Source organism: Falco peregrinus, chromosome 5 (genome assembly GCF_023634155.1).
Source record: "Falco peregrinus isolate bFalPer1 chromosome 5, bFalPer1.pri, whole genome shotgun sequence".
Classification (NCBI taxonomy): domain Eukaryota; kingdom Metazoa; phylum Chordata; class Aves; order Falconiformes; family Falconidae; genus Falco; species Falco peregrinus.
This window is the reverse complement of record NC_073725.1, coordinates 60,929,414-61,073,592: the sequence shown is the minus strand read 5'-3', so window position 1 is coordinate 61,073,592 and position 144,179 is coordinate 60,929,414. Positions and strand designations below refer to the sequence as shown.

At 44.7% G+C, this 144,179-nt stretch overlaps 1 protein-coding gene and 1 long non-coding RNA gene across 3 annotated transcripts in view; one reads left to right on the top strand and one right to left on the bottom strand.

Annotated features, from left to right (window-relative positions):
- The window catches only part of LOC129784620 (uncharacterized), a 21,293-nt gene extending 836 nt beyond the window's left edge, over window positions 1–20,457 (top strand). The window contains exons 2-4 of the long non-coding RNA XR_008747575.1: window positions 61–7,698; window positions 10,664–10,817; window positions 14,990–20,457. This is a non-coding gene — a long non-coding RNA (uncharacterized LOC129784620). The remainder of the gene's footprint in view (window positions 1–60; window positions 7,699–10,663; window positions 10,818–14,989) is intronic.
- Window positions 20,458–25,544: 5,087 nt separating this feature from the next.
- On the bottom strand, window positions 25,545–141,562 carry LOC101922575 (vasoactive intestinal polypeptide receptor). 2 transcript variants are annotated; one of them, XM_055804923.1, is made up of 13 exons: window positions 141,422–141,562; window positions 103,269–103,365; window positions 84,873–84,980; window positions 67,373–67,476; window positions 62,862–62,962; window positions 60,820–60,952; window positions 46,797–46,950; window positions 44,744–44,804; window positions 42,272–42,341; window positions 39,234–39,325; window positions 34,341–34,470; window positions 32,918–32,959; window positions 25,545–31,354 (listed from the first exon to the last, which is right to left on the bottom strand). In XM_055804923.1, the coding sequence occupies exons 1-13, from the start codon at window positions 141,476–141,478 to the stop codon at window positions 31,163–31,165; spliced, it is 1,341 nt and encodes a 446-aa protein (XP_055660898.1). In that variant the 5' UTR covers window positions 141,479–141,562; the 3' UTR covers window positions 25,545–31,162. The 2 variants fall into 2 exon arrangements, with proteins under 2 accessions (XP_055660898.1, XP_005229590.3); XM_005229533.3 differs by lacking the exon at window positions 141,422–141,562 and adding an exon at window positions 124,250–124,569.
- Window positions 141,563–144,179: the final 2,617 nt, after the last annotated feature.

Genomic DNA, 144,179 nt, shown 5'->3' with positions numbered 1-144,179 from the left:
GAATCTCTTGCATGAGGTTTGGTGTATCTAATCCTGGGCTGTCCCTCTTTCCTCCTGCAGGATGAAGCTATCTTGTCCCTTCTGCTCCAGCCAGCAGCACTAACAAGGCTCTCTGGTGCTCACTGCTTGTTTGTGCTGATCTGTGGAGGCCTGTCAAGTCTCCCATGTGGAATGTGAGCTGACTTTATGCTGACCCACAACAAGGGTGGTGCCTCATGGTGGCCCCCTGGCCCATGAGCCATAGGCAGCTGAGCCAGCAGTGCTGAGGGGGACGGAGGGGCTGGAGAAGGCAGGACCGAAGCTGTGGTGTGGTACAGCTCCTCTCAGCCCTGTGGCCACCGGTATCTCCCTGTGCTTCACCCAACCTGAACAGCTCCCAAACTAGTTCTGTGGTTCTCTAGGCTCTGTGTGCCTCTAGGATGGCCCCTTAGAGAAGGACTCAGCAGCTGTGACCCAGCACCCCTTCCCATCCCCTGCAATTACCTGAGGAGGCAGCCTGCCTTTGTGCTGAGCTGCTGGTAAACTCCCAGTGGATCCTTTGCTGTGTTAAAAGTGGGAGTGTGTGTGAAGTGAACCTGGTTCCAGGGTTTTCCCCGATACACCCAGTGCTGGCTCTGACTTTGATCAGCAAAGGGTAGCCACCAGAGGAGGGTGTTTATTTATTTTATTTTGGGTCAGGACTTGAGTGTCTGTGGTGGGCATCTTCAAAAGCTGCGCTAGCCCCAGCTGCTGTGCAGATAATGATGAGTTGCTCTTTGAAGTTGGGATCTGTCTGCCTGGTGTGTCAAGCCCTGCTGGCACTGAAGATCTTTCCTTTGGGATCAAGGTCTCGTCTGCCCCTGTTAAATTATATGCCAGGCACAAAGCTGCATTCCTCTTAGGCTGAAAACAATACAGACTGCAACAGTCCTGCTGAACAGCTTGGACAAGTCCACAAAACTAAAGGGGAAAGTGGGGCTGAACATTATGTAGGTCACACTCTTGCCTGGCCATAAGTATTATCTTGGAAGAGTAAAAGGGGGAACCCTATTAATGTCTTTTTGCATGAGGTGCTTTGGTGTCTCCCTGGGATGGGGCAAATGGCCAAGCTTCCCGATTGAAAGGTTTTAAGGTTCTGCAGACCTATTACCAGGAGCAGAGGCCATCTGCTTCTCCACTTCTCCTTTCAAAAGCTGTCTGGTTCTCCGGAGCCCTTTTTACACTCACTTGCTTTTTTTCTCCGTAGTTGGAGCTGGCTTAAGCTAAAGCATCTCTTGGAAACCCTTTACTCATTCATGATCGTACAGCCCATCTCCTTGCTGAGCTCGCCCAAGCCACCCTGTAGCAGTATTGCAGCGGAGGTTAGTGGGGTTGTACCTTGTAGGATTTTTATCTGAGTTCCCATAGAACCTTTATCTCTGGAAAGAAGGAAAAGTGCCAGAATTGTGTGACAGACTGTGTCCCAGTCTGAAAATGCTCCAACTCTGAAAATCCAGGTCCACACCCCTGCAGACATAAATGAGCACAACTCCACAGGCTTTGGCAGGGCAACACCAGCTGCCGGCACTGATTTTCACTAATAAGGATATTTGCTTGCCGGGCAAATACATCCGTTTATACCAGTGAAAACCCAAGGTGACTTCCACCTAGCTACTCCGACATGTACCGCTGTGACAGTGGTGTGTGCAGGGCTGTATTATCTCAGGACCTGGCTTTCTGTGCTGCTGTACCCTTCCCAGCTGGCCACGGTGTAATGAACCAGCTTCAGGGCTCACAGGTGAGAGGATTCACTTCAGACCATGCTCACCCTGCAGCTCAGGGTGTTGTCGACAAGAACCACCAGCACTAATTGTTTTATTGTCATTATTTTCATGGTCTCTGTGCTAAGTAGAGGCAAAACTGCAAATACCTTACTGCAGAAACATGAAGATCTTAATGATGCCACCATATTTTCACTAAAGGGGATGCTCCAATTTCAGTTTTGGAGAAGATGAAGGGTTTGAAGAGTGGCAGAGGAAAGTCACGCTACCCATATAAAGTGAATAACCTATTTGTGATCCTTCAGCCTGCTGGTGTTTCTATAAGGGCAAAATGATTTTGCTACCAGTCAGATATTGGAAACTTTTGTTAAAATCCTTATAAATCTTTAATGCTACTAAAGAGCTCTAGTCAAGCATCCTTAAGGCAGTTGAGCCGCAAGTAACTGTGTTGGGCCCTCCTTTACTGTGAGATTCTTCATTCTTCCTCCACCAGAGCTGCGGGCAAACCCACGGTGCTTTGGTTACTCTGTGTGTTTGACCCAATTACTGTACAGTATCTGTCAGATGAGAGCAGCATATAATACAGACGTGCCTGATCTGGAAGCTAATTAGTATTTCCTTTGTGACTTGGGAGCAGGGTGAGAAGGAGGTGGGAAGAGGGGGATACAGTGAAGAAAGTATTTCAGGAGCGTGCACTAGTTTTAATTTCAAGCATGACTGCGGTCATTTCTTCCCACAGTTTGATGCTGAACTTGAAAAAATAATCTATCTATATATCTATCTACCTACACACATGTGTGTGCATATAAAAAGAAAGAAATATATCTGGAAAATCGGTGGAGTTTAGAGTGATGGCATATAATTAAAGAAACAATCTGTAGCATAATAGACTAAGCTGCTCTCACTGTCAGTGAAGAGAGCTAATGAACCTTTTATGGACCAGAAAAGAAACAGTGGTGGCAATCTCACTCTCTAGCTGATTTGCACTAGCTAGGGAATGACTTTTAGCCCCAGGCTTGAGAAACGAGTTTTGGGAAGAGCCATAATTTCAGTGTCAGTGCTGCCTGGAGGACATGAAGCACCCTTTACACACTTTGTACGCAAGCTCCTGCTGACCAAGGGTGCCTTAACCCTGATGGATCCCTAGGGCCAAGGCCAAGGGTGCACCATGAAGTATCATCTGTAGATCTGCTGTGTGAGCAGCTCTGAAAACAGGAGGGGTAACAGATTATGTACCAACCCCCTCGGCTTGATGCTACAAAACTGATTAGTACATGCCCAGAGTTGTGTGACTTGCTGTACTAGCAATATAGAACTGGTTTAGCAAAACTCACTTAGCATTAGTAGCTAAATTTGCTGAAGTTAGGCTGCAAGCTGTGAACTTTCACCTAGATATGTTGAACTTTACCTAGTCAAGTAAAAGACGGTGGTCCAATCCAGAAGATAAGGATGCTACATGCATTAACAGAAGCTGCGACATTAGAGGTAGGAAAAGAAACAGCCCCCCTAGAGACAATGAAAGGACCCAATGAAGACCGGGAAGACCCCAGACCCTAATATTATTACTGGTCCGAACTGTTGCATGAGGGGTGGGGAAATTGGATTGTAAAGGGTATAATTGCCCAGGGATGTCTTTGTTTGAGGTCCTCCTTCAGAGGCACCCAGCTCAAGCTCCAGTGCTATTGATTAAAAGGACTTTTCTAGAAGAATCTTTTTTTGGCTTATTGATTCAGCAGAAACCTAGAGTGGAAACCCTGTTATGGTGGCTGGCATGTGGAATTCCCATAACACCAGCAAACACACCATGCCCCAGGCTCACTCCCCATATCGGATGGACCATACTCTGCACAGACAATGAATATACGTATATCCCCAGGATATAAGGGACTTACCATGCATATGGTATAGACACAACATATATGTGCTAAAGGGTCATTTATCCAGGATTTCTGTCCAGCTTGGGTCCGTGGGTGACCCACGATGCAGGAGCCGGTAAGTCTGTATTTGCAGGGGACGTGTTAATTAATAAGGGGCTTCCCTGGAGTGATCAAAAAAGACCCAACACCGTGCAAGGGAGCACAGGCTAGGAGAAGTGCTGCCTCTCAGACCAGACGTCAGTCCAGAGCTTTGATGTTTAACAACCATTAAAATGGAAAAAGCCATTTCTCAGAAGGATAATAGCCATTTGGCTGAGTTCTCCGTTGGGCAATTCCACATGGGCTTCTGGCTGCTGTAACGTTTACTGAGGTTTTGAAATTCTCTCTGCTAAACAGAGACAATATTGCAAACACCTTATTGTGGAAATGTCGAGATTTTTGTGATACTAGTATATTTCTCTGAAGTATATTTGTGCTGCATTTCCAGCTCTGGATCATCCTATTTGCTCTGAAAAGCTGTTCTGCTGTAGCTCTGGATGCTGCATGGTTAGGAAATGGTATCTTGTCTGAAAATATTCCTAGGCAGGGAACAGCGTAATGAAAAACTTGGCCATGTTTTATGGCAAAAACTTTTTTCCAGAGGAGTCGTTCAGATTTAGAGGCAGCAGAATGCTTATTGCTGGTATTGTCAATTTATTTGTGTAGAAATCAGACAAGCAGCCGTTTTGCAAAGCACTTAAATTGCCCCTTTCCCTGCTTTTCAGAATTAAATCTTTTGGCTTTTTGATTTGAATGGAATTTTGAATTTTAACAGTGACATTTAAGCAAAAAGCCTTTTACTAGAGAATCCCTTAAAGAAAACATTTGAAGCTGAGACTGAAAGTGTTATTTACCTGTAAACAATGTTTTTGAACCATTGATTACCTTTCATATTTTTTTAAATGGAATTAGCTTTATCTTTACATTATATTTTTTTCTGTCTGAATTGTGCACAAGCTGGAAAAGCAATGTTCTTGGAGCTCTATTAGTAAGTGTTATGAGAGCCTGTGGGCTGCAACTGATGAAAAGCTACTTTATAAGTAGAACTTCAGATTATTCTGTATACTTAGGAAATGTATTTTTTCCCCTCTGACTTGTGCTACTGCATTGATATGGGAAAGTGGCATATTTTGCTTTAGGTACTAGAAACTTATATTTGAAGATGCAACTATAAATTTGCTTTTTCCTGCTGTTGAAATGAGGAGGGAAAAAAAATAATCTGTGGGTTTTTTTTTTTTCCTGTTCAGGCAGATCTGCCTGGCTTGTCAGAGAAATATGCAAACCCTTTTTGAGGTTTTGTATTCCCTGGAGTCTCCAGATTGGAGGGACTTAGACCTTAAAATGTAATTTTGCTGACATTACTGGCTGTATAATTGCATCTGGAATGGGTTTGTAGCCATGATGCCCACATGGACATAGCCCTTGTTGAGGCAGCTGAGTGTGTTTGTTTTCCAGATGGACACAAGGGACATCCCTTAGTGAAACAGCGAATGGTCCCTGACTCGTGTCACTCCTGACTGTGCCTGGACTATATGAGAAATGCTGGATGGGGAGTTGCCCTGGGCCAAAACTGTAACAAGAGTCTTTCTCAGGGTTTAACAGCACATGGGAGACTGCTAGAGTTTGGTCACTGGTAAAGTTGTTGCTGGAGAGTTTATCCTGGTTTTTTTCTCAGATCAGACTTCTCCAGTGCACCAGCCTGCTCTGGAGGGTTTATCTTTGTAGCTCATGAGGAAAGAAGGATTTGCTTCCAGTGACAGCACAGAACAGAGTCTGGAGAGATCTGGTGTTAAAACCTACCTCTTTCGGGGTCAACAATTAATGTATTTGCTAAATTATATCATGAGTCATTCCATCATCTGTAAATTATGAGAGTGGTAGTTTTGTTTTCTCATCTTCCTTGAGACCTTCAGAACAGGTATCTGGAGGCACCCAAGGCATCCATAAGAGGATGGAAGTTATGATGCTGATGCAATGAGAGACCTGTGTTCTCCTGGAGCAATATTTGGGGCCTGGTGATATACCCTGAAGCATCTCAAATGGCAAGAGACACTTCTGTGCGGGTAGCTGAACTAAGTCTGCTTCTCAAAAGCAGTGATCACGTCCATAACAAGGCTGCCCACAGGTGAGTTTCAGGTATGAACTAAGATACTCCAAGGCTTTTCAAGGCTTGAATTGGAAGGCTGGGCTGGCAAACCATCAGTGGATTAACTCAGTGGGTTTTCTTTTTTTTTTTTTAATACGGCTGATTGCCTGAATACAAGAAGGAAGGGATTGCTCTACACCATTTTCTTTGACAAAGAAGTCACTTGCAAAATTCAGCTTAATTTCAGAGCAGCCCAGATTGATGATTTCATCACAAAATAGTCATGACAATGCATAATCATGGGCTTGAGTATATTTACAAATGAACAAAAGATGAGACCTTTTCTAGTGAATAATAGAGGGCACAGATACATTCAAAATTATTCTGCCTTTCTTTAGATATGTACTTAAAAGAACCATCTTTATTCCAGCTCCTTTAACTTTTTTTTTTTCCCCCATAGGAGAATCAGGGTTTTGCCCAGGTTGCTTGAATAAAGAGCTGTTTCTAACACTTGCATATTGATGCCTACAGCATTGCAAATGTAATGTATGCACCTCATTTATATGAATCATTTAAGAGCATAGATCCATAGAAGAACATAGAAAGATTAGCCTCTATATTTGATCCAAGTCCTAATAAGGCCAATGGAGAGACTCATCAGGCATTTCTCCTAGACCATCTCTGCCTTGTAACTGGAAAGGCTACTGCCTACTATGGTTGGACTAGGGTGCAGAAGGTACTGGTTTTGTTCCTGACTTTGACCACTGGGTAGCCTTTAACTAGTTGTGCTGTTCCCTTATGACTCCAGTTTTTCTACCTGAAAAAGAAAACAAATGCTAATGAGTTCCTTGGAAAATGATTTGAGGTGAGTTCCCAACAGATCAGGGTCATTAACTACTCCTTAAAGTGAGGTCATCAAAATTAATGCTTAGGTGGTGGTTAACCCTTGATAGATATAATCAGCTGCTGATAAAACCCAAAGCCACTCCAGGCGGAGGTATTTTAGCTGCCTTGTTCAAAATTAACTTTGCTACCTGCAGGACACAGTATTTTGCTGTAGAAACTTGCTCCAAATTTCATGAAAGATGTCTTTGTGAAAGCACTGGCTCTTCTGCTGATGGCAACGTACAACCTCACAAGCCAATGCAGCCCTCCTGGATTCAATAAAGTAGGTGTTCAGTTATCTCCCACCCTTGCACAGCCTGATTAATTTGGCATTTTGGGAAACTGTCTGCTAGCTTTGGGTTCACGTGGAAATACACCCAGGAAGGAGGGTGGGCAGCATCCCTCTGGGTAAAGCCCTCACCTAAGCTGTGTGAGGCTAAAAGCTTGACTCCAGTCTGAAAACTGCAGGCAGCAAGCTGAATGCCCTCGTGTGGCTTAGTTACCAGGCTTACAGCTGGATGCTTGGTACACGGGTGGAAGTTGATTCATTCTTATAAATATTGGAGTAAAAAATATCAAGGGAAGTTTTAGGCTTTTTTTTTTTTTTTTTTTTTTTTAGTGAGCACTTTTATATGGTGCCTCTTGCTGAGACCTAACTAATCACCCAAGGAAAAAATGAGTGCCATTGATTCAGTGAATGAAAATGTAAATAGAGGAAGAGATGTCAGTGATGAATTTGACATCTGCGTTATCTTCCAAAGCATGATTTGTGCTAATTGAGCTAGATGAGAGTTCTCAGTATCTGAGGACAGCAGCAGAGATAATGTTCTCTGTTGCCCATTCAGGAGGATGAGAAAGACTCAGTACAACACTGCAGGACAGGGCTTCTGAGGAGGTGTTTGAATTAGGGGTGCATCCAAGCCAGGAAGCCCACAGAGGACGCTGCAGCACGATGTAGATTGGCTGAGATGCACCAAATGGCACTGTTGGCCACACAGACGAGTTCTCCATTAACGCAGCATGTTTGAAAGAAGCAGCTTGAACTTGGATGGAGAGCTCTACATCTCATGAGGTGAGTCTGTCAGATAGTCTATCTGGCGTGTTCTATCTATCCAGACAGGTCTGTGGCTACTATCGTGTGACAGGTTTCCCTGTTGTGACCATGCTTGGATCAAAACAAAGCATGAGGAGTCTGCTGAGAGTTTTAAGATTCCACTTGGCAAAAAAGTTCTATTGAGGCGCCAGGGCTGTCATTGCCAAGTTCAGCCAGAGCTCCAATTAGCACCATGCCTGCAGCTGACCTCCATGAACTGTCTGTTTTGATTAAAAATCATCAAAGATAAGTGATCTGGAAGGCTTAAACCAGGGAAATTGCAAGAGAAAGATGCCTGGTATGTAACCATGCAGCCCTGCAACACAGTGTTGCCATTGCTACTAAAAGGCCATAAACTTTGCACGGAATTTGCAAGATGCAAGGCTTTAGGTGAGAGACTTGTCAGGCTTGCTCTGGCTGAACTTTTCTTGAGCTGTCTGTGGCTTTGTTTTACTTGGTGTAGCTGTGACAGCAATTTCTCTAAGTGACTGGTTGTCTACGGCTAATTAGTTTTACTTTTGTAACCACAGTTTTATATAGACAGCAGTAGTGAGCTGAAAAAAAAACCCAGGAAACTTTTAAACCACACTCAATTAAAGCTCCTTCTCAAAAACCCTGCTCTTCAGTTCCCAAAGCCTTGCTGCACAGCTCAGAGGCATGAGCCTGGGAAGCAGCTCATAAAAGCATCTTTGCTGTCCTGACCAGTCCCCCACAGGGCTGAATCCTCAGTCTGGGATGAAAAGTGAATAGTGCACTCCAGGACTGGATGGAGAAAGGGGAAGAGGTTGATGATTTTGGGTGGGATTCATCTGTATCTGTTAAATGACCTTGTTGTCTAGCCCAACCTCATTTGCTAGAGCTCTAAGCTCTTGCTAGAGCCAACAGAGGGATGCAGATGCCTCTGAAGAACTGTTCAGCCACCCCAGCTGGTAGTTTATTGAGTTGGCAGGTAGGCAGTTCTCTCCTCTGGTTCAGAGGTGGCCTGTGAAGTTGGGAGACTTGATGTCTGTTGACATCAACAGACATCATATTGAGAGCTGTGCAGTTGGAGGAGATGAATCCCAGGTTCAGGAACTCAACTTCTTGAACTGGACTTCTAATGTCCTCTTTGCTTGTCCCTGGTGTTGTCATGGGTGAAGAGCTAACCAGCTAAATGCACCAGCAAGGGAGGTCATTTTGGCAGCAAAGCAGGCTGGGTCTGCTAGAAGAGGTCTGGGATGTGGCTGCACCACTTGGAGGATGGAGTCCCACCAGCAAATGAGCTCCTGTGCTGAGGACCCAGTGCCTGGGCCAGCGATAAGGGTCTAAGCAGGCTGTCACCACTCTCAGCACTTGTAGATGTTTGCTATTGCATAGATTTGCTAACACAGCAGATGAAGAGAGTTTTAACATGGTCGCTGATGTCAAAGCATTTTACTGAAGCAATGAAGTGCTTTGCGAGGTCTTGGCTCTACACAGAACCAGACCTGTGCCCAAAACCCCACCTGCTCTCCCCTGGGAAAGGGCACATTTGATTTTCCATTGTCTGTAAAAGCTGTCCTGTGGATAATCTCATTTACATTCCTGCCCTTCATAAAACCCCCATGCCTTGCAATGGATGTGACTGGCTGAAGGAGCAATAACCTTTTCCACTGCTCCAATAAAAGCAAAAAGGCTTTCCAAACTCAGCAGCACAATTTTATCAGCTTCAGGTCTGCCTGGAAATGAGTGGTGAAGCTGCAGCTACTTCAAAATTTTATCAACAGCACAGAAAAAAGTTGCCAGTGGCCTTTTAAATGTGCTCAGCAGTAGTAGGGAAGAAATGAATGGACGGATCTCTGTGTGTGGTATTCTATTTCCAAAGCAAGGAGGGTATGGCAAAGCTAGGAGGTCTCCTGCAGGATGGTCAGGGGGGATTTTGGTATGCTGGCGTTACACCATAATCCTTCTGTGTGTGCCTTGGGACTGAAGGAAGCTGCTTTATCCTAAAAGAAAATTATTTGGTGCAGAAGATAATCTGCTCTTTGGTTGAACCCAGCTTGATCTTGTTTAGCATAAGGACAGACTGCACAGGCACTTTGCCCATTTTTCCAAAGAGTAGACTTCTCAGCAGGAATCAGACCAGGAGCTAAATCCCAAGCAATGGAAATAAGCCAGGGGTCCCTAGATCTGCCACGAGTTTAGTATATAATCTCAAACAATTTTTTACCTTTTCCAAAAGCATTTTCTTAGCAAACACGATGACCTGAAATCTTTCAGTGATGGCTCAGATGCCAGATGTGTGAGGTAGCCACGGCAGGTGGGAAGGAGGTGAGCACTGGGTGCTGTCATTGCCCTCATGGGCTATTTTTCAGTTGCCAATCTGGCACCTGGAGAATTTTTTTGCCAAGTAAAAGCAGCAAATACATGCTCTGGCTGTGGTGCATGCTGCAGCCCTGCACACTTTTCTGCAGTGCCAAGGCTGTATTTGAGCCTTTCTGCTCAGGGGGGACCCACCAAGGTGATGCTCCAGCAGACTGCATGGCACATCACCCTTTCTGCCTAATAGGAATCAAAAGCACATTGTAAAAGGCATCTCCTCACCACAGCCTGGCCCAGGTAGGAGTTGTTAAGACATTGATATGCAGGAGAGTTTGCTCTCTCCTTGCTGAGGAGGTGCAGTGTATTGGCCGAGAGCCCAAAATGAGGAGGAGGGCCTGCCAGCTGTTAGAGGCACTTGAAAAAGAGATCAAAGCATATTAATTCATTGTCCTGCTCTCATTCTCTATTTCCACAGCATCTCAGGATGATGAAAATACTACACCCCCCCCATGAACTGTGCAGCAAGCAGCTGCTGGTAACTGCAGAAATTACTCTTTCAGTTGGTGCTTTGCTGAGCCACGACGGAGGCACAGCATGATGGGCAGGTTCGGACGTGGTTCAGCTGACCGAGGGCTTACATCTTGCTCTTTTACTCGTTTGTCAGGTGGCCTTTTGCCATGTCTCTGCACAAGCCTAGGTTTCCCTACATGTAAAGGAATGGGCTGCAGTCCTGACCTCCCTCAAAGCACGCCTTGTGGCTCCTGGCTGGGCAGCTCTGTGCTGCAGCTCTGTTAAACCTCGTGAGCATCTTCTCAATGGTAAGGATACATCACAGGGCGAATCAAGGACTTTCACTGAAGCCTCACAGCTCCTTCTCCAAAGCATGTTCTGCTATCCTGGCAAAAATAGTCTCTTTTTGTCCAAGTACATTTTTCTGGACTTTTTTCCCCATTTACCTAGCCACTGCAAAAATTACAACAGCGTTAGCACATTGACCTGTGACCCTGCTACAGTAAACCCAGGTCTGCACATAGGATTTAACCACCTAAGTAGCCTGGCTGACGTTTGAGGTTATGTCTATGAAGTGCCAGGGAACATTCCCAGACAATGGAATTGATCATCTATACTGTGAAATTGTTTTGATGCCGCTCTGTGATGCCCTGTGCCTGGGCTAAACGGCATTTTCCCAAAGAATGTCTGGGAGAAGTCAGTGTGGCTTGCTCCTGAGAAACAGCTTGAATGGAGCCTCATATTTTGGAAACTAAGAGTTTAATAAAATAGCAGCGGACCATGCCATGCCAGCAGGCCTCGGTACCAGAGAAGGATCCCAAACCCATTTCACTTATTGCGATAGCTGCAGCCTTATTGTTTATTCCAAGTGCTTTCTGCCCCTCCTTTGCACTGTCAGACCACACGGGGCACATGGGTATGCAGCATATTGCTTACACAGCTGGATGGCATGAACAGCATCCCTCAGCTCTCTTTACAGTTGTCTGCAGTACTACCAGAATAAGTCACAATGAAGAAATCTAACCTTGCATGAAGTAGGGCACCCCCTGCTCTGCATTTAGATTTTATTTTTTTTTTTATTCTTTAGCCCAGCTTCTCAGAAACAGGCAGCAAAATCCATGTATTGTTACATGTAGGATTGCTGAACTGATTTGTGGATGTCCTGGTACAGCTTTGAGTCTATATGATACATTTATATGATTAATATTAAATATGACAACAAATAATAAAACAGTTTAGTATGATAATGATTTATTTAATATATGATACATTATATGTCTATGCTTATTTTATATTGATACTTATATTTATTTTTGTATTTATTTAGATTTAGATTTAGACCTAGATCTAGATTTAGATTATCTACTTTTAGCAGCAAATAGTCCACAGCCCCAGGGGTCCCAGCCTCGTCCAGCCTGGCAGGCAGTGCAGTAACTCATGCCAGTCTCTGGCAACGCCTCCTTTCTTTTAGGCTCTCCTCAAGGCAGAAGAAGCATGGAAATGAACTGATCTGGCTTGTAGCTCATTTATTCGGTTTTCACCTGGAGGCAGCACTGGGATTGTCAAACTCCCATTTTTTAACTCGGGGTTAAACCCAGGAAAACAGGCTGGGAGACAGAGATGAAATGTTTAGTCGGGTCCTCTGAGTAATGTCTTTTAGGGTGACTCATTTAAGGCTGTTAAGTTTGGAAATACTGGCCTTAATGCTTCTGAACCCCAGTTTCTCCTCTCCCTGGACCTGCTTGGTTCAGTCCATGGAGAGACTGTGCTGACGGCATCACTGAGCAGCTCCTCAAATTTCTGTCTGCGTTTCTTACAAATTTCATGCACAAATGCTCTTATTCATTGTGTATTGGCCCAGCACAGACAGGTAACCCTCATATTCTGGCACTGCCTAACTTTTGCAGGTTTGACTTTCTTTAAAAGTGGTTTTGAAATGCAAACATATCAGTGGGTAGTATTTTAGCCTCTGAAAAAGAAGGAGATGCAAAAACAGGACCGCTATCCTGCGACATCAATCACCCTTCAGGCTCTAATCCCTTTTCTGCAGCAGGGCTAGGAATGCAATGAAGAAGCAGATTGCAAGATTAAGGAAGAAAAAGCTGCCCTCGTTACTGGAACTTGCTCAACCCTTGTAGGAACACGTACTCTCTAAAACCATTAGTCTCAAGAGGAAAACTAGGATTGAAAATTAGCCCCTAGTACTGGAAGGGCCCTTTTCACAACCATCTTTCTCTTTTTTAATTTATTGGGTTTTCCCCTCTCTGCTTTAATCATCTGGTTGCCTTTCTTTTAAGCTTCTCCTCTGCTTGTGGGGAAACAGATGCTGAGAGAAAAATCATTTTGCCTGAAAGATTTGGGGTGATTTTTCACCTAGAATAATATCCTTCTTGTCATTTTCTCTTCAGGTGCTGGTGCAAAAGGTCAGTTTGCTGTTGCGTGTATTAGGAAAGGAGAAAACTTCCTAGCATTAGGGGAGAGCTTAGAATTCAACAGCCTTCCACCAGAAAAAGCCAAAAGACTTAATATATATGTGTCATTTTGGGCTGCTTTTTTCTTTTTTTCCCTCTGTTAGAAGTTCCTAGACTATAGCTTATGCATTCTGAAGGATTTTATAAAAATGTAGATTCATTCTATTGTCTCCCAGACCGAAGAGATCATCAAAAATGATGGTTCCCCTACAGCTGAAAGCTCCTTGACTTGCTGGGATAGCTGGTGCTCAGGAATACCGGTCCAAGGAGTTTTGTCTAAAGTGACTGAAGGTCAAAGAAAATTCCTGAAAGGAAAATCAATTTATTATTATTATTTTTAATTTTTTAATTGATAGTTCTTATTGCTGCTGGGGTTTGTAAGTCAGGGAATGCAAGGCTTACTTTGAGGTATACTTTAGTTGAGGGTGATGGTTATCCAGCCTAGTGAGAAGCTAGAGGCACCATTAAAAAAAAAAAAAAAAAAAAAAAAAAAGGCCTGTAAAAAACGAATGGAAAACAATTTCTTGTCCTTTGTACTTACTTAGCTGATAAAAAGGGAGAATTAACAAAAATGGTGAATCTAATCCTATTAGCATTTTACTGAAGAAATAACACACTGATGGGGTGGTACCAACAATAAAGGTACCTCTCCCTGCTCTAGAAAAGAGATAAAACTGGTTCTGTCAAGACTATTGGCGGTCAAGAAGAACTAGAAAGGACTGTCATGTGCAAGGCATTTAAATAGGAAACAGGTAGAATTGGGACATCCCTTCACAGGACAGGGGGTTGGATGTCAGCCCAATTTCTGTTAGTCAAAGATACAAAAATATCAAAATTACAGAGATAAGAGTGACACTGAACCCTGCACTGAGAAGGAAAAGATGAATTTCAGTAATAAAGTTTTTAGAGATGTTTAGTGCAACACCTATTCTGAGGTGTTGAAGAACAGGAGGACTTTTACATTTCTGATGTTGTTTTTTGGAAACTGGTGCATCTATTTGTTTTCTCTGAGAAAGTACATCCAGAGTGTGCACCTTTGGCAAAGTCAGGAATGGGTGTGTTGATGTGTACGTGCTGCTGAGCACGAACGCTACAGTCTATGTTCGTGCTGACAGCTGACATACCCGCATGTGGAGTGAAAGCTCCTTTTGATGAAGCGCCATAAAATCAGATTGGAATGGTAGGACTCATTACAACAGAGCTCCTCCTCCACTTGTCAAGATCTCCTTTCTCCACCTTAATTCACCTTCTAGTCAGAGGAAACATTCACTATTGGATGCTTTTATTTCCATAAAACTCAATCATGTAGTCCATTTCAGTGAAAAGGATGGCTGTGCATGTCTCTGTGTGCCTAGATCATCCCAGTGTCCATCGATCAGAAGGCTTTTTTATTAATGGATGTAAAATGAATTAATAATGAAGCCTTCAAATGCACCTTTGCACTGTCCCAGCAGCAAGAACCCCGTGTTGCGCAGTCTGAGCCAAGTATTGCCCAGAGTTCAGAGCAATTAAAAAAACCCAAACAAACCTAAAACCTACCCTATAAAAAGCTATCTGATATGCTTACACATTAGGTCATATTTAAGCAAGCTGCCATGACTTAGACAAACGGTCTCGTTTGCCCACGTTTGCCCAGAACAACACTGCTCTGGCCAGCCAGCAGGAATGTTCCATCATGGGGGTGACTGGAACAGGACAGATAAAAATAGCTTCTTTGCTGCAAACACGGGCCCACTCACTTATCTCAGAGGTGGATGGTGGTCTGTGAATGCTCTTCACGGCCCCTGTTTCTCTGTCTTTTTGCTTGGTAGACAAATATCTAATATTTCCCAAAGATGCTGTGGAAAGGTGCCCTGGGGCAGGGTGATAACTGCTGCAAGAGCCCAGAGCAGAGTCGGGGGGATGAGTTAAAAGAGGGACAAAAAAATGGTGAAGCAAAGATGGCCTTTTATAGCTTTGATTGTGAGCTCGCTCTGTACTTTAATTTTAATTCTTTTTTTTCCCATTAGATTTCAAGCATAATTCAGCCATTGCTTGCTACCACTGGGTCAAGACCTTAACCGTGACACCCTTTGAATTTCTGCATGATCTGGAAGTTGCCACCAATCACCGGGAAACTGGGAAATATCTAAATCTCAAGTGTCTGACTTTCAGTTGGCTTTTTTGGGGGTGTGTTTGTGGAAATGTTCTTTGAAGGTACTATGAAATACGTAATTTTTTCTGCAGAATCTATGAGGACACAAGCTGTCCTAGCCCGTTTCTCTCAAGGGTGGGGAATGAGCCCCTGACCCTTGCATTTAGCAGTGCAGACATGAGCATGCTGATGAGGGCACTGGTGAGGTTGCATGGTCAGCTGCTTCTTCAGCAGGAGCATGTTTCTCCATCTGTGCTTCCCTCTGACATCCCATAGCTTTGTGGACACCACACAATTATGCCCTGTGATGGTTTTTTTCAGTCCAGAGCTGGTTTGGAGAAGCAGCATCATCACTCATGTGGGTTGCTGCAAGGCAGAGGGGCAGCAGGGAAAGGCAAAGCCGGACTATAGCCATTTTTGCTATCGAAAAGACATCTGCTGCTTGAGGTGACTGACCCTTTTGCATCCTATGTTCCTTGACAGTGTGAGGGACTGAGCCAGGAGAAAAACTTCCAGCAACAAACCTTTCATCTGTTGCATGAAAGTCCTCATCTGGCTTTGGTGTTTTGAGTGCAATGGCTCAACTATGCAAGGTCACCATCCTGAGAGCAGCCACTTCCCTCCCCCTCCCACTGCCTCCTGCATTTATGGGCAGTGACGTAATGTGCAAGAGTGTTTACATCCTCCTTAAGAGTAACCGTCTACAGAAAATAAAACAGGAAAAAATGCAGCTCTAGCACTGTCACTTCAGTTCTTTGATAACCATATGCAAGGAAATAAAATTAATATATTCCCAGGTTACTCGCCAGCTGCAGTTCAACTTGAACTGAGGGAGAGGGGGTCTCAAAACCATGTTGAAATGGCAGGTGGCAGTGGCTAACCATTCCCTGTTCCACCAGAGGCAAGCAGCACCTGTTATTAGTTGCCTTTTCCAGACAGTCGTTCGGAAGGTGCAGGAGCAAGTGGTTTGAGCCTTAGTGAAGAAGCTGAAGGCAGAACCTTCATGTCCAGGAAGATGGAGGCAATGGAGAAGGTGGAGGAAATCAGTCGGTGTGTGGACATCCTAAAAGCCATAGATCTTGGCTGTATCTTCAGCTATGGTCCTGGTTCTCCCACAGTGGCAGCTTTATCCAGAGTTTGACGTAAATTTTTTTCTGTTTGGAAGCTTGGAAACCGTAGTGTTGTCCTTGGGCTGTACTGCCTTGTCCCTTGTCACTACCAGTAAATTATGATTCAGATCAATATATTCTGTACCCACGTAAAAAAGACTCCTTTTTATGTAGTGCTCACAGTCACGATAAATCACATCACGCAACAGCAGGTGGATTGTCCTGGCTTGTCATTACACATTGCCATTGCTGACATGTCCAGCTGAGATAATCCGAGTAAACCCTTTGTATTCAAAGCAAGAAATAGGCACTTTGGGTGAGATTTTCAGCTGCCTAAACACAGGCTTGAAGAGTCATAGTAGATGCTGTGAGGTTTTCTTCCCCGAGTACAGCTGTCCTTACAAAGCGATGTGTATGTGATGTAAGTCGCGTGTTACCTCTGTTCCCTTGTAGATGTCTGCAACACTTTGGGGGCCTCATGTGGCGTTAGACACAATGGAGTCCTATTAATGTATAATTAATCTGATGTAATTTAGCTGCCTGCTTGAGATGAAATGATTATATTGCTGGTGCATTGCTTAACGTTGACCAGATCTCCAGTGACTATAAAGAGAACTTCACTATAAAAGTGCAATCGGGGAAATCAAAACAACATAATCCCAGCTTCAATAGATTAATAGTAATGTTGAAATTTGGCCCTGGGAATTTTGTCGGTCATAGCCAGTTTCACAGACCCTGAGCCACGTTGCTTCTTTTTTTGGGGGCCATGAAATTCATATGTGAATAAGTGCCCCCCTATAACTCTGTATCTGAGGACAGAGTTAGTAGAGAGAAACACACATCTCTTGTCACATGTGCAGAAGGAAAAATGGAACAAGCAAAGGTCTGATTTGTTATTGCTCCCATCTGGAGGGTAAACCTGACATTTCTATCTGCCAATAGCAATTTATTGTGAAGCAAACCCACAGGGAAGGTTTCTTCGTGCTAAATCAACCAGCAAAAGAAATGAACCTTATGTTACAACCGAATAAGAAACTTAATCACAGTCTACATGTCTGGGTGCATAAGTAATTTAAATACATGCAGCTGCAATTTCAATATATTAAACCAAAACCTCCCAAACAGCCCCGTGCAAAAGAAAAACTAACACTCCGTTAGTAAAGAAATGGAATATATTCAAGTGCAGTTTTGTTCTCATATGATCTTTGGGGAGAGAAAGAACTTTTTATGACCTACAAGGAAAATTACTATGTTAATGATCATCTGGTGGTTCTTCTATCCCAGCTAATATCTCTTTACTGGAGCCATGGTCAAACTCACTCTCTGCTGAACCCACGTTGCCCAAAACATTATTCTAAAGAGTGTTGTCAATGAGGCAAGGTCAGGAGTTTTAGGTATATTATTATATATATAGGAGGTAGCAAATGTTTTCTTTACTTCTTTGAAAAGCTCTGAATTTGTATTTTACTTACAAATGGTAACCTTCCCTGAGTGCTAATGTAGTAAGGGTAATTATGTAATAAAAAAATAATAAATAAAAAAATAAAAAAATTTGGTAATAAAAAAAAAAAGGACAAGCAGCAATGTTCTTTCTGCTTGTAAGTATAGTTTTATATTATAATACTCAAGGTTTTCATACTGGGTGGTCACCAAAAAATTCTTATTACAAAAATTTCTATTCAGTATTAATATAGAACATAGCCAAGCAACAATTTTGGTTTTTAAGGGAAGAATATTGGGTATACCGTGAGGCTTACAGGTGTGTCTTTCAAGCAAAACTGTAAATATTGCTGTTTCCTCCTCCAGCTTTGATTTGAAATGAGTTTGTGTAGCGTCTTCCTCTTCATCATCGTATCTTTTTATTGGCATTTCCTCCCACAATACACATTTTCATTCACAAGAGCTTGTTACTAATTTTTGTGTTAACTGATTTGACAGGAACTAGACCCGCTGTGTCTCAGAGGGTCAAGGGCAGCTTTGGATGCTGGTGATCCATCCGTTCATTGAACGTCCAGGTTCCCCTTGGCAACGTCTCTGTAGCCATCACCTTAGACCTTTGCAGTTCACATCCATTGGGAATTTCTAAACCCTTCTTTACAGTTTGCGTGCAATGCATGCTGGGAGGGGGGGGGGGCTTTGCATGGTGGGACATTTTGTCCCTTTCAAAGAGAAGAATTGGTATTCCACTGTCTGCTCTGTCTTTCAGTTTCCAAAGTCCTAAATCAGACAATGTGGAGTTATTTGAGTATATTATGTCTCTCAGTTGCCTCAGTGCACCTGCTGCACCTGGACAGATGCATTTCCCCCGAAACTGAATTAACTACATTGACATCAGCTCCCTGGAAAGGCGTTCAAATGAGTGGCTCTGACATTAACGACTGCGTAATAGATACGTAAAACTGGGTGAGAGGAATTTCACCCAGAAAGTCAATATTCAATAACAATTGCTCTTTTCTTTCTGTTTACAAAGCTGACAATTGTTTTTCACACTCTGGTCCACTTCACAGAGAGAAAACAGTGATGCTCTGTGTGCAAGGAAATGTGGTTTTTTTCAGCTTCTTGCCTCCGTAGGGAGACAAGGGTGTTGCGGAGAGAGGTGCTGGGTGGAAGGTGTTTCCACATGTGGTGGCTAAATGCAACCTGTGGTTGAATGGGGGGTGTCAGATGCATTCTCCTGGCTGATGGTAGGGGTTTGTACCTGCCTTGTTCAGATTGTATGAAGAAAGCAAAGCTATTTAACTGAAGTCCTCACCTCTGAGGAGGTCAGAAGAGGTTCAGAATAATGAGAAGCTGCGTTGTCCACCTCACCAAGTTGTACTGCATTATTTTTAATTTGCTTTCCTTCTGGTTCATGAAAAGAAAACAACTTTGGTAATGAGTTTCTGCAGCCAGATTCTCTGTACAATAGTGAGGACTTTGTAATTTATTTTCATCGCTGAAGTGCCTCATACCTATGTGTCATACTACACTTCACCAGCACTTTGCAAATTCTTTGCTTTTTCAAGTACTTGTTTTTCTTTTGACAAGAGATATGTTCTAGCTGAGTGTGTGTGATCCACTTGGAACCCATCTCAAATGCTCCCTAGGAATTTCTCCCTTGCCAGAGTAATTGCTACTTTACTCTTTGACTTAATAACGCCTAAAAATCTTTTTCACTGTGAAAAGGCCATAGCACTTCAGATAATATTGAATCTGAAGAATTTCACTCTTGTTCAAGCCTTGGGAAACTTCTAGAACTGGAATATTATTATGGATCTAAACAGCTCTCAAAGAACATTCCATTAATTTACATTCTGCAGTCTAATTAGATTGGCATTTAAATAATGAGAGTTACTGAATTATGTATGTATCTTTTGTTGACGTTAGGAAAGGTGCCCATTGACTCTTACCGCTGCTTAGCTCCACAGATACAACCCTTGTGCTTCTTCTGCCACAAAAATGGCATCTGTACATACATATTATTAATCTATATACAAATTAATCATCATGTACATAAAAATGAGCTGATTTAGTAGGACGTTGCAGCAACCAGAATTAATTTTGCTCACCATTTTGGAAACTTCACCCATGTAGAAAGATTACTGTAAATAAACTAACTGCTAAGGCTTCCAAAGAGTTGAATTTTTCTTACAAGTGGCCACCTTAGACAGCAGAGGTTACTCACCCAGCCCATATGATGTTCTGAGAGGATGGCCCAGGCTCCAGCTCTTTGGGTTCGGTTGTTTTGCATAATGTTACACTTTGTTTTGATGTCTTAAGTCTTTCCTAACTTGAATAAATACCTAATTTCAGTTGTGAATTAGACAGACCTGTGATGCCCTGTAAAGAAGATTGTGCATCTAAAAGATGTACCATTTGCAAAATCTACTGCAACAGAGCTCAGCGCCTCAGGTTAGTGATTAGAACTGACCAGGCTGGAAAAGGGGTGGGAGACCATGAGCACCAGTTTCTTCCAGTTACAGAAAGTTATAACGCAGCTGGAAAGAACTGAGGGATTTCATATTCTTCTGTTTAAACCCTAGTAAATAAATAAGTCTAAATCATCTATGCCCAATTAAAAGGACTCATTCTTGAAGATCCAGGTTGTTGCTCTCACTACCTAGTTGCTCTGGCTGTAAGGTGAGTTAGTGGAAAAGAGACTATTGACTTTTCTTCTTTTTTTGTAAATGCATTTGAGTTTACCTTGGTTTTTTTCACCTCCCCCTTTTTTTTTTAATATAATTTCAAATATCAGAAGTGAAATGTTTCATTTAATCTCACAGTTTTTTGTTTGTTTGTTTGTTTGTTTTCAAATGGTATTTTTATGTTTCTCTTTTCAGGAGAAAGACCCATAGCATGTAACATTTTAGTCAAAATAAACCACATTTTTTTTCCCCAAATAAACCATGGATTTTTCCCTTCCCCCCCCTTCCCTTCCCTTCCCTCCCCTCCCCTCCCCTCTCAGCACACCCCTGCACACAGTTATTCACACAAGCCCTAGAACCAACACAGCTGACCAGTGCCAGAGCTTTCCTCTGGGGTGGGGGAGCTGCTGAGAGCCCGGCAGTGACCTGTACTCTACAGCCTTGATTCCAAGCTTTACCCTTGCCCATCACAACGACAGCCATCCTCTCAGAAACTGCTGCTGCCTGGCCAGTAAGGGAAGCAGGAAAGGAGAAAACTGTCCAGTCTTCTGCCTCAGGTCATATAAATGATGGTGATTGTAAATAACCTAATTTACAAAAAGATCCTTGGAAACGTGACTGTTGTGAACCAAGAAAGGAGTGATTTCAGACTCAGCAAGAGGAAAAGGGCAGACGTGCTTTGGCAGTGGGAGGACCAGGCTGAGCTCCTTGCATTCTTGCCTACTGCTGCCTCCGGGAGATCTCTGCGGGTTGTGAGGTGTGTATGGACCTTCTCCCATCACAGACCAACATGCCCAGCATTTTCTCAAAAGCCAAAGAGCATTGCTGGAATAGCTCCCAAGGAGCATTCTGTTTAGACTCTTGGCAATGAACTAGGAGGAACACAAGGAGGGAGGGATGGAGGCACTGACTTGGTGGGAAGTCCATGATGGGATGCAATGAAAAGCTGTACCCAGTCCAAACCAGAAATCACATTACACACATAAATTTTTTAGATGTAATAAATTCCTTCATCACTGCAGGCTGAAGCCATGTTTCTATCAGATCCCCATATTTTTTAGCTGGGAGCAGATAACGTGTAATCAAATACTATGGCTTCTAACTGCTTTACGCCAAAGAACTTGGAGTTAAGTGGTTGATAAGAAACAGCCATTGATTAGGCATCCCAGTGAAGTACATCTGTAAGGGCTGAGGGAGGCAGATTGGTGGCAGCAGTGGCCAGCTCAGTATTGGGGTCTTGCTGCCGGTACTTTCCTTCCCTTGTTAAGTAAGATTCACGTGTGGATTCAGGTAAAAAGTGACAGTGGGGTGCAACCAGCTGTTGAGACTTGCCAGAATAAAGGGAAAGATAAACAAATGTGTGGGTGTTGGTATGACAAGGTTCTACTCTAGTTTTCTTCACATCTCATGTTGGCATCACTGTGCTTTAAAGGCCACTGCCCAGCTACCACCAACGCATCTCAGTTTCTAAGGACTTTTGTTTCACCTGTTGGAAAAAAGGAGAACTCTCCAGAGCTGATGGCACGCTTGCACTGCTCATTTATGTGACATCTTGGCTAGAAATCTCACTTTGAATCTCCTTCCTCCTTGATTTGGAGCTGATACTAAGTGACAGGACTCCTGTTTGTCACCCAGAACATCTAACTACCAAGGTATTGAAGTTTTAGGTTGAAGTGATTGTCCTCTCATTGTTTGGACAAAAAAGTGTGCTGCAGGGTGTCTTGGTCTTGCTTCCCCCCCCAGCACACCAACCCTCAGACTTACAAGTCAGATGTTGCTTTCCTTTCTTTCCCTCCTCTGTCCCAGTCTATGTGCAATAATGATGTTGAGCTGCTTTGAAGACCAAGAGCAGGAGTGGTGCTGGCTGGTTTCAGCACACCAGGTGAGTTCCTGTACTCTTAGGCTGTGTGTGGGAAGAGTTCAAGGCTTTGAGCTTAACTGGGCAGAGTGGACGTATTTCCCAGGGGAGAGGTTGAATCTGTAGTGTGATGGGGCAGGGACGGGCTCTAGGAAAGGGCTCATCACTGAGCACTGTAAGGGGGGTCCTAACGCCACACACTCCCAACTCTTGCCGCCTTGTCTTTGGCTGCAAGGCCAATTGGGTTCTGAGAATACCGCTAGGTGGGAAATGGCTATTTTGAGATGACATCTCAGTTTACCTGGCTTTGTTCAGATGGTCCTACAAAACATGAAATGCATCGGGAGTTACATCAATCAGATTGATTCCTCTGTGAGCATGTGGTAGCATCGGAAGAGTTTTTAAGGCTTTCGAAGTGTATGGTATTACAGCAGTGATGCAGTACCCAGGCTCTCTGTGCCACCCCCCCTTGTGATCCTTGGACACTCCAGACCCTTTCTGAGCTTCTCTGAGGGCAGGAGGACTTTCCGTGGATTGTATTGAGTCACAGTTCACACTTCATGTCCCCAGTGGGAGGGAGTGAATGCATCTGGTTGCATGTAGAATGAAGATAATTTGACTGCTAAAATTGATTCACTACATGGAAAATTGCTTTAATGCCATGGAGATCACAAAAGTCCTTGCCCTGGCATTTTGCCATGGAAACCACAGGGGATCAAAGGAAAAGGATGCCACTGGCCATTCTTAATCATGGCTTTTTCTCAGAGAGAATGATGTTTTTACAGTTATGAAAAGCCACTTCACCACTGAACTTACACAAAGAAGCTCTAAAAGCCAAGCTGAAAAATTTCCAGATGTATGTGATTGCATGTTCTATCCAATTCAGAATAACGGTGCGTGTCCAAGAAAAGCAGTGCTATGGTCCTTGCAAGCCAGGAAGGACGGCTCTTGTGCAGGGGACACACAGCAGAAATTGAAGATAGTTGGGTTGATTTTTGCCGCAGAATGCTTAGGTGACCTTCATCAAAGCCCCTTACACTAATTAATTTCTGGGCAGTGATGGGAGTTCCTCATATGGAAGACATTTTTTGGCAGTATGTAACTGTCATCACCTCTATAGACACAGAATAAATGTAGTTGGCTCATTTTCCCTTTCCCCAGCCTTTGTCACTGGTTTTTCTGATTCCTGATTTAATCCGCAGAGGGATCCAGTGACAGTCAGTATGCAACAACTCTGCTTCTCCGAATGGCCCAGAGCATTAGAGACTTTGCTTTTAAATGAAAATGGTTAATCCACGCAGAAGGGAGGGCCATATATAGCAAAGACTTGTCATCCCTAGTTGTAGACTTGGCCTTTATCAGTAGAGTGAACAGTGGGTGTAAAGCAGCTTCAAAAGGGGGCGAGCTATGGAACGGGCTCTATGGACAAGGAAAAGCTCATTGACCTCTCCCCGTCATCTATTTTCACTGCCTAACATTCATGTGCATTAAATAACGTGTCTTTTATATGAACAATTACTGTTCACTTGTAGTTGCCTGCTAGGCATTTCTGCAACGCAGAGGAAGGCTCACACTTTGTTATGAGCAATGAAGACTCCGAAAGACAGCAGTGTTGACCTGGGCACACGGCAAGCATGAAACACAGCCATGGTGCAGAGGCGGGTGCAGCACCCTTGGGAAAGCTGTAGGAAGCTGCAAAGCTGAGGTCACCATGAGAACCTCGGAAGGTATCTGGTCACCTGGCAGGGTGGGAAAGCCACTAGGGATGAGCACGCAGTCCCCACAGGCTGAGCACTGCTGCTGCGCCTGCTGCTCCAGGGACCAGGGTACAAGATGTCAGCGCTTGGCGTGCACAGTGCATCAAGGAGGCAGACGCAGAGCCCAGCTTTGTGGTACCTCCAGCTCCATGCAGGGCAGTGCAAAAGGGAAGGAAGGGTGTTCAGTCTCGTTAGCCCTACTGTGCAATTCTGTGCCTGAAAGAAGTGTAAATTTAAATGGCTTTCTAATGGTTAGGAATCAACCAGCAGAGATTTGGAGCAAAATCCACATTCAAACACCAGTCCATTTCTTTCCATGGAGAGAGCTACCTTCAGCCCAGAGAGCATGTGAACCTGTGTCCCAAAGGCAAACTAAAGTAACAACTGAGCAGCGGGATGCTCATCCCCAGACCCAGCTGTTGTGCTTCCCTCTATACCTGCAAGTTGTTAATTATCCACTCACATAATTATTGCTGCAGTCAGATGTATTGTGCTTGTATATGCATGTACAGCGATGGTGTGCATGTACAGCGGTACTGAGGTGGACGGGTCGAGGGTCTAGTTGTACTAACTGCAGGCAGGGAGTTGTCACGATGCCCAGATTAAGAATTTACACCGCCAGTGCTCTGGAATCATCGGGTTGCAACAAGTCCAAGTCAAACCACCGCCCTGAGCTGGAAACTGCATTGTAAGATGCCCTTAGTCATTATATGTAAGTGCTGCAGAAAGCACTGGATGGGAGCTCTATTGTGTATCTCATGGGTAAAGCATTTTGGTTTCTCACAGCTATGTGGGATTTCTGCAGGTGCATCTGCAGAAATTGCAGATTTCTGCAAATTGCATTCTGCAGACCCGTCACATCTGCTCTCGAGAAGCTGCTCACGGGTTCTCCTACCATGTGGCCTGGATGCCTGGCAGCCTGACTGTGTTCAGTCCTGAAAGGGATGAGAACAAGCATGGTTTTTCACCTGTTCTGGGGTCTTCCTATTCTTGGAGGGTGGTTATGAACTGCTACAGTCTGTGACAGAAAAGACAGAAGACCTTAGCTTTGGTCTGTGCGCCCAGGGTGCTGGGGGGATTCTCATGGGCATGAATTGGAACGGCACGGTATAGTGAGACAGTGGGATGAAGTTCCAGCATCCAGCCCTACACCTGTAACAACCAATCCATGTGTCTGTGTGTGCGCGGGTGCATGTACCTACAAATGCAGGAATCATTGAACATCTCTTGATCATGGCAAAAGAACCACAGCGCATTTGTTATTGTACGATTATTACCACCACACATGAGTCCTACCTCCAGAAGACATTGCCTCCAGCCACCTAGCTCATGCAGTGGTGTTGCCTTCATTGTGGTGGTTTTGGGGATTGCTCACACTGGGGCTGGTACCGATTGCTGGTGGCACAGAGGTTCTCAAAGAAGTTCTCCCATTTTGAGAGAAATCTCTATCTGGCTAACTATGAGACCATTATGCCTAACTCTAGGCAACCACCTCACCAGCTCACCACCTCCTCCTTAGCCCTTCCTCCTCTGTCCGTATCTTCTTCAGGACTGAGAAAAATAAAATATTGGGTGGAACATCTCAGACACAATGTCTTCACAATGGTTTTATTGCTTGTTTTCAGCAGTGTCAACCACAGAGAAGAAACTCCTCTGAAGCAAGGAGATGAACCAAATACAAAGGAAAAAATAGCCAATTCATCAGATATGTACAGAGTCAGAACAAAATAAATAACATCGGGCAAAAGGCCATGAAACAAGGCGGAGATATCACCTGTGCTGAGCAAGCAGGCCTGTTCTCACTGGCATGAAGAACACATCACAAGCACCTAGGTACATGAAAGTCCACAGAGACAGTGATGCTCTGTTCACAGCCAGTTTTCATCACTCTTTGCTGCCAAAGCCTATGTACAGGAGGGCAGAGCAGAGGTGCTTACGGTTTGGGTGAGAAGTCAGTTGGCACCAGCTACTGAAAAACAGCTTGAGGTGTCTCAAGCAGAGTCTGAAAAATGCACTTTTGAATTCAAAAGTGCCTTTTTGAACTTAATTTACCATTATCGGAGTATCAAAAATGTGTGTGTGTGTGTTTTTGTTTTTGTTTTTATTTTAATGCGCTATTCAGATTTCCTGTATGTACAAATCTACAATATCCACAAAATTGGGGTATAAAACACTCGTGCTCTGCTGATGCCGGTTTGCGTGTCCTGTAGGGCTGGCCCTCAGAACCCAAATGGGCATTATTTCCCGTACAGACCTGTTGCGGCGTTTCAAGTCCCAATGCTTGTCTTCTTCCTTGTGATTTCACCGTATGCTAGAAATAACCAGGGTTTCAAACTCAGGGCTCTTCAGAACACAGCGCAACACCACGCAAGCAAACAAGTTGTTAGGACATTCAGAGGTGGAAGAGATGGTCCGTGGGCCCAAGAAACTCCTAATTAATTAACAAGGGTATAGGTCTCCAGGGGAAATAACAAGATCAGCCACTGTAATTATACCTCATCAGGCTGGCACATAAATGCTGGGTTTAAAGAGGGGATGAAAAGGTGACTGAAACAAAATGGATTTAAATCCATGCTGTTCCGGATTTTGTGACATCTGACTTGACTCTTTTCCCTATTACACCAGTTTAGTTCCAGAATGATACCGGCAGAGTCATTCCAGATCAATATGGGTATACGTGAGCCCAAGAGCTTGGCCTCCTGCTCTTCCAGGGTCATCTACAATCAAGCAGCATCGTGGTCCTTTGCCACCATAAGCATCGGTGTGTGGAAAGTGCAAAGTTGCATTGCGAGCCAAGGAGCTCAGGACTGTAGCCCTTGTCTCCAAGAGTTTGGCACATTCATTGGTGCGGGGATGCCCTGGGAGGAAGCACCGGGCTGCGTCAACACCCCAGTCAAGATCCTTTCCTCAGCTCAGTGTTCTACCTGAGAGCAGAGAGGCTGGGCAACAGCGGGGAGGAAACATGTTGTACGTGGGCTTTGGTGTTTGAGTCACCTTCCAGAGAAGAAACATTGCTTCCTGACCTCCTTGCTTCTGATACCACATCTATTTCCACAGGCCATTTATCAAACCGAGTTGAACGTGCACAGACAGAATAAAATAAGCTTCGTAAAGACATGTTATTGGCATTTCCAAGTTTGAGAGATTCCCTTTTAGTCTGGAAATATTTCTTATTTCTCCTGCAGAAACCCACTGGGGTTTGCTTTATTTAAACACCATGGTGAAGGTGGAAGGAATGGAGATAAAGTAATCCCACCAAGCCCTTTAATCTCTTCCATGGAGCCCAGCGATGTTCACTCCTGAGATTTCTTTGGAATTTGCTTTTTAAAAACCACTGGCAGTCTTTTGCTAATCAGCTGGCACATCTCGCTCTGAAAGTACTTCTGTCAGATTGGAACAGAGATTTGGTTTTAATCCCTTCGCTCGCATAGCTGTGTGACACAGACACCCCCCTCATTGCTTCTGAGCAGGAACCCAGCAGGATCTTGAGAATGAAGTAAATCTGCTCACCAGTTAATGCACAGAACACTTTTTCTCCAGTAACACCTTTCCTAGGCCAAATGTAACTGTTTCCTAGGCCAAAAAAATGTAATGAAATGAAATGTAATGAAAAGAAATATTCAGGTGTTTAGTCTTCTGGACATCCCTGGGATTCCTTTTTCATTCTCTAACTGCCATAATGATGCTGCTGCATATATACCTCTGATTTTAAAAACTAGTTTCAAGTTAATTCCCTGAAATTCTGCAACAGCCTAGAATTTCTTTACTGCTCTTTTTTAAACTCTAAACATGGTCATATTCTCATTTCTTGCTGCTTACACAAGGGCCACAGGGCAATATAGATCCCAGCTGAACAGAAATATCTACAGTCTAGGGTTAGCATTGAACCGTGTACCTCTAGACCTTGAGACAATAATTTAATTTTTATATTTTAATTGACTTGTACTTCTTAATAATTTTTTTAATAGTTTAATCACTGAAATATAGAGTGACTAGTTAACAGGAGAGTTTTGATCTCTCACTGGTATAAAAAGGGAGTAAACAGTTCCAGGCTGAAGAGGAAGGAATTATTCTAAAGGCAAATCCCAGTTTAATGCTGGTGTAATTCAGGAGTCACCGTAGTGAACTGGGTGGTGCAAGTGGGATCAGAATTTGACCTGAGAGTTTTGACCAAAGGATTTTGGGCAGAGAATTTGACCAAAAGATTTTTGGGGTCCAAATTGATGATTCTCAAACCTATCTCAAAGCCTGTCACACCCCGGTATGCCTCTCAATCTTATTTTGCAGCAAGTTAATGCAGTTGCCTTCACTGGAGTTGTTCCTGCCTTACACCAGAGCTAAGGGGGCCAGACTGGTGACCAGGGCTGCCAGTCCTGAGCGCTGTGTCATGCATTCTGCATGGCTTCAGGACAACAGAGCCGGGATTGTCATTTGTGGTTGCAGCAGGGTCCTCAAACTCCATTTTATTGATGAGCTGGATGAAAAACAGCGTAGAGGAGGCCAAGTTGTCGGACCAAATTCCTGCACTAAGCCAGTTAAAAGACAGCCTGATCCGAATGGCATTGTTCACTTGATTGCTCATATACCCAGAGTGTAAAGCTCTTGATTTCACCCCCGACTCCTCCATTCTCCTGAAAGCGCAGCTGGGCTGGCAGCCCTGCACTGCCCACATCACTGGTATCGCCGTGCCTGTCGCAGCAGGTACATGCAGCGCATTCACTTAGTCTCTCAAACACCCTTGACAGCGTAACGGCGCTGTGGCTGGATGCTCGATGATGAAATATTTGCAAGCAGGATGCCCAGGGGCACAGTTCCCAGCATGCTAATGTAGGTGATACATTTTGAAGGAGCCCCTCAGTTTAGGTCACCTCCTGTCTTCAGGGTCCTGTGCAGAACAGCCTGGTGGTGAATCTCACAGGTTGCAGAAGGCTTTGTGGCATGGGTAAAGAGCCAGCTGAATTTTTCCCTGTCATGTCTCTAAAATGCAAGCCCATTCTTGCTGCCTTTGGCATATGGTCGATGCTGGCACAGGTTAGCACAGGGCTGAAATGGAAGAGAAGCTGTAAATACAAAGCAGAAGGTCCTCCTGCAGATGGATTTACAAGCACAAGGAGTTGAAAAGGAAGGTGAAGACCAGAGGGAGAATGCACAACGTGTCTCACTGCTCATGGCTCAGAGGATAACAGGCGTAGCTCTAGGGAGGGTTACGCACGGAACAATTGCCCTCTCAGAACTGAGAAAGGAACTGGATGTCCAGAACTACAACACTCGTGCTGGCTTAGTGTGGTTTGTTGGCAGTGTATCACAGATGCTTAACGCAAGGAAACAAGCAAGCAAAACAACCCCCAAACCCCTAGGTTAGAGATGCTTCCCTCCAATGAACTAGTTTTCATTACAAAGAAAAAGAGGTCCAGACATTGTTAGTACCTGGTGGATAAGCTGAGGTCTCTGAACTCTGAAAGACAAGCCCACCTTCCTTTCCATGTACATGCGCTGGTGTCCCAGACTCTTCATGGCTTCACGAGGACAGTGCTATGACATGTTATACTAGGATGACAGCAGCCCAATTACTAAATGTACACGAGCTGGGCAGGGATTTCCCACCCCCAGTGTAAAACTGGCACAACCCCATTTGATGCAACTGGGTGGCACACAAACATGAGCACTCACATCCTTGTCTTGCCTGTCTGCTGACCAAGTCTGGGATCGCAGGATTGTCTCAAATGCAGTCCCTGGGAGCACGAGCTGCATGGGATGCCCTGTGAGCGACCAGCCTGGCATGTCTGAGCAGGATTCGGTTTCACACCTTTCATTCAGACCCCAACCAAGAAAAGAAAACACATATTTCCTTGGTTTTAACAGATCTATAAGCATTCTTCAAATGGGGGTCACCCCTATATGGAAACAAATGGGCCTTCAGAAAAGAGGTAAAACACACGCGCACATCTTAAAAGTCTAACAATGTCTTCATCATAGGATGAAATCTCCCCGCAAAAGCTGAAGAAGAAATCAATTTAATAGCTCCTTCACACCTTCCTGACTCCTGGAGTGCTAGTTATGTGCTGAGACAACCTTGTTCTGATGGAAGCAATTTTTCTTGCTGCTGTAATGCTAATTTTTTCACCTGGAGTGTGGCTCCTTATGGCAGGTCTGATTCAATTAAGGATTACGAGGTTCCACATCTCCCTATCCTGGCAGTGTGTGCTCAGCAAGTGCAAACGAATTACAGACCAATTGTTTTCCCCTGATTCTTAATGATCCTGGGTGCACCAAGACCTATGGGCGAACTTAAAAAGAATGAAAAACACAGCTGTGCTCCACAATTGGCATCTGTACCTGTTTTTTATACATGCAAATTGAGCTTCCTGGTCATTGAGAACAACCAAACAAGACACGATGGCATGAACATAGCGCAGAGAAGGGCAGTCATGCTGTGCCTTCTCAGTGACCTGCTTTTCCAGAGGGCACTCGAGGGTGCTTGGAAAGCTTTTGTTAATAAGGATGGCAGGCAATTAGCAGAACATGCTGCAGCATTGTGGCATCCTCCGAGGGGCTTTCCTGGTGCTGCAGCTTTATCTTCACACGTGTAATATGCAGAGGCAGGGGCCGTGTGCTGGCTTCTCCCCTTCCTGCTCATGTTGCTCCTGTCCCTTCTCCCCACATCCCCAACTCTTGTCTTCAGTGCCTTATCACCACCTCTTATCAAGGGGACTTTTGGCACATTCATATGTTTGGCTTTCCCTCCACCACCCGTGGCTTCTTGCCTCTCTCTCTCTCCTTTACTGGCTCATTTTTTTAAAAAGTGCAATTTTTCTGGTTCAGAGATGTTGGTTCTGGTAAAGCCACCAAGGACTCAGGCTCTCCCCTCCCTCCCCGCCCAGTATGTCATCATTTATGACACATCAGGGTCTCCCAGGCTCTCCCCAAATGACTGGGACCTTTTTTCATAGTTATCAACCCCTGAAGGCTGGAAACTTCAGAGTGAAAGGCCTGAAAAGAGGGAGAGGAAAAGTGTTTCTCTGCCTCTTGGCTCATCTGATATTTTTCTGGATGCCGGTGGCTTTTCCAGTTGTGTGTCCTCTGTTGGCTCATGCAAAGCATGTCATTTCACAAGGATTTGTCATCATATCACTGATTCCTGGGGACCTTTCTGTCTCTCAGTTTCTCTTGGATGCTCAGTGCTTGAAGAGCCTCTCCCCATCACACCAGAGAGAATTCGGCCTGGAAGCCAGAGCACCGGCGTGTCTTTGGTGAGCACTTGGTCAGCATGGAGATCTGGGTGCTGAAGTTGGTGCCGTTGCTGCCTAAGGAAGGGTGGTGATACTTCATGTCTGAGCCCAGGAACCGCTCCAGATGCCACCTCCGCCACTTTCTCTTGAGCTCGGCTTGTACCTAGGCAGTGGAAAGACAAGCAGGTCAGCAGAGGGGAGCACCTTCTATTGCTCTGACTTGATTGCATGAGCAGCCATGGGCAACCCACCTACCAAGGGGCCAAGAATTATTTATAAATGTCACTAAACTCCACCTGGCCAGAACTTTAAGCCACACAGAAGAAAGGTCACACTCCAGACATTAAACTACTACAGCAGAAACCCCTGAGCTTCAGCCGAAAGATGAGCACAGGGAATTTCTTAGCTGATACAGCGAATGTGCTGGATTACTTAACTTTAATGGCAACATATTCTACACTTTGTGAGTATAATTAAGATTTATTATTTTTTTTCACTACCCTGTTTTTGTCCAAATACAAATGATTTAACTGCAGCTTGTTTGTAAAGCTGTCGATACAGCTGTGCTTTTTTGATAGAAGCTACTTGTTCCTGCTCAGGGAGTTTACAGACATCATCTGGTTTACACCATCCAGAATCAAATCCTGAACAAATCTGGCCACCATCCCTGTCCCGTCCCCCCTGAAGCCTTCTGGTCCAAATTTTTAGATAACACTATGAATTAGATAAAACAGCTGTGTCTGAGGGTCCCTGGGATCAGCAAGCACAGGAACAGTACAATACCAGGATGCAAACCCCAGGACTGGAAATGTGGGAAAGGCAAGATCAATGCCTGTAAGGTAGAAACATGTTTACCTGGCACTGGTCTGTGCCTAACAAGTCATGTCAATACAAAAAATATATCAGTTTTGGATCATTAATAAGTTTGTGTGGTACTGCCTGGCTCTGTGAAGGCTTAGTGGCAAAGGTCTCTGCCGGAGCTGGGCTCTCCGCCCTGCATGCCGCTGTGTGATGTACGCATGGCATCACCATGGCTGAAAGCAGCATCAGAGCTGTAAGAGAGCAAATTGTGATTCCAGACACTCTTCCTCTCCCTAGGAAGCTGGAACACAAGCCCAAATCACAGCTGTTTCTTTCTTGCCCGTGCTCAGTTTATTCGGCTGAAAGTACTCCAGCTGACAGCAGCTCCAAGTTTTTAGCTGCTCACACCTACCTGCTAGCCTTTGTGATATAGGTTTAATCAGTCTCTGCTGAATTTCTTATGGGCAGATGGAGCATGGTACAAAAATATCACTGCACTAACGAGCCTCCATCTTGGCAGTGGGCCTGATTGTGTAGGGGATTCATTGAGGCGCTAAGCATGAGTAGGGCTTAGAAGACGGGCTTTATCCTTCCCTGCTGAAGGTGGTTCTTTTGGATCAAGATTTATACAAGGTCATAGGGGAGTCCTGCTGATTCTGTCTTGTGAGTAAAGGATGGACTCAGCAGCAGCAATACTACAGCGTGCATGGAAGTCCTAATATATTTATTAATTGTGCTGGAAACTGGAAGGCAAATGATTGAGTTGTTTTTCTGGAGTGAGCAATTAGACTTGGATGCTTCCCCCCCCCCCCCCCCCCCCCCCCCCGGTATGGTAACGTCAGGAATGGGATACTTCTCAAACATTCTCCACAAGCATTGTTTGCCTTAGCTGCAAACATCAACCAAACAACACTGTCGATCTTACCTCCCCATTGAGAAAACAGTACAGAACAGCCACCACAAATCCCTAGGGGAAAGGAGAGAACAGGCTTTTAGCACCTCTCAAACTCACTGCAGCCTTGGAGAAAGGGTACACTGCTGGGGGACTGCTAAGATGCTCCTTTGAAACCACTTGATTGCATTTTCCCTATAAAAGGAGCCGGGGAAGACTGGTTAAGGTACCTGGCAGCAGATGTATGGGTGTGAGTTCAAAGATTGCTCCAGGCTGGTGTTTAAAGCCATCAGCAGTCAGCTCGGCAATAAACGGGTAACTTGGTCACTCACCCCGGGGTGTTAGAGGCATCTGGATGAGATACCAGACCCAGCTTTCCTGCTTGGTCTTGTCAGCTGAAACTGGGGAGATCTAAGCATGCTCACAAGTATATCATCAAGGTCAGAATGATCTTGGGTACAGGGCTAAATTGTTCCTTTCCCACTTCCCCTGCAGTGACACCTTGTTTTTGAGAATCAAAGCTTCCACTGAAAAAAAATAAACCAAACTTCTCCCTAGCCCTTATGGCTGCAAACATTAAAGAGAGGCAGTGAGCACAGAGCCATTTATTTCTCACAGGAGAGATGCCAGATGTGAAGTGACATGGTTTAGGCAGGGACGTTAACTCATTCACCACTGAACAAAGCATGCTACTGACATGTGCATGGGACGTGGTGACACACAGGTCCTGTTGGCAGGCTGTGAGAACACAAAGTGGCTAGAGCTGATTAATGGATGGATGCAATGGGATGAAATACATAAATAACTGCTTCTTTTCATGCAACAGCAGGGCCAAGGTTAGCAGCCCAGCACTGGAACTGACTGAAGTGAAGCGTATGGGAGGGTCTAAGAAGCACTTTATCAGGGCTTCCTACAGATTAACGTGAGGACTGCCCTATTATCCATCCTCATGGGGAACCTGCCTCCTATGCCAATGAACTGGAATCCTGCTTGAGCAGGATCTACAGGCAGGACCTGGACTTATTAACAGAGGAGAAAGTTCATGCAAGTCAACTGGCTGAAGACAGACTAGGTTCCTGTTAATGGACAGAAAGACACTCCTCCCAAGGGTGATTTATCTCATCTTACACCATGTCAGTAATACACAAACTGAACTGAGGTGCTCATGTTTCTCCCTCAAGTATAATAAAAGCCAGAGCGAATAACTTGTAGAGGTACATTTTCTATTCAGGTGCCTAAAATGAGGAGACAGAATCTCCTTCTCGAATTCCAGGAGGCAAAATATAACATTATCTTCCACCCTGACCAAGCTGGAGTGAGTAGCTTTTTCCCCCAAGGTGTAAGAGCAGTATTGGGTAAATCCAGGAAAAACCCAGCCCATGTGTTTGCTTATTTCCTCATCAAGCTTGTTACACTTCTCCCTGCCGACAGACCCGATGACTGACTGGTGGCTTACCTGGAACGACCCAACCACGAGCTCAAAGACCAGCTTAACTTCTGCTTTGAAATTGTCAGGGAAGAAAGCAAACATGATGTAGTGAATGCCAAAGAGAGGGATCAGCAGCAAGGTGGACTTGGCCAGCCTCCTGTCGGAAAGACAAACATGAGTCATAAGGGGAGAGGGAAGAGGAGCTAAAGGGTAAGCCGATGAGAAATCCTGCAGCTGAGCCCTGTGCAACTTTAATTTGCTGCAGTACATATTTGCTGATTGCCTGGATCATGATGGTGTAGCCAGTATCATGCATGTTAAGCGCCTTTGTTTACCCTTAGGAGACCTGATACGGGCCACTTACCCCGAGGTCCTGGGAACAGCCAGCCTTTCAACAGCAGCCTCCAGCGAGGACGGAGACAGGGTCCATCGGGAGGCTGCCCTTGCCCAGAGGGAAGGAGTGTCTGGTACAGTGAAATGGAGGGTGCTGAGATAGCCCCTCACAGCCTAACCTCCCCAGGATCCCTCTGATGGCCTGGGCTGGGCTGCAGTGACACCTGGAAGTGGACTCTCAGCAGGTCACAGGCACTGTAAGGCATTTCAAACCAACCCAGGACCACGCTGGGAGCATTTCCACAGGCTTGCTTTCCTCCTTGTTAACAGCTCTCATAGATATATATGTGCCTCCAGCTAAGGCAGACTGATCAGCTCTAGATCACTTCTCCTTGGCCCGCAGACTGCAGATGGCTGGTGATTTCAGATGTGGTGACAACATAAAATGTGACATCTTTATTCCTAGTAACTTCAATGGAGGCATTTCTTTCTCCCTTCCCTCTTCTTCCCCTCCCACCAGAGATCTTTTTTCATTTCTACAAGCTAAATCATCATCTAGCACTGTCTTTGTTTGCTTGGGATTTCTGAAAATTACAGCTTCTGGGAGAAAAATGGTATGTTTAGCTCAGAATAATGACAGGCTATTGCACAATGAACATCTCCAAAGGAGGGAGATGAACAGTATTAGTGCTCAATGGCATTAGGCTGGGTAATCAGAGGTCTAATTAGGAAGAAATGATAATTTATTAAATATAATCATTATTAAAATATAGCTTAAGGAAAGAAAATGAAACCAAGAGCCTAAGGATGCTTATGGGGGTTTTGGCTCCCCAGGTCACTCACATCCTCCTGTATCACCTTCTTTCAGAGGCTTCTGGAGGAACTGAAGCTAGGGCTGGGATGTTGGGAATCCCATCTGCAAGCCCTTCACCTCCAAAGTCTCATTAGGCTCAGTCCCCTCAGATCATCTTCATTTATTTGCCATCTGCACAAGCCCACTGGGAAGGCTGACGTGCCAGCTTTATGCAGATGATGCTCATCACCGTATCTCCCAGCAGACCCTTCCAGCTTTGCCTGGTCCTGGCCCAAAGGCAGCTTGACATTAAGGCTGTGGTTGGAGGCTGTGGTTCCCCAGGGAATACCTCCTGGCTGAAAGGCAGCTGGGGGCAACTCATTCCAGGCAAAATGAGTGCCTGTAGGAAGCTGAGAAATTTTCCAGGAATTTGCCTTTCCCACCACACCCCTCACTAGCAGGCACATCCCTGCTCATAGTGAGTAGATCCAAAATCTGCGTCCTCTTAGGTGGCTTGCTCTGCCAGAGGACTGCCACTGTCACTGGTGACCATCAGGGTACCATGTTCCTTGCTCTTAGAAGCAGCTCTGGCCAGTGTGACCCACATTAATATGACTCAGCCCTAATCCCACCAGCTCTTGCCACACGAGAAAGCAACTCATTTTCTAAGCAGATTGCACTTCAGTGAATATCAGCCCTGGCTTCGCAGAGATCTCTCTCCGAAGTGTTTCAGGAACAGTCAACCTAGAGGAGATTGATACAATGCTACCTTTGTGTACCATATCCACAGGGACACTGTTTGCAACCTCCAGTGGGTTAGAAATTTTTATCTTATCACTGCAGGCAACACTGGGGCCTCAGTTATAGCATTTTTCCTCCTAGCTAGGCTGTGGCAATGAAAAGAGCATAAAAGCCAACCTTAGGAGCCCCTTCCTCCAGTCTGCACAACACCCCAAACCAGTCTCTGGTTCCCAGCACTGAGCTTCCCCAGAATATCGACTGATGTTTTACATCTCAGTTTGGCTTCAAGGCAAGGGCGCTGTGATATTTAAAAGTCTCCCTCCCCTAAAGACTGCAATGAGGAAAATCATCTTCCCCAGCCATGGTGTAATTTCTCTCAGGAAGGTACAGCCTAGCTGTACAGGAGGCACAACTGCTTGGGAGATTGACCAAAGCTGGATAAGGTACCTGCTGGGAGTCACGGCTTCTCAAAAAAATCATTATGTGCACTCCCCGCACAGGGTGCATTTCTTAGAAATACTCTCTCTGACACACAGACATGGGAACAGGAACAATTTAGTGATAACACAGCACCACGAGCCTGCACCGAACCCGCTCCTCTCCTTGGGAGCGGGTAAGAGTCATGCTCCTTGAACACATGATGGAAAAGTTACTCAGAAAACTTTGACGATAATATTGATCTACGAACACGTACAGAATAGAAAGAGGTGAATTGTGCTCAAGATTTCTGCTGCAGAAAACAACTTCTATTGGCCTGAAATATTGTTGTCCCGCTCTTGCGCTTGTCTCTGTCATTTCCAGAAAACTGTTTTGGGAGACTTGTTTTCACAGTTTGCAATACATTAAAGCCCAGTTCACTGTCTGTGGCACTAATGAGTGAGTCAGCAGCGCACCTGAACTTCCAGCCTGCAGCTAAACTGAAACCAGTTGGAATTGAACAATACTGTCAACATGTCAACATGTTATTTTTTTATAAATAAACAATACAAAATAAATAAGATGAGGGAGAAATGCAAATGTGACATCCCTGATGCTGTTAGTTTAAAACACATTTATCTGAGATTTGGCAGGAGGAGCCCACACACATCATTAGCAGCAGTGTTTTGCTAAGATCTCTTAGGTCCTGCAGGCAAACCCCCTGGAGCTAGCAGCTGTATTTCAGGTAATAAGAGAATGGCACGTAAAAGGATCCAGGTACCTACAATTGCAGAACAGATACCTAATGGCATTTATAAAAGGGTCTGGACCCGCAGTGTCTCTACAGAGAACGGTCTAAATGTTAAAAACTTAGGACCACACTGAGAAGTCCCCTTGATGGGATCCAGCCTTCAGGCTGGGACACTCAATATTCCTTTCCGTAGGCAAGTGTGGTGTCTCATGTCCCAGTGCAGTCAATACAGTCAACAGAGACTCCCTGATGCCCCAGAGACTCTGGCTGGTGGCCAGCTGCACCTGATTCATGCCCTAATGGACATGAGATCTTTTTCCAGGTGGAGATGGAAGGTGAGGAACTGTAGATGTGAAGATCATTTATACTTCAGCAGTACCTCCTGTTTGGCAGGCCAGTGCGGGGAAGTTTGTGTTACTTACTGCCCGGCTGTGCTGTGTTTGTTTACAAGGCAAAGAGAGTTTTCCTGGCAGCTCCTGCTTCATTGGAAAATGTGAAGTAAAAAAACCCTGAACCCAAAGATCAGCGTGACCTCTGAGGTAATCTGGGCATAACCCTTCCAATACGTGCTGGCAGAATTTCTACTGAGATGAATGGGAGCCAAATGCTCCGGGCTGCTGCTTCGTACTGGAACATATTTCAATATGCTGATTTAATCTATGTACCTGGCCAAAACTGTTGCAATCCTGGGGGTACAAAGATACAATGCCCAATTGGAAATACATAAAGGGAAGTGATACAAAGCACGGAGTCTGGTGATGTTGATGTGTTGTGATGACAGAAAAAGGTAATTGGCTTTGGCTGCTGCAGGGAGAACTTAAGGTCAAATACTGGAATTTCATTTCATAAATCTGAGAATCTCTCGAGGTGGATGAAATGCAGAATTTACCATCCTTAGAGAGAAAGACTCAGTGTCATGGCTGGTCAGTATTTAAGGACCATATTGATATTGTCTTCCATCTTGCAGAAAGATGAACTGAGCTCAGATTCTTCAGGGCACCTAAGTACCCAGCTCCTTCCAAAGACAAAGATTTATGAGCAGTGACCATGTAGACACTGGGCTGTTTTCTTTTCAGTTCTTTTCTAGGAAACATTTAATAATATCCAGGACAGTTGAAATGCTGAGCCAGGACAGTGGCAAGAATGAAAAATAAGCTGGTCTGAACTTTTCTTTTACTTGCATTGAAGCCAAAATAAATCCATGCAGACAGATAGATTTCTTGTACTTTTAAAATACTGCAGCTAAGACCAGCCTTGGCCACTGAGATGGATACTGATCACACTTGCATGTTGTTAATTATAAAAAGCCCCATTAAGGTCAACCTTATTCCATGGAATAAAAGCATTATGTCAAGCAAAACTTCCGCGACAGTGCTACTTCTCAACAGAGAAGTGTGCTGAATCATTCCAATCTAGTTGAGGGGTCTGCTTATGGGTAAGGAAAAATTGCCATAGATTCTACTGAATGTACTAATTTTCCAGAACTCTCTTTCTTTGAAAAAGAGAGTGGAGAGTAACTAGTTCAGAAAAAAACAAAGGCCTGTATACTGCAGACAGCTACTCTTTGATCTCCATCAGGGTCCCTCTGCCTTCAGAATCTGAGAAATTTTGAATATCCAAAGCCAAAACCACCTTTGTTTCATGATCGTTACTGTTGCTCTCACTTCATTGTTAATCCCAGGAGAAAGCCTTCTCACCTGTCTGTTCAAACTGCCATAAAACATGCCCAGCTTTTAGCAAAAGCCCCATTCCCTGATTTCTGATCAGCTCTAATCAATTAACAAATCCTTGATTCTGATCAGTGCAGACGGAAGCAATAAAGAATTAACAGCCGAACAGGTTTCCCAAAATCTGTATGATAAGGTTGAAAAAGTCTGGGACTTACGAATATTGGCTGGTTTCATTGTGTCCAACATCTGGGGAATGCAACTTCTGAACTAAGATACGAATGATGCAAATGAAGAGGATGAAGTTCACCTGTTGGGATGGACAGAAAGGAAACAAGAGAGAGAAAGAAAAAATTAGTATTTTTCTCCAGTGAAAAGAGCCCATCATTAGAGGAGAATTCCTTTCACTGCAGTAGTTTTGCCATGGAGCAAGCTGTTGTTAAAAAGCCATGAGCAGAGAACCCCGCTCTGGGAGCACATAGTAAACCGACACAGGATGGCAGCCATCTTGGGCCTGACATCAGCCTGCTTGGGACTTCGTGTCATACATCCCAAGTATGATGATGTCAAACCCATAGAGCACAGCTATGCACGACGTCCTGCTGCGTGGGGGAGTGCCGACGACAGGGTGGGAAAAGAGCCTTGGAAGTTAGTGGAGCGACGGACGTCAAAGCCCTCGGGAGACGGTGGCATGGGACCGGCTGCTGAGCATGTCAAAGGCTGAGGCGGTGAGCCACGGAAACCAAAACAAAGCACAAAGCAGTATCCACTCAAGCGGGCCTCTGCTCAATGCTGTTGGGCATGTCTTCTCCAGAGAGAAGCTGGAGACCTCGTACAGCAAGGGATACACCTCATCCACACAGCAGAAAACATTCTCTCCCAGGACATTAGGCCAGAGGAGTCTAGCTAGGACCTAGATTTGAGATGGTGATTTTCATGCTCCACCAACATCCTCAAGCAATGTTAATCCTATTTAATAGCAAAGGTGCAGAGCTAGGAATGGCAGTTTCCTAACGGTATGTAGCAGATGGCGTGAACTGAATGCGTATCTACTTGCTTTTAAGGTCCTACCCATCACATCATGCTGCCATTCATGCAACGTATATGATAGAAAAGCGATGACAGACTTCTATGGACTCTGTTTAGTATTAATTTGGCACACAATCTTTCTTTATCCTTTCATCGTTAGTGAGTGTGCAAGTGGTTCTGATTTCTAGAGACTCAGTGGCTGGAAGGGATCGTGTTAACCAGCCAATCTGATCTCCTGCAAAAAGAGGTTGTAAAACTTCCTCCAGCAATTCTTACATTTATCTCAACAAAAGGTGAATAAAATAGACTGAAGCACATCTCTCAATTAGACACTCCTTTTTCAAAGGCAGTGAATGACTGGAAATTAATTGTAGTTCTTGGTTATGGTGCGTTGCTTAATCACTTTTTATCCAGCCCATGCCAATTATCATAGTTTCTATTTGTAAGTGTTTGCTTATAAAAATGTTTTGTGTCTGATTTGGTGGCAAGTAAAATTCATCAGTCCAAAACAGTATTTTATAGAGCAATTACTCTAATGAGCATTGATAGCACAGAAGCTGAAGCACTGAAGACTGGAGCAGTAAATACTGAGTGTGTTGGCTCGTAGTGGTCAAGAGCAAAGAAGGACCCAGGGCAGCGGTGAGTCAGGTGGGGTGTGACTTACAGGCTTAGTACAGCCTTAGCACTGCAAAGTAGAAGATACGGCTATCAGGCCACTGGAGAAGTTGTTTAGTTTATTTTTCAACTGAGTATAATCCTTTGATTATGCTCTGGATCTGTTCCCAGTGCTAAATATCTTATATATCTTATATATGTATTTCTTCCCTCCATTGAGATCTATGCTTTATTCCCACGGGTATGGAGAAAATGTTGCATTCCTCCCTGAAGAAACCTGCTGCTCATGAGATAGCAGTGATCATGCCCTTCCTTTGTGACAGATTTATATGACATCTGCAGAAGGAAAATCAGAAATTGCTGGGTAAGTTTTGTTTGGCAATGAGCAAATGATTTATCGGCCACAAGAAAATACAGGCTCATTGATTCAAGGAGAATAGGGTATATTTCTTGACCAAAAGGTTTTCTCGGGAAACCGAAAATAATAGCTATACCTTTCTATGATGATATAAATATTTTGAGATGTGTCATCCAAGTATGGTATTGCTTTTCAGTGAGGTGAACAGAGTAAGACGTAATTATTCAAACGGTTTCAGTTTGGAATCCCTGTATGACAACTGCTACAGAACAAAAAGTCTTCCTGTAAAGGTCATAATATACGTGGAATAAGAAGAATGTATGTCTAAGAAAAGATTTCTTTTTAAAAGAGATATATTTGGTTTGATTTCTGTTGCATTTATTTTTCTTCCCTTCCCACATACTTGCTTCGTTTAAGAAAACTCAAAGTGAAGTTTAACTCAAGTTCATTTAGTTTTAAGTTTTTCCTGGATACCTGACAGAGGAAACATGTAATATTCAAAAAGGATGGAAGGACTCACAAGTTCCTCGGAAGTGTCATGGTTTCTGTAGTCCAAATTGATCATATCCAGAGAAGTAAGCAGTTAACTACTTCTGTTGGTTTATCTGGAAATTAGCCAAGCTTCTCAAGAACTTACTTTAAAAACACATAACTGGAATCCAACTTGAACTGGATGCTATAACAAGAAGCAAATATCTGTGGGAATTAATCTAACCTCTTTTTATTTAGGTAAAAAATTATGGTAGCACTAATCCCATTTTACTTTAGTGCTGACATCTACCTCTGAACAAGTCATCCTGGGCTCTGCATATGGTCAACTCAAAGAAGCAAAACCATCCGTGGCAGCATTCATCTGATCTAATTTAGACATTCACTGATTCATTAGACAAGATGAGCCCTTCCTGGATCTCTAACTACATTCCTCAACCTCCTCTGGCTACACACACCCGTAGCTACTGCACCGGAGTGCCCAGAATGACTAAATGAGAAGCAGGTGGTCAAAGTTCAATCAAATGAGCTCCACCTTGGTTGCCTAGTCACTCAAACTCTTCCCATGATCAATGCTAAAAGGTAAAGATGCTTATCTGGAAGGTGAACTTCCTCATCCTAAGACAGACATTCAATATACAGTGGGATTTTACCTGTCAGTGCATTTTCCATGGACATTTACAGAACACTTCTCAACACCCCTCCACCCCCCCAACTTAGTATTAAAGACGGCTTTGCAGCCAGCAGAATGTGCTGATACTTTACCAAAATAGACACCAAAATAGGAGTTTTAATGATCCACCAGAATGGGGATTCCACTATTTCTTCCCAGCACCTAAAAAGAAACAAAACCAGACTTAAAACATAAGCAAAGCAAGCAAGCAGCTATGCAACCTTCTCAGGTACTTGGTTTCCCTAGATGCTGAAGATAGCTGTGCTATGTGGAGAGGACTAAACCTGGTGTCCGTGAACTGGGAAAGGCTAAAGACTTGCTGTGCAGTGGCTTTGAGCATGGGTAGGTCGCGGTGGCCCCTGACATAATGCTGTGTGCTCTTTTCCCCTTGGTAATGGAATGGGCTGGAGGATACGTCTGGATGAATGCAGGGGAGGATGGTGATTTGCTTAATTTCCCCTGCACTGAGGTCTGCGACAAGGAAATGCTGCCAAAGCCACAGATTTGTGAGGCCTCCAGTGCTATCCACCACCACGGATGGGGGTTTTGTTAAGCACAGAGCAACTGGCACCGTCAGAAACAAGACCAGCCGTGCCCCTCCGAAACAGATGACAGCCTATGGTGGGATTAGTCTGACTAAATCTAGCTAACTACACCTGAGCTATGGATCTAGTCAGAAAGGTCCATGGGCTCCAGGGTGTGATTGATTTCACCCTGACCTCAGCATTGCCTGCCAACCACACCACTCACCTAGGTCATCTGGAACTCTATCTTAAAGCCAACAAGGAAATGGCAGGATAGGAATGATGTGGAAATGATTAATATTGCTTGGGACACATTTATCTGCAGATCTCACAAGAGCCAGGTGATAGAAGGTATATTTTTAGGAGAGCATTAATAAAAATTGGTCTGCATTCACATTAGAAATAGATTACTCGAACCTACTGTAGACAATTTCACCCGGATTCAGCTCATCTGAATCAAAATGTTGACGGCGCAGGTAACAGCAGATGAAGAGAGGCACTTTTAGGGCACAGTTCCCGAGACCTATTTTAGGCATCAACTTTAGGATGAAAAGACTCGCACTCCACAGACTGCACTGCCTAAATCTCCACTAGCTATAAAAGGAGACTAGAGCGAATTGCTCACATACAGATGCTTATACTTAGTCAGATGCATGCTGCCCTTTCATTTAGAATTAAAGTGGCCCTAATTATGTCGAGTGCACTTCATTTCTAAAATAAATTCAGGCAGTCTGAATGAAGGTCACTTTAATTTGGAGTTAGAATGTTTAAATAGAGGCTTTATGTTGTTTAAACAATTTTACATAATTAGGCTTTATTTAATCTGGATTAATTTCCTGTCATTTTTCTCTGTAGGCAATTTTAGTATACAAAAAAAATATCTATGTTAGTTGTTAGCATATCCTGTAAATTCACACTTTGTTTTACTTGGCACAAAAATGTGGAGCTTTAAAGCCTCCAGAAAATGCAATGAAGTCTGTATTTCTATTAAGAATTGCTGGAGCTGAGTGGGAATATATAGTAAGAAGAATTGGTATCCAGACTGGTTAAATCCTTTGGTCTCTATCTCATCGTAGAGGCTGTTTATTAACCAGAGTAAATAAGGTCAGTTTTATGCAGATAGAGTGAAACCATAAAAGAAGTCAGTAGCCCTCAGGAAACGTGTTAGCATAGCTATAAATCAAAAATGCAATGAGAAATATGAGCTGCTTCTCTTACTGAAGTAAGGACAAATCAGGACACATTTGGAGAGGGAAAATGCATGGGGAGAAAATGGAGTTAACCATATGCTGCAAATGCAAGAAGCGAGGGCAAGCACAGTGAGTACATAATAAGCACCTGATTCTGTAACTCTCTGGAGTGTTTTCTCATAAAAGCCTTTCCAATTACTATAGTTTGACTGCTTCAATAAAAGCATGAGGGAGGACTGCAAGATCAGATCCTATTTACTTGCATATATCCTTGGATAGCTCTGGTATCTGCTTCATTTCCTTAGCTGTATTCTAACTGCTTCTTATATAAAATATCAAAGGCTGCTGCCATGTTAAAGAGGATGAAGAACAGATCCCAAGATCTGCCTGGGGAAAAAAAAAAAAAAAAAAGAGTTTTAAACTTTTCCTGTGGTAGAGTGAACAATGGATGTGTTTATTAAATATCTGCTGCATGAGCATATTTAGGGTCAATTCTGCAGGATGCAAAGCTCCATGCTGAGCACAGGGCTGCTGCTCAGCTGGCATCTTTGTTACGCACAGGACCACCGGGCCAAATGTGACCATCAGGGTCTGTGCAAAAATTCCTTGCAAATATCCTGATCAAGGGACTGAGAAACAAAGAAGGTGGGTGGTTGGCCTAAGCTGACATAAACTGTGTGTCCTCAGGGAGACCTTGGAGTCCTTCCCGGTTCCTGGTGGTGGGGGAAAAGCTCTGCTCCACCTACTGTTGGGGTTAGGGTGGGATGACTGGGCTGCTAAAACTGGGCCTTCCTTGGAAAGAAAGGAAGGAGGAATTATAAAGGAAAGATAACTGAGTCCACAGGCTTACCCAACATCGAAAAAGTAAATCCTGACAATAGTCCAAGCAGTGATGAACACAGAGGGGGCACCTGACAAGAGAAGAGATGGTGTTACTGTCAGAAATCATTATCAGTATTTCCAGAGCTGCTCTCCCCCTGCCCCCATCTCTCCTAAGTGACTGGGGTCACGCCTTCCCTCAAGAGTGGGCAAATGCTTCATGTTTTCAATGGCCAAACAAGCAACATGTTGCCCTTCTCTCCCACTGGCCATGTAAGGTGAGTTTCCTGTAACTGCTCCCCAGCCGATTTACCTCCCTGTTGCAGTGCCTACAAAAAAAACCATCCAAACTTCTGACGGTGAAATGCAAAGAATAGGAATCACCTGAGACATCTACAATGTGGACACCTGTATCCAAGCCTGTCACCACAGGCTCACTTTAGCATCAACGACGAGAAATATGTACATCTAACAGACAGGTCATCTGAGCTACTTCAGATGTTTGCTTTAGGACAAGAAATATGCGCTGGGACACCCTTGGCTGTCTGTATTGCCTGAGTCTCCACTGACTGTAAAGGAGTCTGTAGCTGGCCAGATGAACCTGCCTCTGCTCCTCACACCATGATCTTCTGCCTGACTAGAGTGGTCTTGTTGCATCCTTCTGGTGTCTCTTGTCTTTTATTAGATTTAGACTGGAAATACTGTGAGAACCACGTCACTTTGTTTGGCATTAGTCATAGCGTTGCGTGTTGTTGATTACCTGTGATTTCTGAGTGCTATGGTAATAAAATGAGTAAGAACTGTAATGAGTATATCCAAATTATTAATTCTTGCATCATCCATTCCAGGTCCATCACTGACGCTCTTGAAAATGATGGATGACTGAAAGGCCAAAAGATCCTTCAAGCACCTGTAATTTTCTTGGATTGCCCTTCCTCACCTAAGCAACCTCGGAATACAAGTGCAAGAGATTTCCTCTAATTTAAAATAATTGGCTTCACACATTTTCTTTAAATTCTCCCAGCTCTACTGTGCTGAAGGAAAGGGTACCTATGCACAAGGCAGGTTTAAAGAAGGTCTGACCTGATTAACTGCATCTGAAACCAGGCCTGCTAACGTCATCTTACAGCACGGAGAATTGTCTCTCTGCAGTGTGAAACCAGGCGTAACTCCTGTCACTTTCAATGGAAGTTACTCTACAGCTAACAGATCAGATCCTGAGTCCAGGCATACCCCTGTATGTGACACAATTTTATTTTTTCTTTTCTTTTCAAGATTCTTCCCCGCTCTAATTATTTCTCAGTTTCAGCTATCAAGAGCGCGCAATGAAAGCCATTTTGCTTACTTAAGCATAAATCTTTAGCTAAATGGCTTAAAGGGGAAAAGAGATTTCCCTTTCCTTTTTGGAGAAAGAGGAGAGGTTGATCTGGTAGGATTAATTTGCCTAAGTTAGCAGTTCAGCTCTGAGTTACTTTTTGAACAGTTTAATTCTGTCTTCCTTGGCATTTTCTCACTTTATTTTGTTTTATCTGTGTGTTTGGAACTAGATTCACATTAACACTGGAGAAATCATGAATACAGTAAGCAGAAGGTTATCAACATTAGCACACAGGTGATGGGGTCTCAGGATAGCTAGCTGGCCTGAATTCAGTAAGACAAGGAGAGAAGGATGGACTGCAGTGTTTGGTTCCGTCCAGGAGTGCTGCTTTGCTGGGATCCATCCTTACAATTTAAGGTCAATGCATGGTATCCAATTTGGGACCCCAGTCAGGATCAAAAGACTAAGTGACTATAAAGGTGACGAGTTTCAGGACCACAGTCCTTAATGACACTGAAGTGCTCAGCTATCAATTAACCTAGCACAACTGAAGTTCTTAAATACCTTTGAAGATTTAGGCGAATGCTGTTAAACACCTCTGGCCATCACTTGATCTTGCTCCTGGTTGCCCTAACAATTCTTGGCAACGAGGTAACCTGTGTACTACATCTCTGCCCCGTCTGACCCCTGGGTTTGTGGATTAAATTGCTGTTAAAAATGCCTGTCAGGATCACCTCTTGGCATTCAGTTTTGAGAAGATGCGTACCCCAGCCAATCAAGATGTACCACCAAAAGTACTTCCTCTCTGAAAAGAAGGAGATGACCAACAGGGTGTGAAGATACAACCCCTCCACCAAGAGCCAGAAGAAGTTGGCCATGACGCAGTACTGGAAGAAAACCATCATGGCTTTGCAGCCTGCCTGGAAGAGAAGAAACGGACAGCAGTGAACTGCAGCATGCTTCCATAGCAAACACGCTGAATGACCAATAAACCTTGCTCTGCATGTGTCTCTGGGATTGCTTTTTGCAGCATCTGAAGCCCTTATGGAATGAGCTCTGCAGCAAAAAGCTAAAGGCCCTACCAAGCTTGCTTGGGGTAGACATGCTTGACACACAATAACCCCTGCATGGAGAGCGCAGTGCGCATCCTTGAGAGAGCCAGCTCAGCTCTGGATGCTGTTTGATTGTGTGAGCCTGGAGCTCAAGCTTGGAACCCTGCTGAGCAGTGACAAACCGATACGCTGGAGCATGATCCTCACCAGCACGGTGCTGCTCTCTGTAGGTTTTCGATGTACACCTGTGAGAAGCTGGCTTAGTGGCAGAGGGGATGCCAGAAGGTCCTGCCCTGATGTGCAGGCACCTGCCTCTCTGCTCTGCCAGGTGCGGGTTCATGGGGCTGAGCTGTGAAGCAAACCATTGTGCTGGTTCAGAAAAACCCTCCAAAAAGGCGCTACTTTGAACTGAGACCAGCTCAGTGACTGGCTTGTGCTGCAGCCAACAAACATGTGGTTCAGCACGATGTAAGTGAGCTGCACTGGAGAGTAAATAAGAACGGGTGGGAATTTCTTAGGCTGTTTTTGGCACTGAGGTCAGCATCTCGAGGAATGACACTCTGAGTGACTTGGGCATCATGGTCCCCCCTGCATTCTCAATGGGGCTGCCTGCAAGTATTACCTGGCTCCCTAAACCCCAAAAAATGAAGCCTCTGACTTGAACAAACTGATTCCCCAGGACTAAAAATAAAATAAAATAAAACAAAATAAATTAAATTAAACTAAACTAAAATAAAATATCTGTGTTATTTAGCCCTTGAAAGCAAAGTCCAACTGCAATCACTCCATGGCCTGGTAGATACTGCAAAAACTGAAGGAGTTTGAGACAGAGGTTTGAAGAAAGCCAAGTCCACAAAGAATTGTGAATACTCAGGAGAAGGAGGCCTGGGATATGTATTTTAAAAACAATGGATAAGAAGGAGATGCAGGGTAAACCCTAAAAAGCATGGACTGAATTGATTGCATTGGAAGGGGAGAGATTTGAGAAGGGAAGGAGGATTGTTTTTCTTCAGGAAATGAATAATTAAACACGGTAACTTGCTGCGCAAAGATTTCACTGCAGCACAGGTAATGGAAACAGTCATCTTATAAAAACAAAAAAATGGGAAATTTCTCTCTTGACACTTAGCAGCCAAACCCACTGCAAAACACCTGAAGGTAGAAATCAGCCGCCCAAAGAAGTATGTCTGCCCTGGCCATTGCCCCACCATGTGATGCATCCAGGTCCTGCTGCAGTGGACCATCATCACTCACATCCACACTGTCTCGGCATCCCCGAGATGTTGATTTGGCAATAGCCGCCTTGCCTTCCATGAGTCTGCTCGGGTAATACCCTGCACTTACTGGAGCAACAGCAGGAGCATCTAGCCCTTGCTGGTTAGCAGCTCGTCCCTGGTGCCCTGGACATGCAGTATGTTGAATTCAGAGCAATAATTGATTTGCACCAGTGACAAGCTCACACTTCCCTCCTCCCCACTCCCCTCTTCTGCTGGGAACAGTTGCTATGAAACATTGGTTAAAACGAGAAGCAAGGAAAGTGTTTTCTCAACACCACATGTTTTGGAGAGGGACTCGTCCCCACTGATCACTCAAAATCAATTTGGCCCTCCCCTTGCACCCACCAGTATGTTACACTGGGGGCCCTCAACAGCTCCCGCTAATCAATTTATACACACATCAGCTTCCTCCTGTGAGGCAGATGGACTAAGCAGAGACTTGCTGCAGGGTGGTGATGGCGGAAGGTGGAGGTAGAGCAGGCAGCTATCTCCCAAGGAGGGAAGGTCATGCAGAGCTGAGCTGACAAGGGCTGAGGATGCAGCAGCACCTTCCCCATGGCACACCCACACTCCTTGTTTCTCCCTGCTATTGTGTGCATACGGCTGTGTGACATTGGCAGACCTCCTTTCTTTTGCCCCAAGCCTTGGTGTGTCTGCACCAGTGGGGATTTGCAGGTGTGAGTGTACCCAGCTCCATCGGGTCTACCGAGTTCTTTTATGGTCTCTTTCTGTAAGTGTCTGGCCCTAATTCAGCAGCTCACAGGCGAGACATGAGGTTGAAGGGAGCAGTTTTGCTGCATCTCAACCACATGCTCTTCAAACATGGATTTGATTTGGGGATTGAACATTGGGGAATCCTTTCTGGATGGCTGCATTGAAGCTATGGCTTATTTACAAAGTTGGGACAGTGCCTTTAGCCCATCCCCAGTGCTTTTGGCAAAAGTGTGGGCTCAGATTTGCCTCAATCAATCATGAAACCTGGAGGTCTAAAAATTTCCTTTAAACTACTTAGGTGCTTTTACCTGGGCTACCACCACTGATGCAGGAGGAAGAGATTTACACAGAGATTTCTGCAGGCCTCTTCAACAGAAGACAGATGAAAACTCATTTTCTCAGTGACAGATTTATCCAGCACTTTTCTTTTACGTTGCCCAGAAGACATGCCCTATCTGAAGGGTTAGCTGCTGAGTGACTCATGCTGTACTTGCCCACAGCAACAGCTGCTCTTCTCCCCAGCCTGGTCAAGAGGCTTCCTTGATCTTATTTAAAAGCTTTTAATAGATCCCAGTCATGATCCTGGTGCTGGGGCACACTTGGAAGATGGGGTAGCACTGAGAAGCACTGCCTGCTTTGGGGATGATGAAATTAAGTCTCCAAGCACAGGCACTGGCCTAATCCTACGTCTCTGTAACTACAGTGCCATTTTTGACAGCAATCTCATACTCATGACTAAATTTAGGAGTCTCAGACTTGAACTGATTCCCATGCCACATGCCTAAACCAGATTGAATCTCACCCCAGTTCTTTTGTTGAGATACCCACCTTAGTTAAAGTATAATGTAATTTCTAATGATGATGCAATAACCAAGTAATTGCTCTGCTTGTAAGATTACACGGTATGATTAATTCCCCATCTTGCTATCATGGATTGGAATTCATACAACTGACAAATTCCCAATCAATTTATAACCTAAATATTGTACAGCACTGTTGACAACTATGCATTGTCCATTAATTTCTGTGCATGTTGCAGAGAGATGTCAGGAGAGACTCTAGGTTCCAAATATATGTTGTTGTTTTTCATGGAGTATTTCTCTCAGCTTTTAACTTTTATGTTATTTTATAGAATCATCAAATCATTTAGGTTGGAAAAGACCTTTAAGATCATCCAGTCCAACTGTTAACCTGATGCTACCAAGTTCACTACTAAACCATGACCCTAAGTAAGTGCCACGTCTACATGTCGTTTAAAAATCTCCAGGGATGGTGACTCCACCACTTCCCTGGAAAGTTGTTCCAGTGCTTGACAGCCCTTTCAGTGAAATTTATTTTCCTAATATCCAATCTAAACTTCTGCTGGAGCAACTAGAGGCCGTTTCCTCTTGTCCTATTGCTTGTTACCTGGGAGCAGAGACTGACCCCCACCTGTCAGGCAGGTGCAGAGTGAGGAGGTCTCCCCTGAGCCCCCTTCTCTCCAGGCTGAACCCCCACAGTTCCCTCAGCTGCTCCTCACAAGATTTGTTCTCTAGACACTTCACTGTCTTTGTTGCTCTTCTTTGGATGTGCACCAGCACCCCAATGTCTTTCTTAAGACTTATAAGGAATAAGACTTATTTCTTAAAAGGTTGGTTACTTTCTGAAAGAAAAAAAATGTTGATGGGAGGAGTCAAAATACTGTCCTGGCCTGGGTATTACTGCCTCTGTTAAGAAAGGAAAGGTGAAGGTATTCAACTGGCTAGAAAGATGTTGTCTTAGCCAGAATTCTTTACTGGAAACAAAAAGAAAACTTCTCTTGCCCACTCAAGCAGGGGATTTGTTGCTACTACAGGCTACAGCAACCTCTTACAAGTCACTTTCAGAGAAAAGAGAGGTGGCTTTTCAGTAGTGACTGTTGATCCTGGCTTGGACTTCTCTGGAAGAGGTGGCTAAGATATAATGTTGTGTATTTATAGCCTCAGACTATTTCTTGTCTCATTCCTATGCTCAAGGCTATTGGCTTTTACATATTATCTGTTCAATAAGTTGGCTTTGACAGGAGAGTGGAAAAGCTTGCCACATCCACACTCCTGCAAGAGAAACTGCAGCAGAAAAGACATATCCAGATGTTGGCTTGGCAAGCTGAAAATCGTGAGTATCAATTCATTATCTCAGCCTTCTACTACTGTGCCTAGTCCTCTGCAGAGACAATCTGGCTGTAGGTTTGACCCTACAGAGGCCAATGGCAAAGCCCCTGCTGACTTCAACAGGGGAGCACGATGCCCTGTTGAAGTCAGCAGGGGCTTTGTCATTGCCAAATTTGCAGAAATTCAGCATGATGTCAATGGAAATTGTTGACAGAAACAAACCAGCTTCTTAGTGGGTGATTCTGTTCCTCCAGAAATGAGCCTTTAGGTCAAACCAATTTGCTGAGCAAAAAAAACCACCAAAAAACCCCCAACAAACAGGGAAAAGGAAAACAAAAAGTGTTAATTTACCTGTACCACACTCAACCTTTTGTGTAATGAAAGAAACAACAAATTAAAGCCAAACAAACCAGACTACCTGGCAAAAAGCCATCACATTTATTTCTTCCCTCACTCTAATGCAGTTGTAGACTAGATTCAAACAGGTTAGCAATAAAAAAGTCCCACAAGGTTTATGTTCAAACATGAAGGGAACTGAGGTCCCTTCAAACAAGAAATCTCCTCCTAAATCAGTTGGGTGCCTTTGACTCCTTCCTTCCCTTCCTATCCTGGAGTCTGACAAACGCAAGTAACCTCAAATGATAAACTGCTACACTAGTGGACGGGTCTGAAAATTTTCTTGGAAGATGCATGGAAATTTTGGGTATTGACTTCACACTAACTATGAATAAAGGAATTTGACTAAAGAGATACTTAACATGCCATCTTGATCCAAAGTGGCTTATGTTTGAGGCATATAGCCTTCAGGTTGTGAGGGCCTAAGTTGTCAAGTCCAAAGCCTCACTTAAAGCAATTTCTCATCTATCAGGAATTTCCCCCCCAAAAAAAACCTTCATGAGAAAAATAAATTCATGTCTTGATGATGGACACTTCAGCTCCTGCTGTCCTTAGTGGCTTCAACTGTAAGTCAACCCTATAAAAAGTACGGCAGATCGATCAATGTAACTGCATTCATGGTCACCATCTATCTCAGGCACAGGGATAAGAGGCCTCAAACACACATTTTCCCTGTTAACATGCTGCTCTGCATCACTGGTGCCCCAGAAACATTATGCAAGAGTGTTCTTAAGCCTTGGCAATAACAAATTAATTCCATTCATCTTAACCTGCTTTCCTCTAGGTCATAATACATTACATTTTCATGCACCCATCATTGCCTAAGAGCACACGCTGCAATACTTACTCCATGTCAGCTGTCACTGGGCAATTTATTAAGCCATTATAACCTGGATTTGTGTCTGAGCTTGTTGATTTGTTACTGCTTTCATAAAGCAGAAACGCTATTTCTAAACTGATGAGCTGTGCCGTACAGCCATACACATGCACACACATACTGCTTCAGCAAGTTAAGTCTTGCCTGCTCCCATCAAGGCTATGGAAGGATGGAGACATTAGGGAGAAGCTATTTGGCTCAATTTTCATCTCTCCCGTGCCACCACTTCCACTAAAGCTGGGCCACTACTGAACCTGGATAGAGTATTACTTTTCTGGCTAAAGTGTAATTTCTCTAGCAATAGCTCAACCTACATGGATCCCAAAGTCCCAGGAGATAATCTTGGCCTCTCTTTGCTTTTCCACCTCTTCAATGCCAGCTGAAAACCAGTTGAAACTGGCAAGGCAAATCTAAAAGTTTGTCTCTGCTAATATGGAAGTTAGATGAGACAACCTCTATTTTATGTGCTTGCAACACAGTAAAGCACAGCAGGGTCAGACCCTGTGCTTGCAGAACTGTATTAAAGTAAATGGAGCTGTACCAGTTTACACCAACAAAAAACGTGGTCCACATGACTGCGCTTTACACCTTGCCCACTTCCCATGCAGGCTTCTTCAAATACAATGCTACCTGTTGAATTCAGGCAATTGTGTCTGCTTTTCCTCACGTAAGAAGCGAGCTAAAGCCTTATGACTGTGATCCTCAAGGCTATTTAAGCATTTCTCTTCCACTGATTTTAACAGGGTTTATGTAACTGTCAGTCTTTGAGGGACGCGGCCTTTCTATTTTGCCTCTTAGGCATGCTCGTTCAAATACTGGGGGCAGCCTTGTGAGTATTTCCAAGGTGGTGTTTAGCTCTAGCTGGTGTAGTCTCTGCGTCAGATGACTCAGAGTTGAGTTGAGATGTAAAAATAGAATTATCTTGGTAAATGGGGTAACTGTCCCTATTTATTGCTCATCAGCCACAAAATAATAGCACTTCTGAATACATCCTCATTGATAAGGGAAGTCAACCACAAGGCAGAAACTAGAGGGAGAAGGTGATAATACAGCCCTTCCTCACACTTATCACATTTTCTCTCATTATGGGCAATACTGCATTGCCCTAAGGTGCTAGCCCGTGACTGGGGCACCACTGTGTCAAGAACGACAGTCACTTACGCAAAGAAAGTTCCTGCTCCAGAGCTCTTCCACAGTCTTCACTCCTGGGTTACTTTCAGGAGCAAAGGAGAAGACAAGGAGACAACTCATCCAAGCAAAAATGTGTAAAACTATGTTAGAGGTTGGTGTCCATAGTCTCAGCCCTCTCAAGGGTTGCCTGATATGAGCAGTCCAAGGAGCAGAAGGGGCATAACCCAAGATCTGATACTTTCTCTGACAGAACCCTCTCCAAATTATCAAGCTGCAACAAGGTCATTTACCATGTCATACCAGCATACTCTTCATACAGTCCCTCTGCTGCCTTCTCCTCATCTTGCCTCATCCAGAACACATGCTCTCTCCTCTCTTGTTTCTTCCTCGGCTGCTCTCTCTTCATTGGCTCTCAACCCCTTAGCTTAACCAGCCACAGCTGCACCTTATCTACATCAGCCAACCCACCGCCCATGAAGCCAGCCCACAGCTGTATATTATCCATGCTAATTAACCCAACTTCATTCCACTACATTTCTCCTTGGAGGAATGGATCACTTCATCCATCCTTTGTGGGCCTGACCTGTGGCCAGCTGTCAGGGAGGGAGCCCAGCCAGAGCTCCCATCACACTCTTCCTCTGTTGCTGCTAATTCTGTTGTGTTACAAGTCAGTGAATATCCTGTTTCTCTTCTGTGTAGGGATGCCTACATTGGCCAACTCATAGCTGAAATACAGCCCCATCCTCTGCCTCTCCCACCTTCTACTGCAAATCCCATCTCTCTAAAGCAGAATCCCAATGCCGCGGCACAAACCTTCCTCACTTCCTAGCCTCGCACGCTTCCAGCACCAAAGTGCCTAGCTTCATTCCCCACTACCATTCATTGCCTCTCTTCCCCAAAATGATGATGTTTCACCTTTAGCTTCTCTGACACTCAGTGTTTCCTTCACTCTCCATCATTGCATGTTTTTTTCTTCCTCAACTCAGACCTGAAGCCCATGTTTCCTTCCCATCCCACATCCATTCAGCAGAGCTTCGCCTCTCAATACCACAACCCTTCTTCCCAATCCCTTTTATTCTTTACTTGCTACTGCCAGCCCCAACTGTGGTTGAGTCCCTGTGCAGGATACAGTGCAGTAACCAAGGCTTCCAGTGGGGCAGCCACAAACTGCTGTCTCACCAACACAGAAGGAGGTTACTGGTTGCCATCAGCTCCACAGCAACTCACCTGCGTTCCATCCCTCTTCCTATGGCACACAGATGACTTAGGCCTACTTCATACATGTCAGCGAGGGCTTCGGCAGATAAAGAACTCTTCTGTTCTAGAAGAGATGATGATTTAACATGTTCCTGGATGGGGTATCTCTGGACAATTCCAAAATCCACACAAGAACATAAAACAGTCGAGGTGGATGGTTATTCTATTTCCTGTCCTCATGGCTACTACTGGCCATGGGCTGTTAACATTCCAAACCTCCTACTTACAGCTTCTCGTTACTTCACACACTCTTCATTCACTAAAGTTGCTGCTAAATCCTTAATTTAACTCTGGCACTGATTTTTGAAAGCATAGTTGAGGCATTATTTTTTTATTTTTACTTTTTACTTTTGGGTGAAATTTTCAGTGTTAGGGCCTCTGCTAATTAAGTAATGTAGCTGTAGCCTCTTTGTCTCCTCTTCCCGTCTTGTCTCTGTTTTCTGGCCCTTTCTAGAAGTGCCTCAATACCTTTGGTGAAGTGAAACTTGAAGTGTTAGTATGACATTTAAAAGAGAATTTGCAAGCATATAATGCCTCCATTCCTTCCCCCTGCTTTCTTTTGGTTGTTTTTCACTTCTTTCTATCACTTACAGGACCTTTCTCTAGGTTTGTGGGTTTGTTGTTTTGGTTTTTTTTGTTTTTTTTTTTTCTTCTCCTCTGTCATTTGTTTTGCTGTAAAAATCGGATTGTAGCAGTGATCAACAGATATGGAAATATCAGCAGCTATGGGGATCATATTCCACAGAAGGTGTTTGACAGATTCAAATCTCTTTATCTAACCTCATGGTAAAAATGTAGACCAAGGAGATGGGTGTGTTAAGTTTGTGTTGTGACAGCAACATCACAGAGATCTTCAGAAGAATCTTACGTAGAAACCAAACGCTGTCAAAAAGCTCAGAGAGAAGAAATGAATCCAGTCCATTGCAACACCCATCTCCTGAAGCCAACAGGAATCACTTGGCTGGGTTTCACAGGAATTTGTAGACAGGGTGAGGTGGTTCAGATCAGACACAAGTGGAAGAGCACACTGAGAAACTTACACTTCACATGAGCACTGACTTTTCCTTTGCTTCTTGTGCTGCTCCTTGGGATGCAAACCTCATGTGGCTGCTACCTATTAGTTGGGAAGATTGAGGGTCCCCTTCACTCTACACAGATGAACAAAACAAGGTGAACCTTATTTCACATCGGGCCTCCTTTCCATGGCAAGACAGACTGTAAAGCACTTCGTCATCTCAGGCAGCACCTCTGCACCTGGATGGTCCCATTGAATGCCGTGGATGGGGTACCATTCTGCAGGAATGGGCTGAGCTACTGAAAAAGTGTCAGCTGACGTATTTACACATTTTGGGAACTGATTGAGTTCCCGTTCAAGTCAAGGGAAAGTTTCACATTGTCTTCAGACAGATTTCTGCCAGGCTCTTTCCCCTAAGCCAGTCAGCCAGAGTTCAGCAGATGCTGGTCTGGGCTGCCAAGAAGAGCTCATCCCTCCTCTCCATAGGTGAGAGATGTCTTTCCCAGAGGATGTAACCCAGTGGAAGGGCTGAGTCTCTAATATTCATTTCACTTTTACAGAGTGCACCAAAAGGCTTCTACTCCTCCATCTCTCCAACAGCCTGCATATCAGGACACTCCCACACAAGGCAGAGAATATGGTTATGAGTAGCCTCGGATGGGGGTGCGCTGGAAAAGAAAATGTCTCTGTCTTTAATTTCCACATATAAAGTTCATTTAGGGGCCTGTAGCGGTCATTAATTTGGCCTAAGGAAGCTTATGTGAAAACACCCAATTTTTCACACTGAAAATGAGATATGTGTAGATTCACAATTCCTAAAAGTCCCACCCTCCTTTGCAAAGAATTTTTTTGTTGGAATTTGATTGTCTTATTGGAATGCAAAAAGAAAAAGATAAATGATCTAGTCTCCCTTGGCTGAATCCTCAGCAAAGGCAAATTTGCAGAGCTCAGGAAAAGCCAGCCTGAATTCAAACCGTAAAACCTGATCTTTATTTATATCAAACTTTCGGCTTCTTTGTCTTCAGCTGGGCTGGAAATGTGAGTGGTTCCACATTATGCTATCCAGATACTACAGTAATGGAACTATGTCAAAACCTATCCATAAAAACATTAAAAAATCAACTGAAATGACAACTGAAGTCTTCAGTTCAATCCTTCCACTGGGTTTGCTGTTTTGGCTACTGTGTTTCACAGGGAGTTCTCCAGCAGCAGAAGGAAAGGGAAGGACAAAGTGTGGGAATGCAGAGACAGAAGGTCACAAGGCTCAAGAAAACTAACGTGAAAAACTACAACTTGTAAGAAGGCCTCTTGCGCCTAGCAGTAAAAAAAGCCTGAGAAGAAGAAGAACGCAGGCAAACATGGGCTGGGAAGTAGTGCAGTTTTTCATGCAGTGTGTGTAATCACTGGATGCAATAAAACCACGTGCGGCGAGTTGAGTTTTCCATCAGAAATGACTGATTACTGAGACAGAACATATTCTGGATGAATCAAAATGAATAGCTATTGAAGAAGTTGGAGTGGGTGATTTCACAGACCCCCTCCTAGCCTGCTCACCTCTGCGTCTGAAGTGCTTAAAGCCCATATTGTTTAACACACTTGAGTATATGACTATTTTTAAGCACTTTAAGCCAACAGGTTGATTCAGTTACAAATAATAACAGGCATTCTTTATGACTAATGGCCTGACAGAGAGAGAGAAAGTGGTTTTGGTCTATAATGACTGTCGGTACCTTGGGCAATATGCTGTGTGCATGCTGTGGCCATCAGACTCTGCTGTTTCCACCCCTCTAGAAAATTCAAGGTCCCTGCAGTGCTTCGTTTCCCACTGGAAAATCCCACAGCAGGCTTTCGGAGGGCCAGCCTTCTCGGAAGGGCAGTCTCCATGCTCTGCATGAGCCACGGGATCCCCACTGTGCCTAAGAACAAGCCTAATTGATCTGGGCAGCTGAGAGGGGAAGACACAAGGGACATGTAAAGCTATTGCTGCTGAGTATGCTTGGTGTGGGACAAAGGGCCTGCGTCACCTCGTGCAGGTCCTGAAAGCTATCATTTAAGCCTGCTACATTTAATTACAAAAACAAGCCTTGCTTGCTGAATCAGGGTTTCTGTCCCCTGAAAACAGGCTGAATTTTTCACCCAAGCCACAAGACTTCTTTTCCCCAGCAGTGGGTTTTTCAAGGAGTTCAAGGAGGCTATGGGTGCCACACATCCCTCTGTAACAACCACCTGGAGCACAGCGCATGTTCTGGCTCATGTGATGTCTCAGTGATACTCATCACATGTATTTTGGCTGCATTGGCCATGAAATGCTTACCGCCGCATTCTCAGGCTCTGTGGCCCAAAAATGCCCAACACACTTAATTTTTCAGGGTGTTCATGTTAAACTCAAAATAATTTGAGTTTAAAATGGCATAGAGTTAATACTGTAACTGAGGTTGCCCACAGTATGCAAAATGAAGTAAAAATGCTGTTGCAGCACAGCCTATAAACTTTTTTTAAAATTACATATACACATACATGTAGTGGAGTTTGTAGTTAATTGGAGGAGAATTGATGCATTTGTTGTTGGAAAGCTTAAAATAGTTTTGTGTGGCTGGTGCATAGAACAGAATTTTAAGTCTTCTCACTGCAACAGGTAATACCAGATTCAGGAATCTGGTCCCTTCATCAGAAATGCTGCGAGATGTCTTTGTTCATTTGGATTTTATAGCATCGAGCGTGTTCTGGAAAGCGGAAGCCTTTATCCGTTTTTTCTTAAAGGAAATAAGCTCAGTACTTTCTCTTCTAATAAAACCCTGTTATTCCTTGGGTTTGTCCTCTTCTAAAACAGTGGTGAAAGCATGCAGTAAATCGAACTGTGTTCAAATAACTCCTCAGACTGAAGGACCTCAAGGCCACATCTCGCCATTATACACAAAACCTTCAATAAATTGTGTATCAGGCCCTGGCTAGATGGACTAGTACCCACACCTCCCAAGTCAAAACCTTATCCTGCAAGTTCAAAACACAAGCAAATCAATTATTTAACTTAACTCAAGCCAACCTAACCCAACCACACCCACACAAACCCAAGAGATTTTACAGCTATTTCTGCAAACAGATGAATATTAGGAGAGGCATTTTGATTGCATTTCATGTAGTGTTTTTTCCCCATGACCTAAAAGGTTGTCTGAAATTCTGGGTCAGGATGGGTACAGATTTTGCAAGGGGTATGCTCAGCCTAGTGTAGTGGAGCTAATTTGTTCCACATCTTTTTATCACCCTTGTGTATCACCCAGCCATTCACCCTGAGCTGGCATTTAACATGAAAATCCTCTGATGGGGGGAAACACACACAATAGTGGTAGCCATGGATCTGCCTGCAAGCACACTGGCTTCCAGGAGCTGTAGATTCTGCAGGACAAAGTCTTGTATTACTGCCCAGAAGTGTTTCTGGATGGATGGTTGAAGCAAACACTTCTCACGTAGCTTTCTGCAGTTGTGCCTCAGTCACGACCCAGTGCAAACTCCCGCAGGGGTAAGAGGTTAGTTCAAACTCCACGGCTCATTGGGTTCTTGGCTCCTCTGCCAATTAGCACGAGCAGTTATCTGTGCCAGCAGACACCAGGCAATTGTTTATTGCAGTTTATGTGTCCTTCAAACCATTCATGGACCTTCACAACAAAACCCCATTGCTAAAGAATACAGATCCCAGTGAACCAGAGAGGGGAAAAAACTCTGGAGGGTCACTGCAATGGGAACGCACCCTGCTGCAGGACAGTTCTCAGGGAAAAGCTGGGAGCGGGCTGCTCTGGTATCAACCGAGAGGTGCTCAGGCAGAAAGGTCATTATAAACAGCAGCAACAGGACTCAGGGTAAGGATACAGAAAAGCCAGAGGGCAAGGAAGAAACTGGGTGGGTGGAAGAGAAAAGAGAATCTTTTTCTGGTGCTGTATGACATGAAAAAACAGGTCCAGAAGGGATCTGCTGGACTGCTGTGCCCAGTCCCCTGCTATTACCAGCAAGCAGCTCATCTAATGTTATGAATTTATTATGGAGGGTTCCTTTATTTTTTGGCTGACTTCTGATCACATCTCTTTATTTTGGAGATTTCAATTTCCTGCCTAAATTTATTCATGACTAGTGTCCTCTTACGTCAATATGGCCTTTAGATAAACAGCTCTTCTCCCTCCTTAATGTTTGCTCCAGCTGATAACACTGAGTTTGAAAGTGGAAAAAAATATCCCAGCTCCTTTATTGCCCTCATCTATCATCCCAGTGGGGAAATCTCACAGTTGCAGACAGCTAGCATGGGATACAGATTAAAAATAGACAATGAAATCTACACATAGATTTCCTGCCTAAACTCCTGCAGGGATCTGGTCACTGCAATCAGTGGAGCCCAGAGAGCCATCCAAATGCAGGTGCCTTCTTCAAAGCAAGTTGAAGAGCTCTCCAGGCTCCACCAAGTATATTAACTAGAGCTTGACTGACTATGATTGCCCTTTACACATGTAGCTTATGTACAGGCACTTACTCCGTGGATACCTAAAGTTAAGTGAATCTGGGTCTGGCTGCTGCTCTCACTCAAGGGAAAGGTTTTATTGGATCCCTAAACACACGACTGCAAGTCTCCTTTGACCAGGCTATCCAAGAAATGACCATGGGACTTGGAGATGGACACAGGACTGACAAGAGCCCCAAAATCTTGTAGAACCCCAGTTATGGGTTTGACCTTTGAAGGGACCAGATGACTGTGAACTTTTGACCCTGCTAATTTTTTTAATGCCTTTTCCATACATATTAAAGTGTAGCAATCATGTTTCTGTTTCTTTCAAACCAGAAAGAACTTGAAATCTTCCTAAAGTACTGTCTCACATGCATTTGCCAGGTAATTTTTGGTGCATTGCTTAAGAGTAGCAACAGAATAAGGTGGAAACTTTAATGTGCATGGCTACTTACTGAACTCACAAAGCAGTGTTCAGATTCTCCGCTTTCAAATAGGATGACATCTTTTATGAAGACTGCGATGGCTCTCATTATGAAGGACATGAAGAGGTGCATATGAATATAATTTCGAGTACAGTGTAGTTTTCTGTTGGGAAGGGATGAAACAACATTGAATAGCAACGCTTCTCAAAAGCATTATTTATCTATTTACATGTTTCTTCTGCCAAGATATAGACTTACAATTAGAGATCAGAAGCCCTGAGATGGACTGTGTTCTGATGTAAAACACAGAAAATCCACTTAAGCCTTTTAAAATCCACAAAACATGTGGCAATCCATACATCTGCAGCAGTGCTGCTCCTCTTCCAATTCTCAGAAAAAAAGGTCAGAATACAGAATGACAGAAAACAGGTCCATCATGCTGTTCTCTACTGGAAAAGAGATCTTTCTGACTAAGCAAACTGTGCTCACTATAAAGGTCTGTTTTCTACAGAATGTTTATACTGCAATAATTCTTTCCAAAGTGAAATGTTTCTTCAGGAAGAGAAATAGCTTCTAAGCAGCTGCTGCCAAAATTAACACATATTACAGGCTTTCTGTAATACGAATATATTTTCACTTAAAATTTACTAGTTATTAATCATATAAAGAACATCGCCAGGGTTTTTCTGTCCCTTGCCCACTAATATTTTGAAGATTAATTCTGACCCAATAGGTCTTTTTTTTCCAAATGAGACTTTACATCAGCTAAAGGGAAAGGCCTGACACTCTGGAAATGGGCACTTTGTATAGTCATCAGCACCACAACAGACCTCTCAGCAACATGATCACATTACCACCTCTTAATGAGTCACTGTGCACTGGCAGACTTCATGCTCTTAACCTCTGACAATGGCACGATAACGTGATGGAGCCAGGTCCTCTGTGCTTGCAGGCGAAGGCAAGTCAAATGACGCTGTTTCCCACAAGCGAAGAGCATGAATCCCGACAGTTTCATTAGCTTGGCTGGCACCTTGTACCTTGTTGAGATGAGATAATTTGCATGTGTGTCTGATGCACTCTCCCCTTGTAAGAGGAGTGGGGAGAGCACGTGTGCTGAGAAGTGCAAAGATCTTGAAGGGTGAGGCCAGTCTCGGTGTGAGTTACCCTAGCACGCGTGCTGTTTCCCACAGCTTTCTTTGGGGGCAATGTTTGGACCAGACTGTCATAAACTGGAAAACCATATAATGCTTTTCAGGGAAGCCATCGGAAAGTGGCACGAGGAGATGGAATCACATCTAGAAGGTTCTTCCATCTTACAGAGGTCTGCTTTTTGCTGTTCTCCCTATACGTAAATAACATTATAATAGGAGATTACCTTATATGCAGACTCCTTCATTAGAGGCACCCCAATTTAGATATCTGACACGATTACAAACAACAGAGACTGAGGATGAATTACTCTGCTGCAATCTAGGCACCTAATGCCACTTGCTATGCTGTATCTGACCATCAACCCATAAGGGCTCTGGTCTCCTGAAGGTCCTGAATCATACCTGCTACCCTTGTGCACAGCCCAGAGGCTCCGGCATGCCTTCAGAGACTCTGGGTGTCTGTGTCTTGCCACAGAGCTACAGCAGGAAGCACCTGTGAAACAGACTTTGGGAAGCAGATTTGGGGTGTGATCCCCCTGTACCATTTTGAATACCTACTTAAGTAGAAATGCATCATTCCACAGTATACACACACACCATACAGTCTAGGTCTTTGTGACCTATAACAAGATTATGGGATAACAGCCTCTAACATAGAGATCCATCACATCATAAACTACGTTCAATGAGATGATTCCACCTAAATAACTGGACTGGGGTTATAACTCTCACACAAAGGCCACAAATCAAACACCAGAAAACAGTGGTACTGAAAGATGGAGGAACTTTCCTCCCCTGTCCAACTGAGACTTGACAGAAGTCTTTTGCATCCATCTGTAACAGCCATAGCCTACAACTTAAACAGCCGCTATGTCCTTTCAGTCATCCTCTTACCTATACCTTATTTACTCATGGCCTTACCTGAAGAGGCATAAAATGATCATAGCAGCTGTGAGAGCAATAAGCGATAAGGTATGTCCAATGGTGTAGCCGGTCTTGACTGTGCCATAGAACGTCGTTTGCTAATGTGAAGGGAAGAAACAAAACATGTTTATCAAGGAGCTGCCAACACACATTCCCAAATAGACCATCACTGAGCTTTTACTGACTTTCTCGGTGAGACAAGGAAATTACCCTACTCCATTCTCTTAAAAAAACCTCCAGCCCTTCACCCCTTAAAATCCCATCCAGTAGAGTACATGATTCAAATACCACCAGTGCAAATAAGAACGTGTCTGGTTGCAGTAGAGCTTGGATCACTCCAAAACCAGGTTTGTTACAGCTACACAAGGGAAAAGTTCATGCAGGAACGAGCCTGATTTGACACCTGCAGAGACAGCTACATGGTAATAATCTTGTGGAACAAGGATGACTGATGTTCGGTTAAGCAGCGCACTGACACGTCGGCTCTGAGATGGTATGATGAGCTTCATCTTATTAAGGAAGTTTGAGGACAGAACTGGTCTGGAAATTGATTTGCTTTTGTGGAAGCTAGACATTGTGTTTTGGCAAGTAAAAACTTAAAATGTTTGCACTGAAATCGCAGATATGCTAATTCAGAAATATATGTTAAGTAGGAAATAATTTCACAGCTTTTCTCTTCTACAGCACACAGAGGGAATCTCTGAGCCTGGGCACCACGGGACTTCAATCCAACTGGGAATCCTGATCTAAATAAAATGAGGAAGTAAGGCAACAAAACTCCAGCTCTCCTAAGGCTCTCCAGCAACACTCTGGATAAATATAATTTGATTTTGAGCGTAAAGAAAGAGCAAAAGATCAATTGGTATTCGGAAATTTGTTTCATCAATGAAAAAACCCAAGTTTTTATGAGAAACTAACTTAGTTCGTGGAAAATCTTATTTTTCCAGCTCTTGATTGACCCTCCTTTGCCCTCCTTGTCACTATTTTCTATAAAAATACCCAAACAACCAAACACACAAACAGCAGTTTAGACAGAAAATCTAATCCAACCTTGTTTGGGAAAACACTTTAATAACAGTAAGGGTTGACATTTTTATATGCTATTTTCACAGGCCTTGACAAGTACTAGGTAGTTCACAGAATCAGTGAGGCTGAGAGGAGCAGTAATCCTCTAGCATTAGCACAAGCCAGCTTGGAGTGGTGTTAAAACAAGACAGAGCTTTCAGAGAGCGCAAAGACTCCACTGGATGCATCTCTATTGCTTCTTAGCCCACAGACTTCAGGGATGGCTACAAGTATGCTGCCTTTACAGCCCTGTTCGATGAACTCACACCACTGAGAGCTTTTCGTCAGTAACTCTGAATACGTAATTCATAGCAAGGGTTTCAGGCCAAGTTATCTACCTGATCTTGTCCATATGATGCCAGGAGGCTGCTATGGTGATGGACTCACCCATTACGGTATGGTCATTCCTCAGGCTCATTCATATGCACTGCATGGAGGGACTTGTGCTGCAGCAAGGAACAGCCGAGGTTCCACCTTTCTACCCCACCGCCTTGCAGATTCCACCCAAAACTAAATATAGCCTTGTCTCCAGTCTTATTGGAGTTTGGGATCCCAAAGGCAGCTGAGACTTTTCCAAGAGAGCAGAACTGTTCCAGGAAAGACCTCCCAACAGATGGAGGAAGCTTGTGGTACAGGACTGAGTCTGAGGAAGAGGTTGTCCCACACCACGTTTAGGACAGCAGAGAAACGGAAGAAAAAAAAAATTAAGAGGGATTATAGGAGATGTCAGCAGTGGGGCGGTGGATGGAAACTCTCCAGTGTGTATACAGGTATAGGCCTTCTACTTCTTAGGAGTTACTCACAGGAGCAAGTTAGGGACAAGAAGATCTTGGTGTTACTCAACAACCAGTTCCCTGCCCTTATATTTTACAGTGACCAATTCTTCTTGCGTACAGAGATGATTCTACATTCAGCTTTGATGTAGCATGTGGGGTCATCTCTGTTCTGGGAACAGCACATAGTGGCTTCCCACTCTTCATTTGCACTTGCTAATGACAAACGCTTCCTATTTTACAGATATCAAAGCAGAGAATTTGACCCAAGATCATAAATGGAATTGGAATGTCACTCAAGAGCTCAGATTACTAGAATATTCATATTAGAAAAAAGAGGGATTTGGAGAAGTGAAGGAAATGCATGCTAGGGTGCCTGGGTTCTAGCTGTAGACCTAGAATGATTTACAGAATGGAATTAGGCAATTTCATCATTCTCTTTCTAACTTCTAAAAGCCTCCACGTAATTTCACGGAAATGTGATAACAACAATTAGTTAAGGTAGACGTTAAACTAAGATTAACTGAGAATTAGCTTCCTTGGTTTCTGTTCAGTAGCCTCTACATTTGTCCCTTGGTAACTGAGATTAAACTGTGAAAGATTTAAATTTGTAAGAGAAAAAGAACAGAAATACTGATATCAAGTCTTTCATTAGTCCTGCACCCAAACATGCTTTGGGTTCATGTCACCAAGCCTAAAGTCATCTTGGGCTTCCTCTAGAGTAAATGCAAAGGGGTCCCTCTGGAGAGAAATGTGGGGTGAACTGATCTCTGGAGGTGTCTGTATTCTTCACCATTTTCAGACAGAGCCTATGGGGACACCTGGGACGGTCCCTCTCTGAGCAGATGGAGGCACACGAGGGAGAAGTTGTGCACCACATCTGACAGTGGGACAGCAAACCAACCCCCCATTTGCTAACACGTGGCTTTTAAAGGTCAGGTTGGAGAAGGAATCATTACCACTGCAAAGATCATAAGTGCACAAGTTTGGTGCCTACATCATCTGCTCCTTAGGGACTGCCAGAATTCACAACTAAAATCTTACACACAGCCCTTATTTATTTTTCATATTTTTCTTGTTGTTTCTGACCTGAGACCAAGTAGCTGTTAAAAGTGCATGAAGTATTTTAAGCATGTAAGGTTATCAGTCTGTTCTGGACCTCATGTGCCACAGAGCCTGCTGTTCTCCTTTTATTCTATTCCCTTTACTCCTTCCCGCCCAAACTGACAGCCAATTCAACAACAACAAAAATCTATTCTTCTTCACAGGCTAGGACTACATGTTCACCCCCCTCAGCCACCTTTCACACAAATTAGACTTAAACAGCATGACAAAACCACGGAAATTGAGAGAAAATAATTAAGAAAGAATTAAAAGAACACAATACATGTTCTCTTGGTAACACGGCACTCTGGCAGTGCTGCAATCCATTGGATTGCCAAAGCATGTCCAAGGAATTCCCAAATCCCCTTCGCAGCTGGAACATAAATCAGAGCTCTCTCTTGGTGGAGGACCTTCCCCGGGCAGACCCGTAACAATGTCTTTCACAACGCGCAACTGGTGCCACACAGCTCGATGTGAGAAACGGGACGCTTGAGGATGTGAAGGGGCACTGACCTCGAAGGCAGGCTAAAGGCTCTTTTCAGCAGAGCCCTGAAATTCTTTGTGCAGATTTCCCTTTGCTGTTTTCTGTATTCTTTCACTATTAAGGCTGGGTCAGTCCTGTTCAGATTCTCCTTTAGCTCCCTGAGTGCTTTGGCAATGTGTGACCATACACAAAGCCCTCTCACCGTATTTACTCATTATTGAGATTCTTATGTCCAATGTTTGCAAACACTGACATAAAACAGAAAAAAAACACATGGGCATAGGTTTAATAGAAACATGTGGTCACAGTGAAATACAATTGTTTGCCAGCATAAGCTTTTCCTTGTTGACTATGGGACAGCTGTAGGGGAATAGTTTAGATTAGATGTTGAACTTTCAGTTAGGTGAGGTGAATCTTGCTTATAACAACATTTGTTATCCTCTTTAGACTTTACCCTTCATGTCTCAGCATGCAGCAAGCCAGTAACAAATTCCTTCCTCTGTAATGACAATACTCTATAAAGCTAATTATACCCAGGTCAGTGATTACTAATTTACACACAGACAGTATCCCAGGGAGCTTGTGGATTTCCTTACACGATTCAGTAACACTGCCTGAAAATTTGTATGTTCCCTACAGTGGTCTAGATATTTATCTGGTTGAGATCAGCAGAGCAGCACTGAGGGCAAATGAGTTATATCCTTTTATCCCTTTTGATTTTTTGATGCTTATATTGGCCTCGAAATACTGGAATCACAATATCTACGTCAGGATAAATAGAAACAGGGAGGGCTTGTCTCAAAGTTGAACATGGAAAAAGCACCTGAAGTTATGTGTGGGCATCAAGGAGACACTGGTATAATCTTCTGAGGTGCTAATTTTCTGTCACTCCCCTGGGAATTGAAGGGAGGATCATCTCTTTGACCAGACATTGATGTCTGCTTCCAGGGAGCCTCAAGAGGATACTTCATTCTTGAGGAATCAGAGTGGGAATGGAAAAAAATCGGGCATGGGAAAAGATTGTGTGATTCTGATAGTGATCCCTGGTAAATCTTGATGTCTACTCATCCAGGTTTACAAACCTCTTCCCCTGGAGTGCTGTTGGAATCATATCCACAAGCTATGGCATATGGTGCAGGATACACATCCGTCCAGCCCTGGCTCGTACAATTCCTGCTCACGTTCCCTGGAAGAAAAAAAAAAGATGGTTTAAAAAGAAATGTTCACCTTGCTGTTAAACAAATGATTGCCTTTTGTGGACTCAAATGACAGAGCACATTTCTTGTAACAAGAGTAAAATTCTCATACTTCTTCTCTGTTATGAAGTGCTGACATTACACAGAACACACAAATGGGAGGGACCTGTTGGGTTGTAAAGTTCAGACCTCAAAACCAAGTACATTTTAATACCAAGGTGCCCACAAAACATCTTTTCTAATGGTACCATAAAGCTAGTTGTACCCAGACCTTTTGTTGCTGGCACTGCACCAATACGGTTTGTGTTATTGTCATACTGCCTTTGTTCATGGGAAAATTTTCATCTAAATGGGGAGTGAAGTATTTACATACTTCACTTTGCTCCTGAGAAGCCAGGACAGGGATGGATGAAGTGCTCCATTTCAGTGTTTCACATTATGCAGGTAAGGTCGGAGGTCTGGGAACTGAATGCAGTCCTCAGAACTCAGACCTTGCCTTCATGATGAGCTCAGATCAAATGTGATTCCTGGGAATCTACTACGCTCTTGTTTGACAACCAAATACTTCAAAAGTTGGCTATGATGGGAGAAAAACCAGATACTGACAACCTGTATTGCAGGTTTTAATATGTATACTCAAAGACAGGAGGATTTCCTGGGCTCTTTAAGCAAGCTGAGTGCCTAGGGCCTCCAACCAGCTATAAAGAGCCTTAATTAACATGAGCATGTTTCTGCTTCAGCCAAATGTGATGAAACTGTGAGGTTGGCGTGGTGCTCTGGCACTCTGCTTCCTGGCACCCCCGTATTGTATGGGGGCTGTCCAGTGCAACCCAGTTCTCACCTTGTAGGACATCTCTGCATCCTGCCCCAGCTGGCCCTCTAACCCACATGGACCAGGGGCTGTACAGACATTCATCAAACAAAAGGAGAGACCAACAACCTGACCAGGACAGGCTTCACCCTACAAGGTTCATAGTCTAAAAGGCCAAGACTGATGTTTGTCACACAGAAATAAGAAAGAAGCAACACATCCAACAGCACACTGCAAACTCCCCAGCTCCCACTCCGACTCCTGGCCCCTATGCTGTCCATCTCATGTGAATCACAGTACTGTGGCATTATTTATCACAGAAAACTGCCTGCCATCCTTGACTGGAAAGCTGGTACGGTAAACCAGAATGAACAAACAGCAGTCACAACTTGCTTCTTAGACAAAGAATTACATCAGTCAAACTCAAGAGCTTTGCAAACTTTTCCAACAATGGGGTTCTTTGCACACAGGAATAATAAAACTTCTGCAAAACAGGAGCAAATCAGGTATGCAGCTATGAGTCATGAAAACATTAAAGCATCACCTCCAGGACTTTCTGACAACTGAGTCATCTGAACATCTTCCTCACTGTAGACCTGTCTTGCACTGAAACCAGCAGCAGCCTATCCCCTGGCTTAATTCACTGCTTGAATCCCTGTAGCAGGTGGAATCTAACACTAAAACTTGCCTCTGTAATTTGTCTTTACAACAGATCAAAACCCCACAAAGGCTCTGGTGCCTCTCTTGATTTTAACAACAAAGTTAACTTTAGCACAGTTTGGTGGGTTGCTGTTCCCCAGGCTTTTTCTGCACAGTCACTGTTTGCATTGTTTTTTACCAGGGTTCGTATCGGGATCATAAGCGATCTTGTGCAAACAAATCAAGGACATGACTGGTACTTTCCCCCCCCCCCCCCCAGGTGTTATGCAATTTCTGTTATTTCTTCTTCATTACAATGGATCCCATTATCTGAACTTTTCTGCCTCCTATTTCCTGCTCAAAACTCCTCCTCTCTGTTTGGGGATCCCCTTAGCTTTCATGGTGGCTTTGATTCTTTGCTTCTTATTCTCAGTGAATTGAGAAGTGCTTCTCAGCTTAATTTTCTCATATTTTTCCTTCTTCTTTTTAAGTGCACTCCCTCACAATTACTTGATTATTTTGTAGTTCTTCTCACTGCTCCCAAGAATACTTTCAAAAGTTGTCTTAATGATTTTGCAGATGTGGAAACTAAGTTAGGGGGGAAGCACAATGATACAGAATCAATGGGATTAAAAAATAGTAATACAAATGTCCCTGGTTTTGGGGAAACTCACTTCCCAGAGAAGTTTTTCTACCATCCTTTGCTGCTCATGTCACTTTTTGATGTGCAAATTCACACACATGGTGTGATACAACAAGTCGTTTTACTGACTCTCATGTTCTGTATTAGATGTCTGGGAGGTGCAAAAACTACAAGGTTACAAGACAGATTTTACACACCACAGTTTTGGCTCAAGTGATGGATGATGTCTCCTCTCAGAGCAAACAACATTTCTAATTACTATTACTTACCAGACTACTTTCAATACTGAAAGTGAACATAACATTTGGAAAAGTGCCTCACAAGGTTAGTCTTACTCTGAGATTTACAGCAGCAAACTTCAGACCAAAGTATTAAACTGAATTTTTTATGTTACAACATTAAATCCCAGCTCTGCCACAGACCTCCAGTGAAACTGCAGCTGGTTCTTGTGACATCTCTGCGTATCAGTTTCCCCACCAACAACAGGACTTTGGTAATAAAGTCTGATCTTCTGTCAACGAGAAGGCAAAGTGTTCAAAGTACCAGAAGTTTTATATGCTGTTCTCCAGAACCATTTCCCATTAACTTGTGTTTCTCAATACTTTGTGTAACACAAATTCTCCCTAGAATGATGCACTAATGAAGTACATTGAAACCACAAAATGTAAGTGGCCGTATCAGAAAAGACAAGAGTTCCTGGACTTGCAAATGGAATCTCCAGCCTTTGAAAGTTCAGAACATTTCCAAAACTTTCCTATTTCCTATCAGACTGAAGCTATTTAAAAAAAAAAAAACAACAACAACTGTATTCCTGGAGAATTAATGAGAAAGGGTATCAGGGTTTTTTAACTCAGCAATGCATGGTGGAGGAGATTCACTGAGAGCTGGAAAGCATCCTACTGCCAGTAGGTTTGTGCTGTGGGATCTCCTCCACATTGTGGGAAGAGGAGGTTCAAGTTGCTCATGCAAACAGAGTCCCCTCAGTAGGCTGGTATTAGTTAACTGCCATGAAATAATCTGCCTTTTTGTGGGGTTTGTATTTCAGTTTGATCAGAAACATTACAACCGTCAAACTGGTGCATCTGCTCTTAAAAGCCACATCCATTTGAATAAGATGAGGTTTTTCATTTAGAAGAAGAAAAAAAAAAAGTTTAATTTGTAAAAGTCACAACTCTCAGTTACGATAACAACAAGAACTTAGCTTCTTGCTTTCCCTAAATCACAGAATGGTTGAGGTTGGAAGGGCCTTCAGGAGGTCATCTCATCCAACCCCCCAGCTCAAAGCAGGGCCACATGAGGCTGGCTGCTCAGGAGCATGTTCAGGTGCCTTTGGGATATGTTTGGAAACCACCAGGGATGAAGACTGCACAACCTCTCTGGACAACCTGCTCCAGTGCTTGGTCACCCTCACAGTAACAAAGTGTGGCCTTATGCTCATATGGAGCCTCCCACGTTTCAGTTTGACCATGGTTAGAAAATGCAAAGGCAATTAGAAGGAGCGATTAGAAAAACAGAAATTAGAACGGCCATGTGTCAGTTGTCCAGAAAAAAAGTCCTGGCTCCTGTTTTGGGGGTGCACAATTTCTGCAAAAGCACGAGGCGTATGGTCCCAGGAGGATGGGATACTGGTTGTGAGATGCTGCTGCTGATGCTGCAATGATATATTGCTCTCCAGCTCATCCACAGCAAGTCTGGTGGGGCAAAGGGGAGGTAAGGCAACTAGGCTAAACCAGTTTCGTTGTAGTGTAAATTCACTGAAATCCCTCCAGGGCTTCCAAAGCTGTAAATCATGCATATTGGGAGCTGTCCTGCCTTGGCAGACAGCACAATGATTGCCAAGGTGCAACGACTTGACTGTGTATCTGAGTCCTGAGCAAAGCACCACGGGAAGACAATTAGAGGGATCTCAGCACCCCAGCTTTTTCACTGCTGTCTTCTCTCTTTGCAGGTATCGGGGGAAAAAGGAATTTAAAAATGAGATTTTAAAGGGAACGAGGCGATAACCTTTTCATAAGGCTCCCTGCCAGGTAGGAGGGAATGGATGTACAAAGGGAGCAAAACAGTAGTGCAGAAATGAGGGGGGGGGGCGAAGTTAGTTGTCTAGTGATGATAAATATAATGTGCAGAGGTAATACTTAAACAGCTAAAGGAACTATACCTGCTGCAGGAGAACCAGGATGGGAAACTGAGCAGTCAGCTTTCCAAAAGTATGGTGTGGTATAAAAGCCACTGCTTACAGGAGGGAAATACAAGTGTAAATATGAGGCTAGACCTTTGGCTCATTTATATCAGTGTTTATGACAGGCGATACATAAAACACTATTGAAAGGCAAGGGCTGAAGCTGTAGGCTCGGGTAACCAGTTTTTAGGCAGTTTTACTGCAGCAGTGCCGTAAAGGCTCACGTGTAGCATGACAGGCCATAATCGTTTCATCAAATCACCACCTTCCTGGGTCGAGCCTCAGACGTGAGCTCTGCCTCTCTGCAGACGTACGGACCATGGAAATGCAAACCCATGTCACTGGCTTCAGGTCAAGCCCCAGTGAGATCGGCAAGGTCCCTCCTGAGCTCAACACCAGCTCTGCAGCACGCTAAATGCTACCCAACTGCAAAGTTAAGCAGACAGGACGGGCCATCCGAGTCAATGTAAAGTCCTGTATGTATAATATACATATGCGTAATAAAACACAGCTTCTTCCTCATGTGCTACCTCTGCCCTTATTCCTTGAAAACCTGCTTGCAGCGTGCCATGGTGAATAATGACCGTGTACACAAAGCACAAGGAGAGATTGCACTTCCTCCATACACTTTTCCATCTTTCCAGTATCATGTCTGCTGTAGGACAGGACTTTGCCATCTGGCCCAGCAGCTGGTCCTGGTTTAAGCAAATGCTTCTTTACAGCCCACAAAGCCTTCCCTCATTTCCTAATCTGCATGGTTTAGCGCCATGCCTATTATGGAAATGGAACTGATGGTTGCAAGTGATTATCCCAGTGCTCCCATCTTTCCGTCTGATTAGCTCTTGTGGTTGTACAGACTCTGGTACCTGGCTCACATCTGTCCTAAGCTGCTTTTTCTCACTTGCAGGGTGATTCAGAAACTCTCTGCTTCGGGTAGCAAAGACAGAGGGAAGGAAATTCCTCTCAATGACAACAATCAGGACTGGCTAAATTATGAGACAAGCTTTGTTTAAAACCCCCTACATGTTCCTTTTCAGCACTAAAAAACCCCCAGTAAAATTAAAAAAAAAACCAAACAAACCACCACCTGTAAACTTGTGATGGAAGTGGCTGGATGGTTGCAAAGAGCTGTAGTCAACGGCACAATGTCCAAGTGGAGACCAGTGACAAGTGCCGTTCCTCAGGTTTGTTCTGGGACCAGCGCTGTCCAAGATCTTTGTCAGTGACAGGGACAGTGGGATCGAGTGCACCCTCAACTAAGTTTGCCGATGACACCGAGGTGTGTGGTGCAGTCGACACTCTGGAGAGAAGGGATGCCACCCAGAGGGACCCCGACAGCCTGGAGAGGTGGGCCCCTGACAACCTTATGAACTTCAACAAGGCCAAGTGCAAGGTCCTGCACCTGGGTCGGGGCAATCCCAAGCACAAACACAGGCTGGGCAGAGAACGGATGGAGAGCAGCCCTGAGGAGAAGGACTTGGGGGTGTTGGTGGATGAAAAGCTCATCATGAACTGGTAATGTGTGCTCACAGCCCAGAAAGCCAAGCAAATCCAGGGCTGCATCATGAGCAGCATGGCCAGCAGGTCAAGGGAAGGCATTATCCCCCTCTGCTCTGCTCTCATGAGATCCCACCTGCAGTGCTGTGTCCAGCTCTGGGGCACCCAACAGAAGCTCATGGACCTGTTGGAGTGGGTCCAGAGGAGGCCACGGAGATGGCCAGAGGGCTGGAGCCCCTCTGCTGTGCAGACAAGGCTGGGAGAGCTGGGGCTGTCCAGCCCGGAGAAGGGAAGAGTCTGGGACACCTTATTGCAGCCTCCCAGCACCTAAAGGGGCCGACAGGAAAGCTGGAGAGGGGCTTACTACAAGGACCTGTAGTAACAGGACAAGGGGAAATGGCTTTAAACTGAAAGAGGGGAGATTTAGATAAGATATTATGAAGAAATCCTTCCCTGTGAGGGCGGCGAGGCACCACACTGCCCAGAGCAGCTGTGGGTGCCCCAGCCCTGGCAGTGCCCAAGGCCAGGCTGGACGGGGCTGGGAGCTACCGGGGCTGGGGGAAGGGGGCCCTGCCTGTGGCAGGGGGCTGGAACTAGGTGGTCTTTATGGTCCCTTCCAACCCAAACCATTCTATGTCTAAATATTCCTGTTTTTAATTCAGTTTTTGGATATTCAGATTTTACAAACTGTTTTAATTCAATTTCTTCTGAGGAAAGAAGGATTCTCCTCTTCCTATCCCATACCACTCATCTTTTTTAGTTGGACTCATGAATAACAATGAATTGACAGTACTGATACTGATCAGGAGACAAGGAGGTCTTTTTTGTCTTTATTCTATGCCTTTTTTTTTTCCACCCAGCTGGGTGAAGAACTGTTAAACCTTAGTAGGAAGAAAAGCAGGTTAAGAAGCTAAATGACTTTATGGCTTTGCATCTTGCCTGTCCTGCTGATGGTGGAAACATATTCTCATCTCCCTGAAATGGAGGTTGCATATGAACTAGTGTTCCACACACTTAATCACTGAATTTATCTCATTCCTATATTCTAAATTTTTCTTACCTCTTTCTAACAATTCTGATAGCTCTTTATACCTTTGGCTTTCAATTGTACCTTCTAGGTCTATCTGCCCTACGATTTTTTTAGATGTTGTGTGAAAACATAAACATACCTCCATATGCTTATTTTAGACCTGCCAATGGATGATTTCATTTAGTAGCTCTTCTCTCATACCCTGTGAAAAAATCATTCCCCACCTACTTTCTCCACAACATTCAGGAGTGTATTTACCTCTAACCTACACCCTTTCAATCTGCATTTTTTGAGATGGAAGAGAATTAATCTAGCTACTCTACTTGTACAGCGTCTGTCCATACCTTTACTCATACTTTACTCCAATGGCAGTGGCCCTATTCTCCTTTGGATGTGAACCTCCCACTATCGTCTGATGGACCTGCTCAGCTGCACCTTCCATGAGGTCTTCTGGCTTTGATCTTGGTCCTTCCACTGCCCACATCAACAGTCCAGAGGGATGACTCCAAGTCTTCTTCCTCTGCCTCCAGGACCCTCACAGCCCTATAGAAGGAGTCTAACTGTGCTCTGCAGTGAATATTTATTGGCATCACTTGTCAAAAATTGAGGGATGTTGTTCTACAGCAAAACACTGCACACACAATCTATTAATTGGGATAGACTTTCTGGAACAAGAACAAACACACAAAAACTTCTAATTCAATTTCTGGATTTATAAATCTATGTGGGAGTGATTTGGAAGAGATATGAATCACAATGACTTTGCAGATTGGGTTATACCAACCAGTACAGGGCCTGGTAGGGGAACGGGATGATTTATACATGACATAGTGGAAGAGAAGCGAGGAGTTAGTGGAACCAAGATAAAACCAGAACATTTTCTTTCTAAGGGGTGTTTGATCTGGCCATGAGCTAAACACTGAGCAGGTGAACTGAATAAATGCAGAGAGATAACTGTATTCCGAGTGATCTGTTGCCTATGCCTAGCTCTTCAGGTTTTTCTCTGTCTTGATTTCTTTTTGCCTCTCATCCGTTTCAAATACACACTTCAGACTCAGAAACACGTCTGAAAGTTTGTGTCACAGGTGAGGTTTTAGCTCTTTGATCTTAATGAAGAAAACCCCTTATTGGCTTTTAATGGGAGCCTGAATGCATACAAAGAGATATAAGGTCAGTCATTGCTAGGGGGTGTTCACTTTTGTCTCCCTCTTGCTTCTCTTGCTCTTTTCTGTAATAGCTTCTATAGGAGAGGGGAAGGTCTGCTCTGAGCAGCAATCTGTCCTGCTTCTCTGTCATAATATTCCATGGTCAGAAATCGATTTTTCAAGCAGAGGCTATTAAAGCAATAGCAGTTCTTATCATTTACTCTTCTCGAGATGCTGCTGAATCCGCTGGAACGTCTCTAGTTCCGTTTTTATTATTGATCTGTCCTACCATTACTGAGAAACACCTGAGGCTATCAGTCAGCTATAGCTTGCAGTAAACTGGATGCTGAAGTTGTTAGATCTGGGAGAAACTTGTGGGGTAAGTCATGACTTCGTGGGGTAAGTTTTCCAAACTTGCTTTATCTGCCTCAGCCCTGATCTCACAAGACCATTCTTTCATTACAGCTTCTGCTCGGTGTTTCAAGTTATTTCATATTTTCAGTATTTCGACATTTATTGCCATAGTGCAACCTGTGGCACGGTGTCCCCACATCACACGACGGACGCAGCCTTCATCTGTTCTTTTTCATATCCATATGAATATGAACATTCATATTCATATCAAATGGCCTTCAGTTATTGCTGCCACACCTCCCATGCCCTGAAGCTTACTGCTCCCTGGATTTTGGGCAATCCTCCATCTTCCCTTGTCTTCCTTTTCCCTTCCTGCACATTACATTTCTAAGTGTGAAGATCTTAATCCTTGATAAATACAGATAATTCCTCCCTTCTTAACATCACATGTTTCCCTTAATTAGGCACCTTTTGTAAACTGTTTGTTTTCTCACATTAAAAGCAGAGCTGTCAAACTCTAGGACAAATTTCTCATTAGATCTTTTGATATTGCAATCATAGTATACCAGGAAATATTTATCAGAAAAAGATGCACATTTCTGGCTAAGTGGAGGTATAGCAATTCCACAAGCTGGCAGTAGGTTTTCAGCCTAAGGACCTCAACACAGTGTGCACTGGTATCGCTGGACAGACATGACTTGGGGCGCTCTGTAGGATGGTGGAGGGGTTCAGCAACTGCCCACAAAACCTTCTCAGCTCCAGTCTTTCAGAGGAGTGGGGCACATTCATTGTGACACCTCAGCTGCAAACAAATTGCAAAGGTCTAAAGCAAACCCAAACTTTAAATATGGCATATAACCAGAAAGGCACCTGTTTCTTTTTTGCACCCATGCACATTGCTGGAGCTGGCCTACATGAAAAGTGCACTCTTAAATGTGAATGTAAAATGCCACTGATCTGTGGTAACGGGGTCATCTGGCACTGTCTTCTGCCTTGGACCTTCTGTTGTCCATGACAAATGAGAAAAATTAAGAGCAAACAGGGCTGGAGGTTGCCCTGCTGGGCACAGTGCACAGGAGTGGCGGCTGTCTAGTCCCCTTTTCTGCGCCTTCAGAGCGGGCTGTGCAAATGGTGGGCACGATCCACGTCAATGAGGAGGTCTCCTGGCAATTCTGCCTTTGTGATGTGAAAGCATGTTTGGACAGCAGAGCACCTGAGCAGGTTGAGGGCTCTCAGTGAACAAACCTCCATAACTGATGCACTCAGCTGTTTGTTTCCTTTTAAATGAGCATCATAGTAAATAAGCAGTGAGTCTGGTTCATTTTTGGGTTCTTGATGGTAGTGACAATGTCTTCTGCTTATCTGCTGCTATCTGCTCATCCCTCCTCATCTTTTTCAGTCTTCATTCCAGTTTTAAAAGCAGTATAGAATAAGGGGGAGGGGGGGAATGAGGAAAAAATGCTGGCTTGAGAGAGAGATCAAGATGTTTTTGAATTAAATGAGAACAATTTTTGCAGGAGAGGAAATTAATATGATTCTGCATTTTTGTTTGTTTTCATCTACTCATCATATATCTCTTTTGCAAAAGGTCGGGATTCATCTCACTTAACTTCTGCCACGGAAATGTAGGGAGTCTAGTTGAACGTAGACTATCAGGTTCCCTTTAGAGGCTATGTTAGACATCCAAAAGTCATCTCATCCCTTCCTAAGAAATATCATAGGATAAGCAATGTCCTTAAAGTGCTGGAGGGAGAAATTCGACAAGGAGTTTAGATTAGATGCTTAATATTAGGTGCCCACAATTCAGTAGAAGGACTCTCATTTGTATATTTAACTAACCAGAAAGGAAGGCAGCAGAATACCAGCTCCCTGGAGTCCCTGCCCGTGTCCTACTTACAAATTTCATTTGACTGTCCCAGGAGATGGTTATAACTCTGCTCCAACTCACTCTGAGCTAACAGGGACTCAAGTGTGTTTGGCGGGCTCCACACAAAGCATATGAGAACCCTGCAACCTTGCAGGGGGCATCAGTGGAGCTTCAGTGAGGAGCTCATTCCCAGGTGATTTCATGGGGAGCTCTTCCTTTGGCTCTGTGCAGTTCAGTAGAGCTGGGGGTGTACGTGTCAGAACTGGAAGGGTGGGGAGCAGTGATGGCTGGGTATTGCTTCAGCCTGAACCATCTGGGCCTGGATGTTAACAGCAAATGACATATATTCAATGACTTTGACTTCATTGCCTCTGTCCTACTGAAGTTGGATGATGCTACAAAGGATTAGTCAATGTCTTTCAAAGTGAAGGTAAGGAGAGAGGGTGTCATTACCAAATCCCTCTACAGATGAATCAGGGGAAAAAAATGAGATGCCAGAATTAGACCTGGCTGTCCATTGTACTGAATTTGCCAAAAGGCCATCAGTTAGAGGCCAGGAACAGTATGAACCACGATCTGCGTGTAAGTGCGTAGTGTAACAGTAGTTAAAATAACTTTGGGTACAATATCAGAAAAAGAGAATGACAGAACTACTGATTTATATTTGTTGAATTGAAATGTACCACAGAGGAAAAGGCACCTTTCACATTCAAATGAAAAAGCTCGCTGACAGAAGAGTATGAATGTGCAAGTTTAAAATGTTAAGATGACATTAAATAAGTAAATAAATAATGTAACCTTCGTGATGGATTATGATTTGAAATATCCACAATAAAATAGTAAGATCCATTATTTCTCAGGGAAGTCCTGGGAACTCTGCTTATGCAGAAAAGGGCTTGTTTAATGTCTTTAGGTCAGATTCTGAATGTTAATGCTGGTATAAACTTTAGTTACTCCAGGTTTAAAAGACTGTAAACCCAGAGAAGAATTTGTCTCCAAGTTCTTTAGATACAAGACAATATTTGCATACAACTTGCAATGATATTAAACATGCAAGGGATTTAGATACACCTGAAAATTTTATCTGTGTGTCTGCAGATGAGCAGATTTGGTTCACCTACAGCTGACATCCTAAGCATCGGTTCTGAATTACTCTATAGACCTCCCTCCATGAACAGTGGGGAAGTCACAGGCTGATTTAAACCCCAAAGAAACATCTCCAGGACATATAGGATGTGCCTCCCTGTTTACTGCGGGAGAAAACCCGTATATCTGGCTAGATGTAATGTTGACCTTTCATATGGCTGACGTGAGATACTGAGCCTGATTACCTGCACCTGTAGACAGAAAGGAGCACGGCTGAAATCAGTAGAAACTTACACATGATCTTGTTTAAATTCAGGACTTTATAAATCCTTTGAATGGACTGAATCATCTCTCTCATGCAGCCTAGACATTTTAGATCCCAGCTGCCATGCAGAAGAAGAAAAGCTTGCTGTTTTCATGAGTTGATGCTGATAGATATCCCTGTCTTTTCAAAATCCCTATTTTGAGAGAAATGCCTGTTTAAGAGAAAAGACTGCACACCTAAACACTTAGCGTTGCTCTGTGCAAATATGTACCTTTGAGGTGACACACAATATAACCGCCAATTTTTGTAGCTGATGTCAGCCACAGGAGTCTGGCTATGTGTCTCTCACCCCACCCTAATTCTTGCCTGAAGAACAGCACAAAACCTTCTGAATGAGCACCACGGCAATCAAGTTGAACAAATGGTGAGGGCACATAAAAGCTGACAACAAGACAGCTTCATGCTTGTTCTAAGACTCCAGGTAGCCAGCAAAAGCATCTCTTCCATAGATATGCAAAGCCAGATATGACTTGAAGGATTTGCTTCTCAGCATGTGGGATTTGGGACTGCTAAATGGGACACAGAGCAGCAGCTTGAAGCCAGGAAATATCCTGAGCCAGCGAGACAGCATTCTTAGGAATGACGTTCAAAGGAGGGGGCATAATTTTGCTAAGAAACCTCAAGATTCAACTGAGACCAATATTTCAAGTCCTGGCTTGCTTTATAACTCATAGTGCACAAATTGTAGCTGAATATTCAGTGCAGAGGTGCAGAACTGAGTGAGTGACGCGGTCCAGTCTCCTTCCCTCTCTATCTCTTTGGCTCACTGCATATGAAATGTGGTGGGTCTGTCAGAAGAACACACAGATGCAGACCTGGAGATGTCCTTGATCCTTAACATCATCTAATCACTTTAAAAGCCCATCGAAGCTATCTCCAAAGTTAGTCTTTACTTCTGATATAAATCCCCACTGGAACTTTCCTCTCGTTTCTACTGTGACTCTATTCATGGCAGTTTGCACATTCTGCTTTTGTTGAATATCAGCTTGTACTACTCTTTTCCCTCCTTGATTTTACTCTTGCAATGGGGACCCTCACCTTCTGTGTTACTAAACTAAGCAAGTGTTGCTAAGCCACAATCTTCCAGTCTCTTTTAACATGATGGGATTTACCAGAATATATGTCTTCCAGAGCTTCAGTTTATCTTTGTCATTTACACGCAACAGGAGGAGAACAAACCCCAGTGGCAACACATTTGGAAAGAGGCAAGTCATGCCCTACCCTCTTGTACTCCAGAGGAGTGACCGCAGCCTTGCAGAAGCTACCCTCCTCCAGTGGCTTGCGGTTTATCTCAGAAGCCTTCCAAGTACTAACCCTGGCCCAAGAATCTGACTGGGAGAAGGCATGATTGAGGAATGATGACGTCCAGCATTCATGAGGACACGTGGAAACATAATAAATGCTCCAGGTGGGCAATCAAAGTGGTATTGTCACGGTCTGTGATCTGTGATATGCCAGGCAAGTTTCCATATCAGTGCCCTGACTGCTTCCTTGCATTATCTCTTTTTCAATATTTGTGCATTAATGTCACAACAGCTCTGAGAATTTCTGATTAAATTCTTGTAATGTGGTTTCAGAATGTCAATCCATTGGACCAGGTTATATCTAAATGCAACAGGAGGATGGCAGAGCATGGACCAGTACTGAATGGCAATGCCAGATAGACTCTCTGATGGCTTCCTACCCACATAAAAATGCACTGATAGCTGCCTGTTCCAGACAACAATGTCACAGTTTAGCTACACCTGCGAAGTTTTGCACTCTCCACTAGTTCAGCAAGACTGTAAATTCATGGTGCAGCAACCATCAACACTGACAAGTTTTAGTTCCTTGTATCACTCATGCCCAGCGCTTGGCAGTGTGTTCCTAACACCAGGAAAGAGTTAGAGTTTGGTGTGAAAATGTTGGACAAAATAAATAAGGGGGTGAAGACGTCACGTATAGGAGAATGGGGAGGAAACCAGGAACTTGTGGAGCAGGGGAGGGAAGATCCAACTAAAGCTGCTGGGATATGTGATAACAGTGCTGGTATTGCTTCAACAGGCTTGACCAGCACTGGAGGAGTGTGAGCTGAACTATACAAATTCATGCACATACTGGTGTGCTCAGCTCCGCACAGGGAAGCTGCCATGGCTGGGTGACTCTAGAAGGGGCACCACCTGCCTGCAGAGAGGCAGGATCCGGGTGGCTCCGCTCTTGGCGGCTTGAAAATAGGAATATACAAGAATTAATGATGAATTGCAGTCCTTGCGGTCTGTAGGCCCACTAAGCACAAGGAAGGCAAGTAGAATACATAAGACAAGCAAAACACATTTGTGATGGCAAGGCAAGAGGACTAGAAGTAAATTTAGAGCCCCAGAGGGAAAAAGGAGTTTGGCAAGCCTGAAACTCAGCAGGATCTCACCTCATTGAGTGGGATTCCAGAGTTTGGTTATTCCCATTCCCGCCCTCTTAAATCAATTAATCTCACAGCTGAAGCTTAAAAACTGTCAGTGCTAATTTTCACTGTTTAATTTGTGCATGATGGACAATTTGCTTCTGGAGGAACTGTGGGAAACAAATCCCTATTACAAATGTCATTTTTCATGTATTCAAAGAAAGTTATAACGCTCTAGGGGAAAGGGATGGCAAGCAATGCACTTTTTGTTATTAAAGTGCCAAAAATATTTTCATCTTTCTCCTTCACATGGTACTGACGAATGTCATGAAATAATAAAAATCTTCTGGATTTGTGAATGGCATCAAACTTTAATGTCAAATGACATCAGGACTATGCTAGGCATTTTAAGGTTTCTAAATGCCATGAGATATTTTATCCTCTATTTACCAGGAGATAGGATATTAGTCATTTGAAAGCATGTTCCTCATTAGGCAGGAAATTCACATTAACTCTTTGTTTCCCAGTATTTCACCTTTTTTCTCTATAAAAATAAGAGATTTTCTCTTGCTCACAACTTGGTATAAGCTTTCATGTTCCTGCAAAGGGATCAAAGAGTAAGACATAAACATTAACCAGATGATTGATTTCCTTGAAAGCTGTTCAATGATACTACTACAAAGGAAGAACTGCTTCACAAACTTTAATGGCATTAATTTTGCAGCAAATCCTATAAAACAAGAGACAATCTTACCCTCCCTTTTTTTAAGACCATATCTGCTTTCCACATTTGTACATGATTGTTCAAAGTGCACAGCTCAGAGAAAATCAAAGCTGTTGTTTCTACTTTGGAAATGGCATCACTTTATTTACAGAAGGAGATGCTAGCACAAATGCTCTGCACAGGTGGGATTCACCTGACTGTAAGACATTCACATCTGCCAGAGCCACTCTACAAGCATCCAACTGTAAATGGGGAGAAAGATGTGGTTTGTTGATGCTATTCAACGCACCCTGAAGCTGAATTCTAAAAGCCAGCCAAGCCGCACCTCTAAGGAGCCCATTTCTCACCACTCACCACAAAACAAGCTCAGAGACAGGTTTACAGATGGAAAACTATACAAGCAGTTGATAGGAATGCCATTCCAGGTTAGAAACTGGTTTCCTAAGTACAGGTATCTTAGCACCAGCTGAGGCATCCTCAGGGATTACTTAGATCCCCCAGAGTAGCTCAAACAGCATCAGATGCTTATGCTGAGGAAACTGGAGTCCTCAGTGTCTGCAGTGTAGGTGCCTACCTGCGAGCTTAGCGCCTGCATTTCTACTGCACTCAACAGAAAATTTATTGATACAGCAAATGACATCTAAAGAGCTGTTCAGGTTCTGTCATACAGTTGTCTGTTGATAGCACTGACCAGATCACTGCTGACATTAATGGGATCCTAGGCACCCCTCTCACAGACATACCTGCATTAGAAACAGCAGAAACATTCAGAGTGCTGAATCTGCTTTGTCCAACAAAGAAGTCCCTGTGTGCTTTACCATACTAAACGAGGAGAAATAGGTATTTTCATGGTGATGTTCATCCGATCTCTTTAAGTGGTTGATTTATGATGAGATGAATCATGCCCTAGCCACCACTACCAAACTAGCCAGCTCTCCAGTAAGGAATCCCTGGATGACAGTCAGATGCAGAAAACTAAATTTAATGGGAGGAAACTCATCCAAAGCAATGTGAGAGCCTGCTGGAAGGCAGCTGACCCTGCCAGCTTCAAGGCTGGGTGACATTTGCTGAGCTCACTGCTCACAGAACAGCATAAATGCCAGCAGCCACGCTGCAACATGGGCATGCAGGGAAGGGTCATGGGCTGGCTTGTGTTCGAGGCTCTTTCTTGGCCTGGCACGCTGAGCTAAGTGCACAGAGAGCCCAAGTGGTGCCCCGACTGCTCTCAGCGATGGACTTCTCCCAGAACAAGAACCATTCACTTGCCTAAGCACAGGTTTTCTGAGATACCCTTAAGTACCTGAGAGCTCCCATAGTTCATGTGTCACTGGAAAACTGCACCTTTCTTCAGGGGAACCTGGAGATCAGGATGTCCTAGGACATCTTGGAGAGCAGTAGTTGTCCCTGAATGGACAACTTCATGGAGTCTCATTAACCCATCCTAGCACACAACTAAAGGCATCCCACTTTCATTAGCTTAAGTTCAACACTGCCACAATTTATATATATGTATGTATATGTGTGTGTGTATATATATATATTACTTTCCTCATTCCTCTGCTCTGGTGGGATGAAGTATTAGAAAAACTTCTTAAAAAAGGTCTGTTTAACTAACTAAACTAACTTTACTCTGCTGGGTCTGTAAAGCCCAGTTAGTGAATGTTGTGCTTAGGAGAGGAGAGGGCACAAAGCATCAACAGCCAGCAATTATTCCATGTGGCTGAACCAGCGCTCAGGGGTCTTGTCCTGCAAAATGGGACATTACAGCAGCTTCTGCTTGCTCTCCCTGGGTGTTGACGCAGCAGTGATGAACTGCTGGGCAGTTTTGGAAACAAGGAGGTTACAGCACTAGGATAGGACTCCGGGGATTCTGAATTTCCCTGCTGGGTCTGCCAAGACTTTTGGTGTGGCCTTGGGCAAGTCATGTAATCAGCGGGTGCTGGTTAATCAGTGAAGTGCCCTGGCCTGTTAAACAGGGACGATATTGTACCCTTCCTCCCATTCATAATCTATCATGTGTGTTTGGACTGCAAAGCTGTAAAACTGGAGACTTATCAGCTTGGTGCATAATCTCCAGTACAAAAGAGCTTATTTCTGTGTGGAAGCCTGCAGGGGTACCATAATAAAAATAGTAAATAATGACTATAAACTACCAGGAGGGAAAGAGTCCTGTTGCTGCATGGCTCTTGAGACCTGAGTTTTAAATTAAAGCTCCCCAGAACACCCCAAACAGCGAGTTAAGCTACTTTCCCCATTAACCTTCCTTGCCCATTATTTGTCAGGTTAATTTCTTGGCCTGTGGCCAGATTTGTCATTTCAGCAGAAACACACTTTATTATGTACAGTTTCAGCTTGTGTATTTTATGTCAGAGACTTACTTAATTACAGCACCAAACTGTTCATTGCGTACAACAAACATACTGTTACACAGGTCGATTCAATTTTCACTGCACCACATCCCTATTATTGGATTTCACCAGGAGCCATTTTGCATCCCTATGATCCAGAGCAGTACATGGTGCTGCAGGAAGGACAGGGAGGATGCTCTAATGGTTTGGCTCGGCTTGGAAACCTCCCTTACCTTGTGCAAAGAGCTTGCTTCTCCCTCTGATTATACTGACAGGCATTCCCTATGATATGACGTGAAACCCCATGAGCAGTGAAGCCATAAACCCATTTCAGTGGGATGAGGTGTCTGGTTTTGCTTACCGAGAAATGTGGTGAGGAATCTGAAGTACTTGGGGCACGGACGTACCACAACCTCTCCCACCTCCGCTTCAGGCCAGCATGTGATGTTGTCCCATTGCCTTCTGCAACCTGGGGGAAAGAGAAAAGCGGATTGTAGAACAACCAAGACTGGTATCTGCTGGATGCAGCAGAGGAACCGGGGCAGAGCAGAGCAGCTGTGCAAAGGTGTGTGGAGCCTGTCACCTTGGTGCAGGCAGCTTTTGGAAGGAAAGGCACAAAAATATTTTCTTTAAACATGTAGCTTTCAGTTACCCCAGTCCCTGAAATTCAGCACTGGTGGTGTCTGCACTTTCCCAGAAATCGGTACAGAAAGAACAGCAGAACACTGCAAGAGTCAGGCAAATCAGAGTTAATAGAGAGCAGCACCTTTTTCAGATGAAAAAGGCAGAAATACCTAATTATATATCTCTTTTCTTTGACCTTATCTCTCCCTGTTGCATTAAAACACCTGGTCTGAACATGTGAGACATGCTTCCCTTCATTCTCTGCTTCCCCCAAACTTCTGTCACCAGCTTTCTCTTCCCCTTGAAATGAGATGGCTGTGCAGGGGATGTGCTCAGCAGGAAGGGGACACCGATGACAATCAAGGGATCAGGAGCCAAATCCCTTCCCCAGAAGCAGTTTTTCTCCTTAAAAAGGGAGAAGACACAAAATGGTCCTGGAGGCTGAGGAGGGAGTGTGCTGTTGCCCAGAGATGCTCTCTGTGGAGGGGTGGAGCACGGTGGTACAACCCTAGCTATCCAGGCTAGGAGCAAAGGTAGAACCAATGGAGCTAACTTCAGGGAGAAAACCAAAGGATTTTGCTTAAATTAAGCATTTCTGAAGATGTTCTGGATAGAATAAAGTCTTTCTGACAGAATAAAACCCTCATGTGCTTCCTACAGAGTTACAGTATATTGTTGCGATTTTGCCCTTTTATTTATGCTTTCTCAGAAGACATTAATGGTATCGCATACGCGCTGCACTGTTGAATAATGTAACATTAACAATGAAGTCAAAAGGAGCTGGCAGACCTGAATTTAAAAAAAACACAGACGTGTTTTTGCTTTAACATTTCCCAAATGTTACAATTACTAAAAATTTTAGAAATACTATTTTAGAATTGCTAGAACTAGTACTTACCAGAATTCTGAAAACATTTTTTCCCCCTTTTAAATTTCCAACAGACAGGCACTTCAATTGCTGCCTGGGTTAGATAGATGGGTTGTCAGCAGACCTCACTTTTTTATAGCACCTCTGCTCTCAGTTATTTGTCATGCCCCATTAGGTTGCAACACTTCCCCAAATGTGACTAACGTGTTGCTGTTAAGGTCAACAGCCTAACAAGAAAGGAGAATATGAAGAAAAAAAGCTTCGAGAAAATACTTTTCACATGCAAGCAAAGGGAACTAGGAAAACCACTGTCAAGCTGCATTTCTTGATAATTATATCCCGATCTGAAATTCCTCCTTTAAATCATCTTTTACTACTTGAGCTAAGAAAAAGGCTGGTGTCATCATCAGTCTGCTCAGACTGAGGCAGCATGCTGTCTCAGATCAATAAAGAGAGCACACAAAAATGCTCTGAAGCTGAAAAAGAACCCTCAGCTCTTTGAAAGATATTTTACAGGTTTTCCCTTCCTTCTTTCATAAGCAAACAGAACTTTTCAGATGAAGTCCTGAGGTAAGTTTATCAGAGCCTGAAAAACAGAATAACTGATGGTATCTTCTTCGTGCATGCTCTTCTGCAGCATTCATTAAAATTCAGTTTTCAGGTTTATAATATCAGGTGCAAAGCTCAGTTTCCACAGCATCACACTTATCTGCCACCAAGCAGCCAGCAGCTCCAAAAGTATTAAGATATTAGATATTCTGTCCAAGGGAAAATAGATGATTTCATGACAGGATCTTTCATGTTTTACAATCTTTCCCTCCATCAACCTCAATAAATTATAGTGCACCCCTTACCTCAGAACAGGTTATAATGCAAAATAAAATACAAAGTGATAGTATCAGATGGCTTTTTAAATGTCCTGAATTACACACTTTGAAAATTTTTGTGATCTGAATCTCTTCTATGTCAACATTTTCCCACCACCACTTGTGATGCACAAAAAAAGCTTTTAGGTGTTCACTTTTGTAACAAAAGCTCTCTTTGATTAAAATATAGCAAAGGCCCACAAGACTGGCTTTGCAAGACACACAAAAGGGATCTTTAAAAATTATTGTGTCTGTAAAGACCTCTTATATCTATCTATTAGCTCTTCCAGCATCATTCTTCCTTATCGCCCCCCAAGATGCGCTGATGAAATTTGTGCAGCTGCCTGGAAGGGTCCAGGTTTTAAAGGTGGGGTTCATATCCCTAACTTTATGCATCTAAAAACCAAACATGTAAACTTAAAGAAGTCAATGGAAACCAGAGCTCTGGCTGGCAGTTCATGTCACCACAGGATGGTTTCTGAAGCTCAGAAATTGAATCATTCTATACAGATATCCTCTTCTCTCCAGTGACTAGAAGAGGGGCTGCAAGAGTACCTTGACTTTAAGGAACTGGGAACAATACAAAAATTGATACCTGCAAGATGCTTTGCATTTGTAGCCCAACGCTGCTGCTCGCCCTGTAGTCATCTCATCATAACATCAGGCAAAAGTTTGTGCCTGTCCACCCAAAGGCAGACACAACCAAACTTTATCAAGTAGCCTTCCAGAAAATTATTTTCTTCCTCCAAAACTGACAGGAAAACTGCTGGGATCAGGGGGTTAGCAGGCAATATTCCAGCATGTCAGCACAACAGATCAACTATTTGAGGGTAGAAACAATTGCAACCTGCCTCAGAAAAAGGAAATCCCTCTCTTCCCTGGGGCACCACTTGGCCTTCACAGATGTTATAAGAATGACAACTTGTTTTGCCTGATGAAATCATGTTTGGTGATTGCTAAGTGCCTCTCCATTAATTAATTATAAATGTTGTCTTCTCCCCTGCACTCAGTATCTGCAGGAAGGATGCAAAGGTATTTATCAATGCTTTCCCAAGGCAGCAGGTGCAAATGAGCCGTGAACACACCTACCATTCAGCTCCAGTTTAATCAGAAGAGCTGCTCTGCTCATTTGCTTGTTACTGAAAGCAAAGTTCCACTGCCAAGGGCTAGGCTTTGCTTTAGGAAGGACTGCAGGTGACTCTGGAAAAGCAGTATGAAAACAAGCATGTAACTTTTAAAAGACGGTAGCATTTACCACATCCCTGGGTAATCAGGTACACTCCTTAAACTCTTGTCATTATTTCATATATATATATCTGAAAAAGAGTCTTTTCTTTTCCAATTATTTTAACCATGACTTCCAGACACTCAGCTTTGTCCTACTGTTGCCTGGTAGATCATGAAGTGCTCTCTGGAGCCAAATACCTTCTTCTGCAGGGAGAAATCCGTCACGACTAACAAAGCTGTCTTTTAACCTTCTTTCAGATAAGCAGACCAAGCTGCTCATCATTGCACTGTAAGCCACGCAATTAGTGTAATTACTAGCAGCCACCTCTCTCTCTCCCTCTTGAAACCAGCTCCTGCAGTCTTGCTCGATAGGCTGAAGGCTGTTGGCCACACGCTGCAGCTCAGATCTTTACAGTCAGCAGCTCAGTCCCCCTCTTTGCAGCCAAATGCCCCAAGTGCAAGCCAAGGGTGGCATCAGCCTCAGATGGGCTTTGGAGAGCCCTCTTCTAAGAGGTTCTGGTGCAGAAGTGGCTGAAGACCACTGACACAGTCCTGGCTGCAGGGGGTTAGGAAACCTCACCCCAGCTGCAGAAGGTGGTAACCTTTTCCACTGTCTCTGCTAAATGTAAATCAAAGCTCAGGCTCTCATCTTCTCTTCCTTTAAAAGGTTAATGAACAGAAAACAGGTCAATCATCATGAGGCACAGGTAAACAGTAGTTTGCAGAAGCATCAGACTACAGCACAAAAAACATTTATTTGAGTCGTATCTACACTTACAGCAAATATACGGCCAAAGCTTATGTGGGAGCAGCAGAGGCTAACACTCCTTTGTGAATAAACATGACTTCCAGAGCTCTGGCACTGCTCTGAGATGTGACTGGGTTTGGAAGGAATGGCAGCAGGGTGGTGCCAGGCTCTCTCTTAACCCAGATGAACTCCCAGCTCAGAACACCCCCTTTTACCACACCTGCCATTCACACCAAATTCTCCCTAATGAATGGGGTCACTCCTGGTCTCTTCTGAAGGACATTCGCATGCAAGACTTTTGCTCTTCAAATCCACATTCATATGCAAAGATACAATTTTGATGCCTGGGGTTATCTCATGCCTCTCCCTATGCGCAGGTAGATAACAGCAAAGTAAAGGTGCAGCTTAAGCCATGCTGAGATATCACTGGGTACCATCACAGGCTGGGTACCATTACAAAATGGAAACTCATTTTCACTCCAATTTGACTATCAGCAGGCAGTTTCCAACCTCCCTAACCTGGGAGTTAGAACTGTAAATAGCTATTAGATGACATTTATGCTCCCACTGACAGGCTCATGCAGAAGTGCAGCCTTGGTGCTCACCTACGGTTTGCCCAATTTGATCTCGTTATGACCAATTATCATTGCATCAACCTCCTTGTCCCAGCTGAGCGCTAAGCTTTTGCCTGTCTGAAGAAAACAGACCCCAAAAGATGGTCCCTCCAACGATCTACTAACTCGGTTCCAGACAGGTAGCTCAAATTCAGTTCCAGTAGAGGTGAGGAAAACCCATCATGAGCCTTGAGTTACTACTACTGCCCCAGACTCCAGTGAGCAGAGACGTCCTGAATCAGAGATAATCTTCTATTTAAATCTTAAAAATTGTCTTTAATAATAAAAAATACCTTAGATTATTCTTATTGCATAAATATTTTACATTAAATGCAATTTGATTTTTCTTCTAAACTCATAGAAATTTTTAATATTCACAGTCTCCTGGGCTGCAGTTTTAGTGTCCACTGAAAGAAAAAATACATCCTTTTCTGAATTCACTTTGAACCTGCTCATTGCTGGTTTCATTAGGAATTGCCTAGGTTTTTTTTACAAAACCAGAAATATTCATAACCTAACCACAATACCCCTTTCCCTGGGGAAAAAAACCCCACCCAAATCCTCTTTCATATCCTTCCTCAAGGCATCTCTTTTTCAAGCTGAAGTGTCCTGGACTATGAAGTTGCTTCTAGCATGGAAGCAGCTCCCTATCGTTTCTTGCCGGTACCTTCTGTGATTTTAATTCCAGCCTCTCATGCCCTGCCCTGGGCTTGCAGAATAGGGTTTTACCTTATTTCTCTGTGACAGTTTGGGTTTGACAGGGGCTAGCCTGGCTCCAAGGTTTCACTAAACGAATCCTCCCACCCTTCCCTGCAAAATTCAACCCTTTCCCTCCTGTACCCACTGCTAAGCCCTCTTCTCCCCCCAGCCCCACGCATACACTCAAGCATGCTGCGGGCATCTCTCCTCCCCCAACTCCATCTCATCACCTTTTTATTTTTATCAGCACTGATAGCGTGCTCTGAAGCAAACCCATCCACTCAGAGCTCCCCTTTGAACTTTCCATGGCTTTGCATTTAATTTGGGTATTTTTTGCCTGACTTGGTGCCTCCTATCATTCCAGTGCTGTAGGCAGGATGTGACAGAGAAACCACTTAGCTGAAGGAAAACCACAATCCTGCCAGGGCATGCAAAACCCTGTCACTGTAGCATTTCCTTCCCACCACTGGTGTGCTCTTGGTGGAGCACTGCTGCTCCCTCATTCACCCCTCATGTGGGATCTGCACTTCCAACGGGGCAGAAAATGGACTTGGGCAATCACCAAATGCAAAAAGGATGCCCAGACCTAGGGCAAGGGAAAAGACTTTACCTTGGACTTTGCCTCTCTCTGTGGCAAGACAGGGATACTGATTTCATTTTTCCCACCCTGTGTACAAGCTGGAGAGGAACAGGAACACCGCTACTTGCTATACAAAATGGTTTGCAATTCTGCAGCGGCTTCCAGTAGAAGCTGAGCACTCAACAGGAAATGTTAAAAGAGATCTTTCTTCCTAAATGTTTGCAGAAATTTGACTCAAAGACACATGAAGGAAACCTCACCTTAAGCCCCCAGGCTGAGTCATTCTAAGCAGCGTGAAAGAAATCACCAGAGACTATTTCTGGAGGATTATTTTTAAGTACAAAAATCTTATGAGTTTTTCCATCATCAAAATCTACTAGAAAACAAGTCAAAAGAAAAAGTTTCTAATCTTTCAGTCTTTCTTTAACCAACAGACTAAATAAACACTTGACTTTTTTCATCCCTCCAGATCATTCTTTTTATAAATCAAATTTGTGAGCTGAGCCCTTCTGCCCAAGTCCAAGACATGTAAGCTGAAACAAAAGATCCAAGATTTAAGGCAAAGATTTACAAAGTGGGTTGCCTAAAACACAACTTATCTCCTCACCAGCATCTAAACAAGACCGAGACCTTTAGTGCTCTGACCTGGAGTGTGCTTAAAGGATTGTTCCAGAGCTTCCTCATTCCTTGCTCAACACCACCCCCCACCCCCCACCCCCCCCACCCCCCGGCTCTTAACCCCCCTGCTCTTCCTGGATTTGCAGAGAACTGGATGTATAGAGTACCAGACTCTGCATTTAAGTACCTACCCTGCCTGTACGGTTTTTCCCACGTTGGCGCCTCCAGACAGCGATTCATAGTGAAGATGACTAGGGGTCAACCTCTAGAAATGCTTTTTTGGCTGCTGGGGAGGCAAGAGTGACTACCCTGATAATGTAAGACCTAAAATGGGACTCACCCAGGCTGTAGCTCCTCTGTATCACACTGGTTTTCCTACCAGAAGGAGAGAGGGATGTCACAAGGAGAAAAGCATTAGAATTTTTGTGGGTCTTCCTAACAAAACAGCCCAAGCAAGGACAGGACGCGAGCGCAGCAGCTCTCACTGATGGTTTAAGTGCCGTGAGAGTCAGGAGACTTCTCAGCTTTCCCACACTTAGTTCAAGCTGCAGGAATTCCTTGACTTGCTTAAATGTATACGGCAATTGGAACGGCGGCATTGAGATGAGAGCTCAGGAGAGCTGCCCACCCTAAGGAAGCACAAACCCTCCCACTGACTTGCTCACTGAAGGCAACAGGTGAGTGACAGCCCCCCGTGGCAATGTGCTCATGGCTTACCAACCTGGAATAAGATGTGGAGAAGTCTTTCCTATAGCAATTATGGCATGATTAACAGGAATCTTACCCTGTTGGTACTTTAAAGGATCATCCTTGTACCTTCAAGACCAAACGATGCACTTTGCAATGGAGGAGATTTTCGGCCAGTGCTGTGTTGCTCTTCTTCATGGTAAATACATGGTAAATAAATAAAAAGATATGACACCCCGCTGAAAAAATGAAGGGCAAAGTGGAATTTTCCTCTACAAACTGCAAGCCACAGACTGCCTGTCCTACTACTAGAAAGATACTTGCAGTCCTTATGCAAAGCTGGAGAGTGCTTCACCACGTAAAATCTTCATGATCTGGCTCTTGCTTATTAAATGTGCTGGGGTTTGTCCTGGAAATATGCTTCTGTCCCATAGATATAGAGGGACACTGGCAGAAGCAGGGAAGGTTGTGCAGAAGCCCTGTACCTCAGCTCTGTAGGAAGGGACAAAGAGGGACCAGAAAGCTTCGGTTTCACATGGAAGCAGATTTAATGGTTAGAAGGCAAGAAAAAAGAAATGATAAATTTGTGAGACACTGGTAATTTAAAAGCTTTCCATAACAGAAATCCTACTTGGGCCTGATGGATGTAAAGTGTGGCACCTCTGACCTCAGCTTCTCATGTTTCCCACAGTTTCACCTTCTTATGTTAAAAGGTCTGGACATCAAGAAATAAAGGCACTTAGATTACAGAAAGTGCAGTGCATAGTAAAATCAGTGGAAAAATCTCCACCGGCTGCAGCAGATTTTGGATCTTGGCCATATATTGTAACAGGAGTTCGACATAACTTATGGCATATGCAACATTTTACAATGTAATTCTCCTAAGGAAAAAGGGTGGATACCATCATGAAAGTGCTCTGATATAGTCAGAAGGAAAAGGGAAATAAAAAAGATGAGGAAGAAGAGATTTTTTAACCAGAAATCTGACAGGATGAGAGGGAGACAAATAAAAGCCGTTGTCAGAAACAAAAGCTCTGCATAGATGGATTTCATCTGAGCAATCATCCAGAGCTTTGAAACTGCTTTGAATTTGCTTTCCATTGGTCTGTAGCAACGGCATTTTTTCCTTATTTTTATAACCCTTGCATAACTAAGGCTGTGTGCATTCATATATTATACCACGCTAAAAAAAAAAAAAAAAAGTAACCAAAAAGTCTGATGGCATTTAAAAATGTTACATATTCTCCAAACTAAAATGCCTTTTTCTGTACAAGACTAACGTCCGCTAAATGGCCGTTAATCCTGACAAGCCACAAGACAGCTGTTCCCAAGCCAAATAAACAGTGCTGTTTGTTAGCAAGCTTCCAGCCAGGGCATGTCAGCAACAGGGAAAACAAAAGCAAAGCCTCCACCTCCACCCCTATAGCGTAATAAGGGAGAAAACAGATGTAAAGCCTTATCCTGTGACTGCGTCTGTTAAAAACGTGAGGTCAAGGCAAAAGCCAGCTCTTAGCTCCACAGGGCAGAAAGATGAGGTGCTGTGTAGATCTGTGCTTGCAGTTCATCCTGTCGCTGGTAGGTGTCTGGACTGCGGGTGACAGGGATGGCTCAGACAGCTGAGCAGGTACCACTGCCCAACTGGGAATCAGCACTACCCAGTGGGGAGGTGCACCCTCCTCGAGCAGGGTTACCAAGCGAGGATGGACAGCCAAGTAACAGCTTTGTAGGGAATACACCTTTGGGTACTATTTTCTCTGAGATTCATGGCCTGGAGGAATGGCCATCAGCTTCAGACTGGATCAAAGCAGCCAGCAGAAAAGTCTGGGAGCTGCTCACATCTACCACATTTACCACCACAGCAACATGTGCTGCCTCCTCCTGTTTCAGATGCCAGCTTCCCTCGCGTGCTCGCGGGAGGTGGTGTGGTTCAGCCCCAGCCGGCAACTGAGTACCACCAGCTGGATGAGGAGGGGATTGGGGGAAAAGGTACAACTCATGGGTTGAGATAAGAACAATTTAATAATTGAAATAAAATATAGTATCAACAACAATAACAAAAACCAATTGTAATGAAAAGGAGAGAGAAGGAGAAAGGAATAAGACCCAAAGGGGGAAAAAACAACCAAGTGATGCACAATACATTTGGTCACCACCTGATGACCGATGCCCAGCCAGTCCCCGAGCAGTGATCGGTGCCTCCCAGCCAACTCCTCCCAGTTTATATACTGGGCATGACACTCTATGGTATGGAATGTCCCTCCAGCCAGCCGGGCTCAGCTGTCCTGGCTCTGCTCCCTCCCGGCTCCTTGTGCCCCTGCTCACTGGCAGAGCACGGGACACTGAAAAGTCCTCGGTTTAGAGTAAGCACAGCTCAGCAGCAACTAAAACATCAGTGTGTTATCAACGTTATATTACTAAACCCCACACCCAGCAGTGTGCCAGTTACTAGGAGCAAAATTAACTCTATCCAGCCAAAACCGGGACAGAAGGTTATCGTCTGAAAACTCCAAGGCAGATTTCTTTCTTTTGAATTTCCAGAGAGTAGGCTGCACCTCTGTGAGAGCTGTGGCATGAGGTGTTGGTGGCTGGGAAGAGTCCCAGAGCCGATGAGGAAAGCATTAATGAAAGAAGAGCATCTGGAGGTACCATGCAGTGGCCTGTCCCAACTGGGTATCATGACCACTGTCTAATAACTGGAAGAAAAATGTCCATTAAATAAAAGGCACCTTAGCCCTGGCACTGATCCTCTAAGAGAGATAAAGGAGCCTGGGGTTTGAGGTCTTGATGTCACACGGCTGAATTCCCTTCTGTCGTAGGAGAGGCCACGTTGTTCAGGAATGGAGAGGACTGATGTCAAATCTGGAAGTTGCCTGATGCTGCTGGTCAGAGCAAGACAGAAACCAAGAGGCCCTCTGTATCACCCAGACCAGAGTAATAAAGAACAGTAAATGAAAAACTAAGGAAAGACAGCATGGAAAGAAGTCCTGCAGGTCCTTTTGCCTTTAAAGAGATCATTTAAATCAAATGTAGGTATCTAATTTAGACTGAACTAAGCTGTTCCCTAGGCTTCATTGAGTATGTTGGCTGGATCCTCAGGCCTTGATTTAGCTGTTCAGCAGTAGCCATTTAATGCCATCCCTGATGTCCCAGATAGATGAGATTTTTGGAGGGGCTGGTGGATTTGGTACCACACTTATGAGAGCTCTACACAGTTCTGAAATGACAACTGGAGGCCACGCTGATTATCCCAGAGCATCTGTTCAGAACTTTGCCCTTAGCCACACATCACAGTCAACCTCTGTCCAAGGGCCTGACTATTTTTCTGGACTCTTTTCGACTGTTTTCAACCATGGGGACAAACCCACCTGCTTCCCCTGCAACCAAAGCCTCTCTGCAGACCTTCTCAGCTTGGGGACAAGTCTCTCCTCTGTCTGTACCAGTGCCATCTTATGTTATTACCCAGAGTCCCCCTCAGATGTCTGCCAAGATGTGTATTTCCCCTGGGAGCTACCACCTTGCAAATCTGCCAGTTCAGCAGCTTCCTCTGCTACTGAGTTTAAACCAGTGGCTTTTTGCTAACAAAAGCATCCACCCTCATGTACGTAAAGGTGTAAGGAGCACCCACACAAACACTTGGCAGCCCCTGGGGATGTATCCGCCCTGATGCAGCCAGAAAACACAGCATCTCCCCAGTCTGGGGGGAGTGGTCCATCCACCCCCTTCTTCACCCTGCTGTGTGCACTATCTCAAGTGCTTGAGCTGCTATCAGCCACGCGGTGCCTGCTCCAGCAACGTAGCACCTGGAGAGCTGTCGATAACCGGACTGTCACACAAATCTGACCAACACATCATCTATCCCAGGAGGTCTTATGCAACTGGATGGCGAGAATTCATTTAAACTTTTGCAAGCAAGGAACTATTAATTATTTCTTATCTTACTGCACTATAAACAGATGGTGATGAATAAACAGACTCCTAATTTAATGTTTTTCCAGCCTGACTTTTAATTTCCATATGTTCACTGCTTCTTCTCCATCAAACACGCCTTGGTTTCTTCAAGGGAGACTGATAAAGAACCCCAAGCTCCAAATTTGGCTTTTCAAGCCAGCCTCCTCTCTAGGACTATGGAACAGCAAAAGCAGTATTTGGAGTTTAAACAACACAGGCTGTTTCCCACCTGGATTTCTTTGCATGTGACAATGCTGATGATGAGCTTGCAGGACTCGACTCTATTGCCCACAAGAAGTGTGAAGCATGTACAAGTTAAGCAGATGTGAACAGGCATTGGCAGGGGGATTGGCACTGTTTTCTTTCATGTTTTCCACCTTTCTGACTTTTTGACTTGGTTTCAAACCCTGCTTGCAAGACTGACAGGTCTAGATTGCAAATATAAAGTACTTGAGGTAGCAGAAGCAGCTCGACTGTATAAGCTCCTTGATGGCGATCAACAATTTTCACTGACACTTAGAAAATCATCTCAGCTACCTCCACACTACTGAACTGTGGGGAACAGACAGACAAAATGCTGGTCAGAATCTGTGAGATGCTGACAGCCTCCAGCTGTGAGCTTGTTTCACTTGCACTTAACTTCCAGAACTTAGGATCCAAATCCAGTTGCAGGTCTCCTGTTTTGGAGAAAAAAAAGTCCTGAAAAAACATAAAGTGATGGAAGTTCAACAAAAGGGAATGCAAAGTCCTGCATGTGGGAAGCAATAATGCCATGCACCTGTACGGGCTAGTGTCAGGAGTCTTCTGTGGTTTGAAGGTCTCCCCTCTCTGTTCTTGAATATTTTCCCTCTTAACTCAAACTTCCATGCCATTAAAGTAAACTCCAAAAATGGGCCAGGATTCCTGTGCCCAAGTGCTGCCTGATATTCCCACCACTCTCCATGAGGGCTGTTTACCATGCCATAATTCCTGCAAAGCGGCACCGTCTCCAGAGCTGCCTGTGCCACCCAAACATGAGTCACAGTACCCTAACTGCCATCCCTAAATGATGCTTCTGAAAGAATATCTGATTGCAGAGCAAGCTGATTAGCAATAATGGGATAAACAGATAACGAGCTGAGTCAACTGACCTAAGACCTGAATAATTTTTTTGGCTTTTTAACAAAAAAGAGAGGGTTACTTTCTTTTTTTTCTTTTTTGGGTGCTTCAGGTTAAGTTGAACTGTTTGCAAACTACAGCCACAGAGAGGGGCAGCTTTCCTAAAAACAAAAACTGCTCCTCTTTGCTCCAGGATCATTACATAAAAAATAACAAGTAGAAATCAGCAAGAAGCAAGGCAGTGGTGAGACCTGCCTTGCAGCAAGCCTTTAGGAGCTCAGCCACACTTCACATAGAGAGAGATTTGCCACCATCTGTGAGTCTGGAAAGCGAAACCCCCTTCAGCTATCCTCTCCTCCTAACCCTTGGGAGAGCTTCCCTACTGCTGCTAACTGGATTATCAGCTAAGCAGTCACTGTATTGCATACAGATATCCTGGCTGGAAAAGTATCTGGAGTAAAAGCCTGGTTTTCAGTGGGGCTGGGATTGCATCCTTCACTTTCGAAATATGTTTGCAAGCATCTTCAAAATACTGCAGAGGACCGAGGAACTCTGTTTATTATAGGCTCCTGAAACTACCAAGTGCCTTGGAGAACCCCAGGCTGTGGAAATGCCTTATTTCTTTTTTTTATATTGCACTGGTGAGAGATGCCACCAGAGAAGCAGCCCTGTGCAGCCAGAGAGCAAAGAGAAGGGGAAAGGAGACAGCCCAAGCAGCTGCTGGGCAGCTCGCAGCCTGCTATCACAGCAGCAGCTGGCAGTGTGCAAACACATTCTGCCAAGCAATGCTCAAAACCCTCTCATCACACTTGTCCAGTGGGGTGGCGAGCAGAGCTCTCACTGAACGCATGAAAATCCTGGGACTGACTTGACTGAGCTGATACTGCAGGTGCCCAGGCAGGACTCCTACAGGCGCTGGCTGTTGAAAATTTGGGATGACCAGGGAACCCTTTGAACGATGCAGCTGAACCCCTGAACGTGACCTGCTACCTGTTGCTTACAGTACCCTGATCTCACAGAAAGCAGCGCTGCAGGGTCACTGGTGTTGTGATGGCACCGAGATGCTCCTGAGCAAAACGTCTCAGCTGTTCTGGAGGCTGGGGCACTGTCAGGGCTTTCGCTCCTGCCTCTGCATACTCATTACAGCACTGCATTGCTTGGCACCAGCATATAGGGCAATGTGGCTTTGTATATGTTAGATATAACTTCAGCATCCCCAAGGAACTCCCCAGGCAGCTGCTGGGAAAACATCATCAACACAAATCTGCAATTGCACCCATTGCACACTGATGTACGACACCACTTCCAGATTTATTTGAGAGAAGAGAGGTGCAGAAAGAGAAGAGGCAACCTCACCTGGATGACGTGAATTTTCTCTTTTGGGTGTTATTTCTCCCTAGATATATAGTTGCTTCCTGTGCATTTAAATTGTGGGTGCTGCCAAAACATGGCATTTCTTATTCCTCTGTCTACCCACAGTACTTTTATAAGTCCCACTTGTAAACCAGCTGGACACCTCTCAGTTTGTTTGTCCTTACCTTACCCCTGCTAGACAGGAAAATATTAATGTTTCTATTTTATAGGAGGAAAACTAAGGCCAAGAGACCCAGGAGTCACCTTCACTGCAGCAGCAGTGCTGCTGTTGTTGCAATAATGGATATTAAGTAAGGCAAAGTTTACAGGGAGACCAACTGAGAGACTAGTGTGGAGTGGGATTAAAACATGCTTAGGGTGGGAAATTAAGGCATCCACAGCTAATGATTCACATTTGCATGACACCATTACAAGCAGACATGATCTGTGTCATTAATGGCACTTAGCTGGTGCATCCCTGCCATGCCTGCCATGAGAAGGGCCATTGCTGGCAAGGAGAGGCAGATACCTCACACGGAACAAAACTAGAGATTTCACTAGTCCAACCCCCAGGTGCACCTGTGGGTGAGTAAATCCAGCAGCACCTTCTCCTTAGCTATGTGATAAGGGGAGGAATAACCAAACCTCCTTTCCCAACATGTCAAAACCCAGCAAAAAAGTCTGCTCTTCATAGAAATGATGCAGGCAACCTCACTGAGCTGCTTTAGGCCTGTCGGAACACAGTCTGCACTGAGATTGAGACAAGGGATTTTGTACATCATCTCCTGCATTGAGCAGGGAAGAATCCTGCCACTTGCACAGCAACAGTTTTTTCAAAAGATTTTTTAAATAATGCCTTGAATTATATGGTGAGCACTCTTTGGGGGCCAAAGGGCTGGAACGATCATCTAACAAACACCCAAGTGAACGTTTAGCTTGAATGCAATTCTGTATGTGAATGAGCAGATTCATCACTTCTAATGATGGAATTGGGACTTTACCCAGCCTGGCCAAATCCCCTCCAAGCCAGTGAACACCAGGGACAGGAGTCACCTGCGAAGTGTGGTTATTTCCAACACAGCCGAGCGCTCACTAAGAATCCCTTTGTATTGCCATCAACAGGAAAGACAATCTGAATGTGATTCATCACATCCTAAAAGAGATGCCTACGCCTGGCCAGAATACACTAGATCTGCATCAAGCGAAAGAAATCCCTCACCAAAAGTCATTCCCATGCAACAGCTATTTGCCCACATGAAACAAACTGGTCCCAGCTTGCTTAGTCTCGAAGGGCAGAGGACCGCAAGGGCAGTCCTGCTCATGACTTTCCACCCTGTGCTGCAATACGCCACCGCATCCCACATGTTCATAAACTGGGCAAGCTCTGCCATGAAGCCAGTAAAAACACTCCTTCCTGCAGACATCCAGAAAGGCTGTTGAGTATCCTCTGATGGTTACAAACTTCCTTTAAAGTCCAGACTTTGATCTCTCAGCCGTTTTATTCTCCTGTGTATACACTACCAGCTTAAGCTGGTCTCCCCTGCTGTTTTCTCCCTAGCTGCATCTTCTGCAGACCTTCCCATGCTGAGCAGCTAACCTCTTCTCACCAGAGGTGGTCATGCTTTTGTGACCTCCTGTGTCTCTCCTGTGTCATTGCTAAAGTCTCCTCAAATGTGGGTAACTTCACGGGTACTGAATCACACTCCTAATAGGGAACAGAGATACTCCCATCCTGCTAATAGTAAACAGCAGTCCTACGGTTCAGGACCGCTGGCACCAGCAGCTGGCACCGACTACCAGAACTGAAACCACCGAGGTTTATTTTGGAAAGAAAGCATCAGTTTCACCTGTGCATGTGCACCCGTTGTAAGGAATGGGTGTTCGAAGACAAAATGGCATTAAGACAGATGTTACTGTTTATCAGTGGAAATCTACCTGCTTATCCTGAGCTGGTGATCGATCTCAGCCCTACCATCAGTTGCTCTTAATAAGTGACTAATCTATCTGACACATCAAATTACATCCGTGATTAAGCTCCTCTGATCAATACAATTGATAATGGCTTCTAAACAAAGCTTTATTTCCAGACTGTACCAAAATGGTGTATTTCCTTATTTCCACTCATTTAATTAGAAATGATAACAAATCAGTTGTTAAACCTCAAGTGATTTTCTTTTCGCTGAAAGGATGTGGAATGTGCAGAAGGCAATGCACCCATCTGGCCGTAAATCAAGGTATTGCATTATAGATGGCAGGGAATCTCAATTACTTTCCACTCTCCTTCTCTGGGGGACTGAACTGTGTTAAAATTACATTTTCCCTGGGAGTTATACTAGGGAGTTTTTTCTTTCCAGCAACACTCAGATTAAACAGTCATCACCTTCATACGATTGCGTATCATCACCTTCGTAAGTTTTCTCCCCAACAAACTCCCCCCTCACCCCCAACCATCAAAGTTCAAAGTTTTATTTTGCAGCTATGCTCAGCTACATTTCTTGAGTGATGAAGCCCCATTCCAGAAAAACATATTTTTTTACCTACTTGTGCTCACACGCTGTGCCTTGTACACTCCAAGGGGGGAAAACAACCCATTTACGCACTTTGAAGTTACCTGTCCGCACCGCTTTCAAAACAGACTTCCCCATAAGATGATTCACCCATAGTCACCCATTTGAGAGCCAACACTTCAGAGATGCTGGTAGCTTTCTACTGATTGCAAGTGCACCCCTGGGTATCCAGATGAGTCAGGTGCTGAGCTCTTAAATACCTGCTGATGCTTTGGGGCAAATGGATGCCAACTGCTTTCCACTCAGTTTGCGTTGTAAAATTTGGCTGGACACGTGCTGTGCCCCTGCACATGCTTCTTCCACACTGGTGTCATCAATGACTACTTCTACCCAGGACATGCAGACACACAAATGGCATCTGAGTAACTCAGGAGTAGCAGGTACTGTCTCCATGGACAAAAACCAGTTTATAGGGCTCACAGCTGCAATTCCAGAATCAGCCCCACTTAATGACTATGGGTAGTGACTGGTGGAAATGCAGAATTATCCCAGTCCAATATTTCACTATTCCATTATTAAAAACAAACACCGAAGGATTTTTATATACTTGCTAGTGCTTGCGCATTAAGAGCCTGCAGCATGACTGAGTGGTATTTTTGCATCAGAATCAGGTAAAATGTTTTCAATGGTTTAATTCAGAAGGAAGGAAAAAAAAATGTTTTGGATTAAACTTTCCAATGAGAAAAATAATTTTGAAAAAGCAGGGAAAAAAATATTAACAGTTCAAGTATTCTTCAATTTTGAATGTACTGTATTTAATTGAATTTCTTTAAATATCCATGAAAACAAAATGAGGCATTTAGTTTAGTGTTTTTAATTACCCTGACTTTTTTCTTTACTGGATTCCAGGAGAACATTTCTTCAGATGGCTCCATTTAACTGTACAGGGACACTTAAAATCATTTTTGAATCAAAGAAAACCATATCTTGGCAGATAAAAGCAGGGGCCAAAAGCCATCCTTGCATTCAGTAAAGCACCTCCAGGGATCAGCTTGTCCCCAGGACGTAATTCTATCATTAAGCAGCATTCCACAGGAGAGTCCTTCAGTCTGTAGCCTAACTGCAAGCAATGCCAGCGGCGAGAGGATGAGCAGACATCCTCTTCCACTTTTTCAGGAGGTGGGACGCAAACATCAAGCAGGATACACATCTTCTCAGCCCTTCCCCCAGGAACGTGATCCCTTGTTTTCGGTGTCTGACAGCCCACCACTGGTCCCTACACCCTCCCTCACAAAACCAGGATCTGGAACTTGGAGGGGGAGAGGTCCGACTCAATGCCTCAACCCGGGGCTTTGACAGCACTGCCGCAGGATGTGATGGGATGGGACAGCACCAAACCCAAAAGTTTTCTTTCTCTCCCTCACTGACATCTACAATTTAAGACTGAGCATGGGTGGCTGTGTCAAAATTCCCCAAGCTCTCTGCAGGCTGCCCACTGGAGGAATTGTGCTAGCATAGACCTTTTCAACATCACCCACCTGTGTCCTGTCTCATAGGTTGGTGTGCAGCTCCTCTGCTCTCAGCAGCATCCCACAGCCTCTCTCCTGCTCTGAAACCCCGCATGCCCCATGTGTGGTGTGCCATGCCTGCTCCTCAAGGGTGCAACAGCCCCGCAGCTGCTGCCTGAGGCTAGGTTAGAGGGACCTTGGGAGGACGGAGACTGAAGAAAGGATTGGATTAAGGGGGCTGGAGAGCCTTCCAGAAGGACTGCTCAGTGTGTTGTGTGCTCCATGTCATGTGAACAAGAAGAGGATCTCAGCCACCTGGTCCAACTTCATAGCTGTCTTGCAGCCTTGGAGCACAACCTTCCTTCCTCTGCTTTGCCACCAGGACAGGAGCAACTTTGGCATGGGGATGGGAGGGCAGTTCAATGGAAGAACAAGGTTGCCATGACTTCCCTTGAAGCAAACCAAAGCCTATGAGAACTTCAGGCTTTCAGATCCCAGGGAAAAATTGGTTAAGGCACTTCCAGTTCAGAGAGAGATGGATGACTGTGATTAAACACACTGAGACACCTAAGCTAGGCTTACCCAGCTGGGAGGCAGCCAGTCATCCCCAACGAGCTATTCAAACTCTTGGTTGATTGAATCGTACTTTGGAAATACCCATTTCTCTCCCTTGTAATGTAAGAACTCAACATCAGCTGGAGGGACTGCCCTGATCCAGCAGCAGCAGGGGTGAGCAACGGCATGGGCAAGGACAATGTGAGGCTGGGCGATGTTGGCTTGCAGGCCAGGGAGAGAAGACAGCATCCCCATACCTGAAGTCTGGTTCTCCCCGATAAGCTCTGCCAAGCACTGGCTGCGCTCCTCTTCAATCTCCTGCATGATGCTGCACTCCGGACGCGTGCTGGATGCCTGCAGAAAGGGCAGAGAAGAAGAGAGTGAGCAAAACCCACAGAACACTCAGAGATGCGTTGCTGGGGATCCATGCCCATCTGAGCTCTCCTGGGGCACTGCGCAATGGGGATACACATCCAGCCTTATTTTATGTTTGCTTGAGAGAAGGGAGTGTAACCCAGAGCCTGCTGAAAAAAACAGCATTTCCCTCCACTCCTTCCTTAAGAAAAAAACCAACCTATATTTTTCTGATGATAAGGAGCAATTCTGCTTCTTTATGCTCCAGGAACCCTGCCTGACTAACCTAACGCCAACTGCTATCTAGGGCAGGAAGATGGCAGTATTAATATTCATGCCAAGAGCAGCGGGATCTGTGCTTACATGGTTTATTCCCTCCATTGTCACATGGTCTGCCTCCTGGCTCAGGCTAATTCAAAACAAAACAAAAACCAAATCAAATAAGAATGAAATCTCTGATGCAGATTAGGAGATCAAGGAGCTAAAAAGCAGGAAATTCTCAATGACAAGACTTTTTCCCCCAAGTGGTTTCTGTTTAGTCAGACCTAATTATATTGTGTTTGCAATACAACAGCAGCTATAAACGTTCAGGTAATTAATTGCAGGCTCCTCACAACATGCAATTCATGTCACCCACACACGCTCAGCTTGCAGGGAACACCTTGCTTCATTGCTGTGGCAGCTGCCAGCAAAAACTGGGGTCCCGTTATGCGTGGCATAATGCACAAGCCCCCATCTCGGTCAGAGAGACTGGAAACGGCACTTGGCAGGGAGAAACCTACTCAGCTGCAAAGAGATGGCAAGAGGGGAATAATGTGAAGAGAGCAGAAGTCTCAGCTTGAGTTTATACTGTCACTGTTAAAAAAGTGATGCAGGGAAAACTGTGAGTCGCGTGAGCTTCAGGGATAGATTTTGAGGACACAGGATGAGCTTTTGCCTGTAAGAAGTCATTGATTCGGTGTTCACTCTTGCCAGATTTTGGAAAAAGCATATATTTTTATCAGAAGTAGGCTGAGGGAAAAAAAAAGAAAGAAAAAAGAAAATTTCATGTCTTGTTTCAAAATGTGTGAGCGATTTCTCCATCCATATATTTGTCAGACAAGCTGGTAAGACAGAAGGCCCAGATACCTTTTGAAAGAACAATTGTTTGATGTAAATTGCCTTTGAGTTAAAATTATAAAATAATACAGCACAGTAAATTTATTCACACCATTTTTTATTAACTCAACCTGCTCTCTTCCCTATTTCACTCCATGTCTTGTTCAAACTGTAACTTCCTTTAGGTTGGGAAAGGGCCTTAATTAGTAGTGTATAAACAACTAATTATATGGTTTTCTAGTAAAATTAAAAATAAAAAAAAACCAAACACAAGAAGGGGGGGGGGGGGGATTATTTGGAGTTTTCTCAGTACTCAAATGCTTCTTTTTCCCAAAGGGAAAGAGATCTTATGAAATTTTATCTTGGCTCATCTAAAGTACCATAGATTCATTTTGTTTTGATTTACAGTGCTTCTTGCTGTTTTATTTTAACCTTAAAAAAGCGTGAGGGGAAGCATGAGAGATCTGCAGAACACTTGCTGTAAAAATAAAGATTGAAATGTTTTCAAAACATTCTGACTTTTTCAAAGGAAAGTTTAACTCTCTGGACTTAAACTATTGCCAAATTCACCTCACATCTATAAATAACTCAAGTTTTTACTTTATAAATTAATTCATGCAGCTCTAACTTTGATCAGGATTGGCAAAGCGCTGTGCACTTCTACAACATATTTTATTTTTTTTCTACGCAGTAAATTTTCTACCAAGCCCATTAGTAAGTACTTCACTGCCGCATCTTCCCTTCACTAAAAATGCATGCCTAAATTGGTTGATTACATATTTACCTCAACAGCCTGATATTTACTTTTGAATAAATGTTTTATCACCTTTAAAAAAAATAAAAAATCAGGCCAATTCATTGTTAGTGTTCTGAAAAGTGGTCTCATGATGGATTCAGGTAAACTTGATCATAGATGGAATTTTAAAAATCTCACTTTTTTTTTTTTTCATCCAGTCCAAAGGAAAGACATCTATGTTAGGCAAACCACTGGAAAAAGAGTGTCCAATAGCCAAACCACCAGAATACAGGTGGACTTGACTCATGCACTGCTGGTGCTGCCTTGCTGTGAGCTTCTAAGCAAGGTGGGTGGCTCTGTGGAAGGCCATGAAGGAGTATTCAGGACCCCGATCCTCACGGATTTCAAGCAGAGCCAGACACTGAGGTGGGATTTAGTGTCCCGAGCAGAGGTATCCAGCCTTATCCCAGAGCAGATCTGTTCGGGACAGGTGCAGTTGAGATGTTCCGTGGTATCCCTCTTGGCCAACAGCTGTCACTGCAGGGGGCATGGGCCCATGTAAACTGGATGTTGGATCTGCCAACGCCAAACCAGACACCTCACCTACATACTAACCTCTCTAAACCAGTACTAGTTACTTCAAACAAACACTAAGGCTGCAGACAACATCGAGTTGGGGGGAGTGTTGACCTGCAGGGTCTGGGCAGGCCGGCCGAGGGGCCGAGCCCAGCTGTGTGGGGGTCACCCCGGCCCCGTGCCGGGCCCTGCCCGGGGGTCACACCAGCCCCAGGAGCTGTGAGCTGGGGGCAGGGGGCTGGGCACTGCCCGGCGGAGAAGGGGCTGGGGGGCAGCAGCTGGGCACGAGCCCCCCCATGCCCAGGTGGCCAAGGGGGCCAGCAGCGCCCTGGCTGGTGTCAGACACGGCGTGGCCAGCAGGGCCGGGGCAGTGCCCGTCCCCCTGCGCTGGGCACTGGGGGGGCCGCCCCTCGGATGCTGGGCTCAGTTTGGGCCCCTCAGCACCAGCCAGACCCTGAGGGGCTGGAGCGTGTCCAGAGCCGGGCAGGGGGCTGGGGAAGGGGCTGGGGCACCAGCCTGGGGGGGGCTCAGGGGGGAGCTGGGGGTTCAGCCTGGAGAGAAGGGGGCTCAGGGGGGACCTTCTCGCTCCCTGCAGCTGCCTGACAGGGGGGTGCAGCGAGGGGGGGTCGTCTCTGCTCCCAGGTGACAAATTGACAGGACAAGAGGAAACAGCCTCATGTCCCACCAGGGGAGGTTTAGATTTGATATTTGGAAAATATCCTTCACCAAAAGGATGGTCAAGCTCTGGAACAGGCTGCCCAGGGAGGTGGTGGGGTCACCATCCCTGGAGATTTTTAGAAGACGCACAGATGTGGCGCTTAGGGTCATGGTTTAGTGGTGGGCTTGGCTGCCTTAGCTTAACAATGGGATTCAATGATCTTAAAAATACTTTCTGACCTAAACTATTATATAAACAACAACCAAACAAAAAGTGGGATGCATCTCACCTTCTCTCTCAGCTGGAAACATCTTCCTTCATTTTAGCTGGGTAAAAGCTACATGTTTAATCTGAACTGATTTTTACCGTTCCTTCTAGTCCACAGAGAGCTAGCAAGCACCAGCCCTGAAGGCTTTCATCCCACTTCACTGACTGTAGTTGGACCAGTTCAAACTCAAATACCTACTATTTAGCTGGAGGTCAGTGATGTGTGAATTTCATGTCTAAAGACCTTTAACTGAATCATCAAGGTCAACAAACAGACTCACATTGGAGGCTACCTAGTTTATGGCTCGTTTTCCTTGTTAACTAAAAAGTAAATAAATAACCCAAACAATCACAGCAACCTCCTTCTACCTCCCTAGTGATAACACTAATAACCCTCACATTAAAAAAAAATACATTTTAAAAAATCACAGTTTGGGGCATCATTTGGAAACAGGAAATTGTGTCTTTTTTTGTTGGCAGGTCAGTTCCGTTGGCACGATGGTGAGCAGGGCAACAAGTCCAGCTGCCTGAATTCACCTCCCAGTTAACAAAATGCCCATGGCTGAAAAGACTTCCCAAGAGCTGTGAGTCTTGCTTGCCAAGGGGAATCTTCCCTGGGATTAAAGGCTAAGTAAGTCTCCTTCCTTGCTGTATTCCTCCTAGAAAACTTTGAAGTAGACTTTACAGACAGTTTAGTACAAACTCACTGTACTTCATCCCCAGCTCTGTTTTTTATTGCTGTGTTGTTTTGGTTTGTTTGTTTGCTTTTTTTCCTGTGTAAAAGGCAGAGATTTGGGGCTTTGGCATCTTTCACTGCAGTGGGCAACTGGCCACACAGACATGAGGCTGAGCAGTACACTAATTCCCATTTCCCATCCAAAAAGTGTAGATAAAGGAAAAGCATGACTAGCTTTGGTTAGCTCACATTAACATCAGCCAGTGAACAGTAATCTGGTTCCCTGGGCATGTCTGTTGTGGGTGAAGCTGAAACTCAGTCAAGCCCCCTTTGCTAAGCCCTCCTGGCATGCCCAAGATGCCAGGTAAAAATTGTGGTGGGTTTGTCAGGGGTCATTGTTCCTGCACACAGTCTGAAGCCCTGGGCAGACAGGCGAAGGGAATGTTTTTCTGGGTGCAATTTGCTGCAGCTCTTGAATTCTGCAGCAACTCTCATGTGGAATTATCCCCAAAGACTTTATTAATGAGAGTTTTCCTTCCCGCCAGATCCCAACAGTTGTTAGAGGATTACCACACAGTCTGCTACTGCAAATAAACCCATTGTGTACACTCTTTAATTAAATACAATTCAAAGGATTGTCACAGACTGAAGGAGCCACAGAAGTATTTAGTCCCATCTACGCTGCCGGCCATTAGCAGGGCCAGGCTAACCATGGGACGGCTCCTTTGCTCATGTGGGAACTTCTCAAAGGCAGGTGGGATTCCCAGCAAAGCCACAGGTGCAGGTAAGCAGGAGTAAGGACCCCCAAGAAGTGATGTGAGCCTCAGTATCTCCCCTTCTCCTGATCCCGGAGTGTTCCTGGGCTCTCCTGAAGCTCACCGTACAGAGACGTAGGGTGACCACAGCAATAACAGGATTTGAAGTCAAGCAAGGAAGACTAGAACTGAAAAGCCTGCAGATGATGAAATCACACCCCTCGCCCATTTCTGTTCAGCTCCCAGAGCCTACACAGTAGTGACACTTCCAGTTATCTGAATGAAAATTTCTTAGGCTGTTATTACCTTCCTATAGCTTCTGTGAAGGTAGTGACAGTGTAAGACAAGAGCATCAGTTGACTTCCTACAGTTTCTGTAACACGACTTTGGTCACTGCTTTAGGTAGAGATGGAGATTCTTAATGTTTTTTCACGTGGACAGCAAAGGAAATGAAAGATTTTTGCAGGCAGGTCTCATTTCAAGCCTCAGTAGCATAACCTGAAGGAGCCACTTCTGGCTGGTTGCCAGAAGAGCTCCACATTAATTTCAGACCAGGGGCTTTCATTTATGCTCATTATTTGTAGCAACACAGGAACTGAAGAAACTTCCTATGCAACAATCTTGGCTTTGATTTCTTTCATAACTTCATTCAGCTCTGTCTTAAAACTAGATTTTCAGTTTCTTTCTAGTTACTTCCTATTGAACATCCTCAGGAAAATGCAGCTTTATTCCTAAAAGCCCTCTGAGCGAGCCCCCAGAAATACTGTGTACATGTGCAAGAATAAGCATGGAGGGTGGACCACAGGTAGACACCGACACAGGATTTTTATCTATACTGATGGGTAACACAGTTTCCAACGATGACACTGTCAAATTTAAAAGCTGAAAAAGCTCTGGCGGTCTTGAGGAAAAAGAAGAAAAAAAAAGACAGTATCTATGGAGTACTATAATTATTTGCTCTTCTAAAGGACCTTTGTGTAAGAATCCAAAAACATGCTACAAATATGTCATGACAGCATGGGGAAGTAAATGTTAGATGCCAGTAATACAGACATAAACTAAGAGATAAGACCACATTCAAAACATACCAAACGCCCTGTATGGCCTTTGTAGGATCAATAAAGGACTTGCAAAACCGATGTTTTTTAAGCAGAGGCAAGCGATATTCTGCTATGACCTCTACTCATGTAGTAAATACACTGCTCTGCAACCAGCCATCAGTAAGGGACTCTAGGAGCATGGGTAGCAGCATGTGTCCCCAGGAGACTTTTCCAAATAAAAGAGGTCCAGGCAAATACCCAAGTATCCTGACTCCCACTTTGCTGTTCAAACCGCTCCATTTCATGTTTCTGCCAAATATAATCATGCCAATATCAGATCTATCATTTGATGAGGAAAGCAGATGTGGTTTTTTCCGGCTCATCCAAGCAAGTCCTGTTAAACAAAGAGAACTTGGCCAAATCAATCCAGCAGCTTGGAGGCACGGAGACTTCAATTAGTCTGATTGTCCCCTTTCTCTGTGAGGGGTTGGAAGATCAAGGAAACATGTGCAGAGTGTTTTGCAAAGGGCTTGGAGAACCAGAAGGAAAGGGAAGCTGAGCAGCTGTGTTGCTTAACTCCTTAGTGACAAGCTTGTATATGCCTCTCTTGGAAAGCAGAGCTGAATTGGGGTCTTAAAGAGGTGACACCCTGGCACCGGAGTAATGACACACAGCAATTAAAAGAAAGGCAGCACTTGAGTAAATTCTCACAACTGAATAGGAGACAGCTCTGATGGCTCCTTACTTTAAATTACCATCTGGAATAGGTGGTAAGAATTTCCTTTCCAGGAAGTTCAGACAAAGGAAAACAATTCAGGCTATTGCAGAAATAAAGGGATGCTACAACACTAAGATCAGTGGTGCTTAGAACTACAATTCAGAGTAAAAAGCAAAGTGTTATAATATCTCTCTTATGGTTGAGAAAACATAAGCAAGTAACAGTACTGATTATCCTAAGAGTACACAGGGGCAGCAAAGGAAGGAAAGAAGAGGACTCCACTACCTGACTTCTATCGAAACTGGAGAGCAGCAAATTAACTTGCAGTTTTCCCTGAACTATTGGTCATTGACTGCTTTCAATTTCTTTTTTCCTTTGGGTCTAAGGAGCAGAGCCCTGTTGAGGAAAATTCTATTTCTTTAAAGATTGTTCAGAAACTTAACTACTAAACTCATCAAAGCTTCTGGAGGAAATTTGCCTCCAAAGCTTCTGCTCAGCCAGTTACAGGAACAGCAGAAATACAAGGTAAATGCAGATCCAGAACTGTGTGACCCCCAGGATTCAGAAACGTGATTTGGGGATCCATGGGCAAAAAGTGTGTGTCTATAATATAAACATCTACATCTGTCTACTTCACATTGATCATCCTTCCCCACTTGAAGTGAGAAGCAGGCACTTTTATGGCATGAGTCACTTCAAAATAAAAGGACTGTATAAAAACAAGTGAGAGGAAACTTACCCTATACTGCTTCATCCAGGGAGCCTTGGGCTGAGGCGTGGATGTCTACACTGCAAATATCTACAGTTACATGAGGTAAAACCCACAGACCTGGGCTCATGTCTAAACTGAATGATTTCCCTCCAGAGAGCCCCGACCTTCCCCAGTGTATGCCAAGAGCAGATGTGAGATGGTACCGGGCAGGATCCCTATGGAGAAGTTGAGTGAAAGGCTGGTAAGTGCTCTGATTTGTTTACAGGTTGCGTTGTTTTCAAGACGATCAACCTTGAAATGCTGCTTCTGAATGCAAGGTACTGGGCTTCAGGAGAATGTTGCAGGTAACCTGTTAATACTGTCCTGAATTGCTGCTCAACTAGCACAGAGCCATCTCCTGAGCAGCCAGCTCTTGACTGCTGTGCACAGAAGAAATGGTCCCCAATTCAGCTTCAGGCTCAGAAGGGACTAGAAAGCCCTCAGTGGATGTCTCAGCAAAACCTGTGAGTTGCTTGTGTTCCTCTCTCCTCTGTCCTGGGCCAGATCCTAACTCCTGACAAAGCCTCCATCATCCAGCTCTGATTCTTGTCCTGGGCAACCACAGAGGGCTGCTACCCAGTCCTGCGTGCTCTCCACTGCATTTCCAGTTCACCCCAACTCTGGCACTAGAGTCCTGTTTTCCTCCTCAAACCAACCCAGATGTTACCATCCACCAGGTCCACCTGCCACAGTGTGGAAGACATGGACTGAACTCAGACCTGCTCAGGTGGCCCCAGAAGGACTTGGGCTGGGGTGTAGAGCAGAAAGGGTTCCCAAATCCAAAGCAATGGAGACTGGCAGTTTGAGTAATATCCTGGAGAGCCCACGGGTATGTCAATGGGCAGTTCAGCACAGAGGCTGTGACAAATTAGGAATATGATTGAAATCACAGTGAAGTCCTTGAGGTTTCTTCCTTACCCTTCAAGTTCTCAAGCATTCCCTAGACCTCTCCCACTGCCTGGAAGCTGCACACATGTCATGTACAAAACACCTTCGGCAAACAGGACTCTGCAAGCCTCCTGGAAGGCTGGCTATGGGATATTATTTATAACCAGGGAGCTGGTTAAAGCAAGCTGGATGTTCTCTAGTTCTCAGAAACACTGCAGTGGTCTGGTTTGAGGAACAATGGTTTTGGCTAGCAACACGGGCAGCTCCTTTTAACCTTTTACGGGAACTGAAAGTTCTGAGAGTCTCTAGAAACCCAGCGTTAAGCCAGGGCTACTGCACCATCAGTAAAGCAAGGGCTGGAGTGACTGACACTGGGCTTGCCCACCACTCATGCTGGAAACCCTTACAGCTGCAATATGCAGCAGCCTCACCTGGAGCTCTGGGGCTGTCTGGAGAGGACATTTCCCATGCACAGCTTCTCACTGTAAACTCTGTTTTTTGTTGTTTGTGGGTTTTTTATGCACTCAGGGAAGGATTGTGAACAGCAGAGTGGCAACGTCACAGAGCAGTCTAGCAGCCAGCGTTCCTGGCATGGCTTTTCCTAGGCAGAGCAGGCACTCTGAAGCTCAGTGGCAGCTAGCAATGAGGACAAAAGAGGGTGTTTGGCATTTACTCAGTGCTGTCTCCTTGCTTCACTTAAGCAGCCTTAGCATCTCCAGCTGAACAGGCAAAACGGGACACATTCAGCATTTGGAGCACCCAGTACTTGACACCTTCCTGAGCTCACCGAACACTAAATGACTTTAGGACATGGAACTTCCAATCCTGTGATCCAGCAACCATAAAGAAAGAGTCAATTGGGGCAGAACACAAGTTTTTCAAGGTCAGTACCACTTCTGTAAGAGCAACTAGGAGGAGACAAAGGAACAAGAAACAGAAAACATAAGAAAAAAACCCCACACGTATATAATAATCCTCCCTATGGCATATGTCTTCACAGCACCTTTCAATAATACAGTTGGTGATAGGGTTTTAATCTTCTTGGCTATCAATACCTTCAACATCTTTTATTAAACCAACAGTAGGACCAATTCCAGGATGATTTGACTGTTCACACACAACTCTGCATTCTGAAAAAGTGCCCCTAACGGGGCTCGTTTGTGCCACTATTCAAAGCTTTCTATTGAAATCCAGGTACATGCCTGGAACAATCTATAAATGCAATTCATTTCAAAGAATTCACTTCAAAAGACTGATTACCTACCAGGGAGAGTACAAAAAATACAAAGATGTTGGCAAAAGATGAGTTTAGTTCATTCGGAGATCAAGAAGAAATGAATCTTCCCCCTTTCAAATGAAGAAGTGATTCAGTCAAGAAGGCTCTGGGTGAAGATGTTACTTATGGGTTTATAAACCATCCTTTATAAAGCATCAAAGCTCTCTAAAAAGATTTGTCATGGAAAGTCTGAAGCATCCAGGTGTGTCTTCCAGGAATAAGAGCCTACTGGGATGAGCTCCGTACCTTGTTTCAGAACAAAGGATCAAGTCATTCTCTTAATAATAAGGCAGCCAAGAGTACCCCAGCGATTTGGAGCCACTCCAAGCACAAGAGCTGCTATCTTCCACAAATCAGGACGGGGCCATCCTTCCCTTTGTTGGCTGAGGATGGAAGGAAGCAAAATAGCAAAAATACGTGAGGGAGAGCAAATAAGGACAATCATAGGAAGCACTGCTGTCATGAAGAACAAAGATCCACAAGAATGGGGAAAACCAAGCAGAGAGTAACTGAAGAGATCCTTACCAAAGAGAGCACAAGATGGACACACAGACACAGCCTTGATTTAGAACAGAACATGCTGGAGAGCACTGTCTGGTTGTCCACAGCTCTCCTAGAGGAAAGCTGCTAATTACATTTACATTTGGGAGCTTTGGATTCAGATGTTTTTGATAAAACTCACTGTGCCCAATGGCTCATCTGCATAGAGAACACAGTACGTCTAAGCAATTGATAAAGAGAACATACTCCATCAGGACTTAGTGGACTGACTAAAGATGGAAATTTTAGGAGGGACTTACAGTTCTGCAGGAGAAAGTAAACCAGAGCTGAAATGATCAGCATTTGCCCTGCACAGCTTTGAGTGGTCTATGTGAAGGGTCAGTATGAAAACATGGGAATAACTTCAAAATGTGGTTCCACTCTTCCTAGCTGAAAAGGACTTAAAGCTACAGGCTAAATAGGTTGAAACACGAGCCTAAGAGACTTTACACCTGAAAATTTAACAAATACGACATGAGACACACTCACACAAGCTGTTTTAGCCAGGCACGCATGTAATACCTCCACCTGAAGAGCACGCTGATGTCCTTCCAGGAGCCTGAGGACCACATCTAATTTCTCTGACAGCCCCAACCACCTTCCTCTTAATAACGCTCAGAAAAGACTTATGATCCCAAAGTGATCGTGTTGCTGCAACAGGGCTGCATCTCAACTACCATCACTTCTGCTGAGTACACAGCTGAGTGTCAAGTGAAACAGATGATCAAAGTGAAGTGTCAGATGCTAGAAATACCTCCATTACAAATCAAAGCAACCTGATAGCAATTTCCATGCTTTGAACATGGCGAGGCTTGGCCAGGCAAGAGTTTACCAATGGCTTTAAGGAAGTAAGTATCTCACTCTCTCGCTTCCCGCAGGACCTCATCATTCCAGCTTGGCTGTTAGCTGAAGCTTTGCTTCCCGTCGGTCCCTGAAGCAAAGTCAACTTGCAGCTGCCTTCCACTGTGCAACTAGATTGTGATGAACCGGCTAAGCAGGCAGATAATTAATCCTAGGGTTTTTGTGCTGGGCATTTCCTTTTGTCATTCCTTACCTGCTAACAACACAGATGAGGGGGAAAGCTTACAGGGAAGACGTTTCTGCTTTGTGTATTTAAAAGGGAAAATATACGAGGGCACAAATGACACAGAAAATGAATGCTTAGATGGCAAAACCACCTTTTAGTGGTACAGTATCATCAGACCTCTCTCAGGTGATGCCACTGGCTGTAGATCTCAAAATGTTTTGCAAAGTTAGCATATCTAGCATCTTTTGACAGATGGAGAAACCAAGGCAGAAAGCCCAAGATCATCCAGCAAGTTAGTAGCTTAAAAAAAAAAAAAAAAAAAGAACCCACAACCCACATAAAAGAAACCACAACAAAAATGTCAGGTTGCTCTGGCTGCCTCCCAAAACACCTTCCTTATACCAAAACCAGACAAAAGCAGTCACAAAAAAAACCAACAACCTAAATACTTCACACTCCCTGTTACCAGTATTTGCATGTCTCTGAAAGACCTTTCCATATGCCAGTGTACTCTGATGTCCACCTCTATCACACATACCCTGCTTTCTATGAAATATTTAAATGTTCTTCTCAAAACGTGCTGGTGGTTCAGCCAGCAAAGAGCCAACAGAGAAAAAGAGAATCTGGGTGGAAAAAAAGAATGGGAGAAGTCAGCCCCTGTTCCACGGGAGGAAGAGAAAGACTTCAAATCTCCTTTTAGGCATATTGGGTATGAGGAAAATAATAGATTAGAAAATTAGGAAGATAAAACCTGAGATGGACATTAGGAGTGATAAGAACACCTGGGCAGAGTGGCTGATGGCTCTGGAAAGAAAATGATGTTCAGAGCAGTACGAGAAGCAGCAAAACCTCTGAGCACTGCTAGAAGTCTAGCCTTTGCTGTCAAGACCAACTCAGCTAAGCAGAAAAACTATTTCAACAGTATGAAAGAGAACAGCAACAAGGGAGAAAAAAAAAAAAAAGAAAAAAAAGATTGCTGTGCAAATTCAGATTGCTGAAATTCAAGATAAAACTAAGCATAGCCCCCAAAAAAGAAGAAGTTGCAGCAGCCCCGCCCCCCACTTCTGTTCACTGGCTTCTTCAAAGAACTGGAGGTAAAAATATAATTTTATTAATACAAAGTGGAATAGTTAACACATGGTGAAAATGATTGAGCTTGAATAATTGAGAACAACGACGGGCTGACTGTGAAGGCAAACAAGGGTACGGAAACTGTTGTATATGAGGTGAAAGCCACTCAAAAGAGAACAACCTGCTCAGATGGGGTGGTGGGAGTGGTACCATCTGGCTGAAAGTCAACAAATGTAATGCCTTTTTATATGGGGGTGGGTGGTGGTGGGGAGATCCAGACAGTTATCAGCAAGCTAATCTGAGAACAAAACTACACAAGAGTTTTGAACACCACTTGAAGGAAAGAGTAATTGAAAGCATGGCGGCAAATGGAGATTTGGATAAAATGCAAAATGGTTATCAAAAGTAAATCACGGCAATGTAACTGATAGCTTTTTTTGAGAAGGTTCCTGGGTTGTTGGGTTTTTTTGGAACGAGGGAAATCAGTGGATTTAACCTTTCCTAACTTCAGTAAACCGACTGATGGCATGCCAAAAGGAATGACTGCCTGAACGACAGATATGGGGATTGATACAACAACTGGAAGGAAACTCCAGAAATGGCTAGTGTGAAGGCTGCAGGGATGACAGCAGAAACACAGAGCCACAGGGAGGTCTGCAGTGGTATTACTTAAAGATCCATTGGCTTCACTAAAGATGGAATGAAATGTAGTGATTAAAAGAGAACAGGAGAAGAGGGAGCAAGCAACAAAAAGGCAGTGAGAACCTGAAACCTCTGCTGGAAACGACAGAGCAGAAGGACCTGTTAGTTGATTGAACTTGAGCGATGCTGGACCACGTAAACCAAAGTTGCCCAGCTAAAATATTACAGGCAATATACTCTTCTCCACATGATGTCTGTCTCCAGCCAACACCTGTTGGGGCATTTTCTGAACATCCCACAGAGGACAATGCTTCTTGGTAGCCACAGTGAGTGGAGTGGTGCAGAATCCCTCACACGTGTGCACGCATGTCTGCAAATGTCCGAGGCAGATCTGCCTACAACTAGAGATGGGAGTAAGGATCATTACTAAAGGGACAGAGAGGGATAATTTGAAGTATGATGACAGTGATGACAGTCCTTTACAGCCACCTCCTCCACACCTTAGCAGCCCCTACCTGCCTAGCAACTCCTCATTCACAGCCTCATCTTTCCTGGCTCCCCTCCAGCATCCCTTGATTCTGTATGCTTGGTCACATCAAATCAAGACAGCAATGATACAAGGTGGCTGCCCCAGAAACTGCAGTCCTGCAGGTTAGCTACAATAATGCTGGAAAGCCAAGAGGAGGAAAAAAAAAGAAAAGAGGAAAAAAAAAACCAAACAAACCATAGGGAAAAAGATAGCAACTAACCCCAACTTTGCTTCTGGAGAAGAAAGTATGAAACTAAGGCAAAAAAACATTTTGCTGACTCCCCAGAACTCCTTCAAGTATGTAAACTGAATTAGTTGAGAGACAGGCAGACACATGCTGAGCAGCAAGAGCATCAGTGAGGAGCACAGGGAACACCTACTTCCACAGCATTCACCTCCAGAAGGGTGAAAGAGGGAAGAAAAGGAAAACCGCTGTGAAGAAACCAGCCCTACCTGTGGCTTATCCATCCTTTGTCTTGTGTGCCTTTCAAACACTGACTAGAATATGGGGTAACAAAAAAGGAGGGTTTCAGGTGTCCCTTTGATTTCGCTGGGCTTTCAGTTCTCAAATGACCCCGTGAAGTGGAGCAATTGCAGACTGACACTCAGCTCTTCTGTGCATGCACAAAGAAACACAGCTCTGCACAGAGCCAAGAGTGGTCATTTTTGCTAGTATGGCCTAGGAACCTACTGATACTCTCTCTGGTACTGAGCAATGATTTCTGGTTTTGACAAAATAAATCTGAGAGTCAGATGCTCTGGCAAGCTGAATGCAAAAGCCTAGCCCCAGAAAAAGCTCAGTCCTGTACTACTGACACTGGTATTACGCCTCCAGCTAATAACATAATCATGGCCTGATTAACTAATTCTCTCCACTTGGAAGCTGGTGGAAGCGCATCCAACATAACAGCAGATTAACATAGGTGTTAGATATTGCTTAAAATTATTCTTTTAACAACCTGTTCAGTAATAAAATTGGCCAAAGGAATATCCTAATATCATTCAATGCATGGATTTAGCAGAGGCATCCTGGCGACTACAGATCAGGTAGTGTCTAGTGCTATCTAATTATGGAATTAAAGAAACTTTGGCTAGAAGGGATCTCTGGAGTGCTTTGGTCCAGCCTTCAGCTTGAAGCTGGACTAGCACCAATGCTACTCTTGCTCAGCCACAGATTTATCCAGCCAAGTCTTAAAAAGCTCCAAGCATGGAGATTGCACAACCTTTCTGAGTGACTGTTTAGTTGCTGCACAACCCTCATAATGTAGAAATTGGTATTACTTGTAGGTGGTCTTCAAGTACCTTTTGAATACAACTGTGGGAACAACACAACTTGAACTCAAAGAGCCATACCATCACATCCCATACAGCAAAACGTCATTTACATAGTTCAGTGTCCACTTTTCCACCTTTAAGAGTAATAATGAAGAAATTTAGATTGGGAGGCAGTAGCCTTTTTGCAGGGTAAATTGTTAAGACACAAACTTCAGTCAAAGAGATTTCTATTGACTTGGAAACAGCCAGGATTTCACCCAGTTTCCAGGTAGCTGGCACAATATACACCCTGGCTAACTGACTCGGCAAACATTGAGAATGGCATTATAAGAATGAATAAAGGTCTGGAAAACCTGCTTGTGCCAAACAAAACATCCCAGCTAAACTTAGAGAGAGAAACAAAACAGTCTAATCAATTGCAACCAGCAAATGCCTAAAGCATAAGAGGATTTCCTACCAAGGATATCTATTTAATATGAAAAAAAAAAACCCAACCAAACCAAACCAAAAAGGCTTAACAAATTCCTGTGACTGAATTTTCTAATGAGACAAATGAGGATTAGAAGTAAAGCATTGCTTGGAAATGGTTTAACACTGACTGGCACGATTTACCAGAAGTGTCTTTCAGGACTGTCCCTTCAAATCGTTCAGGTCTCTCTGTACTGCAGGTCCAAAGCAGAAACTAATGGTTGGGGCTATGCAGATGGTCATACTAAACTTCACAAAACAGATGAGCTCCAGAGGTCCCTTCCAACCTCAGCCAGCCTGATTCTGTGTGAAAACAAGCTAGCAAGCATATTCACAGATCAAGGGCAAAGAAACAAAAAAGAGAACCAACAGAGATTAGGAGGGTCCATAAGGGACCAACGATTTTATCCCTGTGTGATGCGTAAGAAGTGCCAGTAATGATTTCTGACAAGCTTTTGTCCCATCCTTTGTCAAGTATCCCCAGTGACAGACTCCACAGTGTCCTTACAGACCCTAATCAATTCCTAGGCTTCCCTCTGCTGACCATCAGAAAGATTCTGCCCATTTTGTGAAACACTACATTTCTGTGGCTGCAATTTAAGGCCCATATTCCTACTCCTACCCAGACCAGTTAAGGACAGCAGATTTTTATCTCTTGCCTCTTACTTGCAGTAGTGTTTTCACATACTTAAATACAAGTTGTGATTTATCCCTGCAGCGTTCTGTTTGCCAGAACAAACTTCCCCAGTTCTTTCAACTTCCCCCCACACCACAGCACTTTTCAGACCTTTTATCTGAATAAGCTTTTTTTTTTTACCTTATAAGTTTCTTCAAGGGCTTTTACCCCAAAGTGGATACATCTGCTCCAGTCAAGTCTATCAGGGATCCCTTGCCTCTTTAACCAAAACACAAGTTTGGCTCCAATTTATCATTTACGTTACTCACTGCCTAATATAATCAGCAGTCAAACATAAGATGGGAGTTCTTACAACACATCCACGTGTTCGGCCCCTCCTCTGAATTGTCGACATGGAAAACAGACTAAAATAGGCAAAAAAACCCCCTGAGAAATCCTGATTTTGCAGGTGGAGAAGAGAACCTTACAAAGCTGAGGAGGACAAAACATCAAAAGCAGGAACCAAGAGTAACTCTTCCAGGTCCCTTATCCGAGTCTTAGTAACAATATCACCTTTCAGCAAATTCCAGCAGTATCTGCGCAGCAGGTGAATGCCACACTCCAATGAACTTTGTGTCGCAGAGTCACAGCTGAACAGGAAAATAAACTGCAAGCAACAACATCATCCCCTGGGAGAAGCAGAAAAGCTATCAGAAAAGGGCATCCCCCTTCACACCCTCCGACTCCCTAAATGCCACAATTATCTCTTGGATATATATCTTCATGTTGAAACAGAAGGGTAAAAATACAGCTTTGCTCTGCAAAAGCAATGGCAATAGATTAAAAAAAAAAAAAGAAAAGAAAGAAAGAAAAGAAAAAAAAAAAGATTTGTTCAGAAACCCCAGCATTCCCTTATTTTTGTTCTCCATTTATTCAGCCCAGCAGCTCCACATGTGAACCTCACGGAGAGCTCCCCAGACAGGCGGCTTCGCGGCACGCCTGGGACTCCCCTTGCTAGAAATAAGGAGTGGATCGCCTTCAGGCATCAGGAAGCTTCAGCACCGAAGGAATGGAGGTAACCAGGGAAATGATTCTGCAGAAAAGGCATCTCCATCTGCTGCGGTTTTTATTTTTCCCCAGGGCTGGTACAGCTGACCAGGAGCAGTCAGCCAGCAGAGCTTGACATCACCCCTAAATACAGTCACCCTTGACCTGACCCTCTCTGTCCCCGAGCACAGCATCTCTCCAAGGGAGACACTTAACACACTACATTACTGCTCCTGAAAATGCTGGTTTCCACCCTGAGCTCTCTGTGGGATTTCAGCAGCAGTACACGTTGATGTGAGCAGTGCAGGTCTCCAGGGAGCTGTGGGCAAAGCAGCGCGAGATCTCCTTGGAGCAGCCGTGGTGCACCTACTACCCCAAGGCATTGCACCTCTGGCTCAAACACAGGCACCCGCCGTGTAGGCGCCAGCGCTCACACGGCTGCAACGCTCGCTCTGCTTCCCAGATGTCCGAGAGCTCCTCCAAGCACCTGACTCCAGCCGAGATGGCTGTAGCTCCTCACGCTGTGTCCCTCCTGCCCAGCTGCCTGGGCCCTGTCAGTACATTTATGATCCATGATATTCCTTTGCATTTTGCCTACAACACCTTCACATGTTAGCAATGTCCTGCCTGGTCTTATTAGGCTCTAAATTGGAGACGCAACTGGAAATAAGAAGCCACCTGCCCAGCCATCCACATGCACAATGGATGACTAACAATGAGTCCAGCCAAGTGTCTCCATCCAAGGAGGATAAGTCTCACAGCTCCAAGAAGCTCTGGATGTATGTAGAGATGAAACTGTACAAGTAGAGTTAAAACCCCATTAAAAGTCCTTCTGCAATAGCTCAAGATGCCATCAAAGCTTCTAGACTCAAAATGCCTTAGGGGAATAATCAAATAACCCAAGCCATCTTAAAGCAATTAAGGTGGATAATTTTTAAAAAATAAGTAATAAGAATAAAAAAATCAAGTCCGTCTTCCCTCCAAAGTTTTATCTTGAGCAGAGGTTTCCTGGCCACATTACAAACTTCTGGAAGTCACAGGTTTCCCGCAGAAGGCACTTCAAGCGTGGACACACAACAAATGTATTCCAAGAATTTTTCTAAAAACATTAACTGACAAACCCCAGCCAAGTCCTTAAGCTTGACATCCAAATCACATGAATAGGAATATCATCTATAAACTCAGACATGTCTCTAGAAACAATGACACCGAACAGGAGATCCCGTTTGCATGTATTCTACTTACTGAAAGCTGAGTTTAATATAATGCATGTTTCTTTTTTCTCTGGTATTATTAATTGTACTAACCATAAAACCACTAATGAAACAGCACTTAAATTGTTCATAGCAATGTTAGAGCTATCTCCCCGTGAAATGAATGAAGTTCCCCTCTCAGATCCTCTCTGTGATCTGTGGGAAATTTCACTGCACTGATTATAATGTTTATTAAAAGTTGATTTTTGAGTAAACAGTTGTAGCAAATTAATTGCTGCACTTAACGTGCTCTTCTCTGTCGATCCTTCCTGCCTTTTCAGGGAATGTATGCCTATACTTTCAGAACGATGCCATTAAGATGATGCTATCTTTTTCCCACCTCCCGCTTCTGACCAGTATCTTCCAGAAAGCAACGCCAGCATCTTGTGGTGCCCCATTGAAATATCCCCATTGTCCCCCAAATAATGCTTCTGCAATGTCTTCACTTCTCTTGTGATGCTGCCACAGAACCCTCCCCTCCTGATGGCCAGGTACCACCATGATGATGGGGCACCTCCTGCCCCACCTGTCCCTCGTTGCCCTGTTTGCACACAATGCTGTGAGACAGGTCATGGTTCTTCTGGAAGGACAGGCCAGGCAGCCAAAGAGATAATGATCCAAGACAAGTGTGATTTCCCAATCCAAATGGTTAACTTTGAGTTAAACCTAATCTCAGTTCAACTATTAATTCAAAGGGGGAATCGGAAGCAAAAATAAATAAGTAAACCAACAAACCCAAACCCAGCAATATGTACTAAATGGAAGAGAAATACAGATGCAGAAATATAAATGATGTTTCATGAAGCTTAGAAGGACTACATGGGAACCTCAAGACATCAGGAAAAATCTGCTGCTGGTAAGAATAAGAGACTAATTAGAAGTTATTATTTGCGGGGGCGGGGGGGGGGTTGGTTGGTTTTGGGTTTTGTTGTATTGGGGGTTTTTTGGTGGTTTTTTGTTTGTTTTTTCTTTTTTTTTTTTTTTAAATGAAAGCGTTACAACAATGAAAATCTTACAGATGGTACAAGCCAGCAGAGGAAAGTTGAACCTGTGATCTTGATCTGTATTTGGAAAGCAGCGGAGCAACGTGCATGTGTCTGATGATGATGAAGCAGCTTTTTCCAGTCCGTTAGTAACAAAGGCAGATGTTAAACAACATCTACGAGAGATAAACATTTAAAATCAGCAGGCCTAGATAACTTGCACCTAAGAGCACTTATAAAAGCTGGCAGAGAAGGGCTATTTGAACACAGCCAAATGCGAGAGCTGTACTCAAGAAAGAACAGATTCAGCGCAGACCTCCGGTATGGCAGCCTGAGTTCTGGAAAAGAGGTAATGTGGCAGAGGATTGGGGGATCGAAAGAGGTAAATAATTCAGCATGAACTCCCGGTATGCGCTGCTGAGAAAAGGCGAACACAGCTGTTTGCTGTATGAACTGAACAGTAAGAAAGAAGATAACACTCCTTTCCTACATGGTATTGGGAAGACTTGTGCTGTGACACCAACATCAGTCATTTTAAAAGGGCGATAAAGACCAAGGGAGGGTGTGGAAAGGAAGCATAAAAGCAATTAGAGGAGCTCTGCATCCTTCTGGAGCAAGACCTGGATGCCCTCACTATAAGGTCATCTCAGTAGACACTAGGCACCTACATTTAGGCAACTCAGGTGCTGAATGTCTTCAGAGGTACTTGGCTACAAGGTAATTCAACATAGCAGAGCAAGGCACAACGGGATGCAAAGTGCAAACCTATGCAAATTAATAACTCTCCAGGTTATCTAGATTAACAGCTAGGGAGTTGTCCGTCTCAGCTCCTGAAAAAAGAGCCCAACAAAGTGCAAGTTATGCTTTATCAGAAACACATTGTTGGACTCCATTTCCTGGAGGTAACTGGTGAAAATTAGTTGTTTTCAATAATTAGCCAAATAAAATAATCTACCCTTCCCATCAGAGACCACTCAATCTTAATCTAGCTATAACTGCACAGGCCTCCTGGGTTTCTGATGTCAGATCTTGGCCCAGGCATCGAGATGTTACATTCCACTTGGATTTTCTCAAATAGCTGCTGGCCTCTAATCATGGAAGCCCACTTACTCTGGCTGCTGTATGTTTGGAAAAAAACACATATTCAAATAATGGATTTTCAGTAATGTTCTGAACTTCAAGAAGAGGAGAAATTGCTGCACAGAAGTCCTGACAAACTCCACTTTAGGGCCACTCCTGTTTGATTAACACTGTTTTGTTAGAAAAAGCCTAATCAAGGTCTAAATATACATGTCATGAAGCAAGAAGAGGCAAAGAAAAGCCACATTGATACTGCTGGAGCCACTGGGTGCTGCCAGTCCCCAAGGTTTCATCAGCACTCTTGCAGTATTTTCCCTCTCTCCTGGCATGGTTAGTGCATCCCAGCCAACCGACCAGCAGCAGCAGGAGATTTCTAGTCATCTTAATTGCATAGAAAAGAAAGGTACCAAACATCTGTCAACCAGGAGACAAATAAATGAGAAATTCAACCTTTTCAGAATAGTTTCATGATTTTTGCTGCTGGTTTTGCTTCCTTAGCTTTTGGGGTTTCCGAAAGTGACTGGCAGGTATTGGTATTTCACCAGTGCAGACTGGTGACATCGAGCTGGTCTCTGTGCACACACGACCAGACACAGACACTGCAGCTCAAGGCAGATTCCATTTGTCTGAAGTCTGCCACCCAGTCCCACATGAAATGCTCAAGCACAGCTGGGACAGCACATGGGCTAGCTGGTGTGAGAAAGGGTGTATGGGAGACCTGTGCCCACTGCACGGGCACTTGGGAGCCCTAAGCTGTCTGAAACGGTGCAAGACCTTACCCATGGGCAGCTAAATCAAACCTCAATGCTCCAGCAACCAGCCAGTTCTTATTAATGGATGAAAGGTGCTGGGAGTCTAGCTGTCCTTTGCTGAACATCTTCCTCTGTTCCAGTATATGGGAGTAAGAAACCCACCTTGAACAAAGAAGCTGTCCCGCTGTTCCAGGGAAGAGACACCATCCTTACTTTTCTTTGCTGTCTCCTGGTCTTCAAAGCAACAACGTCCATGTCATCGGCTCTGTGTTTGCTGGACCCTACGAGCCCAGGCTTGCAGCACTGAGCCCGGGACACAGTGAACTCTGGCTGCATCTGCCAATTACAAACTATTTGGATGTACTTCACCTAATGAAAACAAATGGATTGTGCAATCCCTGTGACCGCAGATGTGCCGTGGGAGAGTTTTAACCCACTTGCTATCTTCGATGCCCGATCTGTACAAAGGAGGGTTGCGCTGTATGTGGCTTATCAGACTCATCTGGGTCTTAATCTGGGAAGACAGACCCAGAACACATCTGCAGTGCCGGGATTTCACAACCCAGTTGCTTTAATCTTCCTGTGAAGAGTTTAACCTCTTCCCTGAGGCTCATCTATGGCCAGAGCTGAAAACACATCTCAGTGGCGCAAGCTCATTCTGTCATGGCAGAGGTTGCTCCAACTAGGGAAGATCTTTCAGACAAGATAGTGCAGGCATTTGTCAACAGGCATCATGTTTGAGGACAGGAGTCCTTAAGAAGCTCTTCCTAGCTCCACAGCCTACCAGCCAGATGAGTGAAACGTGACGATATTCTGCTCAGCAGCCTGTCCCTGACCACTGCAATGAAAAATTATGTTCACTGTGTTCTGGTTCTTGCTATTAACTTTCCCTAACTGGGTTTCCTGCCTCCAGGGGTTACCTTCCTGCCCAGAACATCCCATTCCCAGCTCTGCACACACTACTGAGGACTGTTATTTGTAGATAAGAATTTTATGGCACTTTGACATGGCACAAAGCTGGAATGCTTTTAAATCACAGCAAAACTGGTACCGGGATATGGCTGTGCCTTGCGCATCCCTCACAGGTTTATCAAGGTATGAGTATTTCTGCGAGAAAGCTTCTCCAAGTATGGAAATACTGCTTTGTCTCTCCATCTCATTCCTAAATTCCCAGGCTCAGGATCAAGGGAATCACACAGAAGAAACAATAGCAGCACAGGGTGAGGAAAGAGAAGAAGCAACAAAGCCTAAAACCAAATCTCAGTAGCTTATTACGAGGCATGTATTTTAATGTAAAGCCTATTAATTCAGTAATCATAGCTGTGTTTACTGTCACTTGTAACTGATGTGCTTTACATGCTTGGAGGACCACAGGCAAGGAGGGAGAGCTCTTCCTCCACAGCTCTCCCACCCTGGGCAAGGAGCCACCCGCTGCTGCCTGCTCCCAGCACGCCTGCCCCGCTACACACCCAAAGCTCAGCTTTGCAAAGTGCTTGAGGAAAACAAAACTCAACGATCCTGACCCATGTATTTATAGTGACCCTCCAGACTATAATTGTGATTATGTGGACTGGAAAGACTTTTGTGAGTGAACAAATGAGGAAAAAAATAGTAATTAAAAAACCTTAAAAAATAAATCTGCAAGACCTTTTGAGAGGTCTGGATGGAGTTTATCATCTTGCTGCATTTCTGGTCCAGCTGCTTTTTGTACATCAGCCTTTGGGAAAGATACGTGTCTGTCATATCCTCGGTGATAGAAGTTGCTATCAGACAGCAGTTACTAGAGTTATGTGACAGCAGCATCCCATGCCACAGCTAAACAGCATGACCAGATAAGAGCAAACAATGTAAGTGAACAGAATAACATCTTTTATTTTCTCCTGGGTGTACACCTATTTTCTACCAACCACGGCTAAATGTTCCCTAGATTTAGCCCAGCACCATCTCCCAGTTTTGCTCCACATAATTAAATACAGCATATGAGAGGGGACAGAAGAGAGGGAAGTGCTTTCTGCAGCATCACAGCACATCAAAACGTACAGCTCTGCTCTGAAAAGCCTTTGTTTAAAAGGCGACAAAGGTCGAGGTGGGCTCCTCCAGTGCAGCAGCCCCTGGGATGGCACAATTAACTCCTTGACACGTGAAGTCAAAGCAAGGATATCTTACTGGTCCGACTGAGGAGATGTGGGAAAACATCCCAACACTTCTTCCGAGGAGCAGGGAAATCACCCTGACCTGGGATCCAAGCCACTGTGGATTAAAACTCTTTGGAATGAGAAGACCTTTTTTTTTTCTCTTTCTTTTTATATCCACAGTAATTTGCCACTTCAGTGGCATAAAAATTAAATCCAGCTGGAATGGCTCTTTAATTAAAATCATACTTTTCTTATCAGAGTGAGAACACTTAAATGATTACAAAAGAAACATGGAAACCTCTGGCATCCTGTTCCCCATTCTCCAGCCAGGCTGGGCAGAAAACTCACTCTGCTAAACCATGTGTAACCCTTTGGAGCCCATCCCATATGAGCTCTCCTCAGGCCATTTACAGACCAGAAAAAGTCATACAGGACCATATAGAGTCTCTATAGAATGTACATACAAAAGCATGCTCTCTCTGGCTGAACCTGCTGGAGCTCACTCTTGTTTTAATTTGCCGACTACTGGAAATTCCCTATGGAAGCAAAGAATCTCTATACATTTAATTTCAGATTTAATTTATCTTCATAGCCAACTGAAAGGTTTCCCACTGTCTCGAAAGCACCCTCAGGCCAAAGGCTGAAACCATACACCCGACCCATTCCTGGAAGATACACTCCACCATCCCACACCGGTGGTTAAGGTTCTCTTTTTTCCCCCCAAGCACTATCATCCAGGCTTCTTCCAGCATCTTTGTATTTTGCTGGAGGCCTGTCCATATGGTGCCAACAAAATTCACGAGTCATGATGTGGGCAAGGGTGGGTCACACAATGTGCCACCCACCCACCATGAAGAGCACCTTGTGTGTCACAGCCTCTGGGCCACGGGGACGACTGCTGTTGTTGGTGCTACATGTGGGTTTCAGCCTTCCAGGGTTGCTCCCGTAACCATTTTCACGAGCATTAACCTCACAGCCAGACCCTCAGACAGCACGGCACAGCAATGTTAGCATCAGTGAGGCTAAGCTGATTTATTCTGGCTGAGGATGGTAACTGCAGGGTAGGATTTTCCCAAGCACAACTATTAGTTACATTCCTTGGGCTGAACGAATATGTGACCGAGTGCCTGCGTGCTTTTATCTTTCTGTTTTCAGTGCCAGGCCCTGCTGGGGAAAGGGATGTTAAGGCAGATGCTAGAACAGAGGTCTTGAACCCGTGCTGTTTGCAATGATCCTATGGGACTTTCCATCGGAACAGCACTATCACAGGAACTCAGCGGCATTTTCCTTACAGGCAGAATGGGGATCAGATGCTACTTCAGCTGGGAAAGTTCCTCCATTTTCAGCTCCAGTCAGACCACTGCAGCCACAAGGTGCTGGAATACAGAGGCTGAAATAACCATCTCCCAGGCGAACCCAAGAACAGACACAGTGATGTCCAAGGGTCTCCCACGTAATGAGGACAAGGCAGTTTTACCCTGGCAGCGCCTTCTGCCCTCTCCCTCCTGGCGCCCAGACGTGCTGCTTGCAGCCACACCACCGAACTGCCACCCTTCTGCAGGAAACAACCTGGGGGTAACCCGCTGGTATGCTCCACAGGAGACACCAACCCCCCATCTCATTGCTCAGGACTTTCTTAGATTCTTAAATACTTTTAAACTCTAGGCTTAGTCCAAGATGGTATTTCCAGGCCTGGAAATTTTCTGCCCCAATTAAATCTGCTGCTGGTGAAGTGAGTTAGAGATCCCCAGGCTCTGAGACTGAACATGCTTCAAACTAAGAGTTGTGACCAAACAGCTTTCAAAACTGAAACTCTTCCACTATCTGATCTACAATTTAAAATACAGGTCATGGTCCTTTCTCTGAGTGTGTCAGCTTTCCAACCTGCAAATCAGGGCGGTGGCATTTCTCTCCTTCCCTGAAACGGCTGGGCCATCATTTAAAGGTGTGGCATGTTCTGGCCATCTTCTGGCCCAAAAAAGAACATTTAAAAACAATCCATAGAAAGCAAGGGTTTTTTTCTTTATTCGCCCCTCTGTCAAGAAAAATAACTCAGAACTTGTGAATTTTTCTAGTTTCTTGATGAGAAGCAAAAAGGGAATAGCTATTCTATTTTTTCTCTCCCATCAATCAAGAATTAAAATCCCCAAGGATAAATATCTCCCTCACCCCCCGCAACTTTACAAGTAAAAGACCTTACTTTCACGAAAATATTTCTCAAGTAAAAGGTTAGGGGTTTGGGTTTTTTTGTTACGGAAAATACACTTGCAAGACAAACGTTCAGCAAGGGCTAATGTGAAGTGACCAGCTAACATTCTTTATATCTTGGCCTTAAGATTAATTCACAGTAACCACACATCCCCCACTCAGAGGTCAGCTGCAGCCACTAACTGGGTGACCAGTGCAGAAGTGTAATGTTTTCCCCATTGCAGTCCTCACTGTCAGTGTATAATATCGATTGAAAATTTCTCTCCCTCTCACCCAGTTGCTCACCCCTCGCGAGCAAGCTCTGTGCGTGCGCAGTCAGAGATGGCTGACCGCGTCTCTTCTGGAGAGAAACACTATTTTTAAATTCGCTGTTGTTATTTTAGTGCGGTGTGAAGGATCTGGGAGAGACTCCCTGTTGCTTGTATAAGAGCAACCGAAAATATTAATCCTCCTCTCCCTCCCATCTGAAACAAAAGATTTGCAAGAAACAGACGGCATCTGCTCTGCGAAACACCCTGCCGGCACTGGCAGCCCCTGGCTCAACGCTGAGTATACGGCCAGGGACATCCTGATGAAAACCTCTCCCTGTCTCTGCTCCCTAACAAAACACTTGTTTCCCTTCGTGGCCATGATCTCCATGACAGCCTGAATGATGACACAGTTGGCTAGCAGCATGAGTCCACCATGGATGGATCCCTTGAAACAAGGGGTAACGGTGGGAGAGAGCAGTGATCCAAGCCACGCGCAGAGCAAAGCCCTCCAGTTGGCTTTGGGTTTCCTGCCCAAGCACACTCACACATACCTTAAAAAAAAAAAAAATTATTAAAAAAGAGACCAAAGGGAAGATGGCCAAAAGAGGCATCATCTTCCCACTGGAGAACTGGCAAGCTGCAATACTGGGGGGACAACATGAAACCCTAGAGAGATCCTCCCCATCTCTCAACAAACCAGTAGCTTTCTAAGATGATCTGTTTCCATCTCCTACTCTCACCAGAATCAAACATGGACATGTTTCCAAGCCTGGCAAACCTCCTGTTCCTGCATTGATGGGTATATCCATACTGCATAACACCTTGCTCCTGTGAAAGGTGGTTTGCCTTGCTCAGTGTTCCCTTACGCAGGAGGGCGAGCTGCCATCGTGAACATTATCACACCCATCGCTCCCCCTGCATAGCTGCCTGGTGCATACACTTCATAGAGCAGGGCTCCTCCTGAGGCAGTCCCTGTGACAGACAACACACCCCTTTAAGAAATGGGCCAACCTCCATCACAAAAGGAGTTGGCTTTCTGGCTCTCAGCGCTGCTTTTGGCAGGTCGTTCTCACACCTCACTCTGCTCACTGCTACAAACCTGCCTACGCCCAGCCAAATTCAATCCCACCCAGCACCCAAACACTCCTGCACCAGCACTAGCCTTTTACTTTGGAAGATGCTTCCATTCCCTGAGGTTACCATGAGAGCACATGTAACGGCATCACCCCCATGACATCGATTTGCAAAGCTAATCCACGATTTATAGAGATAACTACAAAGTCTTTATGATGTAGGCAGACAAAAGCGCAAATAGGCAAAGGGCAAGTAAAGGAAATATATTTCTCTCATTTCCAGATTGTGTTTTAGGCATTCAGCTGCGAGACCATCCCTAGCAGAAAGTTCATTTACAAAACCTTGAATGGAACTAAGAGCTTCTCAGCTTCATCCTGTGCCTGAAACGTAGCTGAATTTATTTGTTCATCTCCTTCTACGCATGGTTACCCCAGTGGAGGCTGTTCCTTGCCTATACTTCTACCCAGGCTACTCTGCAAGGGAAATAAGCATTTATTTTTAGGTGCATTGTACTCTGGTTGGGCTCTCCTCCCAGGGCTGCAATATATATTTAATACTTGTTTCCAGAGCTGACAACCCAGGAAGCTTGAGTGGTGAACTGGCAGAGAAGAAATAATTACAAAGCAGAGGGGCACCAACCTGCCAAGCATGTTAATACCCCTTCTAGAAACAGAGACTTGACTTCTCGACAGTTCCGTAGCGGGGAAGAAAGCAAACCCGAATCAAAGACACAGTTGCTGCTTTATGATGATGATGATTTCAGTTGTGCAATAACAAATCCTGTCAAATTTGCAGCAGAGAGGAACAGGAGGAGAAATCCTGTATTAGAGCAGTATGTTGAAGACAAAAAAACGCATGCTGGAAAAAGGCAGTATGGGAGAGTCAACTGCACCTGGGCTGCTCAGCGTTCCCAGCACGGGCTGTCCCTAGGACTGTTACATGTCTGGGATGCTTCTAGACAGCAGTGATCCAAGTGGGATCAGCAGACCCAGTGATCAACCTGCACAAGAGATCCCACCCCACTGTAGGGCTGTTCCACAACGGATCCACCCAAAGGCTGTGGTTCCTAACCCCTTTGCGGATGGCATTCACAACTGCCGCCCTCATGTCTCTCTTCCCTGTTGCTCTCAGCTGCCCTTCCATGCAGTACTTTTCCTGTACCTCATCCTAGTCCTCACCACATCCCTAGGGAAATACCATGCTGGGATCACAGGTCTCAGCCAGTCCCCAAGGCCTCCATCACAGCTTGCAGCTGCCACTTGCACTCTCTTCCTTCTGCGTCTCTTCTTCCTGAGCAAATACAGTGCTGTTGAGCACATTAGGTGTCTTTCCTTTAGAAAACCACAATCTTTACTCATACCTTTACTTAGACGTACTTCCACAACTGAATTTAGTATTTCTGGAAGGTGGCCCTTCAATAAATCCTGGCTTTATCTGCATCTCTAACAATGATATGTAGCAAAAAAAATTTGAACAGACAACCATAGCTTCAGCTATATAGCTCGGTTTAAAAATATTTCCAGATGCTTATTGGGCCCGTAAGACATTTCTGAGGCTCAGGTCAAGTAGACCCAAGGCAGCAACCTCCAACTTTTAATTTCCTTTCCATCTACAAAACCGTCAGGGCTTGGCTAACACAGTTTAACCACCAGAGCTGTCTGGCTCTAGGAACAGGTTCCCAGTCAAAGGAGCACAGCAAAACAGTGAAAATTTAAGAAGTGGAAGGTAAATAACCTTATGAATACAATAGGAGCCTCATGTTGGCAAAGAACTCAGGGAGACAGAAAGGTTGTTCCTGCTTTACAACTCCAAGCTTGTAAGATCCAAATGAAAAAAACCAGTCAACGTGGAATACACAAATACACATGCCAATGTTAGAAGTCTCTTCCTCACAAGGTGTTTCATTATAGCATAGATCACGCACTTCCAACACAACTTCAGCCACTGACAGACATCCAACCGAGTGTCTCCAACAGAACAAGGGACCAAGATGACGGATCTCTGAGAGGAACATCTCACACCACAGTTTTATTAAGTGCTGTTACAGCTGTGACTGACTGCTGATATATGGAACATAATAATTTTTTTATTGGACCGACTAGTACAGCTAGAGAGAGAAAAAAAAGCTTTTGAAGCTCTTTGAAACACACTCAGGAAACTTCAGTCTATGCATAGGTCTGAAATAACTGTTCTGATTTTAGTCAGGTTTGTTAATTACAGAAAAAAAAAGGTAATTAGCACCTGCAGAGCAGACAAATCGCTTAGCCAGGGAGGAGCTGGTAGGACCATCAGACCTTGTAGGGCTGCAGGGGTGGGTGAGTTATCACCTCTGCAACAGCAAGGAACTAGCAGGTGGTGAGACGTGAAGAAAACTGGCATGTCATAAAAATCAATGTCTCCACTGAGTTCGAGGTTTTAAACGTCCAGCAGAACCATGAATGTTAATTTGCGGGCTTGCCTTTTGGAGAGACGTTGCAGGTCTGCAGCACAGAACGATGGTAGCGATGGGTTTGCAATAAGCTGCTCCCTCTGACCAGCACACTTGTCTTTCACCTTGTCCCACTGATAAACAGCTCCAGGCTAAACCCAGAGCAATTGTTACTCAGCTTTGTTTCTCTTTCAGACCCCAGGAAGCATTGCTATGCCTGAAAGCATATATTTTTATTTATTAAATATATATATATATCAGTTGTTCCAATACAAGCCTTTATTTCTCTTGATAAATCTCGCCTCATCTGCATTGTACACATCCAGTCTGAAGCTAATAAGCCCTTGACAGTATACTGTTTGCTGAAATGTGTATGACTTCCCAGGGGAAGGAGCAGAGAACGGGCCAAAGAGGAACAAAGTTTAATTTTGCTAAAATGGTGCTACAAAAGAAACTGTGTGGGCATGAGAAAAGAACAAGAATCCCTGCACTCAAAACCACAGCCCGTGTCCCAGCTGCAAAGCACCAGCAGGTGAAATAAAGCTTTGCACTGAGAAACTGTGCAAAAAGGAAACTACAACAAGAGTCGGTGAGTAGAGCAAAACAGAAGGGGTGGGAAAATTCCTTGAGAGGAATCACTGCAGCACTGAAATGAAGTGCGTGGCATAGCTGAGACCCACACGGCTCTGCAACTGTGTTTAATGTCATTCCCCCCCAAAATGTAAGCAGCCTAGCAGTCAACACTTGAGCACGTCAGTAATCCTTCACCTAGTGTCTGGCCTCCTTTCGGTGCCCTGTGAAGTTGGGAACAGTCTCAGCAGCAGCATTTTTCTCTGCCTTTGAGCATGTCAAGCAAAAAGAAAACATGTTCCTATTGTGAAAAAAGCTGGAAAGCCTAATTATGCTTAAGAGCCAGGATGAAAATGAAAAATAACCAGATGGATGCAGACATGGCAGGAAACAAGTGGCTTGTTTCAGTGTTGGCTCTTTTGCACTTGCATCTTGCTTTGAAATGACTCCAGGGCAACAAGAAAACCCCGTGACCTCCCCAGGAAGGGAGTCCCGAAGGGGTCCCCAGGCAGCACAGGGCTGGCAGAGGGTCTCCAGCACCCCTCCGTGTAGCGCCCACCACACGGCAGGACTCAGCAAGGGGAACAAAGCAGCCACATCCTTTTGCGTTCCTTGCTGAATTGTTCCAAATTACTCGCCCTAAATTACAGGGGAAAAAGCAGCCAAGAAATACTGGGCACCGCTCAGGATTGAGCCCAATCACTGATGGCAAGGAGGATAAAGTAGCTTTAGCAGCAGGATATGTGCAACCACGTCAGCTAGCACTGCTGCAGCTCCACGGCCGAGCAGTCTGCCTTTGGGCAAGGATGTCATTCGCCTCCTCCCTCTGCAAGAAGACACATCTGGTAGGGCAGGGGGGTTTAATCTCTTCTCAGCAAACTCCGGAGGGCTGTGAAAGGTGACATAAGAAAAAAACAACCAACAGATAAGGACATACATCCCACATAGCCATGAATGGGATGAACTTTCTAAAGGGGTTCACCTCTCCCCTGAAAAGCGGCTAGGGATCTGTAATGGGAAAGCAGCTATAAAAAACATAATTATTACATTCACTTAAGATAAGAGTTGAATTTGGCTACAGCAAAATAAAGGTGGAAGAGGTATAATCTCCAGCAGGATTTGGATTCTGGCTGTTTCCAAGCTAAGTGCACAAAAGTGCTGTATCAGCATTGAGGCAGCTTTTCATTTTGGCGCAAATCTACAGAGTTATGGATCTTTTTTTTTGGAGGGGTGGGCATCAGGCTGAGCATATTTAATTTTGTTTCCTTTTTGCCTTGCAAAGGGACTTGCTGCTTAAAGTTTGAACTGCAGCAGTCTGGCCACTAAGGAAAGATGAAATAAAAGCTGCTTTTCAGTAATGAGTAAAGCAGGCTGCAGGGGAAAGCTCAGCGTGAGCAGGTTTTCTTCTTTTTTTCACTCTTACACAACACAAGAGAAACCCAGGGAGGGATTCAGCTTGCAGCTTAAGATCCCTAAATGTAGGTGTCTACCTGAGGACTGAACTGCTGCTGCAGTCAATGAGGGTTCAGAAACATGCATAACAGAGGCACGTGGTGCCATTTCAGATAACTTTATTTTCTGTGTTCATAGCATCCACATGGGGCTGGCAGATAACACAGCAGCTGCAGGGGCTTCGCTCTCCACAAACGGATGGTGTGGGACAACGGGATATTTTCCAAAATGGCCTGAGGTGTCCAAGATGGAGCAGCCAAACCCAACCTGACAACAATGCTGACCACAACAGGAGCTCAGACCACGCAGGTCACATGTAGACACCTATGCAGAAATGCCAAAACGTAGGTGTCCTGATCTGCCAGGTGAATCCCACCCCAAGGCCACCTGCAAGGAAGCCCACAGACTGATTAGCTGTGATAGACAATGACATTTATAAGGCCCCTGGAGACACTCGCTGCTCAGATATTGGTTGTGATGTTACAGATCACCAGGTATTAATTGAAACATCTGTTAAACACAGAATCAAGGTTGGAGCCTCAAAGGAACATCTTTTAAAAAGGTACCAAATAGACTTCAGCTTTACAAAGGAAGACAAAGTATTGATATTTTCCCCTCCAGACAAGAATCGTATTTAAATAGATTTTAAATAGATTTTTTTTTTCTTCCCTCTTGATGAGGTGCAGTTTCACAGGGATGAAAATTAAAAAAATTTGGAGCTTCTACTCAGCTTCGCAACTATCAGGATTAGGAACATCCCTGAGCCTGCTGCAAAAACAAGGAGGGGATGACAGGGATGGTGGCTCAGCAAACAGAGTTGGGGGCTCCCTACTCAGTTCCTTTGGTCTCTTCTCAACTTTAAATCAAAGCAAATCAATGAAGCTGAGGCATGGCATCCAGGAGATTTTATCAAAACAACATGGCCAAGTCTGTTGTCCAGCCCACTAGTGAAATGCATCTGAAAATAATCCTGATTTGGTTCTGAATTAGAAAATAATCCCAAATCAATTCTAACGTTTGAATTTAAAATCCAACCGACGGAAGGGTAAGTCTCCATTCCCCAGCAGTGCAAAAAATGAAAGGGTTAGACTTCTCACCCCCAGGGCAGTCACTAACTATCTAATGTCATTAATAGAGGAGTTTAAGGCTGTTACCATCCACTCTTTCAGTTGCCTGGAAAAGTGACTTTGTTAACGTGAAGTACACCAGTGTCTCTAAAATTCATGTACAGCTCACAAGCTAAAATAGGCCTTTAAGTCACAGAAATACTGTATATATAAAAGTTAGTGCTGTAGATAAAATCTGGCACAATAAACCACCAGTAAAGCAGCCCTAATGTGTGTTTTCCAGCCGTAAGCAAACCACAACACATACCCCTGCGCGCAAAAACGTCCCTAAATTCACTTTATGAACCAACCATCTAAAAATTACTGAACTGAGTTCTGTCGTCACCTACGCTAACTTCGCACCAGGGCTGCATGACTTCAGGGCACTGCATCTGCCTGCATCCGCATGACTGATGGATGAGCGGGGGAAAGAGTATCTAAGGCAAGGACTGTAACAGCAACAAAAAATCACACCTGCTTCCGCCTCTTAACCTTACCTGCTCGCTCCCAGCGGGTCAGGCCGTGTTCACGTAGGCTATTTATATTTGTGCAGATTGGCAATTATTAAACATAAGTGCTCTTGCTATTATAGCTCTTCCCTCATTAGGGTTTATGCATGAGGTTAAGCAGTTTAAAAGTGATTTGTAGCAAAGCTAATCGCCAGTAGATGCTTCTAACGAAGCTGAAGTTTCAGGATAGAAAGTCTTGGTACTTCATTAACAACATCCTTATCAGAAGGAAACTGCACTTTTATTCACATCTCCAGAAGCCTTTAGGTTTTCTAAAAACCCAGTGCTGAAGAAGTCTGGCAACACCCCATTCAAGAAATAAAAGAGCTGCATAAGGGTGCACAGAGCATCCAGCACTTGGTGGCATTGGGGAGCCCATCTTCTTCTCAAACCCTCCCCCCAGCACTTTCTGAGACCTAATGAACGAACCCTCCCCTGCATTATGGGTCCTGTAATGTGAAAGGTGAAGCTCGTGCCTGGAGAGATGAACCACCCCAGAGAAATCCCTGGTGGTCAGGCATGAAGCCAAGCATGCTGCAGGTTGCTCCAAAAGGGAACGGTGGCAAGAAGACCGCTCAGCTGGTGAACAGCCTTCCCCAGCCATGCACAGGACCTCCCCATCACGGCTGAGCTGTGTTAGCTCTGGATGGAGGCCAGTCTAATGGCTGGCATCCCTGCCCTGCCCCTCTCACACCTCAAAACCAAGGACCTGATTTTCCTTCCTCTGCAGTCCTCTGGGATCTCATTTTCGAAGGCCAAGACGTCTCCCCTCTTGGCTCGGTTCCCACCCAAATGAAGCTGTGAGAGCTCTTGACTTCTGGAAAACATCTGGGAGCGTGGAAGGGAAATCACAGGCATTCAGCACTCACCGAGGAAACCCTGCCTGGCTGCACAGGGTGGGAGGGCAAACGGCAGGCTCAGCGAGTCTCACGGAGGGAGCAGGAGCTTCTGACCTGCCTGTCTGTTTATCCATCCATGCTCTCCATCCCACCTGTTGGACCACAACTCCAGCCCCTCCTGCTCTGGGGCCTCCAGGCACCTCCAACCCATTTTGTCTATGGTTTTGGCCCACGACTGAGGATTTTTCTTGGCTGCATTTCCTAGATTTTGGTCCTTACAAATGACTTCCCTCTTCTTCCCAATACAGTAGGAAGAAAGTGGCTGAGGCCAGAGAATGGGGCTGTATTTAACCACACAACCGGCACTGGAAAACCACATATCCATTTCCACTGAGCCAGCGTGATACAACAGAGATCCCACTTGCAGCAGTGAAATGACACTGTCACACTTGTGCTGACTTGGTCTGAGGGCAGGATGTGACCTATGGAGTTCATAAAACCAAGCTAAGTCCTGCTCCTCATCAAAACTTGAGTAACACCTTTTATCCTGCACAGATAATTTGACTCCCTTCCTGAATTTGAGCCACAGATGCCATGTAGAGTGTGACAAATCTCCTCCAAGTGTGCTCAGCTCTGACTGAAAAAAAATAAATTATCATCTCGTCTTGGGTCTCATTGATCTACACAGTGTCTGGTGTCCTTCCTCAGACTGCCAATAAATGGGACACTTGATGCTTAACAGGGAGACTTCCTTTCTGTCCCTCTTCCCCCTCTCCTCCAACTAAGATTAGTGCCTACAAACTAGCCCAAATACCAGGTAACTTCCCACTCCTACCAGGCTTCCCTGCCCCCCCCCCCCCCCCCCCCCCGAAAAATAAAGAAAATGTAGGTTTGCCATTTCCAAGGCAGCCTTGCAGCTGGTGCCTCGGGAGGGCTGAAAGCCCTCTTTCACGACACTGATCCCATCACTTACTCATGCCCCAGCTTCCCACTTGCAAAATGTGCACAGCACCTCTCTGCTTTGTATCCACCAACTACCACGACCTCCCCCCGCACCCGGATACTGAAGTGAGAAGAGACAAATAGCATTCAGCAAAGCCACACCACTGTGAAACAATAAAACAAGAACAAAACGTCACGGCAGCCTCACAAGCCAGCACTGGAAGGACTCAGCACAAAGCACAGCACACCTTACTTTGCATTTTCATCTGGTGCAGCCCTCTGGCTGTCACACTGCTGCTGATATAACAACAGGAAGGAGTTTGAACCAGAGTATTTTTAAAGCACCGTAAAAAGGGTGAAACACAGATACAGACCCAAATTCATGAGTCAGGCAGCTTTCTCTGTCCATGGTCCCATCTACCTCCTGGTGCTGCATATTTGGCAACTATCCCTCTTTTTAAAAAAAACCAGGTGGACTCATCTCCTTTTACAATACATCAAGGTTCCCCTCCTGTCTGGTTCTCCAGACTTTTCCTGCTGGAGACAGACCTCTCAGCTGTGGGGAGGGTGCAATAATTATGGTGTGAGTCCCCTTGCTGACATACTGGCAGGCTGGAATAAAACACTGCTGGAAATAGCCTTAAATATTCCACATGGAATATTTTTTTCTTGCCTCAGATACTGTGGTTTTGCCTATTTTTCTGTTTTGCCTCATTATGTCCTAAGTAAGAGCTTCTAAAATATATGTACTGCTGAAAATATGTACTCTGAAAACTTCCAGCATTATAAAGAGGCAATGAGACTCTCAAAGCTACCCAGATACAGGGTTGGGCAACTGGTTCTCCTAAATAAAGTCAGTCATGCATTTATGCATGTATAAATTTAATAAATCATACACTCAGTAACACACGGAGGGTTTGTGGCAAGGCCTTTGTTAAACACATGTTGTTACTGCGAAAGGATCTGTGTGTCGCATGCAGGAATTCAGCTGGAGGATTCTGGTGAGTACCTTGCCTTTTTGTCAGAAACATTGATTATTTTGTTTTAAACACATTTATCTCGCTTCTCAGGCTCAGTCAATGACAGGATGAAAGAGATACAGATGCAGCTGCAGTGGTTGTCCCAAGAGCTTAAATTTAACTGTTTTTTTACAATGGCCCTGCTTCCAGTATTTACACTTGGACTGCTAAAGCTAAAGGATCAAATCTGAGGTTTTTATTCCTTTCCATCACACATCTACTTCATGGCTGAAGTAGAATAAAACTCTGAAGAAAAGCACAAATTACACCAGCTGGCCAGATTTGGTTAATTCAATGAGCTTGCAGTCTGAAGGCATGCGGAATCCACCAACTGCTTTGAATTAGCCACATCTCATTTACCAGACACACACTGGGACAAAAAATAGCCCACTATGTAGCTCTCTGGGCCAGATTATCTTAGTTACACCCCTGAAAAGGTAAACTGACCCACTAGAACCTAACAGGGATTATTCTGGATTTACACCTTGCCCTCCCTTCCCACCTTTAGCACTTCAGAATGTTAAAGGCTGATGGCTGCAGGAGGCAGGTCTCTGGTGAGCATGGTCTGATGAACTACAGCAAATGAGATTTGCCCAATTTCCTTTTTTACCACATTTGTAGATCGTGAGAGGCCGAGGTGAAAGTTTATAACAGCAATTAGAAACCACATGGCTGCAACAGTTTTATAGCACTGAACTTCTCAATCTGCCAGTCACTCTTGTTCAGAGTTTTTCCAAGGACATACCAATAAAAATTATCACAATAAATTATAAGAAGGAAAAAAAAAAAACCCACCCACAACTCTACTGACCCATCGCAGTCCCAGAGCCAGGTTGTTACAACTGCTGAATTATTTTCGCTGTAAAAATGAGCACCGAATCCCAGGTCTAAACTGAGAAACAAAACCAAAGGTGATTTTCTCTAGCACTGAGGCACTTCAGCATTAGTCACCTTGCAGATCAGCACTGATAAGGAGCATGTGAATCTCTTTAACCTACTAGTATGAACCAGGTCCCAGGAACATTAACACAACAAAAGAATGAGAAAACAACCAACGGTTCTACTAAACCAAGGGCAAGTGAGATAAAGTATGAAAAAACAAGATAATAAAAAGGGTTGAAAAGGAACCAGTACCGGATTGCACCGAGGCTGTGCCCATGCCATTGTCCCAGAGCTTCAGGGGTTTGTGCTTATTGACAGCCAAGCATCGATGGCAAGGACACCAAGAGCACCAACAGAAGGGCCCGATCCTGCCACCACTTGCATGACAAACCTCAGTGGGCTACAGGACTTAACTCTCCATAGGATCTGGCCCCAGAGGACCTCTTAATGCCAACAGTGTTTCAAGAAATGGGATTTTTGCCATGGGCTTCAGTGGAAGTGAGAGTTGGAGCAGACCCAGCAGCTTATGGGACCGCTGCCCCCCCTCTCATTTCCCCAGCTCCAGCCTTGGACATGAGCTATTTTGGATCTTCCCTAAAGCAAAGTCTGTAGAATTCCAGGAAATAATTGCCTGGTCATTTTTTTTAATAGTTTAATCCATTTTCCCAGCCTGTTCTTTCTCAAATAAAGTCTTTGGCAATGCAGATGGCTGGGTGGCTCATGGTGACAGGGAAAAAAAATGAAATAAGTGTCTCATTTCTTAAGGGACAAGGCGGGGGGGGGGTGGGGGGGGGGGAGAAAGGTGAGAGGAGCGATGCAGTGACAAAACTGGGGGTTACTTTCCCCTCTCTGAGGCTGGGCTTGGTCGGTCTGACTCTACTGGGGGTCGGTGCTGCTCGGAGCACGCCACTGTCACCGCTGCCACCAGCCCAGCAGAGCCAACAGAAGCGAGCTACAACCAAGTACCGATGGCACCACCTCAGCTCCTGTGGGTGCCAACCCAACACAACGTTGGTGAGGAAACCTCACCTTCCAGAGGGAGAAAACACGTGTGGGAGAAGATCCGAAGTAAGAAGGGAAGGCAGGCTCGGCCAGCACCCCATCTCCGCGCCACCCCAGCCTGCCGAGCAGAAACGGTCCCGCTAGGAACCGGGCGCTGCAGGGGAACGAGCTGCAGGAACAAAAGCGTCGGAGCCCCGTGTCTGCCCAGGGTGCGGGGACAAGCGGCTCCTGCACCCACGTGTGCGCACACGGCCGGTCGGCAGCAGAAACCAGCCCCTTCGATAATCGCACCCGCTGCGACGAGCCACCTGCGGGGGGACGACACAGCCCCGACCCAGGGACCTGCGAGCGTGGCGGTGACACGCAGCAGGGACTCAGCAGCCGGCAAACGCACCCAGTGCTCCCGGCTCCTGCTCCTGCTCCGCGCCGGGGCCGCGCACCCTCGCCGGCTGTGCGCCCGCGAGCGGCGCCTGCGGAACTTCTCCCGGGCACTCGCTCCCGGACGGCAGGCAGGTCCCACCGGCAGCCCCCTGCCCCGCCGCCGGGGAATTTCATCCCCTTACCCCCTGTTTTAGGGCAGGGGGAGCTTTGCACAAAACGACCGAGCTCCTGAACAGAGCAACCAAAGCAAAGCATCAGAAAAGCCAGGCTGCAAACCTGAATGACAACAAAACCAGGAGTCTGAAATAAAACGCGAACAGCCTCTCACCCAGCGGATTCCTCCAGATCGAGAGATCCTCTCGCTCCTGAAGAGGAACCGTACCTCGCACAGGAAAATGCAGCGGCTGCTGTGTGCCAGTTACGGGGCAGGGGGGGACGGGACCCCCCAGGGCGCACCTGCCTGACCCGGCGCCACTTGCAAAGTTGTCCCAAAGTTTGCCCGCGGCTGCACGGACGCGGCCCGGCGCGGCACTCACCGCCGAGAGGAGCCAGCCCAGCAGCGGCAGCACGACGCCCAGCACCCCGCTCTCCATGCCGCACCCGCGGGCACCCCGCACCGCCGGCCCCGGCCGCTGCCGCCAGCGCTGCGCCCGCTCCCGCCGCCCGCCTGCGCGCGCCCCGCCAGCCGGGGGGGGAAGGGAGGCAGGGGAGGGGAGGGGAGGGGAGGGGACACCGGCGGCTCCGCACCGCGCGCTCCGCCGCCCCCGCCACCCCCCGCGCGGGGCGGGGCCGCACCGCCCCCAGCCTCAGGTGCCGCGGGGAGGCTGCGCTGCGCGGGGAGGCTGCGCTGCGCGGGGAGGCTGCGCTGCGCGGGGAGGCTGCGCTGCGCGGGGAGGCTGCGCTGCGCGGGGAGGCTGCGCTGCGCGGGGCGGTCGCGCTCCGGCCCCGGCCCCTGTCCCGGTTCTTGCCCCTGCCCCACTCCTGCCCCGGCCGCCCGCTGAGCTCACCCGAGTCCTCCCTCCTCCCTTCCTCCGCCCCCTCTTCTTTCACCCTTTATTGATTTTCCCTTCTTTTGCCTCTTCCTCTGGTTTTCTCTTCTCTTGTCCTCCTGGTTTGCCTTCTTTCCCCTTTCTGTCTCCTTTTTCCCTCTTTCCCTTTTCCTTCCTCTCTCTTTCTCCCTGCTCGTTTTTTCCTTTCTCCTTTTCCATTCTTTCCCTTCTTTATTTCCCTTTTCCTCTTTTTTTCTCTTCTCCATCTTTCTTCCCCCCTTTCTCTCCTTTCCGATATTTCCTTTTCCGTTTCCCCCTTTCCTCCCTCTTCCTTTTCCCCTTTGTTTCCCTGTTTCTTTTTGCCCTTCTATCCCCTTTTTCCTTTTTTTTCCCCTTTCCCCCTTTTTCCACTTTTTACGCCTCCCCTAATTTTTATGCCTCTTCTGCTTTTTATACCTTTTCTGTTACCTCCTTTTTATTTTTTTGGTTTCTTCTGTTTCCTTTTTGCTTCCTTTGTTAATTTCTCACCATTTAACTTGTGTTTTATTTTAATTTAATTTATTTTTTTTTATTAAGCGTTGCAATAGGGTGGAGAGGAACCAAGGCTGAGGAAAAGAGCAAAGCTTAATTTTCCATTTTCACCCCCAGCCAACGCGGTCACTGCAGGATTCCCCCAGCTCCAGGGCAAGCAGCCTGCAGACCCCCAGCCTGCAGTGCAAGAGCATCGCCCCTCTCTGCCGAGCGCGGGGGTCCCTGCTGGGATGGCCCTGGGAGAGGCTGAGCAGGGTGATGGGAGCGCTGCTGTTAGTAGGGGCAGCAGGCAGAGGCACAGGAGCTGGCCCGGTGTTGCTGTGAGCTCCGCAGCGGGGCTGAGCTGTGCTGGGAAAGGGACCCAGCGCCGCTGGGGTGGAGAGGAGAGGTTGATTGGGGTGTTTGGCTTCCTCTGAAATAGCTGCTTGGTTAGAAGGGGGTTAAGTGGACCAAAGTTTGGAAATCCCAACCAGACTGAGTGAGTCTGTATGTCCTTTCTCTGTCTTTCTCCTCAAAGAAAGAAAGTTCCAAGGTGCCGGTCAGTGACATGACATTTCTGAATTTCTCATTTTGGACGAGCAGCTCAAGACCACATTAATCCTCATTTTGGATGCAAATGTGGAAATCCCTCCCCTCTCCAGCACATTACAGAGCATTTCCGTTAGTATTAAGGGCAACGCTCTTTTCAACTCAAGAACCCAAAGGTATAGGCTTGCTTTAGCATAAACACCTGAACAAGTCCCATAAATAAAGGTAACAATAAGAAAAATAGTACCCTCCTTGCAGTTCTTTTCTCCTCAATCCTGCTAGATTGTCCAGCTCAGACAGATGGACAGATTTGTTGTCTTTTAAACCACCTGCCAAAGAGAGAAAGCGAAATAGTCAGATTTGGGAGGCCCTGGAGAGAGTCTAATTCCCTAATTCCAGGCTGTTTGACTTACTAACACGACCAGGAATCTGCCATTTTTAGGGAAAGGGCTTAATAGTTCAAAACCTAAAATTGTATCTAGCCTTTAGCTCTTGTTAACAAATCACTAAACCTTTCACTTTTTAAATATAACATGCAAAGGGTCAGAAAAACAGTTTAATATCTTTTTTTCCCCTTTACTCTTTATGGAAAGACCTGAGCTTTTGTTGGGATCTGAAGGACTTTTTTCCCTTTTCTTTTGCATTTGGTATGAAAAATCCTGGTCCTCTCTCTTGTTTCTCATTGTAGGCTTGACTGTGGCTTATAATTGCCGGTGTAAAAAGAGGGACAAGATATTCATTACATCAATTAGTTGTACAATGGTTTGAACACGCGACAAAGCTATACAAAGCTCAGTTCCGATGGTAAAATGACAGGGGAATGGTCGATTAGCTGGTCACTGCCTCTCGCTGCTAATAATAGCCACTTTGTGTGTGCTTATTTCATTCATTCATGCAGCCTGAATGCTTTCAAGTAGCCTGTTAAAGACAGATTTCCCCGAGGGGGAGAGGCAAAAGTATTGACAGATGTTCCTCTTTAGTTTCTTTGCAGAGAGCAAATCTGAAGGTTGCGTGTCTCGTGGCAGTGATTTTCCAGGAAAAGTCCCAACCGCTTCTGGGCGGTCCCTTCTGCCCTGCACTGGGTGGGGGTCCAGCCAGTCCGATGTGCCGCGGGCATCAAGGGAACTCCACGGTGCTGGGAGCAGCCTTTGGGGTTGATCTGAACCCACCTCCTGCTATTTCATCCCACCGCCCGCAAACCTTACACCACCAGTACCAGTGAACACACGTTCCCTTCTCCATGTGG

Excerpts from the sequence above, each read along its gene's own strand:
- LOC101922575 (XM_005229533.3), bottom strand. The coding sequence starts at position 124,423 with ATGCAGCCAGAGTTCACTGTGTCCCGGGCTCAGTGCTGCAAGCCTGGG. Across the intron at positions 60,953-62,861 it reads ATCATTTTATGCCTCTTCAG|AAAACTACACTGTACTCGAA; the intron begins GTAAGGCCATGA and ends CCTTCCCAACAG. Across the intron at positions 44,805-46,796 it reads GTACATCTTGATTGGCTGGG|GTGCCCCCTCTGTGTTCATC; the intron begins GTACGCATCTTC and ends TTCTCTTGTCAG.